This window comes from Dipteris shenzhenensis, chromosome 23 (assembly GCF_047967505.1).
Source record: "Dipteris shenzhenensis isolate YYH24624 ecotype China chromosome 23, Dip_SZ_1.0, whole genome shotgun sequence".
In the NCBI taxonomy this organism is placed as follows: Eukaryota; Viridiplantae; Streptophyta; class Polypodiopsida; order Gleicheniales; family Dipteridaceae; genus Dipteris; species Dipteris shenzhenensis.
The window spans coordinates 21,721,361-21,865,539 of NC_141618.1; the positions used below are offsets into that span (position 1 = coordinate 21,721,361).

Below are 144,179 nucleotides of genomic sequence, written 5' to 3' on the forward strand. Positions count from 1 at the left end.
AGACCCATTCAAAGTGGTCACCCATTCGATAAGTACATGTTCAAATAACACAACTAGGAGCATGTTTCTTGATGGTTGTGCATTACACTAAGGGTAAAATTGCTTGATTGACCATGCAAGGCATATCCTATGGGAATAATACTTTGCACCCACCTCAACCTGGGTGGTACTTTACTTGGCATATAATATGGGCACTTTACTCTGCATGCGCCTCAATCTACATGATTTTGACTTGGGTGCAAAGTGACACGTCCATCCAATAAGTACTTCTTTGGATAACACACCTCAGAACGTGTTTTTTGATTGCTGTGCATAACACTAGGGAGAAAACGATGTATAATGTGTGATCGACCATGCAAAGCATATTCAGTGGACAAGATACTTTGCATGCACCTTAACATAGGTGTTATTGAGTCCTGTGCATACTATCATACCCATCTGATAAGTACTTGTTGAAATAACACACCTAGGAGCGCATTTTTTGATGGTTGTGCATGAGATTGAGGCAAAAACAGTTTTTAATGCTTAATCGACCATGTAAAGCATATCCGATGGGCACAATACTTTTCATGTGCCTCAACCTAGGTGATATTGAGTTGCATGCAAAGTCACACACCCATCTGATAATAAGTACTTGTTCAGATAACATTCCTAGGAGCATTTTTTTTTACAGATGTGCATCACACTCGGGGAAAAATCTCGGAAAAATGGTGTTTAATGCATGATCGACCATGCCAAACATAACCGATGGGCACCATACTTTGCACGCACCTCAACATAGGTGGGATTGCATTGTGTGCAAAGTGGTGCGCCTGTCCGATAAGTACTTGTTCAGATAACACACCTGGGAGTGTGTTTTTTTACGATTGTGCATAACATTACGGAGAAAACAATGTATAATGTATGATTGACCATGCAAACGATATCCATGGATAAAGTAATTTGCATGCACCTCAACGTAGGTGGTATTGAGACCCATGTAGAATGGCGTACCCATTTGATAAGTACTTGTTTGAATAACACACTTAGGAGCATGTTTTTTACAGTTGTGCATGATAGTGGGGGAAAAACGGTATTTAATGTAGGATTGACCAATCAAATTATATCGGCTAGGCACCATACTTTGCACACATCTCAACATGGGTGGGATTACATCATGTGCAAAGTGGTGCACCCATCCAATAAGTACTTGTTTAGATAACACACCTGGGAGTGTGTTTTTTTATGGTTGGGCATAACACTAGGGGGAAAAGGGTGTATAATGCGTGATCAACAAGGCAAAGCATATCCGATGGACAAGAACCTCAATGTAGGTCATATTGAGGCCCCTCCAAAGTGGTGCACCTATCCGATAAGTACTTATTTGAATAAGTGGTACACCTCAATCTAGGTGGTATTGAGTTGCATACAATGTGGTGTGACCATCCTATAAGTACTTATTCGAATAACACACCTAGGAGCATGTTTTTTGACGGATAATAGGCATCACACTCATAAAAAAATGGTGTTTAATGCTTGATCAACCATGCAAATCATATCAAGCAGACACAATTCTTTGCAGGCATCTCAAAGTGGGTGGGATTGCATCACAAGAAAGGTGGTGCGCCCATCCGATAGGTACTTGTACGACGGATAACACACTTGGGAGCGTGTCTTTTAAAGGTTGTGCATAAGACTAGGGGGAAAACGGTATATAATTTGTGATCAACCATGTAAAGCATATCCGCTGGACAAGATACTTTGCATCTACCTTAACATAGTGTGTATTGAGGCCCATGCAAGGTGGTGCATCCATACGATAAGCACTTGTTTGAATAACACACCTAAGAGCATGTTTTTTGATGGTTGTGTAGGACATTGAGGAAGAAATGGTGTTTAATGCTTCATCGACAATGCAAAGCATATTCGATGGGTAGGATACTTAACACATGCCTCAACCTAGGTAATGTTGAGTTGCATGCAAAGTGGCACTCCCATCCGATAAGCTCTTGTTTGGATAACATAACTAGAAGCATGTTTTTTTAACCGTTGTGCATGTTGCTAGGGCCGTGAAAAAACACGCTCCTAGTTGTGTTATTCAAACAAGTACTTGATGGATGGGTGTGTCACTTTGCATTGGCCTCAATACCACCTACTTGGAGGTGTATGCAAATTATCTTGTCCCCCTGATATGATCTGCATGGTTGATCTTGCATTCTACATCATTTTTTTCCTAGTGGTATGCACAATCCTAAAAAACCACGCTCCCAAGAGTGTTATCTAAACAAGTATTATCGGATGGGCATGCCACTTTAAATGCAAATCAAAACCACCTAGTTTGAGGTGTGTGCAAGGTATTGTACCCATCGATATGCTTTGCTTGGTCAATCATGCATTAAACATCGTTTTTCCCTAGTGTCATGAACAATCGTAAAAAAACACGCTCTTAGGTGTGTTATCCAAACAAGTACTTATCGCATGGGAGTGCCACGTTGCGTGCAACTCAATAGCACCCAGGTTGAGGTGAGTGCAAAGTATTATGGCCATCGAATATGCTTTGTATGGTCGATCAAGCATTAAATGCCATTTTCGCCTTAGTGTCATGCACGGGGCCACACTAGGAATTATTGTCCTAAGCACAAGAACCAGAAGCAAGCGCCGGGACTGAAGCTCCAGGCGGGTTTGGGTACCAAAGCTAAGGGAGCTAATCAACTTTCGATGACAGGTATTTTTGTAAATGTCATTACCTGCCCACTTTCTTGTAATTACACTTTTAATACTTCGTTATTTGGTTCCCATGATCTTTTCCAAGTTTATGGAGAAGTTAGGGACCAAAGAGTTCACATTCTCTTTGACCCGGGCAGCTTTCACAACTTTGTTAATTACAAACTTGTGAAGAAGATGGGGTTGTCCATAGGAACTCGAAGTTTACAAGTAACTTTTGGACACTTGTTTTTTAGAAGTTCAAAACTACTCTAAGTATGAGTTCCTCAGATCATGCACAATCCGATGGCAGTACAGAGAAGGTCAACCAATTGGTTGAAGATATGCTTCGGGCATATGTTTCTAAGAGACAGTCTTCATGGGAAGATTATCTACCTATGATAGAATTTGCTTATAATAGTGCAAAACATTCGAGTACTGGTTACAGTCCTTTTATGCTTATGTACGGGTTTCAACCTAAGTCACCAGTTATGGTTGGGTTAAAGGGAATCCAAAATGATGTGGCAAAGACCTTCTTGCAAGACATGCAAGAAATGTTGCAATTTTTCAAGGAGTCTATTAGAAGTGCCCGACAGATTTTATGCTAATAGACATCGTTCACCTAGAGAGTTCTCTAAAGGAACAACGGTATATTTGCGAATTCCCAAGGAATCCAAGAGCCTAAGTACTGGTTTGGTTCTGAAGTTATCCCCCAGATACTATGGTCCGTTCAAGGTTATTAAAAGAATTGGACCAATTGCATATAGACTAGAATTGTCTCCTGATGTTAAAGTACATCCAGTATTTCATGTCAGTAGACTAAAAGAAGTATTGGGTGCGGATGATCAACTTGTTTCTCCTCAAGAAATAATAGAAGTTACAGATTTGACTTTATTCCACACGAACCTGAGTGTATTCTTGAATTTCGTGAAAGACCGATTTGTAATAGAACTATCACGGAATACAAGATCAAGTGGAAGGATCGTGTTGACGAGGATGCAACATGGGAGACATTACAGAACCTCCAGAAGACATTCTCGGGTTTTTTAGCAAACTCAGGAGTGAGTTCTTATAGGAGGGGAAGTATGTCATGTGCACGGATTGGTATCCGACGTGTACCCAAGACTATACACAAGACTAGCTCAGGTAGCCTGAGGAGGCTTAGAGCTAGGCAGGCTTGATTCTTGGGTTGAGTGGCAAGGATACGAACTAGTTAGAGGTCTTCGCTATTTTTGGCGCTTGGGGCTCGAGTCTATATAAGGGGCCCGGAGGTTCAGTTCTCAAAGAGCCAATGGGAGCAAGTTTCGTTCCCAGATGCTAGGTCTGATCCTAGATTGAGTCGTGGATGCGCGCCTGCATCATAGTGTAGCCCAAGGCCCAGCAGCAGGTCCCAAGCTTCACAACGCCACCTGATGGTATGGGACACTAGGCTCGTTAGGATCTCGTTGGGAGTTCATGCCAGTAGCTTAGGCTCGTGGCTCAGAGGGGACATCTCATGATTCGGGATCACATCTCGTAGATGTCATGGTTGGGTGGTGAGCAGCCTGCTCAGTTTCCTCACATTGGTGTGTTCTTGTGTTTGCTTGCAGATCAGAGGTTTCAGGAGTGCTGGGGATGTGTCAAAACTTCTTCTTGAGAATAGAATTTTTGACCATCTTTAGTGTTTTGCTTGGCAAGAATCCCAAAACAAAATTCCATAGCTTGTGGTATTGGATTATCCAGAAAACGGATAGAATGTACTTTGGATGTTCATTTATGGATACATCATTAAAGACTTTGGCATAGGGATCCCCAAGTTTTTGCATGTGTATGTGTGCTCTTTTTTTTTGCGGTAAAAGGAAATATATTACTCAAATTTTGAAACTACATAGAGGTAAGACAAATAGCCTTCAAAGAAGGCATGAGACAAAACACTTAGCCCATATCTAAGGAGAACTGTCTATACTGGCTGTTCTTGTTACCGAAGTACTTGAAAATTCTAACCATTTTCTAAATCACCACCTCCAAAGAGAGATCGATGTTACAATGTTTCCCAAAGGTAACCCTATTTGCTCTTTCTAAAATTGAAATAAGATGATTGCTCTAATCAGTTGCTATACTACATAATCCCTTTGTTGCCTAGCAAAACAGTTTTCCATGATAACTGAATAAAGGTAGCATGATGTTCTAGCCATTTTTTTACTCTCCACCAAATCCCACGAACAGCTGGACACCCCATAAGGTGCGGAAAAAGGTTTCCTCCTTCACCTTGCATAATGGACATAAAGGCATTACCTTGGGGGTTCCACTTTTTATCCTCGATCAAGTCGGCAGTTTGTGAAAAATAATCCTCCATAATAGGAAGTTAAACTTGAAAGAAGGGGTAACTTGCTTTTCAACTCCGAACCTGTCTCCTCTTCCACACATCTATGCCATCACGTGGAGCATAAGATTTCCACTGGTCCCGTGCCAAGATAGAAGCCCATTGAGAAGGTGAGGGTTTAAAATCTTTTCAAAGACATTTCTGCAGGGGCTTACCAGAATTTAAGACTACTCCGGCAAAGTCATTGGACTATTTCAATGTACTGCTGATAGGCTAGTCTTGCCTAATTTTGCCAAGCAGGACCTCCACCAATCTTCTCTCACTATCCCAATATCTCCTCAAGCGATCTCCATCTATTTTGGCCTAGGTCCCAAACATGCCCAAATGTTCTCAACCCTTTCTTGAAAAGTGCTTCTGCAACTCTAGGGTGAGATCGTGTAAGAGGGGGCCCTTCTTTGAGCATCCTATCCGTCAGCCATAGAGATCTCGAGCCTATCCAGTAGCAACCCTGAATATTACCCTTCCAATTTTGAAGAAACCTAGACGATATCTCGGATTGTTGTGAATACCTTGCAGCCCATTACTAGAAATCCAAAAACGTGCTATTTCTGACTTAGGTTGATCACCCCCAATTTGAGCAGCCTTTAGTACACAATGAATTGGATTTATCATTCATGCCTTCAAGGCCCAATCCACCAGCAATTCTAGGCATAATAGCTAGATCCGAAGGGATTGCATGCCAGTGTTTCCTCTAAAGGAAGTTTCTTATTAATCCATCTATGTGAGAGCACTGCCTGAAAAATGAAAATTGACAAAACGCCAACTATGAAGGATGTCATTATATGCTTAGCAACGACAATTCTTCTTAGAAGATATAATTCCTTCTCTGCCCTCTTATCAAACTTGGAATCAAATTTGTCCTTGAGGGAGACACCGAAGCCGATGTGGCATCCTAAGTACCTTATCAGCAGACCTGCTTGAAACTAGGGAAAATCAAATCTGCCTGACCAATCCAGTAATCCATCCGATCATAACCATAAAGCTCTTGATTTAGAGGCATTAATCTTGGAGTCAGATTATTGGAAATGGATAGGTCACCTCCCTGTTTTGTAAGCCCCCATATGAGGAGAACAATGGGGGGGTGGACCTGGGTTCTGAGAGAAGGCCACATGGGCAGCATTATGGCTGCCATAAGGGCAGAGATAAGATAAAGAAAAGCAAGTACCTGGAGCTCCAGAGGCTCCACCAGGTGGCACCTTTGTGAAGGGGGGACGGATGGCAGGCAGCAATATGCCCTAGATCTGCCCTGGCAAGAGGTCACTGATGAGTAGAAAGTGTGAAGATAGTGGGAGAGAGGGAAGGAGTCTCACTTGCAGCTTTCTCACATACACAATGGGGGAATACACACAAAGGTGGAGGCTGAAAATAGTTTTCCTCTTCTTAGATGTGAAAGCAAAAAAAACTCAAGTACAAAGAAATAGAAGAACCCTATATGTGGGTCTCAAACCAAACTCAACTAACTAAGGTGGCTTACTAACTGAGCCGCCACAAACTAGAGTAGATAAGGATAGCTGTCATCCAGCTATTATTTGTGGGCGGTGTACCAACCGCATCTCCAGCTAACAAGTCGGTGACATAAATACACAACGGTCACCCTGGCATATCACGAGTGGAGCTCGATATCTCAACACTCCCCCTCGAGCTCAATCCCAATTCCTGCACACCAAGCAGGTCTCTGAACTTGCGCAGCTTCTCTGCGTCCAATGCTTTCATGAATATGTCAGCTACCTGATCCTCTGTGCTGACATAAACTAGATCAATAAGACCTAGTAAAACCTTCTCCCGCACATAGTGATAATGCACCTCAATGTGCTTTGTTCTAGCATGAAAGACTGGATTCTTTGCCAAGTGTATACTGCTCATGTTGTCACAATAAATGACAACTGGCCCATCTGTAGACTGATGCATATCATAAAGTAGCTTATGCAACCAAGCTACCTCACATGCAGCCATTGCTGCACCCCTGTACTCAGCCTCTGTGCTCGACAAGGCAACTGTAGGCTATTTCTTGCTACTCCAAGTGACTGCAGCACTCCCAAAAGAGAACACATATCCACTGGTAGATCGTCTATCAGAAATGCTACCAGCCCAATCAGCATCAGTGTATCCATGCAACTGAATCTGAACCCTAGCCTCATAAAATAGTCCATACTGCAATGTGGACTTCACATACTTGAGTATGCGTCTAGCCGCATCCAAATGCGGTTTCCTTGGAGCCTGTATAAACTGACTTACCAATCCAACAGCATGGCTTAAATCTGGCCTGGTAATAGTCATATAAATCAAACTTCCTACTATGCGTCTATACATAGTAGGGTCTTCCAAAAGCTCACCTGCATCTGTGCTCAGCTTCACATTCTGCTCCAAAGGAACTGAAATAGGCTTACAGCCTGTCATCCCATATTTGGACAGCATGTCCAATCCATACTGCCTCTGCAAGAGCTGTATCCCACTTGGTGATCTAATCACCTCAATGCCCAAGAAATAACGCAGCTCTCCCAAATCCTTCATCTCAAACTTCTGCCTCAATAGCATTTTCACATGAAGGATATCTTCATCACTATCACCTATGATGATCAAATCATCAACATAAATGACAAGCAGCATAATCCCTTTCTCTGTTTTTCTCACATAGAGTGAGAAATCTGCCTTGGAAATCTGAAAGCCAATAGTGACAAGATACTGTCCTATCTTGTCAGACCATGCTCTAGGTGCTTGCTTCAAGCCATACAAGGCTTCCTTTAACCTGCAAACAAACTCAGGATGAATAGCATGAACATAACCTGCTGGCTGCTCCATAATTCCTCTTCTTGCAAATCACCATGCAAGAAGGCATTCTTTACATCCATCTGATGTAAAGACCATCCCTTTGATGCAGCCATAGCAATGGTGCTCTTACGGTTGCCATCTTTGCAACCGGGCTGAAAGTTTCTTCATAATCAATGCCATATGTCTGTGCATACCCCTTGACAACTAATCTTGCCTTGTATCTATTCACAGAACCATCTGCATTGTGCTTGATCTTATAAACCCACTTACAGCCAATTGCATTCTTGTCTTTAGGCAAAGGCACCAATTCCCATGTAGCATTTGCTTCCAAGGCATCCATTTCTTCATCCATGGCTTTCTCCCATTTTTCATTTCCCATGGCTTGCTCAAAAGAAGTGGGTTCTGGTTCCTGTATCACTTTGACCATATAGGCATAGTGAATGGCTGTAAATCCATCATATTTCAGCCTATCCACAGGATACCTAACCCTAGTAGACCTGCGCAAAATAGGCTCACTTTCAGGTGCTCTCAAAACATCCCTGGTCTTCCTTACTCCAAGTGTAACAACAGAAGGAATACCCAACTCATCATCAATGCTCTGTTTTGAGCCACTAGATTCACCATCCACATAAGAGTGACCTGCATTCACATCAAACATGGGCTGATCTACCTTCTCTTTTCCTTTTCGTGATACCTGCATACCACTCTCTGCATTGCTTTGAGGAGATTCTCCTGATCTCAATCTGCCTGTCCATGTCGAAGTATGTGAACCACTGCTAGAGGACACTGCAGGTCCACTGATATTTTGTGATTGCTGCTGTGAATTCTGTGCAGCATTACCATTTTGTGCATCTACATCAATCATCACATTTACTGGTTTATATCAGCTGCTCATCTCATAAAAAACAACATCTCTACTCACTGTAAACTTATGAGTAGAAGGGTTATAGCATCTATACCCTTTCTGCTGCCCTTTCTGCTGCAGAGAATAACCAATAAAGATGCACTTCTCAGCTTTTGGATCCAACTTGGACCTCAACTCATCTGGCACATGGACATAGGCAATGCAACCAAAAATTTTCAAATGAGAAATGTCTGGTTTCCTACCAGTATACATCTCCTCTGGCGTCATGCCATGTATTGCTGCAGTGGGAGTCCTGTTCATTATATAAATTGCTGTAGCAACTGCTTCAGCCCAATAATAATCTGGTAGATCTTTTTCATTTAGCATGGCCCGAGATACCTCTCCAATATGCCTGTTTTTCCTTTCTGCAATTCCATTTTGCTGTGGGGTATGACTGCATGAATATTGCTGCTTTATACCATGCTCTTGCAAGAACCTTGCAAACTCATTTGAGAGGTACTCTCCCCCTCCATCTGACCTTAGGCATTTTATTTGCAGGCCTATTTCTTTTTCTACCATAGCTTTAAAAGCTTTGAAGTGCCCAAACACTTCACTTTTCTTTTTCATAAAATATAGCCAAAGTTTTTTGCTGAAGTCATCAATAAATGTGACAAAATAGTGACAGCCTCCAATAGATGCAGCTTTAGTAGTCCACACATCAAAGTGGATTAATTCCAATGGCTTCTTACTCTCTTGAACATGCCTAGGAAAAGGTTTCCTTGCCTGTTTCCCAAATTGATAGGCTTCACAAACCTTGTGCATTTCTGCAACCTTGAATTTAGGCAATCCCCTGCAATAATATTTTGGGCTTGCATTGATTTCAGTCGTTGTATATTAACATGACCAATGCGTTTGTGCCAGATATCAATATCTGCAACTACACCGGTCCCATGTGCAAACATTGCTGCACTCAATTCAGGCATGTCCGCATCCAACGTGAACATCCTACCCTTCTTCTTTCCTTTTGCTATCAAGCGACCATTATTTTTCATATCCTCAACAAAGCATCCATGAGGATTAAATCTGACCTGCAAGCCCTGCTCAACCATTTGACCAACAGAAACCAGGTTCTTGGTGATGTTTAGGACATGAAATACATCGGACAGGTATTTCTTTTTCCCATCCTGCATAGACAAAGGAACTTTACCAATCTGCACAATAGGATGTGCAGTATCATCACCAGTCTCCACAAATCCTGGCTTTTTGATCTTCCTTGCATCCTGCATCCATTCTGCATGACCTGTCATGTGGTTTGATGCACCTGAGTCAACATACCACACATCATTTCGTTCTTCTGCACTTGTCACAGAATTGGTCATATGCTGCACCATAAATAGATGCTCATTTCTATCATCACCCTGTCTACTGGAGGATGCATAATTGCCTTGCTGCAATTTTCCATTCATAATGTCATTCTGCTTTTTGTAGCAGTCCTTAGCCATATGACCCATTTTACCACAATAGTAGCATTCAACATTGCTGTTTGCATTTTGGCCTCTCTGCCATCCACCGCGGCCTCTTTGGCTCCCCCTGCCTCTAGAGTTACCACGTCCTCCTGCATAGGACTGGTTTTCTTGAGTTTGCTGCATATTCTGATTTCTACCACGGCCTGCAGATCGGCCTCCTCTACCTCTGCCTCTACCTCTTCCAGCATTTGAGTAGAAGACAGTTTCTTTTGAAGTTCCTCCTGAAGAAGATGCACCCCCATTTCTCTGCTCTTCAGAAATTAGAAGAGCAAACAACTCTTCAAAATCAGGAAATTTTTCACGGACGGCAATGGATGTCCAGAACTGTGCATAATCCTTTCCTTGACCATTCAAGGTCACAGAAACTAGATCATCATCTTTCACTGGCGACCCAATGGAAGCAAGTGCATCTGCAATTTTCTTCACCTTCATGTGGTAGTCATTTATGCTCAGATTTTCTCTCTGCAAATTGTGCAACTCCTGTTTGAGCTGCATTTTCCTAGCTTGCGTATTTGTGCTGTACATTTTTGCCAAAGTATCCCATGCCTCCTTTGGCGTACTTGCATCCTGAATATGCATAATCATAGAGTCTGAAATACTGATAGACAACCAGTACATAACTTTCCTAGCTCTCTCATGCCATCCTTTAAATGCCTGCATTTCCTTTTGATTGGGAACATTAGGAAGAACAGGTTCTTCTTCATTTCCTGTAATGAACTCCCAATAGCCTTTTCCCATAAGGAAATTCGTCATTCTAAACTTCCATGCCTGGAAGTTGTTCTTGTCAAGCTTTTCAGTGACAATCTGTGAAAGAGAATCAGATGCCATTATAGAACACTGCAAAATATTCTGTCACTGCAAAAAAACACAACTTTTGCCTCACACGGGCAGATCTGCAAAACTGACGAAAGTGGTATTTCACCACACAGTCACTTCCTAGTGACGATTTTGCATCAACAGGAAACAAGCATGATTCTGCAACTCCCAATATCTCTGCACACAGGCATACGATGCAATTTCTGTGGCAACTTTTCACTGACTAGCCGAGCAGTGGTCGCACAGCAAAAACAGGGCCTTTTTTTGAGTGCCTGCGAAGAACTTCCGCCTCCAAAACGGGCCCCGAAATGGCCTTGAATCAAAAAAATAAAGTCACCCAGGGCTTTGCCCTGTCCTGCAGCATATACTACGCTCTCGCCACACCGCGAAGGGCGTCTCAATCTGAGACAGTGCACTCTTGCACTTTTGGCTGTGCTACCTGCAGAGATTTACTCCCAAACTCGAAATAGGAAAGCAACACTGGTCCTCTTACCAGGACACCACGAACTTGGTTTGCTTTCTTGAGCTCCTTACCACGAACAAGGCTCTGATACCATGTGAAGATAGTGGGAGAGAGGGAAGGAGTCTCACTTACAGCTTTCTCACATACACAATGGGGGAATACACACAAAGGTGGAGGCTGAAAACAGTTTTCCTCTTCTTAGATGTGAAAGCCAAAAAAACTCAAGTACAAAGAAATAGAAGAACCCTATATGTGGGTCTCAAACCAAACTCAACTAACTAAGGTGGCTTACTAACTGAGCCACAAACTAGAGTAGATAAGGATAGCTGTCATCCAGCTATTATTTGTGGGCGGTGTACCAACCGCATCTCCAGCTAACAAGTCGGTGACATAAATACACAACGGTCACCCTGGCATATCACGAGTGGAGCTCGATATCTCAACAGAAAGATGGCAGGGTATCCTGGAGTATAGACGCTGATGTGGCACGCTGTTTGGAGAGGTTTTTGGGCAGGCACATGGCCTGCAACATGCTTTGGAAAAGGTGCTATGGAGGCAGCGATAGCAGCAGATGTATCGGCCTGATTAGATAGGCTGGTTGGGCTGGCATAGCCTGCCAACCAGATCTATTTATAGGCTAGGCCTTGCCTGGAAGTGTGGGCCAAAAGGCCTTTGTTTCGTGTGCCCCTTTGGGGTGGTTTTGCATTAGGCTGGTTGGCTTGTTGTGGGTCGGCCAAAAGCATGCTGCTGATCAAGTTTTTAAGCAAGCCCTTGGAGCCTCGTTTCAACATCACCTAGAGCAACCAATACACAACAGACAGGAGCAGCAGTTAGGGCTTCCTCTGACCTATTCCCAGAAGGTGACAGAGACCTAGAGGAGCTGGAGACTGAGCTAGTAGATGCTTCCCACCTAGGCTGGTTTCCAAACAGCAAGGTGGAGGGATCCTTTGGACAGAGAGTCTACATATGCTCAATGGAGCATGTAGGCTCAGAGATCTAGAGGTACTATGCATTTAGCAAGAGAACCTTGTAATATTGTGTCTTGTCCATGAAGTGTTGCTTCTATATTTGTCTCTGAGCATTGCCTATTTGATGGTCTGCACACACACATGAATGTTGTGAAGTACACACAGTTGATGAAGCAATGATTCCACGGTGAACACTCCCGCATGTAATTCCTAGGCTACGTATCAGTCTTCTGCTCAGGATAGCCTTTGTGGAGAGAGGTCACTTTTTAAACACAAATATGAGCACAAAATCTTCAAAGATTTTGATGAAACTCATGATATTCTCCTCCTTTTCAACGAGTAATAAATTTGTATAAAAAATTGAGAGCAGAAAGTCAACCCACCCGGCATAGGGAGGCCTCTACATTCAACGCATGATCTAATTGGCAAAAAAGAGAGGTTCTATGACAATTGTGAACAAGGGAGCCAAAGCGCATCCCTATCGTAGAGATCTCTGTAAAGTAAAACTTCCGTAAAGATAACCATTTAGTGAGAGTCTTATAGAGGCATTTGTAAATATCATCTTAGTCAACCTGTAGAACCCGTTTTCAAATCCAAGTCTTTCCATTGTCTTGAGAATAAAATACTAATTGATATAACAAGCCAGTTACTATTTTTATCTTGAACCATTACTATGGACCCCCTTAGCTTCTTTTCGCAGATAGCTGAAAAGAAGAAGGTTGAGGGCTTATCCCCCTCATCCAGGCATCTGAATCTGGCTAAAATTCTGGCTGCCGCGAGCCACTCATGCTCAATAGACCTCAGAAAAAGTTCTATGGCCTTAAGTAGTGAAGCAAGAACACGGTCAGCAGCAGGCGAGATCCCAATCGCTGCAATCAAACACATTCTGGCCCAATTAACATTCCATTCATCTGCTCTAAGCCTGTTTACATTTGCCCTTCCAAAAGATTTAGCTACTTCAGTCACAGCACTCATGCATGCATTCCAGTTCTTCACTGGACTCACAAATAGTCCAGGGGCATCCATCCAAGCATCTCATACTGCATGGTCAAATCTAGGGTGCCCCATGAAAGACATGTTAAACTTAAAAGCTATAGGTCCCTTGTTCGTGACAGAGACCTCGGCAAGACTAGCTTTCAATGAAAGTGGACAGGGATCAACGGAGACGTATTCTGTAACTATCTTACCTTCCATCTCAAACTGAGCCATCAGCCAGTTTGTGTGGAATAGATCCTGTCTAGCCTCACAGCTCTCCAAGAGAGAACGCTGTGCCTATTGTGCCATGTGAAAGTCTTCAAGCTTTTAAGCAGATCCAGTCCACCATAGAGCAAGCATTTACCAACTCATCCCATGCATCTCTTTCCTGCGTTGTCATTTCTACTTCTAGGTGAGAGTGATCCTCCATCTCCTCTATGCTGTTCCAATCACCAAGACATATCACTTGCTTGCCTACCAAATTCAGCTTCAGTCTCTGCCAAGGACTAGCCCTCTACATGAATTGATTAGATGCATATACCGAAACAAGCGAGAAACTGGTCACTTGGAAACTAATCTCGACTAAAAGGAATTCACCCGCCTCATCTCGAAACTTTGATCTAGCTAAGAGTGACGTTCCCCCTTTCCCATTAACCAAACAATTAGTCACAGCTCGTAACCAGAAATGTATTGCCCATCAACTGCTTCCACTTAGAGCACACAAAGGAAACATTCCAAGTCTTGATAGAAAATCGGATTGTACAGGCATTCGACAAGTGTTTAGCATCCTCCACTTCCTCTTCTGCAAGTGACTTCGAAAGGCATAGAATCTTACCTTGATATAATCAACAGAAACTCTGTAGCCAAGAGCTATCTCCAACGTTGGAATTTTACCAGAAGACCAAAGCTCATAGAACTTGACTAGCATCATTACTTGGCCAGCACTAGAACGTTTTTTCAAATTCTGAAATCCTGTGCTTCCACATGGCACAATATACACCCTTAGATTTATGATTCTGCGTAAAAAGCCAAGCTTTGAAAGCCAAGTAAAAAGCCAACTGCACCTTTAAATATAGGTGAAACATACCGCTTGTCCCTATTTCAAACTAAACAAAGTCTTCTTTTTCGATGTTGCCATGGGTAGCTTCAATAGAACGTTTTTTCAAATTCTGAAATCCTGTGCTTCCACATGGCACAATATACACCCTTAGATTTATGATTCTGCGTAAAAAGCCAAGCTTTGAAAGCCAAGTAAAAAGCCAACTGCACCTTTAAATATAGGTGAAACATACCGCTTGTCCCTATTTCAAACTAAACAAAGTCTTCTTTTTCGATGTTGCCATGGGTAGCTTCAATAATGCACATCCAGGATCTGAGGATTTGATGGTGGACACCAGCAGCGGTGAATTTGAGAAGGGTAACTGTGTCGCCCGTCTTTCCATTTCGTCTGTCTAATTTCCGTCCTTTTATTCTGATTTTTTAATTTGTTTGCAATTCCTTCATTCAATCTAAGTATCGCGGAGCTCCACCCGAGATGCGCAGACGAAGCCACCTCCCATCGCCAACGTGAAGATACACGCATAACCTCCTTTTTAATCACGTTTTCGTTTGGCGTTGCTCTTCCATGCTAAATTCGATTGATGTGCTCTCCCAAAATATACAACTCTCAGCTGCTTCCTGTCCTTCTGCTGTTTCATCTAGTATCTGCTTTCCTCCTCCATCAACTAATCCGCCTGCTGGCTCGACTGATTCCGTCGAACTCCTCCTGCTGATGTTGAGTCAATCTCCCCCTTTCTACATCTTCGTATTTCGTTTGAGCAAGCTCGCCCAGAACAAAATGTTTACCATCTCCTTCAAGGAGACCCATCGATTCCACAGCCTCCTGTTGCAGAGTTGTGCCTCTGTCATGGCTTTCCAATCGGTCAGCCCGTCAATTTTCCCCATTTCCTCGATAGCATGCTCTTCCGTAAGTCGGTCTAGCAGAAGCTCAAGTGCGTCGTTGCGTTCTGCTAAGCCTAGATTTGATTGTTCGTTTGATTCCTCCTGCTCACACCAATCCTTTAACATCCTTTGTCGATTGTTCGATTGGCTCCTCTGCAATTCGATTGCGTTTGCCAAAGTTTATTGCTTTGGCTTGCTTTGGCATATTTGTGTAACTCGTTTAAAATCCCACACGTATTTTGCTGCCAATTCTCGATCATCAGTTTCCCTCTGCAGACCTCCCCCAGAACTCTTACAACATTGAGAAGCCCATTTCTTCTTCGCATGGAAAGCGAAAGGCGACCGAGGAATTAGTGGCGGCGCGGCCAGCCAATAACGAAGGTCACCTCCGTTGTTACCATCTCTTGTCGCCATTCTCAACCCTACGCTTGCTTTTTTGCTTTTCCTAATTTGTGGCGAACCAATTTCATCTTCCACAGTAGTGGTCACCGAATCAAACGTCCGGGCGCTTTGCGAGCCAAGGGTTTGTATCAATATCCGGTGGTTGTTTGTTGAAAACCACAGCACCCACTAGACCCTCGCCTACCCTCGGCATACCTATCGTTTTCATGGGCACGAAAGAATTCACCAAGGACGCGAGCCTTTTGAAACATTCGATTATCAAGAAGAGCAACAAAAAATGCTGAAGACAGCATTCCACATTGCTACCGGATAGCCCTACGCAGTTAAGGTGAACAACCTATGCACTCACTCGCTTTGTTTATGCCATGCCTGTCCCTCGAGGTCTAAGTCTTTCTAGTTTCTCCGTTCAGTCAGTCAAGAAGTTCGCAGGCAAGGTTGTCTTCTCAGGATGCGCTGCAGGATCGAGCTGCAGGATCGAGCTAGACACTCTTTGAGGAGGACAACACGGTTTCGAAAGACACAACGAGCTATGCAAGCTCAACAGTCGAAGCCTAAAGATTTTAATACCTAAGTTAATGTTTGCGGCATCGCAAATCATGCAAAAACTGAAATTGTCTTTACTTGGCCAGCACTAGAACGTTTTTTCAAATTCTGAAATCCTGTGCTTCCACATGGCACAATATACACCCTTAGATTTATGATTATGAAAGCCCAAAAGCTTTGCTTTGAAAGCTTTTGAAAAGCCATCTGCGTAAAAAGCCAAGCTTTGAAAGCCAAGTAAAAAGCCAACTGCACCTTTAAATATAGGTGAAACATACCGCTTGTCCCTATTTCAAACTAAACAAAGTCTTCTTTTCCGTGAGAGAAGTGAAGTAGCAGGACTTGAAACTAGTGCCAAGTAACCAAGACTTTAGCTTAAGGTTTCTCGAACGCGACAATCTGCTAAGCGCATGCTCAGCTACGCAGCGATCTGCGATCTCTTTCAAGAAACTTTGGTGAGTTGGTGAGTTGATCTTCTGCTATCACGAACTTCTTTCAATTCCATGCAGCAGGTAGGATATGCAGTTGTACATCGAACCCGTTCCTGGGGAAAATCAAAATATGAGTGCTTAACTAGCTTGGTTAGCTTTTGCGTCGCTTCATCAGCTTGAAGATTCTTTTTACATCGATGGGCGCTCTTTCCCTTCATTCAACTTGCTCCATCAGCTTGGAGATGCTTTTTACTCATCCGGTTGTTTCTTGGTTTTGCGTCTCCTTCAATCTCATGGTGTCTGATTGCTGTTTCTAGGAGGGCTTAGCTGCTTAACCCACGTTTACACAACACTGCATGCTGCTCGCCATATCCATTGTTGATCTCCTCCAATAGTTTTGCTTACCGTAGCCATCCCTCATCTCCTCCTTCAACACTCCTGCTCACCCAGGAGCAAACAACAAATCTTCAGCCCCCCTCCCTCCATGGGTCCCCCCTCTCTCCTTCCTCTCAAATACTTTAGCTCCCTTGGTATCATTCTTTCGTCTTGCTTCGCCCTCCTCAGTGTCCTTACCGTTTCCTCCGCAACCTCCTGGGCAACTTTTTGCATTTTTTTAGCGGCCTCACTCCTATGTCATCAGGCTTCGAATTGGACTTCTATGCAGTAGTGCCAGGCTTGACGAATTCCACTTTCGAACCAGCAAGTTTCTATGCCCCCGATCCTACTTCCTGCTTTACGTGAACGTAATCAGATAATCAAGCCAATTTGAAAAGTCGAGCGGGAACACATGCACTATCACCTTGCTTCTCGATGCATCTATGCCTGTTGGGTTTGTAGAAGAGTGCAGACTTTCTTGATTCCACGTATTTCTTCGATACCAGTGATCAGGCCGATATCTTGACATGCCTTCAACTGAATTTGGGCAATTCTACCTTGAGTAGAAGCCGTTGTTCACCAGGTCAAGCTGGCAAGGTAGCGCAAGCGGTAAAGCAAGGTGGATCGAACCATGCCTCCACCGAATTCTCGCTTGAGAGGTTATCTGATCTTAACCGGTCGCGAGCAACATTGCATCAATGCAGAATAAAGCACTTTTTGCGTAATTTAACGTGGAAGACCTTGATAACATAAAGCTAATTCAAGTAGCTTTGGTGCTTTCAACTTTAACTAGCTTTCTCATGTAAAAAATATATACGTGGCTCAATGAGGGATCGTTGCGGGACTTAACCCAACACCTTACGGCACGAGCCATCTGCCTTGTTGGAGCTTGACTTTCCAAATTCTTGCTTAGACTTCAAGCGATTCAGCAATTTATTCGTTCACCAAGTCATGAACATTTCTTTTCCGAATTCCAAATCCTGCATTGCCGATATAGAGCCTAGAAAAAAAGCCTCTGGTTTCGGATACTTATGTCTCTGTGATGCAACGCCCTGGAAATGGCCAACCCCTCCCCCCTACGCTACGGGGGACCCTTGGGTGCAGTAATCTATTTCTGGATACATCGCCGAGAAGGGAACGGAGCAATCAACGCAGTAGTAGCGCCAAGGCCGTAAGGTCAACACTTTCATCTATATGTGGACCAAACCTTTGGCCTTCGTTGTACCTGGTGTCACATAGTCGGGAGTCAGAAATCCTGGATTGAAAGAGTGAGGATAAATCACAAAAGCAGTCAATAGCTTTAACTGCACATTACCCTCTTCTCTCCTGCTGGCATTAGCAAATTGTTCTAATACTTGATGGAGGAGATGAAGGTTCAAGGCTAGTTACAGTGTGAAAGGAGGCATTCGCCCAGGCCTAAATAAATGGTTGAATCTCTCTATATCTAGCTTACTATATACTGCCAATGCTCCAGTAACTAACTGCAGCTGTAAGCTTGCCAAAAGTCTCTGCGATCCTTTCTCAATAGCTCCCATAATTTGTGACATCATTTCTGGTGCTCTACACTAAATCGTAGTCGACCGCGAGGATTTAGGCATTAGTCTCTTTTGTGCATAGGCACCCCGGCTAGCTGATGATGAAGTGCAGTGAATTGCAGTGCTTTCATTCCTTAATTCGAGTTGCGCATGCATTCTCTACTATGCATAGGTACTGTGTCTACATAGTCGGCATCATCATACACGACCATAGTCTACATCTTTGATCGTTGGATTGTGTATAGCTTTTGTGCTTGAATTTATCATCTTTAGGAAATTGCACATATGCTAACCAACATATCCAAACATGCAGAACATGAGGAATGCATATTGACTAATCATGATTGTTTTTCAGATTCCAACATTCCAGCAAAGAAATAGGCGACTTCTCGTCGAGCTGTGGACGTCACAAAGGATACTACACGTAAGTAGAATGTACGGTCATTTCAATTCTGAAATGTTTCTGCACCGTCTGTTGCTCTGGTCCGCATTAATGCGCTACACCTCCAACACTGGAGGTGACTATTCGAAACGGGGGGATGGCACGTTCCCCTATGATATATAATTTTTGGAGAGACATGTGCCGGCTCTCCACCATACATTACGTATGGTTTTTTTTTTTTCACCTCATCTTGAGCACGCACACTTCTTCGCACATTCTGTTTCCGCAAGGGAACATTACATTCGCTTGGTTCGACCAACATACTAATCATGTCTGCAACACTTCTGTTTTCGAGATGTTTGCAGCCTCCAAACGAGTGTCTTCTCCTAAAGGTACGCACAACAAAATGTATTTGCTTGATTCAAGTTATTTTATCAATTCTTTCACCTTCTAAAGATAAAGGTTCAGTCCATTTTGTTTTTCCTGTTGCGTTTAGACAAAACCACGCGAGTGAAATTGTAGCAAAGTTTCGGATGGCTTTTATTATTAATCCCTGTAGGTGTTTAAACCCGAACATAAGACATCGATTCATGTCACGATGTAGAAATGACCACCGGAAACTCCTTCGAACATGACCATTCGTCAATGCTCAGAGCAGCCAGAGGTCGAGCTATTCAACTTGATATAACATCAAGAAAGATGTCCTTGAGGCCAGCTACGTCATCGTGGTTGACCATCGCAGATAGATACAAGCAATGGGTTAGTAATTGCGCGGCTATTTTCTCTAGCCTTCAAATCTGCGGTGTCTGTGGCATAACCACGCTAGTGTCTGCAAACCAAAGGATCGTTTCTTCGCAAGGCATAGGGATCTCGAGCCACAGCGCCGCACTCGGAAACATGATACTTTTGGATGCCTGCGAGAATATGGGCATGCAAGTGACTTACTGGAAATGCCAAAGCTGCACACGAGATGCCCAGCGGAGCAGATACATTGTGCGGTTGATGCCACAGTACTCTCGGCAGTTGCTTAAAACAAACCACCTCCACACGCAACTGCTAAGCATCATAGATGTATCCATTTCAGTTACCACGACTGCAACTGCGATTGCTCGTGGTACACTCGATCGAAGGTCACTTCTAGACAATCCTCTGATATCTTGGCGAAACGTCCCACTAAGCTCGGCTCAAGAAATCGTGACGAACGAGCTGTCAGGTGTGCTCGCATACAACATCGAGAACAATCCAATATTGCGCAAGTACAATTCTTTAGCAGAGCGTGCGGACATCAAGATGGGTATGTGCATCTTGAGTCCTCAAACCATTGTAGGTATCTTGGAACTACACGATGAGACAGCTCCCTTCGAGTTAATGTCAATAGCGGAATCTCAGCCTGAGCTCCTGCTTTTGCAAAACATGGTGGACCCCGCGAACCGTCGCGCCTTTGATGCAAGGGACAAGCATGCGTTTGCCTCCATACAGCTACGGGGTACAGAAATGCTTTCAGAGAGGGTCGCTTCATTCCACGTCGATGGAGTAGCAGCAGCTGGCAGTGCGTGCGTTGACATAACCATGGAGTCAGCAGTGTTCCCATTCCTGTTCCCTTTCGGACGGGGCTACTATGATGGCTGCATACAGTTCAGCAACTATGTGAAAATGAGAATATGCACCTTATTCTCTATCTACACGCTCTACAAGCCGTACCTGTTGATCATGTTCCAGTTAAAACAGGCAGTGATGATTGCCAATTCAAGCAACTCTACATGCTTGCAACGAGACATCGACCAATATAGGAAAGCCAACCCTGCCACGACCGATGAAGACGCAATGAGACACGTGCTTCGCTACAGCATGCCATCAACAATGCCGGGGTCCCCATCGTGGCATCGATGGCAACTGAAGGACCTCATAACGATGGTCGATGCTTGGGGCCTCCCAGATTTCTTTCTAACATTCACTGCAGACGAGGTCACCGATACACGGTGGCAAGAAATTAATGTCATCGAGAGCATCGCAACGCATTATAATGCGCAATTCACTTGGAAGGACTGTACTGTTGAATGCGTGGCACTTTTCCACGCACGCTTCCACATGTTCATGCGCAAGCATTTGCTTTCATCCGACGGTCTGCTTGGCCGAATACAACACCATGTCGTTCGTTATGAGATACAAAACAGGGGCTCCCTACACGCCCATGTCATATTGTGGGTCCACCATGATGACCGTCAGCGAATTGCAAATGAGATTGCGGCTTACGTCCCCAGGGACGAGGCCCTGGATCCTCGAAACACAAGGCTGCGAGAACTAGTTCTCAGGAAGCAGTTGCACGTATGCAGGAAAGCGTGCTACGTCGGACCGTCACACCACAGTTGCAAGCATGGCTTCCCTTTCGCAACACAACCAGAATATGAACCCATCCTCGACCCTCTGACGCAACGTTGGTTGTATTACCGGCCGGGACATGAGCACCGAAACGTCGTCCCTTACCACCCTTCCGTGTTATTGTTGTGGGGTGCGCACATGAACATACAGCGGGTGACAAACTCTTCAATCTCTCACTACCTCCTCAAGTACGCGATGAAATCTGAACCAATGGGCAAACTGAACATCCGTTCAGAAGACGCCTCGTGTTTGGGGTTGCAACATCTCGACGAAGTAAAGCTGAAACTCATCGCCGCGAGCCTCCTATCAAAACCAACCTCTCCAACAGAGGCCGCGCTAAACTGCATGCAGATACCAACAATCACAAGGAGCGAGACCGTTCACTATGTCGACTCCTCGCCACCATCTCTAAGACAATGCATCGTCTCGTGAAACAACAGCGTCACCCTGCACCCGGTCGACATATACTGCGGGAGACCGAGCGTCATCGAGGAGAGCACGTTCTACGATTACCATAGGCAATATGTGATCCGAAAGCCCAAGGAAACACAACGTGGAACGGTCGGTCTTGACCTCTTCGGCAACAGGATCGCAAAATGTGAGCGAGTAGTCAGATTTACTGACTACCACCCTGGACATCAACCAGAGGGGTACTTCTACAACGTGCTCTTGCGAAAACTCAGCTTCAGGAATGAAACGGAGCTCATATCACCTACCAACACAGCTGGATCCTACTTTGTCGAATGCCAAATGCGCGGCCTCATATTGAGCAACGAGGACCTCGAGATGTATGTGACCGAATACACGCAAAGGAACTTGCTAGCGACTGACCACACGGACCAGTTGATCAATATGATATTGCAAAAGGTTGCGATCATCCGAGACTGCCCGATGGAAGCGCCTAACATCGACCAGCAAACCGTCGAAGGGCCAACACGCGCGAGGATGTTGGAAAAAATGGTCGAGTTTCGCACCGTTGCCAATGCCGCATTGACAGTAGAACAACAAAGAGTCTTCGAAAGCCTGGCTTCAACACGCTCGGGGCTGCACGTTGTCTGTGGAACACCAGGTAGCGGCAAAAGCTTCTTGATACGGTACTATGTTTCGCACCTGGTAGCGCAAAACAAAATGGCAATACTCTGTGCATCAATAGGGGCAGCTGCGACGCGGCTGAGCGGGATTGCAACCACTGTAAACTACCAATTCAAGATCCCTATGCGCAGCAGTCAGTACCCACTGAACATCCATGAGACGGATGAGCGACACCTCGCAATCAAGGAAGCCAACGCGATCATCATTGATGAGATGTCCATGCTAACAAGGATGACTTTCGATCTCGTGGTAAGACAAATCGTCAATGTGACTAATGGCACATTGCATGAGCCATTCAGACACAAAATGCTCATAATTTTTGGTGACCTGGCGCATTTACTGCCAGTTTGCAAACATCGCGAGGATCTCTGCGAACCGTGCCACATCACGTCCTCCGCGCACTGGGCTCCAGCGAAAATGTACCACATGCAATTCTCGGTGCGACATGCGCGAGACATGCCGTTCCTGGCATTCTTGCATACCATAAGACTCAGGACGCCCACAACTGACGAGATTTCCGACTGTTTGGGGCAGTGCATTGTCGACAAGGAAGGTGCATGCCACTTCATCGATGCCGAAACAACCATCATTTGCACGCACAGAGTCGATGTCGCTACCTTCAACGATGAGCTTGTGGAGAAATTCAACACTCCCGAGATGATTGTGCATGTTTAAATACACAGTAACGCCGCGAGCGAACCAGCTCTCAAAGAATGGTTGGAGGACAAAAGCTTCAACGAGATAGGAAAAATTTGCGTGGGGGTGAAGGCAATGATAACGGAAAACATCGACCTCGCAATAGGTGCCGCAAATGGAGCAATGTGCAAAATCAAGAGCATCAATGCAACTAGCAGGGGGGAAATCAACGGTATCATTGTCGTCGTGGACACAACAGCGGCCGTGCTCACATTACGACGCTCGAAGCATCAGCGAAAGGCAATAAATGGAAAATGGTTCCACAAGTCCACATTTCCACTGACCCTAGCATACGCTATCACGGGACACAAATCCCAAGGCGCAACCATATCCAACAAAGCGCTGCTCATATTCCGAGGAGTGTTTGTTGCCCCTGGCCTGGCATACGTGATGTTGTCCAGAGTGACTGAGAGAACGAGGCTGCGCATACTACATTACCCACATCCAGACATATTCAGACCAATTCCACAAGAGTTCTCACAGCCGACAACACAACCACGCGCATAAAGGTATTCACTACCAGAGATTGAAAAAGGCAGAGGCAAGTCATGAATATGTTGCGTCAAACATGCGTGCAAGGAAAATGGTTTTAATATCTTGTCTGTTGTCGAGAACAGGTGCAGAGAATCATAAAGCTCGGGACATTGCAGCATAAGACATGGACGCAGACAAGGTAAATTCCACCAGCATGAAAGAATCTTTTTTTCTTGAAGATTTAAAAAGACGGCTCATTTGAAAAGACGGTGTAATAAGTCGTGCCTGCAAGCAGCTATTTGCGCTATACAAAAGCAACGCGAAGGCAACAAAACCTCCACCAGCAAAGAGGAGGTTCTTCCTAACCACAAAGCAATTCCGGCTAGCAAACAATGCAGGAGAACGTCCGGGAGCTTACATCAACGGCTTCAACACGTATGCGAAACTACGCGACTTCATTGACAACTGCAATAGGCGTTTGCCAGCTAAAAGAGAGCCGGGAGGCTTGAGATTCGCAAATGGTGCGTAATGCTTCCAAAAATTTAAAAAAACCGCAACAGTTGAGAAACAGAATTAACGAGTTGCAAGAACAACATACTCATCCTGGATTGCACTTCTCCTGCAGGACTCCTCAAAGAGATCCTTGTCGAGCTTGACATTGAGTTCGATGAGACCGATAGGATGATGGAAAGTTTGGAGGGGCAGAAGCTACTAGACACGAAGACGAAAGGGATCACAGCGTATGCGTGCGAGCTGCTGCATTACGGGTACAACGTATCCTTGGAGTTGCTGAGGGACACGACGCGCGATCAAGCAACGGCTATACTCGAACAATTCATGGAACAATTTGGAGGGACGCACGACGCGACGCACCCGGTGACGACAATGGAGAAGCTTACGTATATTTTCGATAGGGACTTATACGAGGAGCGCTTTGGTATTGGAAACGATCCTTTCACGGCAACAGAGAAAAACCAGGGCAAGTAAATAAATGCATTCTATTATGGACGTCAAACGAAAAAAAAAAGACCGAAAACCTCGATCACGAACGTAATTGTCAATGTTTACACAGGTACGACATTGAAAGACGCGAGCCTCGAGATGAAGGAGGAGCCTCCACTGAAGCGCCCGCGCAAGGGAATCGCGCGAGCCTCGTCGTCTACTGCATCACGTGCAAGCCCAACAACAGAAAGTACATAGGGAGCACGACGGACCTGCCGCGGAGGATCAAACAGCACAATAAAAAACCACCGGCGAAAATGAAAGAGGACTTGCAACATTACAAGCCCTTCGAAGAAAATTTCGAAATCAAAGTTTTGGAAACAACAGACACCGTAGACAAAGCACGAACTTTAGAGCAGTACTACATAAGGAGCCACAACACAGTAGGTCCATTAGGTTACAACACGCTCGAGGGCCATCCGGCCAGAGCGCGGAAGTACTATTTCCTAAAGCGTAGGAACATAATTTGACCCAAAAAATAAACATTTGTGCCTTCGAAAAAAGGGATCCAATGAAGTTGCAAATGGTGCTGGAACTTTTGTCGTACATGCAATGCAGCTTTGGGTTTGGATTTTTCCTGTCACAGTTGCATGCTTCTGGCTCAATTTCGTTTTGATTTATTATTTATACATTTCTGAAATACATCTCCTCGTCGTTTTACTGTCGACATGAACAACATCTCTAAAAAAGGTTGCATGCAATTGAACATCAATCTTCTGCATCATTTCTGACAACGTGACTCATGTGAACCTCAACAAGATAGCAAAAGAGAGAAGTATTCATCAAGAGCCCAGCTGGACAAGCACTCTAGTTACTTTTATAGATCCTTAGGCAAAGAACTTTTACAAAAAGCAGCAGCTTTATCAGAGCTTTATCGAGGTAGAAAAAGCTTTTTATGTAGAGAGTGCCAAGTGGCTTCATATAATGCCTCCATATGGCTTCATGAGGATTGAGAAAAGGGAAAACCTTCTATAGGCTGCCTTGTGCGATTAAAATGACTCCCGGCTGACTTATTTTCTTTTGCAAGAAAATGCTTTTCACTAATGTTATCCTAGTTGTTTCCATGATTTCATTGGCTCTTTTCGTTTTTCCTCCAAAAGTAGTAAGGATTTCCTTTTGTGTCAATGTTTGGAGTCTACGGTTATAGTTCAACCAGAGGCATTATTTGCAGTTCATTCGATCTAACTAGTTTCTTCATTCTATTGCAGTGATATATACAGCTTCGCTAACGTCGAACATTCGATTCGTAGCTTCAGTAGAGAGCTAAACACCAGCACAATATGGAGTCCCTCCAGCTAGTCTGTGCCGGCTCGCATGATCATGTATCGCCGCGGTTAGCTTCACACAGAGGATGCGATCCTTGCTTGGCACCGTTGAGGGAATAGATCTGCCACAATCGTGGTTGTGGGTGATCAGTCGGGTCGTAAGTCAGCGTGCTGGAGTCCCTTCCTGGCATTGAGCTTCCGAAAGGCCAAGGTATAGTGACTCGCGTTCCTCTGATTTTACGGCTGCAATAGTCGGAGACGTCAAAGTTCACCATTGAGTATGACAAAAAGGAGAGGAGATTAGTGAGCACTGAGCAGTCCATCTCGCATGTTTTGGTGTCTGCTTCCGATATGCTTTGTTGGCTTTGGAAAGGAGATTTCCGACAAATCGATTACGTGAAATGTGTGCAAGCCAGGGGCACCGGATCTTACGTTGATCGATCTTTGTGGCATACCTGTACGGGGCCTAAAGGTTATACTCCGTGTTGAGAGCGCCTCCACGGCCGCAGCTGCCAACGTAGGTTTTCCGGCCGACGAGCATGCTCTTCATCGCCATGGTACCCATGGATTCCATTCGTTGGGCTCCATTGGAGGGCGGTGGCGGGCTATTCGGCGCTAATTCAGTTGCATTTGAATCGGCACGATCAGTTAAGCGATTAGATCATGGGCGCCCTCAATCAAGGTCGTACGTGGATAAGGAGTGTTTCCAAAAGCTACGAGAAGGCAAAATCAGGGCTGCCAAGCTAGTTAGCGAGTCTATACTATCTTGTCCACACATACTAACACTATTTGATTTTGAATTCCAACGAACTTTTCCTTTCTATTGTGCCCATTCACATGTGCAACATGCCCACACACTCTTCATGCACTCCGGCGCGTCGAATTTGACATTTGAGTTTGGGATTTTCATTGTGTGTCGGATTACATGCTCAACAATGTCTTGAATCTTCCAATTCAAATTGACATTTGAGTCTCAAATTTTCATTGCCTCTCGGACCACATGCTCAACAATGCCTTGAATATTCCAACTTCTTGGGAAAGCATGTGGGCTTTCAACTCAGAAGTATACCAGTAGTATGGACAAACATACTTTTGTTCGCTTGTGGAAAAGCCAATCCAAGCACTTTCCAAACATGGTCTTCATTCCCTGTAGAAATCTAGCCTTTAATGTGCCATGGTATGCCTCTATTGCACCATTGGTATCTTGGTTGGCGTGTGGTAAGGATCGTGTAGAACGTATCCACATGTTTGTAAAATCCAAATGGCAATAAAGAAAATATTGTATCATAGACATAAGGCTACTAGTTAACAACTACAAGGGCACGTATCAATACGAGCAACCCAAAATGTTTGGAAGTACTCAACGAATTCTTTGTGCTCGCGATATCTATACAAGAATGAAGAAATAAATTATTGGGCTTCCTCCTTGCGTTGCTCCATTGACTCCCCAAGGCATCCACACATGTTCATGATATCACTGAGGCTTTAGAACATAGTGGCTCGGGTCAGCCAATCATGTACCTTTCTAACAAGATGTTTGAGCCAGCTACGTCGCACATGCCATAAACATAAGTAGATGGGCACTCTAAAAACATGTATACAAAACACCATTATGACTTTCAATGTGAGGAACGTACATATGGGCAAAGAGACAGTATAGAAAGTAAATGTCAAGATGTATAGAAAGCGTATGTGCACACCGTAAAGCTTGAAGTTAGACTGCAACATCATTCACCATGAAAGCATTTGGGCTCCCATGACCTGTTGTAGTTAAGAACCCGACTGTGTAATGCAAATAATGGTCCATGTAGTAGAGAGGCCGTTGCGGTACTTATCGAACACGAGCAATGTATAAAGAAAACTACAAATGAAGTAGAAATGTTAGAATATTATGTGTAAATAAAGTCCATGTCATGATATTGTGTGCAGAGCTAGGGTCTATGTATTGTATTTATTTGTCCCAAAGGTCGAGTTGATGGCTATGTTCCATTCTGTCCTAATTTGTTCATCTTCTCTAGTTGCCAAGAGGTTTGATGCCCAAGGTGAAGTGCACTTGCCTCCCATCATCTTATTCTTGACAGATGAATGTGGAATGCTTATTTTGGGCCACCCACATGTGCGCGTGTTGAGTGCATCAGCATCATGTAGTTGAAAAGTTTGGGAGTCAGTCTTATGTGCAATATTAATGATATCTCGTAGAGTTTAAAAATCATCTCTTCCTAGTACGGCATGTGGCTGGTCTTATGATCATGTTTGGAGTGCTTGAATGTGGTGATCTAAGACTTGTAGTAGACTAAATCCTTATGATAACATATTATCCACCCATGTCTTTATGGAGCTTGACACAGCGGGGTGTAACTTTTGAGTTCCGTGCACTTGTCCCCTCATACTCGACACCATGGCAAAATTCGTCATTTACATCGACGTGGTCCATGCATATATAGGTAATAGATTCAACATTTGGCCAAAGGTAAAGTTGGCAAACATCAAAGTGACATAAGCACCCATTATCACTTTTTCCTCGTGTTGCCCTTGGCCTACTTTCCTTCCCAGTCTTTTTAGGATTCTCTAGCAGCAACCGTGTGTCTGAAACTTGAGCATCATGTGGACCAAAGCCACACCAAAATCTGAAAAGCACATGATTCTATTTTCATTAAAATATTCCTACAAGTTGGTACAATGAATATATTATGTAGTATGCATTATGTACGTGGACTTAGAAAGCCAAGTTTGTTCAGACACACGTGTCATGGATCCAGGCTTTCTTGAGTAACTAGATTTGATAGTGCTTGTTGAAAATGGAGCATTGAAACTCTCTCCATCTAGGAAATCAGATGCACAATTTCATGGAATATACGCGCGTCTGCTCATGTAATAGCAAGAGCGTTTGTTGAATAATGGAAACCAATTTAAAGCAGATGCATCAAATGGCCCAGGTGGAGGATGTTGGACATTGATCTTATAGCATGACATTTGATAAATGAAAGAGGACACAATGTTGTCAGGTTCCAACGATAATAATTACGCAAAATGATGGTTTTTATAAATAATTATTATCGTTGGGACCTAACAACAATGTGCCCTCTTTCATTTATTAGGTGTCATGCTATAAGATCAATTTTCAACATCCTCCACCTAGACCCTTTGATACATCTGCTTTAAAGTGGTTTCTATTATTCGACAAGCACTCTTGCTATTACACGAGCACACGCGTGCATATTCCATGGAATTGTGTGCCTAATTTTTTAGATGGAAAGAGCTTCAATGCTACATTTTCAACAACTTGGCACTGTCAATCTAGTCACTCAACAAAGCATGGATCCATGACACATGTGTTGAACAAACTTCGCTTTCAAAGACCACGTACATAATGCATGCTACATAATACATTGTTGTGTCAACTTATAATAATATTTCAATGAAATAGAATCATGTGCTTTTTAGATTTTGGTGTGACTTTAGCTCACACAACGCTCGAGGTTCAAACACATGATTGTCGCTAGAGAATCCTCCAAAGAGCGGGAGAAGAGTAGACCAAGGGCAACATGAGAAAAAAGTGGCAATGGGTGGTTATGTCACTTTGATGTTTACAAACTTTACCTTTGGTCAGATATTGCATTCATTACCAATGTATGCATTGACCACGTGGATGTAAATGGAGATTTTTTCCATGGTGTCAAGTATGAGGAAGCAAGTCCACGAAACTCAAAAGTGGCATCCTGTTTGTCAAGCTCCATAACTAGATCCGGGCAGATAGCTATATTGAGCTAGAATATATATAAATGAATTTAGTGCTATTTCCTAAAAATTGTTAAATAATATTTTCCATTTTGACTTAATTTTAAAAGTAAATTTAGGACATAGATTTATGTAAACTTATATTTTTTAGAAGTATTAATTATGATATCAAGAAGAGCACTATAATAGTAGAAATATTTGAAATACACTATAATATTATTATAAGAGTAACAATACATGAAATTTATCCAGTATACTTAAAAGTAGTTATGATTGAAATTGTTATAAATGGAGTTATATATCACTAAAAACATGTTCTTAAAAGCATGAATTAATAATAGTTCATACATGAGATATTTTATGTGTATTGAAAAAAAGTAGTAATGCTTTGAACATGAAAAATTTTGAGTAATATATGCTATGAATTAAGAGTCCTTCAAGAGTATGACTTAACTATAGTTTGAAATAGGAAGTCCTTTACATGTATTGTAAATGGGCTTCTATTTAAATATACTAGATTATTTCTCTAAGCTTTTATTGTAGCCAAAGTGTTGAATTTCAAGGCAATAAGCTAAAATTCCTTTTTAGTGCTTATCTATTATAGCTTGTGCTTCTGTTCTCAACATCATTGGAGTAATGATATCATCCTCTTTTGTGATTTATCGAGTTATGTACTTAGTTAGACCTGCATTATGTTTGAATTGATATTATGTATATGTTATTTATTGTTTTTTTAAATGAAAAGTTTAATTTTTTTAATAAATAAAACTATTTTACTAACCATTAGCTCTCATTTCTTTGTCCCCATGTTCTACCTTCCATTGTTATACTTCATGTTGATTGTTATCCACGAAATTCCTAAGGTTTTGCAGTGTGCTCCTTTCATAAATATCTTCATTTGGTTCCTTTCCACCATGTTTGCGAGACGCATTTGAGCTGTATACAAGAAATAATTTTGTCCCTTTGTTGTAGATTATACCCAGTCTGCTGTCGTTTTCGTGGTGTGATGGTGTTCTTCTTCTCCAATTGATTAAGTGGTGAATTTGTGTGTGAAAGAAATTCCTTCTTGGTTTCAGTGGTATCAGAGTGCTGGTACGCTCCAAACCTTGGGGAGACGAAATCTCCAAAAGAAAGTGTGGTTTTTGAGAAGGGGGAAGCTCTGCATCAAAATTTGAACAAGGCTCGAGGTTCACTTGAAGAGTTTAATGCCCACAGGCTATATGGATTATTCAGTGGTACTTTGAGCCATCAAAAGAATCTCCTTGAAAAAAAAAAAATTTTGCGAACAAAAAACCCCCCGACTCTGTCTCCACTGCTGCTCATCATTAGAGCTCTTTGGTTTGCCCCGCTACCTCATCTAGTCTCTTGCCTCTGCCCAGTGTTGGTTCTCTAGTCTGCCATGTGTAGAGCTACAAACTCCTCGGGTGCAGAGCAACAATCGCCTTTGAAAAACTTTGGGACTTGGAAACTTTTCTCTGTCAGCGCACCCATTGCCCACTAACCAAGAGCTTTCCACTGTGTGTGCCCGTCTTGTCTGTGAAACTGCAACCGCCTATCGGACTTCGGTCCTCGTGTGCACCTCACGGACTCTAGGGCACTGAGTAGACCAGCAGCCATTGTAGTCAGCTAACCGTGCAAGCTCCGAGATCTCGCCTCCTAGCCTTGGACCGTGCGCCCACCTGCAAGACTACTCAATAAGCTTCTAAGCACTCGTCATTACTCCAGCTGCCCCTTTCCTCTTTGTCTGCTACTTGTGATCGTCATTCATCATGAGCTTTATCAATGCACGTGCCTAATCATAAACTCCCCACCGACGACGTTCTAGCACACGACGTTTTCTATTTTGGAATGACCTAAGTCAAGTTTTTTTTTCTTGACCGCCAAAACACCTTAGTCTTCTAAGGTTAGTTTCAAAAAGGAAACAAAAAGAGAGAAAATTCAACAAGCTGCGGAGCTCAATAAGGCAAAGAGAAAAGCGAAATCTGAAGATGCTTGAATCAAGAAGGCAATTTAGAACCATGAAATCACCGAGCAATTAATTGGAGATTAGTCGAGCGTAAGGACAACTACGAGTGACATCATCGGTCACATATCTCCCACTCTAGTCTTTTCTATCTCCGAACAAAGAGCAAGGTAAGTGATTTCCTTCTTTCATTAGTTTAATTTCCCATACACTTAGTACCTTTATTTTTACTCTGCTCCGCTTAATTTATATTTATCACATTATCATGGTGCATCAGCCACAACCACCCATGCTCCAAGAGCAATAAGACGCACTTCAGGCACAGTTGGCCGATGAGCGTGAGCATAGGGAGAGATTGGAAAAGAAAATCAATGATAAGAAAAGAAAGAGACATTCATCTGACGATGAGTCATCCGACGATGATACTATTATCAGGACAGTCAAAGCCACACTGAGAGCATAAAATTCGAGAAAGGAGAGTAAGATAAGTAGAAAAGCTTTCTCATTTCAAAATTTTAATGGAAAGAAAGAAGCACGCACTGTCTTGTCTTCAGTCAGCTAGATGATTATTTTTCAGGGGAGAAATTCTATGAAAAAGATAAGATTAAATGTGCTGCAAATCATTTAGTAGAGAGTGCTGCACTTTGGTAGAACATTACTAAGCACAGTAAAGGCGACCAAAATCTTGGAAGTCTTTTCAAAAGCTCATCAAGAGAGATTTTCTTCCCTCACATTTCAAAGCAAAAGCTAGACAACAGTGGGATACTTTCAGGCAACTCGATAAGGAAACGATCTCCACATATACTGATAGATTTTGGCAAACGTTGATCCAATTACACTCCTTAGAGAAAGTTAATGAGCAAGATCAATGAAGGAAGTATGTGGCAGGTCTAAAATCTAAGTTGAGAGCCCATATTAACATGTTTCATCCTCGCTCACTAAGCTCTGCAATTTCTCTTACAATGAATTGTGAAAGGAAGAATGGGATCCCAAAAGAAGGGAAAGATTCAGAACGGCATGTACCCTTCCATAAGATTAGAGATTAGATAAAAAGCCCTTCTTTAAATCTAAAAATGGTTTTGTTCCACCAAAGACAGATTCTTCTTTGAAGCCAAATGGTGGAAGTTTTCCGAAGAAAGAAATAAGGTGTTTCAAGTGCAACAAGGTGGGACACATAGCCACTGAGTGTCCCAAAAGAAAGAAGACCCCGATGGCAAAAGTGCACATGATTGACGACGAAGCGGCCAAGTGAGAGGGAGGTAAGTATAATTGTCATGCTCTTCTAAAAATGAAAGGTTTCATTAATGGCAAAGAGGTTGTTATTTTGCATGATGATGGTAGTACACATGATTTCATTTCGGAAAGAACCTTAGCAAAGCTAAACCTAGAGTCTTTCCCATCTAACTATAAGGTCAAAGCTTCTTTGACCAAAATAAAGTACAATTACACTAGAGAAGTCAAGAATCTTGAAACCTCAATCAAACCCTACAAGGATACATGAGACTTTCTAGTGTCACCCCTACAGGGAGTGGACATCATCTTAGGAATGCCATGGAGGCATCAATATAATCCTAAAATAGATTATGATTCACATCAGATGTGGATTGAGAAGGACAAACAAGAAATATGTCTGAAAAGCTCAATGAAACCTGAGATCAGTCCTTTACTCAACCACACACAAGCCAAAAGAGCAATTAGGAAACATGAGAAGACATATTTGATTTTGGTGAATATGGTAACGGCTACTCAGTCAAACACTAAGCCTACCCACCAGAAGTTTCTTTCTCAATTTTTTGATTGTTTCTTAGAGGATTTTCTGCCTGGACTACCATGTTCCCGACCTGAAGATCATAGGATAGAAATCTTACCGGGCAATACTCCACCTTGCAAAGCTCCTTATAGAGTCAATCAGCTAGAACAAAAGGAAATTGAAAAGCAAGTGGAGGAACTAATAGAGAGAGGATTGATAAGACCCAGCAGTTCTCCTTATGGAGCACCTGTCTTATTAGTCAAAAAGAAAAATGTAACCTATCGAATGTGCGTAGACTATCGTGCACTAAACAAAATCACAGTGAAGAACAAATATCCAATCCCTAAGATTGATGATCTTTTGGACAAATTGAAAGGGGCCAAGTTCTTCATTAAGATAGATCTCAAATCCGGCTATCATCAAGTTCATATGGTAGAAGAGGATATATACAAGACTACCTTTAGAACTCAAACAGGACATTATGAGTTCCTAGTTATGCCTTTTGGGCTAACTAATGCTCCAGCTAGTTTTAGTAGAATGATGAACCGAATCTTTCTTAAACACCAAGATTGTGTGGTAGTATTCTTTGATGACATTTTGGTGTTTAGCAAAGACATTGAGGAGCATAAGGAACATCTGAAGCTAGTCTTTTCACTCTCGAAAGAAAATCAATTGTACATAAATCTTGAAAAGAGCAGTTTCTTTCAAGATCAAATAGAGTATTTGGGTCACATTGTATCCGTCGATGGGATTCGAGTAGATCCAAAGAAGATTGAGTGCATAGTCACATGGCCTAAACCCTGAGAGATATACATGAATTAAGATCATTCTTGGGATTGTGTAGCTTTTATAGAAAGTTTGTCAAGAATTTCGCATGCATTGCACATGGCATTGACAGACCTTCTTAGAAAAGCCAAACATTTCTTATGGACCGAGCATCAAGATAAATCTTTTACAGCTTTGAAAGAAGCTCTCACACAAGCTCCTATGTTGCAACTACCCGATTTCTCTAGACCATTCTTTGTAGTTGTAACTGATGCTAGTGGATATAGAATTGGAGCTGTACTTATGCAGAATGGACATCCAATAGCATATGAGAGCCGAAAATTAAAACCAACAGAATGCAATTATAGCACATATGATAAAGAATTAATCGTTGTTGTGCATGCCTTACATATGTGGAAACATTATTTGATGGTTTCTAAGTTTCTTATCAAAACCGATCAACAAAGTATTAAGCATTTGTTGACTCAGCCACTTATGTCCGATAGGCATATCAAGTGGGCATCATTTATACAAAGTTTTTAGCCCATGATTCAGTATCAACCTGGAAAAGAAAATGCAGTTGCTGATGCTCTTAGTGGAGGCAGCAGATGCATTTACCCATGACTATCAAAATATTATCAAAAAGGTTCGAGAAGCCATTGCAATCACTCAAGAGAAGTACACAAAACAAGCTAATAAGAAACGAAAACACATGCTTTTTAAAGAAGATGATTACGTACTTCTTTGGATTGAGAAAAGAAGATTGAAGAGTGTTGAGAAATGGCCAGTAATCAAGATGTCCCCATGTTTTTATGGACCATTCAAGGTGATTCAAAAAATCAATGATCTAGCTTATAGGCTTGAATTACCTGATAATTGGAAAATACATAATGCTTTCCATATCAGCCTCTTAAGCCCTTCAAAGGATCTTTACCTATTCATCCTATCTATGAAGAGGCTCCATTGATTGTTGATGAAGAAGAAATTCTAGAACCTAAATGCATTATTGATCATCAACAAACCTCGACCCGAAAAGGAAATGTCTATACCAAATACTTGCTCAAATTTAAGAACCATCCGAGAGACGATGCTCAGTGGATGCCTGAACAGTTCTTTTGAACTTTTCTAGACCTCCTTAGTTCCTATAATCAAACATGCAACTGAGGTCAGTTGCAATCCAAGAATTCTGATATATCTTGCTTTGGACATTATTATTTTAGTCAAGTGTGACTATGGCAAGGTACTCCATAGGAGCGCATCGAATGCGATGGGGGCCCTAGTGGATACTTTGTGTGGTTAGAGTGGGGACACCTAACTAGCTTGTGTTTTGCCATGCTAGATGGTCGGTATTGTGGGTGATTCCATGTTAATACTGATGTCGCTAGTGTTATTGGTGTTGTGCTTGATTATTGTGCTTTGAGCGTAGTTATGTTGGGATCGATTGATTCAATGATTCGTTCAATCGATTGTTAATAACTAATGTAATTGGCGGCTTGAGTACAGGTGATGGAACTCATAGCAAGTATTGGAGTTAGTGCAAGGGGACTGATTGAGGTGTCACACAGTGCATTATATATGGCCATGGGCCAATTTTGTATTTGCTTTATTATTGCAAGTCTGAGCAATATATTTTATAGTGGACATAATTCATTTTTGGGCCTAAGAAGGCTATGTAAAGCAAATCCGTCATTTTTGGATGAGAGGGATAATTTTGGCTCCTTGGTGCTTTTTATGAAATATCATAAATACTCTAGATGAGGAAGCGTGAGCCACTCATCTAGGGGGGGGGAGATTGTACCCAGTCTGTTGTCGTTTTCGTGGTGTGATGGTGTTCTTCTTCTCCAATTGATTAAGTGGTGAATTTGTGTGTGAAAGAAATTCCTTCTTGGTTTCAAGTGCACAGTATAGTTGTGTCCTTGTCAATGAAATCGTTTGCTTTACTATCACTTATGATTGAATTACCTAGGTAATAGAATCTACTATTGGTTGCCTTATTCTAATTATATTTAAGAATTCTATGTATGTTGGATCTTCTAGGTGACGTATTGATGTGTGAAGGAATGAAAAGGTTGCAGTTGTCTAGAAACCTGAGTTTCCAATATAGCATTTTCTACAAATTTCATTTTCTTGCACCTTGCATTTACATACTGGAGGCAATTGGGACATATCTCTGAATAAGAGTATCTTTTTATTTTCAAAAGGTTGCAAGATTGTTTGCTTACAAGTTTTGCACAACTGTCTGATTATTGTGTTTAATGTTTGGCATGTCAACATTGAGATCTCATCAATTATTATGATTTCTGCATTTTGCAATTTTATGTATTGTTCGTTTGACACTAGTAAGGAGGCACGAAACATATTGTGTCTCTTTGGTAGAGCAAACTGATGATGGACAGTAGTTCTAATCAACTTAATCTCATTGCAACAGCTCCTATTGTTGCTGCTAGAACAATGGATTTTTCTTGTTTTACATAATTATAAGTGATGTACTTGATCATAAATGTATTTCCTAAACCAGGAGTAGCACAAATGACATAAAGTCCTGTGGGTGATCCATTAACCTTTTCGTAAATTTCTTACTGTTCAGAAGAAAGAGTTGCATTTTTTAAGTCCTTGAACTCATTCATCATTTGAAATAGTTTTGTGTGTGTTGTGTTATGTATATTGGTATCTTCATGAAGGTCGGTTGAAGCCATGAAGGAGTTTTGAATAACAGGTAATGGGCTTTTTTGGAGTATCATGTTTGTTAGTTGGTGGCAATTTTGATCAATTGGCAAGTGCACTTTGCAATATTGATCGATCAGGGATTTGATGTCTTCTTCTATTTTTACAAGGTTTCAGATATGGCATTCTAAAAAGAAAGATTTCGTATGATTGTTTTCAGAAATGAGCTCATTCTCATTTCTAAAATTCATGTTCTTTAGTAGAAGGTTGTAAAAAAATCTTTCAAAATGATGAGCAGGGTGGTAATCTATGAAACGTACAATTCGTGTTGATGGATATAAATTTCTGAAAGAATCTACAATAGCTATGTTATCTTTGTTTTTTTTCCTTTGACTTTTAGACATTGTATTGTTTCCAGAATTCATAGAAGGTTAAGTTTCCAATGACACTTGGATGACTGCAATATGTATCTATAGGATGCATTACAGAAACACAATGTTCACGAATGTATTTTTGGCGCATAGATGGGGGAGAGGAGTTAATGAAATGCACAGCTTCGCTTCTTTAAATGGAAGATATTTGTATGTATGACAATGCTGTTCACTGTTGGAGATGTTGGCTTTGAAAGAATGTATGCAGATATCATTTTTAATTTAATTGGATCTAGATTATCTAGTCCTATAAGTTTCGCATCACCAGGATTTAAGTTCATGTGTCCCATGGGTTCGATTTTCATAGCATATTTTAGAAGGTAATATGATAGGCTTGTGTTGGTTATTTTTTGAATATTCATATGTGCTTGCCACAAGAGTAATATTCCTGCATGATATGGAATGACATTACGATGTTCCAGGGATGGACGGAAGTAGATCCATCTTTGTGTGAGAGGATCTAAAGTAGGTTTAGTCTCTAAATGTATAAGATATGGAAATCTATATTTGCATTTGTGGTTTGTGCTTGAGTCAAATAGATTGCATGTTGGCCTACATGTGTGGATTTGTTTTCTCTTTACCATATAGTTAAGCTTTCTTTGAATTGAATTCTCTAGCTAGTTATTAAAATCATTCATGTAAGGGATATATGCATCTATTTGGTTTGATACGATCTCTATGTCTTGTTCATCTACCCATAGCATTACGTGTGCATGCATAGATCCTCGATTTCGTACCTCATATCTTATGATGTGATGGTTGACTCTACCTTGGTAGTTCTTTATCACACAAAATATATCTTGCTAAGAATTATTGTAGTCTAACATGGAAGAGCATTGCGCATTCAACGGGACAATCTCTCCATGTGAATTTTTTATTGAATTGTTTATTAATGGTTTCTATTTGATCAATTTCACATCATCTCATGGTTGATACCTCATCTGCAGTAAGTGTAAGGAATATATTGGGAAGTCCCCATGTGTCAACCATTGTCATTAGACCTTTTAAGTTTCTACAGTGCCATGAAGGAGATCCAAGAATAGAACTTGGTATCTGAAACTTAAGAATACGTCTAATTATCTCTTGTTTAGATATTCTTGGATCTTGTCATCTTTGTTGGTCAATATCTCTTTGTAATACTGTAGTTTGAGTAGAGTTTGCTATTATAATAGATTGATGTATTTGGTACATCAATAACAAGTATGGTTTGTAAAGAGTGAACATGGAGAACACTGTTGATATTCTCATTTTTAAATATACCTTGAAGAACATCTTGCCATCATGAGCACCATATCCGAAAGGATAGAGGAATGGGAATAATGCATACTCAAGTGTTAATTTGTCACATTGTGATAGACCTTCCATAGATGTTATGAGCTGGCGCTCAATAATTCTTGTTGAATCACAAAGTACAATTGTGCCGACTTCATGTGATGTTTTTTTATTTAATTGATGAATTGTAGGTAGCATGTTGATTTGTTCTAGTAATGACAAGTAGTTGTCCTCATGTGCAATTTTCATAAGATCAAATGGTGAATCAGCAAAGTGTCTTTCAAGAATATCAGAAATAACTTCTGAAGAAAGAACACTTATTCCTTGTTTTGGATGCGGTCGTTCATACATTGTCAAGTATTTTTTAAACTTTGAGGTTTGTTCTAGAGTTAAATGCCAGAACGTGTTTTGTTGTTGATAGTAAGTTTGTTGAGTTACTACAAAATCTTTGTTGGCGATTTCAAAATATTAGTGGATTATCCAACATCGATCTTCTTTTTAGTATACCATTTGCTAAAGATGTAATACCTTTAGAAATGTTTAGGGATATATTGATTCTAGAAAGCATTTGCATTTGAAATATGTCCGCACCTAATATATTCTATAAATAGTGTGGATCATAGGGAACCGAGTACAACTTTCTGAATGAATTATCTATGCATGCTTTACAAGCCATTTTTTATCTATGTCCTAGGCCATTTTCTACATGCAAACTTATGAACGTATTGGATAAGTCATATGGTGTTATACTTGATTTTAGTAGTGATATTACTGATTTTAACTTTGTAAAAGAACCTGTGTTAAATCTTATTCTACCACAAAACACACAATATTGCATCTTCAAAATATATTGAGAAGTAATGTGGTTCCATTCTTTTAGATATTTATCGATGAATAGCCATGAAGAGAAACTCAATTGTAATTGTTTTTTCTTGTTCTCTATGCTAATGTAGGAAGCACGTGAGTCTCCTTTCAATAAGTGACCTTTTCATATTTATAAAGTAAATTATATGTTAAAGTAGAAGCACCTACTTTATTTTCCCGTTGTAGATCAGAGTGTTAAAAATGACTTGAAATTCACAAATTCGAATAATCTGCAAACAAAATATCAAGGTTGTTAACACTGTATATTTTTCACACAAAATTTATAACATCTTTAGTTTATGTTTATACCAATTTGAATATAGCATATAGCAATTTGAATATAGCATATAGCATTTCGAATATAGAACATGGTAAATAGCTCTTTCTTCTTGCACATAGGAGTTGTGTTTAGCATATATTATTTTGCATATATTTTGTAGCTATTTGAATTTGGGATATAGCACTTTTCATTTATCACTTTGTATATATTTGGTAGCAATTTGAATTTGAGATATAGCACTCTAAATTTCATACATAGTATTTTGCATTTAGAATTAGCACTTAGCATTGAGCAACTAGCATTTCTGCATTTAGCATACAGCACTTTGTATCCAACACATAAACAAATAAACTTAACCACACATTCGTGTGGGGGGAGAGTCAGCACATTTCCTCTCCAAAAATTATAAGACCAAGGAATGTGCCCTTCCTTGGGTTCATATCATTTTGCATTTTGCACATAGTATTTTACATATAGTATGTAGCAATTTGAGTTTGGGATATAGAACATAGCACTTTGCATTTTGCACATGGTACTTTGTTTTTAGAAATGTATGATTTTGTATTTTGTACGTAGTATTTTGCATATAGCACATAGCACTTTTGCATATAACATATAGCACATAGCATTGAGCAACTAGCATTTTTGCATTTAGCACATAGCACTTTGTATCCAACACATAAACAAATAAACTTAACCACACATTCGTGTGGGGGGAGAGTCGGCATATTTCCTCTCCAAAAATTATAATACCAAGGAATGTGCCCTTCCTTGGGTTCATATCATTTTGTATTTTGCACTTAGTATTTTGCATATAGCATGAATAATTTGAGTTTGGGATATAGAACATAGCACTTTGCATTTTGCACATGGTACTTTGCATTTAGGAATTTATGATTTTGTATTTTGCACATAGGATTTTGCATATAGCATGTAGCAATTTGAGTTTGGGATATAGAACTTTGCATTTAGTATATAGCAATTTTCATTTAGGTATTCATGTTAAAATGGCTAACATACCGTATCAACGTCTTGGGTGGTCCTTGTTCTAGGTATATGTGCACTGAGCTATATTGTGCATTGACTTTGTATGGTTTCAAGCTTGCAAACGAGGAGCTAGGAATGAGAAGGAGCTTTCCCACACCTAGGTTAGACGAGCACCATAAGAGTGGGCTTGTGAGGAATGAAGGCTTCTGTCCTCTTGAAAGCCTGTATGATGAGATTCATTGGGTGAGGGATACGAAATCAGATTTTGGCAAGTAGTGGTATAGGCATGCTCAACTCGTTGATCAATGCTTGATTGCGCCTATAGGCAACCAACATTTTTCAGAAGCAAGAAACTCTTGAGCTTGAATTTTGGAAATGTAAGTGGAATTTTGAAGCTCTAAGGTGGCAATTAGAAGCACGAGGAAATTCTTTGGTCCTTACTGATAGAGAGAGGAATCGTTGTAGAGCTATGCAAAGTCAAACCCAATGCGGATCTCTGCTGATGGAGGGGTGACCTCGAGCTTTCACGTCCTAAAACATGATGTCGAAACTCATTCGGTTCTATGTTAGCAATATGGGTGACGATGATGTGTAACGTGTCTTTCTAGGTACCAGGGCTTGCAATTTGATTGATAGAGGTTCAAGTTTGGCGCCCAATCTGGTTTTCTACCTATTAAGGCACGTTGTTATGCTCCTTAGGAACTGATTATCGTTTTCAACGATGTCAACAAACAATATTGACGGACCAACAACTCCTAATTTTTATCCTCAGACTTATAGAAACAGGCAAGAAGTTAGAACTAGTTTTCCCTCTATGTGTATCGTATGTAAGCTGCTAATATATTTATCAATTGAAGTCGTGTTGAATTATCGCATTTGTGAGAATGTGTTGGAATTATGTATGTGAATTTCGATTCATCTTTTTTTCCATCATGTGCACTTTCGTCAAGATTCTTAGATTTAAATTTAATTGTTTGTATGCACGAGGAGACTAAACCGCAGCAAACAACTTTTGAAATTGCATCAAGATGCTTAGATTTTGTAGTGCAACTAAATCTATATCCCCCAATTCTTGCTACTTAGATCATGTTCCCTTGCAAATCAGCATGGACTATGTAATTTTCTATCTTTACTTGCATCCATAAGGTTCATGGCAACGGAGGTGTCAGTTTTGTAAAGCAGTCCTTGTTTGCCAAGCTCTAGCCCATTCAATTAACACTGCTCGCTTAGATCTTTGAAGTAATTATTTTTCTATCTTGAGGTGGCTACTATTGATTATGCTTCCCTAATAGATTTCCCTTTGTATGTTTTCAGGTGTCTTGCAGAGGGAGCAAAAAAGATTCTCCTGAAGCCTGTCCACCTTGCGGATGTGAAAAGACTAAGAGGGCATGTGCGCTATCTTAAAGTAATTGTGCACACAAATCAGCCTGAGATTCCATGATCTAAAAGAATGCAAGGTGCCCTGTGCTATGCGTTGAGATCTTTTGCTCTTCTTGACTTCAAAAGATCATCTTTTCGACTCTTGATGCAATTGTGCAATCTCAGCTTTGGAATTTTGCAAGCGATTCTGAGTGTGCCCAGATCCTAAAAGGCAAGAAATCGCGCTTAAACTTTGCATTGCGATGCAAAGAGTAGATATCCAAAGAAACTTGCAGGGATGAATAAGGGGAAATGAAAACATACCTTTGTAAGCCGATGTCTTCAATAATTTTTCATTCACTTTCCTATCGATAATAGTGTCACCCAATTCACGCTTCGAAGAGCCAACCTAGTGTTGAGCTCTGGCTTCATGACATTGGAGATGTCGCTCATCCTTTGACAAAATGCAGTGGCTTCATCCACTACATCTCAGAGAGCATTGTAGGCAATTTGGGCGAGGACTACCTCCAGGAAACCACAATACAAAAATCACCCAAACTCGCAAAAAACTTTCCCAGAGGATAAGCCTTCTCAGCTATGTAATTTTCCAGCTAAGCTGTGGACATGGGTAGCTCATGCTGAAAGCATGAATTATGAAGAAGGAAAAGAGACACTAGCGTGATCTATAGAACCAAAGCTGCTCTCACGAAATCTTGGCTCCAGTGCAAAGGTGATGTGGGCTATGAAAGATAAGCACATCGGGGTATTACTAAAGATGAACGAGGCGAGCACACCAAAGGCATGGCAATCGATGCATGCAAGGGGTCATTCGACGGGAGGTAGGGGAGGATTGGGGAGGGGGTAGGAACAATCGGGGATAAAGCAGAGGAGTGGGCAATGTGAGAAGCAAATTGGGTAGCAGAATCTGCAATTTGAAGGGGAAAAGACAACAAAACTAGGGGCTTATGTAATATGAAACTTTTGGGAGGTGTTGGCTATCACAGCTCTGCATGCCCAAACTACCAAAAGGCGAGGTGAGGGAGACGACTGTGGAGCAGTTATTACGGGGCTGCCCCTTCATTTCATTTAATAAATAAAAGTATTGGATATAAAATCTATTGCACGTGGCTCAACAAGAAGCTATGAATTTTTTTCATTCCACGATGCTACTTGCCTAAAGGCATGGGTGGATAATATGTTTGTCACAAGATTCACTCCACAACATGTCTTAGATCACCACATTCAAGCACTCCAAACAGGATTACAAGACTAGCCACATGCTATACTAGGAAGAGATGATTTTTTGACACTACAAGATGCCATTAATATTGAACACAAGATTGACTCCCAAAGTTTTCAACTACATGATGATGATGCACTCAATGTGTGCATGTGGGTAGTCCAAAATAAGCATTCCACATTCATCTATCAAGAACAAGATGATGGAAGGCAAGTGCCCTTCATCTTGGATATTCAAACCTCTTGGAGAAGATAAACAAAATAGGGTAAAATAGCCTCATAGCCATGGACTCGACCTTCCGGACAAACAAATACAAGGTGATTACTACATAGCTCTACACACAATATCATGACATGGACTCTATTTGCACACAATATTCTAACATTTTCCCTTCATTTGTAATTTTCTTAATACTTGTTCGTATTTGATGAGCACCGCAACGATGTCCCTATTGCATGGAACATTACCTCGTGTTGCGAGGAGGAGGTTGTGGAGGTTTGGTTTACTGTAGTATGCAATCGTGTTCTTGACTACAACAAGTTATGGGGGCCCATCATATATGGGGGCCCAATTATGATGCCGCAGCTGAACTTCAAGATTTATGATGTGCACATACACTTTCTATACGTCTTAACATTGTTGGAATACTGAAAGGAAAGAGTAGAGTGGACACAAAATCAGAATACTTGCTTATAGAATGAAGAAAAGTGAGGTCCTTAAGTAGGCACCTCATACAAGCTCACTGACATCACTGATGACCTCAGAGCTCCACAATCATCTCCTCAATCTGCTCCTAGATTCTCTCAATCATCCTATGTGGCTCTCCACCACCTAACTGTGCTTGTGGGCACCTAATTGTGCCTCTAGCACTCACACATAGAAACATAAGGTGTGCCTGAGGCATACACCTTGAGATATCCCAACAAACCCCCCCTCAAGGAAATGCCTCAGGCTATGTCAAGGATACATCTAGTCTCATAGTTTCTCATGCCATCTCATGGTGGTCAAGGATAAATCTATGGCTAGGTTCTCATGCTAGCAAGGTTCCCTTGGGTGTAAGGTAAACAAAAAGGGATATAGAAAAGACCTTCCAATGGTTATCTCCCCTGCATGTGCATGCACACAATGTCTGCAGGAGGTACCATGGAACAAAACATACACATGGCCTACATCATAAGGTGACCAGAGGTGTTTACAAAACACACAAAACACAATAGTTTATTTTCATTCATTTTGGAGGACTATCCAGGCTGAGTACCTTGACATAAAAGAGAGATCTGGAGCATACATAGAGATGTGTTTAAAATGCATAATCTTCAAAGGATGCCTCATCTTGTGGAGGCTCATTAACTGTAAGTAGATTTGCATTTTCTGTCTTTGCTTTGGCTCTGCAAAACTTCTCATGATGGTTGTTCTTGCCACAGTGCTTGCATGGATTAACTTTGAAGCAGTCCTTTGAAAGGTGATTTGTCTTTCCACAGTGATTGCAAGGAGTATACTTGCCCTTCTTGACTTTTACAGCGTAAGCAGTGTCATTGCCTTTCCTTAGCTCCATATGCCTTTCTTCTTCTTGGAGAGCTGAGATAATGCCTTCAAGGTTAGGATTGGGAAGATTCTTCAAAGTGCTAACAATGTGATCAAAACTTTCAGGCATACTCTTAAGTAACACTGCCATAGCATCATCAGGGGTGATAGGAGAGTTGATAGAAGCTAATTGAGTCATAAGACTCCGCATATAGTTGACAGGAGCAGCTAAAGTAGTATCACTTGCCATCTTTAATTCAAAGAAAGAGATTTTAAGTGATAGTTTAGATATGTGAGAGCTTGCACCAAAGATCAAGTCTAGCTTCTGCCAAGCTTCCGAAGGAGACTCCAAGTCAGATATATGATGTATGTAATCATCACCCAAAGCTAAAGCAATTATACCATATGCTTTTTCTTCTCTTGCTGGATCCTTGCCGGTCATGTCGGAGTTGAAGATTGTCCAACATTGGAGGCCGTAGAAGAAGCGGTAGGAGTAGGTTTGACAAGTCCCCATAAGTTCTCCCGCATCAATGCAAATTTTACCTTCATTTGCCATGTATGGAAGCCCTTTCCATTGAACTTCTCAAGATTAAATATGGTAGCCATGAGAGGGTCTAACCCAGATATTGGGCAGTGTCTATCTCTCTTACAAGGCAAAGATAACTGAAAGACTTTCAAAGTATGAGCACTTGATGTAGCAAATAGTAGTGACTAGATTTCAAACAATGATGCTTCTTCTTATATGCTTCATAGAAGTGGATGAAATAAACACTTTCCAATCAAAACCAGGTCTAGCAAGTCAAAACAAAACTGAATCCACACTTGTACTGAAGTTATTGAAAGCTTCAAAAAACCAGAAATGCTAGAGTAGCATTTTATGTAGCATCTTCTTCAAAAACTTGTCCAAAACTGTCAAAACTGAAAAGCTGAACTATACTACTATAAATATATAATTACTTATTAACACATTTATATCATATGGCAATATCTTTCTAGTGTTTTTATAGCATAAATAACAAGATATTTATGGACATGTTTCTAAAGAAGTTTTAATTACTATAAATAAGTATTAACTTGGACTTATATATCACTCTCATAAAATACATGTAATATTTAATACTATATATGCAAGATTTTGCAAAATATAACCCCATAGATGTGCTCAAATGGGGTGTTCCGATCAATTTGAGTGGCTGAATGACTATATTTGGACATTGGATGTGAAGGCTATGTCACTTTTAAAAGTGCTATCCAAGGTAGTTTCGCTTGCGAAACGACCTTAGAAGACCTACTTCAAAGGGGTTTTGCTGGGGAAACTACCTGGATGGCTTGCTTCAATGAGTTTTCTTTAAAGAAACCCTGTCATGAAGATAGGTTGATAGAGGTTTTTCAATGTCACCCCCTATTAAGTAAAAGTTGTAAGAAGGATCATAAGGGAATTTTCATAGAGAAGTCTACTCTACATGTGGGTTTATTCAAAAGCCATCCCATTATGTTCTCACCATTCTTAAAGATTCACATAAAGATTTGTGTATAAAACAGGCATTGCTATAATACTTTGCATATTTCTAAGTGAAACTATGTTTTCTTTTGATCCATTTTTGCCATATTTTTGCATAGTTCCTTCACTCGGATGCTCAGAAGATTTCGCTCGAAAAATGCTCGTCCCCTTGCCTTGGTAACCTCGCATGTGTTGTGCTAGTATGATGCCTTGCACTGCACTAGTATGATGCCTTCCACGATGCTAGTATGCCACCTTGCACTGTGATGCTCTCTCGGTGGACATTTTGGCATGTGCTACTTTGGTAATCTAGCCAATGTGTGGGGTTACAGCTAACCCGGTGTATTTTTTTCGGAGGCCATTCTGAAGTTCTTTCTAAATTTTTGGACATTTCTTGACATTATCCAGAGCTATGTGAGGGTTCCTCCCTGTCATCCCTCTCCACTTCTCTCTTCCTCCTGCTCCAAGGCTTCTCTCGTTCTCTCTAAACTTTCTCTCTCTCTCTGGTTCCTCTCTCTCTTTCTTTCTCTCTCTCTTCAAATTTTAAAAAAGAAATCTAGATAAAGAATTAATCAAAAAATTTTGCAAGTACCTTGAGAGGGGGCAATTAGATTCATGGGAATTCCCTAACGGTCGACTGACTGTGGTGGAACTAATTGATGGGGTGTGAGGCATATTCACCTAAGTGCTTCATGAGTGCAAACTATTGGGGATGCCGGTGGTGCCTTGTTCACCTAGCTAGTGACTCTCTGTGAGGGAGACTCCTATTTTCACCTACATTGGGGACTGCCCATTATCACCTAGAACGAGGACTACGAGTGGACTCAATCTTGCAAGGACTTAGCATATCTGGCATCTCTCCATGCTACATATCTACTGAGTGCATTGGTGAAGAGGTCAGAGAACTGTACCTTTGAGTTACAAATAGATGATGTCCTCAACTCCTCTGTGTCAAGTTGCATTGACTAGGCTCTAGCATCTATTGGAAGTAGTATGGCCTGAAGGTCTTGATAAACCTGAGGTAGTGTCCAAGATTCTGTGGCACTTGTGGAGATGTTGGAGCTTGTTGTTGGTAACCTTCCCATGGAGGCGATGGTGGATTCTTGTGGTGATGCTCGCTTTTTAGGAGTAGGTTCTTGTGTAACCACTGTGACAATCGTCGATGAGGGTATAGAAGCAGAGATCATACTTAGTGACTTCCTCTTAGGTGCCCATCAGGGCACCTCAGGGGCTTGGACTTCAGTTCCCTTTGTTGTAGTAGCAAGTTCTTGTTTGGTTGCCCCATCTTTAGGAGCAAGTTCTTGTGTTACAGATGATGTTGTGGGTGGTGGTCTTACCTATAACATAAGGACTCATGGGTAGAGTGGAGTCATTTGCATTCTTGTCCTAGCATGAGTATTCTTGGAGGAGTTAGTAGTAGGTTCTTATATTTCTATCCCCATGTTAGGGACAGGTTCTTGTGGACTACTGTTGCCTTACCGTTGGGTGGTCCTAATGGGTGCTCCAAGGGTGAGTGGGGTGGTGCAGGTGGGGGTCTTAGGCACCAGATATACTTATTACCCTCACAGTAACCTTTAGCTTGGAGCAGCTACTTAGGAATCCATCTAGGCTGGATTCTTCCTTTTTTCTTGTTGACGTGCGTCTCCTTGCCCGATATTTCATCAGACCCACAGCTTGCAATAGAATTGGCATGGGGAGTAAGGGGGGATGCAAAGCTGCACATTAAGACTGATTTTCATAGTATAGATGGGAGGCACTCCTTTTGGGATCCTGTGAGCTTCTTTTTTCTTAGTGGGTGGGACAAAGGGATGGGCTATCGATGTGGAAGGTACGGTCATGGGTGGGCCCTTTAGTTGCCCTCTTAATGTCATGATGGTATTTGCACTGAAGGATGCGGATACTGTCTTGATAACAATGAACGTGGACGAGGAAGCCTTGGTTGTATTTAATGGAGTGCTTGCCTCTGGTGTATTGCTAGACTTACAAGTTGCTAATGGGCTTGAGATCCCAGAGTAGATCCATATGACCAAGGTGTGTCCATCATTTGTCAATGTCATTGTGTGTTCTCACCAGTCAATTTGGCAATTGATGACCTAGCACCAAGTCCTGCCAAGAATGACCTATTCGTCCATAGCACCTGCACGCATAACATAACATTTGCTAACCACGCTTTGCCAATATGGGTAACTCCACATAGCCTATTGCGGCCGAGATATTTCCATTCACTGCGTGTACCATGATAGGCATGGGTTCTAAGGTTACCTTGAACATCAGGAGTTGGGTGCACATCTCGTAGGATATGAGGTTATGGATTCAACAAAGGCTTTTGCTAAACAAATAATTTCCCTGCAAAGTTAAAAATCCTCTTGTACCCTAGTAGGGGCAATAGTGAGATCCTCCATGGGGTTTAACCCTTCCATAGACGCTTGCCAATTGTTATTAGCCCTAATTTTCTTGCTTTAGCCTGCCAAGCCCTAGATTCCTCTATCGCTTGTCAATTCACACGAGCAACTTCCTTCTTGACTTACCTTTCCCAATGGATGGCATGCAGCGTTTGGAAGGTTAGGGGACCATAGTAGCATTTAAGCTTGTTGCCATTGATGTATCCATCCATTTCAAGGCCATCAAGGGTCATGATTCTACATGACTCCTTGACAAAATATGAAGAGGGGAGAGGAGAAGAGTGGAGATGAGGAGAGAGGGCACATCTAGAGAGCACACCACAAATGACTAATTGTACACTAGATTTAGTTGAAAAAATAGAATATATACAAACCCTTTTAGGGTTAGGGTTAGGGGATCTAACCCTTTCCTTTATAGCACTCTATAAGGTTAGTGCTATGCATATATGATCACGTGATGGTGCTATGCACATATGATCACATGATGTTGAGCGTGAACTCTCAACACCCCTATGGTGTGATTTCCACAACCCAATATAGACCCATTCCTCGATATTTAAATTTACTCTTCATGTTCCTTACGCTATATAATAGTGCGAGGTCTCCATCTTTTAGGTCGTTGTTCTAGAGGTTGCAATTAAATCACCTTTTGTGGCGTAGCTTTTTTACCTTTATGCCATAGGCTGCTCTCAACCTTGTCTCATCAAGATTTTCAAGCTCGATTAGCCTTTCTGGAATCGCATCTTTGGATAATCTATCCCTAATTGCAGCTCTAAGGCTTGGAATGATGACTTCCATAGACATGACCACTTCAACCACAAATGCTAGGCTAAAGGATGTGCAGTTGACGACCTTATATGCCATCGGTAGGCCCGGAGCACCACAGTGAGTTTATGTTCCAAGTCATTACAATTGGCCTCTACCATGCACGTCATGGTGTGGCACAAGGTCTTGTTTGAGCTCTCTGCATGGCCATTTGCTCTAGGGTAATAGGGTGTGGACTTCTTATGAATGATGAGGAACTCGCTCATTAGAATGTGGATTGTATCACTGATAAAATGTGTTCCTTGATCACCCACAATTTCTAGTGGAAGGCCAAAGCGTGATATCACGTTCTCATACCGGAACTTAGCAGTCATCCTCACATCCGCCTTCCCAGTGGCCTTGGCCTCTACCCACTTTGTAAAATAATATGTGGCCACAATAATATATCAGGCTTGAGTCAATTGAGCTACCATACTAATTGCTCATAAGAAATCAATACCCCACTTTTCAAAGGGCTAGTCTGTAAGGACACATGGTTAGGAGCATATGGCCTTGATTGTGTTGGATGGAGTCTTGGTGGTAGGGGTCACAATGTTTAATAAATTCAGCCGCATTCGCAAAAAGAGTTGGCTACCATAATCCTGCTTGCAACACCTTACAAGCTATAATCTCTCCAAAAAAATAACCACCTGCGATTCTCAAATGGGCTTCGTCCAATACCTCCACAAATTCATCATCACAGATGCAACGGTGCATTATGCCATCCTTGCCCATGCGATAGAGCTGGCTAGCTATTATGTGATCATCCCATAAATTGTGTATATCCCTTCCTTCTTACAGTGATGGTGAAGTCAAAGTCTAAAAGGATGAGCATCCTCTCATACATGGTGTATTGACCAAGTAAAGGAGGGCCCTCCATGTGATGCATCCTCTCATACATGGTGTTTTGACCAAGTAAAGGAGAGCCTGGTGATCTATAAAGAAGACAAACTTTTTTGCCAACAAGTAATGCCCTAACTTTTTTATGGCATACACCATGGCAAGTCCTTCCCACTTAGTTGTGGTATAATTCGTTTCTGTGTCGTTCAGTTGGCGGCTTGCAAAGTATATTGAGTAATCCAAATCGAACTTGTGTAGTTGTGCCAACATGCACCCTATTGCAAACTTTGCAGCATCAATATGGACATGAAAGATCAGGTCCCAGTTAGGTGCTTGCAAAATCGGGTTGAGGTTGGGACAAGTTTGAGGGCTTCATAGGAGATTTGGCACTCTGTCTAATAGAAGATGACCAATAATTTTTACAGGGGGTGGGCAAACTTGGCATAGTTATTATAAATGAATGTGGTAGTAGCCCAGGTGCCCATTGAACCTTTGTACACCCTTTACATTGGTAGGTGGGGGTAATTCCAGGATAAGTTTGATTTTATTATAATTTTTGGAGATTCCCTTTTTAGACACATGTCCAAGGATGACCCCATGCTTAACCCAAAATTGACATTTCAAGGGATTGAGGGAGATCTGGTAGAGATGGCATCTTTTGAACCCTAGTCTTAGGTACTTGAGGGGATCATTGTTGGAGGTAGTGGCCTTCACCCATTGCTTGTGTGGAAGGTGTTTATCCACGGGGTAGCTCACAGCAGTGACACGTGTATTTAACTAGATTAATCCCATAAGCATATGGGGACTTTGGAAAACCTTGAATATAAAAGGCCTATTGAGACCCTCCTATCCTATCCCTCTTGGGACCTTTTGGGGGGAGAGGAGGCATGACTTGGCTAGGAGGCGGGGGATTGGGACCCCGCGCACTCAGAGTCACCTAGGACATGTGGCAGCCTACATGGCTAATATCATCGCATTGGGAATGAACACACAAACAATGGTAATTGGGAGCACCGCATTGGTATCATCACTCTTGAAATATTGGCCCAACTTGTTAATCGAAATCTTTAATAGTTTTGATTCTTTCATGGGGACTTCCATTACCTCAGTGGTCACTTCCCAAGGTGTGACCATCAAACCATTCATCTAGTTAGAGAGGTCTCTCCAAAGATTTGGGTTCCCTCTTAGTACGGCTACGATAGGCATTTTAACCTCTGTGGACAGGAATGCAGCTAGCCCTGCCACTTCTTGAGGTTGGGTGATTGGTTCTCAGACTTGATTGCAACTCTTTGAAACCATAAAAGAACATAGGATCCTCTTCTGCAACCTGGTTCCACTTAGGGTCCTCTTTGAACATCTTGTGCCGCCTTAAGAGCAAAGGTCCCACCAAAGTGCCTTTTGAGCCTTCCTCAACCACTTTGTCTAGTGTAGGGGTGGCCTTAGGAGCTCTGTTTTGGGCTTGGTAGCTTGGGTGTATGGTATCCATCCCCTTGGCGATCCTGAGCCTCTCCTCAAATTTTTCTTAGCAATCACAGACGAAATGTTGTGCCTTTGTGAGGCGTTGCTGTTGGTTTAATAGTGCATCCAATAGAGCTCAAGATAGTCTTACGTGAAATATCAAACTTATGCAGAATTCCCACGACTATCCAACGCCTAATTCACTCAATGATATGATGGTACAAGGATATGAAATACAAAGACTCAGAAAACCGATATGTATTAGAAACTTCAAAGGGACATCTCCACAATAACATCTCGGACTTTATGCCTCAACCCGGCCAAGTTTGTTGGCTTACAATAGAGATGACTCAGACTGGTAAAGTTTCTAAGGACCCTACTATAGTAGGTCGGCTGCTTGGACACTACATAGCACGAGAAGAATGAGAAGACCCCGAATGCGACTCTCATCAGAGACTTGGGACAAGAAGAAGGAGCTCATAGATCAAAGTTGGTATATAAAATCGCGTTGGACCGCCTAGTCTCAAGGCAAATCTTTCCAGATTGCCATGGAAGAACCACAATGACATGTAGCTACCATGCGTTGCCACCCTGTCTACCAATCAAAGGCCGTCAAAAACCAACCATTTCTATGCACGGACTAATCATATCTCATATTTTATCACCATCCTAACTCCTTAGAGACACATAAGCCTCCCCATGAGGGTCACATTCCAACAGTTGCTTCTCAATTGTTGGGTTGGGGTTTTGCACCCCACCGAGTCTAAGTTCTACCTATGTGATTGTACCCCTCTTACATTACCCTTTTTTTGTAGACTAAGGGTTGGCACGACCGATTGGGTGCCTTCAGAGGAGGTGGAAGTGGATACGGTGAAGATGTCCTCATCGGACCTACTCTAGATGATAACCTTATCCAATCCCTTCCCTATTTTAATGGATCCCAAATGGCTCTTGTCTTGAGACCAGTTTGGAACTCCTTTATCTCTCTGAGCCTATTTTCTAAGTTCCTTGCTCATGGCCCTAGCTTGTGTCCTATGATCACATTCAACGATACCGAAGAGACTTGGCTCCTCTCGATACTCGAAAGGTTAATGCTGGCCTTAGGATCTAGGGTCATTTTTGGGGCTCGCCTCATTGGGTAGTCCTTGAAGAGGTGATCCAACCAACAACCTGTGCATAAGGGGCATTCGTGTTGGAAGCAGTTGCTAGGGGTAAGAGTTGGTCCTTCTTATAGGGGCAATCCCTTAGGAAGAGAGGTACTGGCACTTAGAGCAAGAGATTGGCTAGTTGGCTTGATTATTATAGGGACACTCAATGGCCCGATGTGGGCCTTGGCATGTGTAACATTGTATGGCCGGCCTTCGCATCAAGGTGTTCATGTCCCTAGCCTGTTGAGAATGGGGGCCGTTTGCTACACTAGAAAGTACTGTTCATCTTGCAAAATGTAGTGACTTATTTGGTCAAGTCAGTATAAGGAACCTTCGTATGGGCTAGAGTCACTTACCATTGGGGCATAACCGAGTTCCTCCCACTCGCTTGGAGGTTCCTCAATAATCACTTGGCTCATGGGAGTGATACAAGGAAGTGGGCCTACGAGAGGTGGTGGTAATGGGAGGTTTTGAGCCCTAAATTGCCCTTGGTTGTTGGCAGGAGGGGCTCTTGTATTGCTAGTTGACCCTCGTTGAACTGGTTAGGTGGGGCGAGTAAGGTCAGAGGTTGCCTTTACTGATACATCAGCTGGGGATTGACCTTTGGATAATAGCATTGGGAGGTTTCATGATTTCTCATTTGGCACAGTGGGCACAACAGAGTGCCGGCCTAGCTCTAAGGCATGAGCAATCATTCGTAGGGTGATTGCAGCCCGCACCACGCGTTGTCTCTCCTAGGGAAGAGGTGAGGATTGCTAGAGCCTTCTCTTGCTAATCCCACCTTGAGTAACAGGGCCACTTGATTCAAGAGGTCGGTGGCCACATCATCTATGTTTATCCCTTATGAATTGGAGCTATCTCCTTAGCCTCTCCTGTGTTAATAGTCTTGCCGGTATGGGACACCTCGAGGAAGCTATAGGGAACTTTCCGGTTGATCCTTATCCTTCAAATTATCATCCAAAAGTACAACGATCTTGCTGCACAACTCGAATAATGTGGGATTCAGGGTACACAAATGATCATGCAGCTTTGCATCCCTTAACCCAATGAGGAAGCATGGTAATAAGCATTTATCGCTCATCCTCTCATGAGGCTTGCAATGGGAATTTAGGTGTTTAATCCTTGCGATACATTCCCATAGTATCTCATGCTCCTTCTGCTTGACCTCGTACAACTTGTTGATAGGGCTCCATTCGGGACCACCATCTGGGACTAGTGGGGGCGAATCACACTATGAATGCTTTTCTAAGCGTCTCCCAGTTAATTTTCTCTTCTGTGCTTAGAGCCCTATACCATTGGCCTATCTTACCATGTAGGCTTAGCCCGAATGCATTAACTTTGTCCAAGTCACCTATGTCCCCACAAGTCTTGCAAACCCGCTCAAACCTCTCGACATGGGACACTGGATCTCCCTGTCCTATGGATTTAGTTGTAAGCTTGGATATGGTGATGGGAGGGATTCTTGAAGCATTAGTATCTCTCCCCATAACAACTTGTGGTGCAGCCCCCTTTCCCAGTGCTTGCACTAGGATCCTCGTAGCCTCAGATGTCAATACCATCTGTGGTGTAGGCAGAGGGGGGGACAGACGCAGTACCGTAATTAGGTGGCCCTTGGGGTGGATTATAGACAGTTGAAGGCTGAGTGGGTATTGTGTTTGCTAGTCTTGGCCTAATAGAACCAACATCTGGCAAGTGTGGCGAGCTCAGGTGTACTGTTCGCACCAGTATAGGCATAGGCATTGCATTGGTCGCCATGGTGCAACTGTAGGGAAAGAAGTGTCTTCTGGGGCTCCTACCAAGTTGAGTACAGATTGGGATGAGGGGCCATCATGTGTGGGAGGGTATTTTCCCCAAAGCCCATCTGCTCATTTCCCTATCCTTCAAGACTCGGTGGCCAAAACCTGGTACCCAGGGTTTAGAGGTTCTGGTAAAGGATGATTCGCCCTCATAGAATTGAACATGAAGACTTGTAGGATCCATGGGCGAGGTGGCCATGGGGTTACTTTCAACATTATCCGATGTAGAAGTTGGAAAAGGATCTTGTTGCTCTTTTGATATTTGGGTTTGCTTGGCGAAGGGGTTGACTAAGTTAGGTCAGACAAGCCGAATTGCCCCATAAAATTAGAGAATGGCTCCCTCAATCTCGTGAGGCTGTGGTCGAGAGTGTGGGGGATTGGGGCTTAATCAAAGTGAGTTAGGAGCCATAGTGGCTCTAGGATTTGCGTTCTCTCCCATTTCAGCATCGAAGCTCATTGAGGCTTCCGAAATTGAACTATCACCTTGTAAGGGGATGTGTACAAAGTATGAGCTCGAGAGTGAGATTGACACTAGAGTGGTCCCTTGACTCAATATCAAATTGTTGGGGGCACTGTCGTTTGCTTCTGGCTTAGCTCCTAGGATTTTTCCAAATCTCAATAGCATGTAGGTAGCTCAGGGTAGGTGCTCTCTAGGTGGTTCTGCCTATGGAGTTCTCAGTCTTTCTCTACCAGACAACCTATTAACCTAGTGTATGCGCTGACTTAGTATCTTGGCATGCACTGGGTTGTTAACTCGACGTGGGTTGGGATGTTACCTGGCCATGCATTGGGATGTTAACCTAGTATGCACTGGGATGTTAACCCAGTGTGCACTGGGATGTTAACCCGACATGCGTTGGGATGTTAACTCGATGTTTGCTGGAATGTTAACTCAGGGTTATTAAGGTTATGTGTCTCACTGGATTAGTATCAAGATGTGCATGGGGTTCCTATTTTGGACAAGATTTGGTCATTAATTATGCTAGTTGTCAAAAATTTGGTCAGATGTCAGGCTATTAATCAGTGTCAAATGATGTTAGAGTGTGAGAAGGCTAACCCCACGAAGTCAATGCTATCCCCATGTGGTCAACACTAACCCGACAGAGTCAACACTATCCCGATAAAAATTAACTCGCTGTGTGTTGGATTACTATCCTGACGTGTGTGTTGCATTAGGCTAACCCGACGCTTCTCTCTGGAAACTCTCTGGCTGACGGAATTTTTAGGATTCTCTAAGTTACTTGGGCCTCTGTGCAGTGTTTGGAGTGTGTGAGGACTAGTTTTCTAGCTAACCTACCTACTAAACAACAAGAAGCAACAAAAAGGAATAAAAATAGCCAAAAACAAGCAAGTTTGGACCAAAATGGAAGGTTTTCTTCAAAAGATGGACTGTTTGTCATTCCCAAGACCTTAAAACTTCAACCCAAATCATCACATTTCAACTTTTCTAGTGGGATGGGACTTCATCCAAGGTTGCATACTTGCCCTAACGAGTTAACTTAGGCCAACCAAACACACAAACGTACACACTCAAGCCAACCCCCACAAAAGAAGCAATGCCCAAATTTGTAGTGTTTGCTTCAAAGGCCATGGTGATTTTCTCCTCCTCCCTTGCTTCTTCTTCTTCTTCTTCTTCTTCTTCTTCTCCCACTAGCAAAGCCTCTTGGCAATCGGTTGGTGTGAACCCGGTCTAAGACAAATTACATACTCACCCCAATGAGCTAACTTAGGCCAAACACACAAACATATATACTCAAATCAACACACACAAAAGAAGCAATTGCTCTTCAAACGCCATGACCTCCTCCTCCTCTTGCCCTGCTACTGCTTCTTGTTCATCGTAGTGGTGGCCGAGTGAGTCACATGCCTACAATGTCCATCTGCCCCTATCTGAACATCACCAAAACAACACAGCCATCCTCTGAAAAGGCATTTTGGCTGTCACTCCCATTTGAAGTAGGGGTAGGATAGCCACATTGGTAGGCATGGGGAGCCCCTTTTAATGTACCCCATGGAAACCAAAATTGGTGCGGTGAAGTGTATTTAAAAAAAACTCACCCATCCTTTTTTTTCCTCCTATCGAGGGTCACCCGCTCTGGGGTAAGTAGACTCAAATATGGGTAGCTGCCCTAGAAGGTAGGTGCTTTACGATTGGGCTACCGATGGCATCCGCTAGTGAGGTATAGTGTAATTGACAGTAAAGCTCGTTTCACATGCATGCAATCAAATTCCCTGTTTGGGCGTCATGTGCTTTCAAACACATCCAAAGTGAAAAGCCTGCATTGTTTGGAATCATTGGATGCAACAATTTGTCTTAGACATCGATTGGATAATTCCATCGCTTGTGTCAGGCGTTTGCACTGCATTCGGTGTTATAGCCTCGACGAGCTTTGTAAATTGGCTGTCCAGAGGAATGATATATTTGCAAACGGACAAGAATGTTCCTATATGAGACTTGTGCCAAGATGGGTGTGAAACACTCTAAGACACTAATCTTACGCCGACGAATGGAGGTGTGCGAGGATGGAATGGGTGGGAGTGTAGTGTGAAGGAGGCCTAAGAGAGGCTGTGGAGATACTCGCCCTAATGAGCTAACTTAGGCCAAAAAAACACACACAAACACAAACACAAACACAAACACAAGCAAACTAAAACCAACATGAAGGGGGGGGGGTGTGCGAATTTTAAGTGAGTGTGTGTTGCTCTTGAAAGGCTATGGCTACCTCCCCTCTTCTTCTTCTTCTTCTTCACCGCTTTTGCTCTTCCCTTGGAGCTTCCATGGCTTCCCCCTGCACCTCGCCATCGCCATCGCCTTCTCCCCTCTGAATTGCCTCCCCTCCCCTCCTCGAATGTAGCTCCTTCCTCCACCATGACCGAGGACGATGAGTTCGGAGACCTTTACTCCGACTTGCACCCCCCTCCTCCCCCCCCCCTTTGCTCCTTGCCTTCCTCCCGCCCTGGATTTTTTGAGGACGACGATGAGGAGCCTGCACACCTCGCCTCCCTCGTCTTACTCCACCGTAGTGGCCTGCCGGGAATTGCCTCCCGGCATAGCTTTTGTGAGGAGGCCGATGATGATGATGATGAGGAGGAAGAGGGCCAGGGTGTCACCGTGCATTTGCAGAAGGAGCTCGCTTGGAAGCCTTTTGTGGAGGATGAAGACTCGGAGCAGGAGGAGGTACAATTGGCAGCGCAGGGGGAGGAAGACCAATTGAAGAGCTCTGTTATCGAAAAGAACTTGCTCGGGGCAACGCAGAACGGACGGCGCAATTGTTTTCATGTCCAGGTTGATCGCGGAGTCGTTGGAGCTGCTGCGCAGATCGTTGAAGGGTCTGTTGAGTCCCAAGGGCCGGAAGCGGTGGTTGCAAACGGAGCTTCTTCGCTCGAATTGGGGGATGTAAAAGCTCCACCGATTCAGAGCTCGAAGGAACCGCTTGATACGAGCACTTGCAGGTCTCCACGGATTTTGGAAAGAAATCTGGGCGCTGAAGACATTACGAATCACGCGAGTGCCATCCCTGGGCTTTCCACCACCTCGAACGCAGCTCAATTTGATGCTGAAGACGAGCTGCAAGGGGATGGGAGAGATGCTGTGGGGCACGACATGACAGCAGGCGGGGTGGTAAACTTTGGAGGAGGAGAAGATGCGGACAGTGACAGCGAAGATGACTTGCGAATTGTCCTCAACGATGGTAATCCGTTCTTTGAAAGGGGAGTAGCAGTAGCTACTGAGCAAGACAGCGAAGATGAAGATGGAGAGGATTTCGTTGTACTGGCAGGTGCTGAAGCTGTGGACGATCGAGAATGGGGTGAGGAAGCATCGATGCCAGTTGAAGGGGCTCAAGGTCTGGCAGCGGACAAATTGGTCCCTGTTGGAGGAGAAAAGCAAACAGGGGCAGGAGATGAAAGGGGACTGAATGCAAAGGGAGCTGGGCTGCATCAAGGAGCTTCACGCATCGGTTATGCCGGCCATGCTTATCACAGCAGTTATCGAGTAAATCCTCTTCTTTACCATGGACTCCGAGCAATCGTAAAGCTAGTTTATAGACTATTGGAAGACAACCTTAGGATGCAAATGCTTGACCGAAGCCTTTTTTCAGGCGCTTGTAGGCCTGCACATGTTTCCACTGGTCTCAGCTATCTGTAACAAAAGAGATTAGAGGCTAGGCCAACGTGGGAAGAACATGATTTACAATGATTTTGTGTTCCTAGCGTGTGCAGTGTTTTGTTTATACCTTCAAATTTGTAGACAACAAAGCCATTGTGATAAGGCTTTGCATCTCGCTTATCATTGGACACAGACAGCTGGGCTAACACTGGTAATCACAAGAGTAACGGCATTAGTTTATGGAAACACAAAATATCCTAATAAGCGGTTTTTTGATATGGTAAAGCTTCTGCTCGTTCTGGTTAATTTTGCTGGGCTAGTGACTCATGAAGCTGGCCAATCACTAAAAGGGACATTGCTTGATTATAGGATAGCTTCTAATATGAATCATTTTTGATTGAGCTGTATCGACTTATATCCCTGACCTTGTACCTTTATCTTCACTATGTGCAGAAGGTCTGAGACACTGTTCATTTTTTCTACCATCTTTTTGCTTCTGCAGACATGAGACATGTGACTTGATCTTAAAATCGTAGTAAGTTAACTGCCAATATTTCACAGTTTTATGGTGGGTGATCTACTGGGTCAGCCATCCACATTTTGCGAATTTGTATGGAGGCTCTGTTTATGCCCATGTGAAGTTACATTGTTTCTTATTACAGCAGTACAGCTAAACGAAAATTCAATTGTTTTGCCTGACTCAGGACTGCTGGCCTTGAGGTTCATTTCTGCACCTAGCGTTTTCTGAAAATGCAGCTTGTCCTGAGTGGCTTTCAGTTAGGTGGTCAGAGTTGCAGCAGAATGCATATTCCGTGAAGTTAAAACTTAAGTTGTCAACTCAATCATTTTATTCTTAATATTAACAGCTCAGATACGTGTGCAAATTGTGGATAGTGATATATTGTTTGTATTTTGTGCGATGAGGGCTTTAAACACAATGTCACAAGACTCTTCCATCATGGGAGACCTCATTGTCACATTCCTAGAGCAGTAAAAATCCTTTGCCAGGATTCAAAACTTAGCTGATCTCCTTTGAAACCGCTTCTAAATTCTCTATTAATTCTCCCATCATAGTGCGGCTCTCCCATTCACAAGTTACATATGACGTCAAAGATTCCTAGATAATTCAAATTTAGAGAGTCTGGAATCTTTGATTTGAGGTAACAACGCTCACCACAGCCACATTCTAGTTGACCACTGTACTGCATTCTTGCACATGCATTGTATTATGTATTATATAACTCTTTGGTACCACACACTTAGGCCAGTAGGGGAAGAACAGTCTCACATCTTCTGATTGAATTGTTAACGGCCTACCTAAGGACCATGGCGGCATATTAAATGCTGAGTGCTTGTGTAGAATCTACTTTCCACAAGTGAAGGGCCTTGCCAATGCTGTTTCGGCCCAACATATGATTAATTGTCTTTACTATCCTGTTTTGAAAGGTGGAACTGATTGCTTACAGCCCAAGTATGCTTTTGAAGACAGATCGAGAATTAGTATTCTGATGGACACTAATTGTGGTGTATTCTTAGCAGATTTCGATCTTTTATGTCTGAATTTGAGTCTATGCCACAAATGATTGTTTTGAGACTTGTCTGGTCGTTCTTCAAAACTTAGTCATCTTAGTGAGTTCACACATGAATTTTTAGTCCAAATATTTTTTTACAAAGATCCAACCTCATTTGGTGGAGAGATTACCCTCCTGCTTTTAATTGCATGGCAACTGGAAGTTATTGCAATATCCTACGTCTTACAATTACTCAATGAACTGAGGTGTATGATAAATGGCAGCAATTTGCATATGCTTTTTTGAAAATCATAAGAGTGCATGACATCGCCTCCAGTATGGTGTGATCGCTTTTCAATGTGATAGGCTCTTGCATAGTCAGCATAAGATGTTTCCGCGAAACAGTTTGAAGCGCTTCAAATGAAATGTTTCAGGTTCTCTACAAAATCGCTGCACTGATATAGCAATTAAGTAAAGTTTTTCGAGAAATGTTCATATAAAATTTTAAAACAGTGATATGTGTGCCATTTCAAGATTTCACTGATGTGTTTCAGGGCCCAAAATGTCTCGATGTTTCAGGAGTGATGAAACGCTTCACCATATGTGTTTCTTGTCTCAGGACTAAGAGTGCTTATTTTGCAGTATAATTATTTTATTTCTATGAAAGATGTATAATTCAAGAAAAGTAATGAAGTCAGTCTGCTCTCTACTGCATTGTAGCTGTTACATGTTTGGGATTTTGGATTTTAGTATGCTTCAAAGCCCACTTTCTTATGTGAGTGTAGAATTTTTTGGTATATTTCTTTGAAGTCAAATTTTGTCTCATGTATCCTTATGTCTCTGTTGTTCCTTCTGTTGTATTCTCTCTCTCTCTCTCTCTCTCTCTCTCTCTCTCTCTCCCCCCACCCCCTGGCTTAGGCAGCCTTGTTGCCCTTGACAGCTATTGACTGCTTCAGAGGGCTCGTGCTTCAGCCCTGCAGTCCTGTCATTAGCTTGAAAACCTCTTGCAGCCTCCAATGACCCCGTCGTAGAGCTACTGCTTGCTGGATGAAGGTCATGGGGGAGGGTGTGGTGGGTGTGCCGATGTTCCGGGGTTGGTCTTTGCCTCTTGAAAACCTCTTGCAGCCTCCAATGGACCCCGTTGCAGAGCTACTGCTTGCTGGATGAAGGTCACGGAGGGGGAGGGTGTGGTGTGTGTGCGGATGTCCTGGGGTTGGTCTTGGCCTCCTACTGCCTTTTGGCAGCCTTGCAACCCCTTACTCCTGCTAGACCCGGGCCTTTTGGACCTCGGCCTCTTGAAGATGGAAGATGCCCACTGGGACCTTGATCCTCACTGCATGTGGCAAAAAGGCGGTGGGAGATCATGACGGAATTTCTGTAACAGGCCTTCACTTTTTCCATGGACAGTGATGAACATTTATTCCATACCATTAAATTTTTAGCTGATTTATTTATTTCATATTTCGTGCTCTCGTTTATTGATTACACGTGGGTGTTTTGTGCGAGTTCTCATTATAGAACTTCACACACGCAGCCGCTTATCTACTTTGAATCCAATGCATTGGTTAGTTACAGTATCAATGATATCACTCTATCCTTGGTTTTTTAAAACACCATAAGACTGCATTATCTTACTATGGTGGTGGCAACTTTGGCTAGGGTAGCCACAACTGCTCTTTGTATTGTACAGCCAGTCATATTACAATGACAGGATGTTTGGCGCTAGAGCATGGGGTGGAATCCGTATCATATGGAGTTATTACATGATCCGTAGGACTGTCCACGTCCATAGACTACCGGATCACCCTCCACCTGCTAGCATGCCTCACTAGATTGGGATGGTCTATACATCCACAGGGTTTTTATATACACTTATTGGGTTTTAAAACCCTTCCGTTTCCAGTGCTTTCATATGGGCCTTGGGGATGAGCCTTGGTGTCCTAGGTGGTAGTGCTGGATTTCTAGGAGGACAGAACGAGATTGCTTCTACCTGAGAGGTGGACGTAACTCTGGAACCGACAATTTTGTATTCAAGCTATAACCTGATGACTCACATGCATTTGCTTGCTTTGGCAAAGAGTAGGTGCGTCCTTAATACTTCTTAAAACTGTTTCACATGCAACGGTGCTCCTCTTTGGATTTGCTGTATATAAGTATATCATCAAAGACGACTAGACCACATTTATAGAGGTAGGGCTGTAGGATCTTATCCATTAGTGCTTGGAATGTTGCTGGAGCAATTGTGAGGCCAACGGGCATCACCTTGAACTGGTGTAGTCCTCGTTCAGTCGTGAAGGCTGTTTTTCTTTTGCTCATCCCCTTCCTTCATCCTGATTTGATGATAACTAGATGTTAGATCAATCTTTGTAAAGAACTTAGCACCCTCTTGCGGTCTTCTTTCAAATTTTTAGATGGACAGGCTTGTAGGTGACACAGGTGACAGAAGGCTTTCATCCTTGATGCAAAAGTCATCTATTCTAGGTACAGGAAATCTGTTCTTTATAGTAATTTTATTGAGGTCTGCACATCCTGTTGGAACCATCTACCAAAAGGATTGGTAATGCAAAAGGAGATTGACTATAGGCGATAAATTCTATGTTCAGGAGCTCCTTAACTTGCCTTGCCACCTCATCTCTTTCAGCCATTGAGAGCCTATAGGGTGCCTTGTTTACTCCTCGTGGGAAGTAGGTGTTAGGAAGATCAGCAAAACCATAAGCATAAGTCCATTGCCATCCTTTGTTTTGGCCAATTGAACAGCATAAAATCCACAAACTCCCTTTACGTCTTTTGCCAATATTCTTGATGAATTTACTGTCATCTTAGGGAATTGAACTCCTCTGCTTGCCAAAATGTAAAAACTTCATATTCATGCTGGCCAAATTCATTGAAAATTCACTCAAAGGCTTCAACCATTCACAGCCCAAAGCAATGTCAATGGGTCCCATATCAAGGACAAACAAATCTCCAATAAGATTATAATCTTTTGAAAGCTGTATTTGAGTTGACAACATTGATTACTGGTGGAATTCTCACCATCAGCCACTTCAACTCTAAGACCATGCTCCAATGTTGTTGGATTTACTGTTACTGCTTGAATAGATCTAGATTGATAACATTGTGAGTGCTCCCACTATCTACCCATATATCGACAGGTTTGCTGTTGACACAACCAAGAGTTTGTGCACATTTAGAGCCCATTAAAGCCTCTGGAGAAACACTGTATACTGATCGAGTGTTCCAGAATAACTCATCATCATCTATAAAGAATTCCCCACTGAATCTGTGTCATCACAAAAATATTTATCAATCATGTCTAGGTTCCCACGTGGGTCAAATAACTAGTGCATCAGAACCAATCTCGTCGTCAATCTCTCCAGACCTGGCCTTGCATGGCACAAAGAAAAGACCGAATTTTCTTTTTTCTCTCCTCAACAAGAGCCTGAGATTGTTGCTCTCTTTTTTATCTATCTTGTCATTGTTTTAGAAGAGGCCTTTGCATCCTAAGCCTTGTAGGTCTTGGTATGTCCCAAATTACTACCATATATAGTAGGATACTTAGGTATAGAAGGGGTGGTTGAAGGAAAAATGTCATCTGAAATGTTGACCTTGGTTGAAGGCTTCGTAGCAAAATGACCCATACCAATGTTCTTCTCCTTCAAGTTTAAACTTAGGCATACAGCTCACCCGATTGAATGGCACGGCTTGAGAGTGTTTGGCCTTTGGGCTGAAATATCTGAGGCAAGGCTAGAGTATAGACCATGAGTAAACTTGAGCATCCTTGAAAGGCGAGAATTTCAAAACTGCCTTCCTTGTTGTGTCCAGTCATATCATCTGCGAATGTATTGATCTAGGGCAAAAGGAGATCTGAAAGTTTGAAACATTTATCTTTTAAAATCATCCCATTCATTTCTGTTGCTCCGCGGCGAGATGGACTTGACTCACTCTGTGGGATAACTTCCTCCCCTAGAGTCTCGTAGAAACTTTGAGCATAGGATTGAAACAATCTTAATTGATTGCTCTTGACCTGATTTGTTCTGATCTTGACTGATAGCCTCAATAATAACAGAATTATTACCCTCAGGCACTCCCTTTTCATTAGAGCCTCCAGCCTGCTCCTCTACCATTGATCCCAAAGTTAAAAGGGCGACTCCCCCAGCCCTGATAGTCTCCTCATTATTTAAGTCACCCTCCGTGATAGGATCTGTTTCAATTATCTCCTGTTTTGCACTGTTTTCTTGATTTCTTGTTAGGCATTATATCTTCGGAGATCTCTCTTTTCTGAAAGAGGACTGAAATTCAGTATATTTATTAAGTCAAGCTCACCATTGAAGTGGGAAATGGAGAAGTTACCCTCAAAACCCTAATTTCGAAAAATTCTTAGATTTTTCCCTTTTTGCTGATTTCTGCTCTGAAAGTCATCAATCCAGAAAGATGATTCAATAGAGCATGAGAAGAGATCATGATGGGAATCCCCAAAATTTTCAGAAATTTGCTAGTATCACGTTGAAATGATAGTAGTGCCTAGCGGAAAGGGGTTTTTGCATAGAAGTTAGGTCAAACTGATCCAATCGACAGGAAACTTGGTATACCCATTGGAGATGCTTAAGTGACACACTATCAAATCTGGTCAGAATTTGATAATAACAGCTCCAGAAACAGACTTTTGCAGTGATCACTAGTGTTCTGGATGCAAGAGATCACCCCAGATGCAATGACGTAAGAAATTATTAACTTTGAAATTTTACCAGATTTTAGGCTGATGTGTGGAATCTTGTGATTGGATTTAACTTCCCACGATAGAATTTTGTATACACGTGTGCCATAGACTCAAGATGACATGCTCCAAATTCCAAATGAAAATGACCACAACTTCCCATGATTTATAGGCTCTCATACCCCATGAAACAAAGACAGTTCTGACTCTAGCTTAGTGAAGACTAATAAAGCAGGAAGTTAGGCTAGGCAGTCGCTAGAACTAGAGTAGAAATACCCAATGGAAACCAACTAGTGCAAAATAGTTGTGGAACCTGTTGGTTGTCATCCAGCAAATTTGCTGAAACAAGGAGAGGACAGCGAGAGCTTCAATTGTAATGCAAGAACAAGGTAAATACCGGACACCTTTGACTTGTTCTTTAGTGCCCTCCCAAGGGAGCAGATGGAGCATCTTTGGATGGGTGGTGTAGGCTCACATGAGGTCATGGAGAGGGTTTGTAAGAGGTTATGGGTCAGTGCTGCACATCTGAGCCCCATATGAGGAGGACAACAGGGGTTTAATGCGTTAGCCATGATGGCCTTGCATGCAGCCCATGATATGGTGTGGAGTTCATAATGGACTGCCTCATGTAGGCACATAATTATGCCATGGATTGGCTGCCACATGAGCAACACATAGGGTGCTGTGTGGGCAGCCCTTGAGGCTGCCATGTGAAGTAGTGATCTGGCTGCCACATGGGCAGCAAAAGAAGCCCAGCAGCAGGTTGGCAGATCTGGTCAGTGACCTAGGTTTAGCCAGGATGGCTGGGGTTGGATTGGCCTAATTAGCGTGTGTAGGCCCTCAGGTGGGGTCGTTTCAGCCTGCTCATCATCCAGCAAAGATGCCTGGTCATCCTATATGAGGGGGGGCCTCCCTTTATATCAAAGGCTATTGTGTCCTTGCTTGCCCAAGTCCTAATTCATTAGACACTTGGCAAGGAGGGAGACTTACCATGAGAACTATGAGCTTTTGTGCATGTGGTTGCTTAGTAGGCCAGCCCTAAGGCTTCCTATGTGATGGAGTACTTGTGACAGATTTTGTAACAGCCCATTGCCACGATTGCTGGAGCTTGGTAAGACATCTTTTTGGATGTCTACTTTTCTCTAGACTTTGTTTCTACTACATCTATTCACAGTTGAGAGTGAGATCTGAGAAAGAGCGGGTCGAGAAGGGTATTCTGGCCTAGTATGTCTGATATTGTATTCCAGAGGATCTACTTCATGGTATTGGCGCCCAGAGGATCTGCTTCTTGTGATCTACTTCAATATTGACGGAAGAAGCGCAGGAAGCATGAATGTTTTTGTCATGTAAGTTGGAGGTGGTTGTGTATTTCTGTTTGTGAAAATTCCAGTTTCTTTGAATCGATGGATTTACCTGCCTAATCCCAAGTCATCTCATGCTTGCTGATTTTCAACAGCCGTCTATATTGCTGAGGTCATTCGAATCTTGCATCATACATAGCCTCAAACAGGTCCATATGTTTGGTGGAGGAGATATTGAAATCTGACGAGGGCAATGGAATTCACGGAAACACAATGATGAAACAATGGGGATGCAAATGCTGAAACAATGATGAACCCAAAGCAGACATTTCAGGTTAATTGGAGACAATACAATCTCAAATTAAAAGACAGCAGGATGCCTTGATAGAGTTAAGGAGTGAGCTCAAGATCATGGATGCCAAAATGCATGGTCACACAAGGGGAAAACTATCCACCTTCAAGGCTGAAGAGGAGCAAAAGGCTTCAAAACAGATGCTTGAGGATCAGTGTTGGAGTTTTGTAGGTCACATCCCTTTGTGAGCCCCCAAATGAGGAGAGCATGGGGAATATGTACCAGCAGAGGATCAGAGCTGCCATGTGGGCAGCCAGGGGCAGAACTGATAGCATTGGCAGGGCTGCCACATGGGCAGCATGCTAGCTGCCATGTGGGCAGCAAGGACTGCACTAAATTCTTCCAGATGACTGCGACCGGATCAGCATCAACCCGGAGCAGAAGAAATCCTGGAAGGACAGCCTAGATGGAGCGGGCAGGGCTAGGTTAGAAAGAAAGAAAGTTCATTAAAGTCTTTGGAAGATCGATGGGTCTATGAGACTGTGAGAAACCTGATACAAGCCAGCTGAAAGGGTGGAGCTACTAACCGAGCATCAACACCCCTAACAAGGGTGACAATAACGCCTGTTGGTCGCGCTCCCACTTTGAACATGAAGGGAATGTCCCCAAGCGTAATCTGTGCATCAACCCTTTGCTTGAGCTGCTGTGTTATTGGCTCAGGGTCCCGATCATGCCTAGGGCTTGTATGGAGGGGGTCTGTGTGAGGTTCGGCTGGAAGAACTCCTTGATCATGCTCTAGGAAGAGTCTACCAAGGTATACTCCTCTTGTCTCTGAGATTGGAATAGGCGCTCACAATGTCTAATTGCCTCGTGAACGAATGTGGCCAGGCATCTCTTATTTGGAAAAGAGAGGAACTGGGATAACAACCCGGAGCTATCTCCGAATAGACAATAGAATCACCCTCTAATCTCATAGTATATTGGGCATCTAAATTTGAAATCTTCCTCCGACTCAACCTCTTGTAGGCCACACAAAGTGCATATGCGTGTCTCCTTGGGTAGACCCTCTACCCGACCACCCCCAATACAGAGTCTATGTGAAGAGACCTGAAACTGCCCAATAGAGATCCTCAGTGAATGGGGTAAATGAATCTGTGTATATCTTGGTGGGTCAGTAAACCCTCTTTCGAGATATGTAGGCGACGATCTCTATAGAACTTGAGCTTCACTGGAAGGCCATTCGGTTCCAACCAGGTCTGGAATGTGTGTAGTTGCAGAAGATCCTCACGTATGACTTGGTGGTTGACATCATGATATTGGAATGGGAAAAATGGCGCATCAATGCTGTACTGGAAGGGAGGAAGTCTATCCATGTGTAGCCCGAGTCGCTCAAACCATCTCACTGTGTGTGCAAACCAACATTGCTCGTCACCTGCCGTTCATAGCGCCATGGAAGAGGACAATGCTAACCATGGTAATCTGTTGCGTCCAGAGGTGTGATCTCCGTATGCCCTGACTCTTATATAAGTGATGACCTGAAATGCTGCATCGAGCTGCAATGGTGAAGATCCAAACTCAGATTGGATGATATGGTGAGAAACTGACGGCTTATTGCGAATCATTCGTGATAGCATAAGAACCTGTAGTTGCTCCACACGAGCCCACTCAGTATTTGATAGGTCCGCCTCACATCTGAGCATGAGAATGTGATCCATGGCCCCATGATCATGTCGAAATCCGGCCTGTCCATATGCTCTAAGCCCCCGCATCTCTACGAATCGATTGACCTCAGAATCAAGCACTGATGCATAAATCTTGGACATGACATGCCCAATCATAATGATCCTGTAGTTCCCCGGGCTCATGGGATCCCCTGCCTTGTGGATGGGTGAGATAGTATTAAGAGTCCAAGTGCATGGGAAGCCAAAGGCAAACCGCTTCATTAAAGAGCTTTGCTAGGATCGTGGCAAGGATGTTAATCCCATATGCAATGAATTTAGGGCCTAGACCCTCATGATCTTTCGCTCGGCCATCATGAAGCTTCATCACAACGTCCTTAACACCCCCTTTAGTGAAGAGTGTACAAGAAGTAGGACGAGGTAGGTGTGAAAGGTCAGGAGCTGGCTGATTAGGGATGTTGTAGAGTGTGCATGCATAACGATACCAAACCTTAGTGTCAGTGAGATGTGAAGGGGACTGTCTCTTTAGAAATCTCCGCCAAAAGTCTTTAGAGTTGTTACTAAACAAAGTGTTCAGTAATTCCTCCTCATTTTGGCGGATAAATTCCTATTTCTTCCTACGAACCAATGGATGATACTCGCGTATTGTTTCTGGTTCGGTCGGAAGGTTGTGTTTGGTTTCGAATTTGACTTGGCGGCGCAAAGTCTTACACTCATCATCATACCAACTGTTGCAGGGGACAGTCTGAGGTGGCGGTGGGCGAGTAGAGTGAGTAGTGTGAGGGAAGGCATGAAGTGCAGCCTCATGGAGTGAGCGGGTGATCACAGCAGCGTGGTCCTCTAGTAAGGGTATGAAGTCAATATAAGTGAGGAGCATATAAAGGCGTGCTGAGTACCTAGGTTAGAGACTACGATCGAAGTCTGTGATACGAGAGGCAAAGGCGGGGGATCCGATGATGTAATCAAGGATGTTGGAGCTTTCTCCATGAGGGATGCAAGTAAAGCCACACAAGGAAGGCCATCTGTCAAGACCATTATAAATAATGAGATCATGCATCCTGCCAAGATCTAACAATGCCTGCCCATAAGATGTGATAGGGGCTCGCCTGTCAGCTGAGACATGCAGTAAACCTGCATCCTCTAGGTCCTCAATCAGCACTGCAGGCCTGCACAGCATCCAGGATCAGACTGGAGGAGATTGGAGCTGATCTGCTGGTTAAGGTCGAGCAAAATCTAGGCTTCTGGTGTTGGATTGACACGTGGCAGCAAGACGCCTGTTCCGGGACAGTTTGGAGGTGTTCTGCAAGTCGAAGTAGACTTGAAAGAGTCTAGACTCTGCAGACAAAGCAGCAGATCTGCGCAGCAGTCGGAAGCTGTTTTGATTGCATTGGCAGGTTGGAGAATAGCAGAAACACCCAGCAGACAGGCAGAGCAATTGCGCGCTGCCACGTTGCACACAAGGTAATTTGGGAGTCTGTGTCTGCATCAGCAAGTCGGCCAGTCTGTAAATCTACAGACTGCGTCCGTTGGTTTGCTGGAGGATTTCAGGCCTATAAAGGTCCCCTACCCTTGGGTTCTTCGTATGCATTTGTATTCCAGTGAGCAGGGACTCTGGTGCCTTACTTTGGGCTGCCAACACAGCAGCAGGAAGGTCCAGAACACCAGCAAGAGGCCCTTATAGTTGGGCTGCCTACACAGCAGCAAGAATGGATGGAATCACGGGAGACTTGTGCCTCACTATTGGCTGCAGATGGAGGCAGCAAGGAGGTCAATGATCAAGCAACAAACACTGCCTTGCGGTTGGCTGTCCAAGGGAGCAGCAGGAAGGGGTGTTTGCAGGGCACCACTGTGAAGCCCACAGAAGTTCTAGGAGAGCATGCATGCTGAAGTGTTTTGAAGGTGCCACGAGGAGATGGGAGAACAAATTTTGGAGCCACAGGGGTCCACTTCTAGGAAGCACCGTGCTAATAGATGGTGGCACACTGTGTCCACATTTTATATACGGTTTTGACCATCTTTGGACAAATATATGTACATCTCTCTCTTCAGCACTCTCTCTACACTAGGACACACTAAGGAAAGAAGTTGGATTTGAAACTGGCACTGTGTGATTCTTGGGCACTATGTCTTTGTTTATCCTCTGTTGCGGGGAGTGTTGAGCAAGCTAGCATGATGTTAAACAAAGGTAGCCCCCAGCATTCGATTCCAAGTCAGTGAAATCGCTAAGGGGAAGAACCAACACTTCATCGCTAAGGGGAGATGGTTCGGACAATTGTCTCAAAGCTTGTTGGGTGGCCCTAGTGATTGACAAAGAGCTCAAGGATGGCCAATGACAAGTCTTGGAGGAATCCAAAACGATGGAAGAAAAAATAACAGCGAAGATAGAAGAGCACTCCAAGGAGGGCAAATAATGGTCACAGGCAGTTGATGGGTACAAACCCCTGAAAGTCATTCAAGAGACTTTTGAGGAGGACACCTAGAGAAAATAAATGCCGTTAGCAAAAGGTCATATTGAGAATGCTTGGAGGGTGGAGAAGGCTGTACAAGGGAGAAGCTGCTGATCCTAAATTCAAGTATGCCCAGGTAACACAAGAGGTCCTCACGAAGAGAGCAAGAAGATGCAAATTGAGCAATAGAAGAAGGGTATCAAGTAGGTGATGTGGAGGAAAGGGACATGGGCATTATACACAGAATGGCAAGGTGATCATCCTAGCGTGGAGGCCCCTCTCTAAAAAGTGGTATGTGGCTTGTGGGACCATCATTGCTTTGGCTTCGCCACTATAGGAACGAGTGGGACACATAGTACAAGGATACTACACCCAAGGGTCAGGCGGGGTTCCAGAGACATTAAGCTATGGCAGGACAGTCTCTGGGAGGGGGCTGGTTTCACAATTCCTGGCACTATATGAGAACATCAAGGAGATGTAGTAGGGAGAGGTCCTATTCGTGGGGGACTTCAATGCTAGGTCTAGGGACATGCAGGGAGAGATCCTAGATTTCAAAGAGGATGTTGGAATACTCCCATCGACACAGGAGAGTTTAGTCGTAGATTAGAAGATGTATATACCAGGTCTGTTTCACAAGTATGTTAGATACAGGATACGTGTAACATTCATGAACTGGAATGCATTATGTGACCCTCAATCCCACAGCTCACCCCCTCATGCTAGGAGTGGATCATTCCTACCTATATTGCGATCAGACACTCCCTTAATAGTTAACCCATTAGAGGACCTCCTCATCCACATACTACTAATATGACTTTGATCACTTCCTAGATCGCATATCTGGTAGCTATCTCGCCTCCCTCTTAGAGCACATAGATGAGTCACCACGTCATAGCACAAAACTCCTCCCTTAGAAAGAATCTATGAATCTTTTGGAAAATAATGAGGTGTGAAGTCGGCTTCTAATTAGAGAGCAGTGTCTACACCATTGGAAATGGACAAAGCCTTTTCTTAGCAGTAAGGTGTCTCAAAAGTTGTGGGACTTGTGTCTGGATTTGGCTTTTGGGGTGCAAGGCCATGAGCTTTAGTTTTTTGCAACTCAGAAAATGACTAGGCTTTGATATATCTCTGTCTCTCTATCTATTGTGGTGAGGTTTTGGAAGTTGCCTCTATAAAGGGTGTTTTGTGGTGTGTAAGCATTCAATTGGCTTCAAACAGAGAGGAAAAGGCTACAACTGCAACAAAAAAAGAGAATTTCAAAGGCAAACCATGCAAGGACGAATGGAAGGGAGAAAATCGACTTACACATATTGGATCAAAGCCCAGCTGCTTGAGAAGGAAGAGCAGGGTAGGCGTTGAGAAAGGATGGCGAAGGGAGGGAGGGGCTGGTGTGTGAGGTCGAGGCAAGTAAAAGCTAGCGAGAGAGGAAGATGATAGTGAGCTTGAGAAGAAAAGATGTTTTGTTTTGACATCTGACTCTTCTTCTATGGGAAGCCATCTTTGATAGTCCCTTCTCCTCCTTTAACACATTTTGTATATAAAATATACGCTATTTTGATTGTCTGTCTACACAGGGTTGTTTTAAAATCATGTACTGCTTTAATGTTTTAAAGATTAGATGTGACACATGATCAGGATGCATTATATTTCCTTGCAAGTGCAGTATTTGATATGTTACTTTGGCTTGCAGTATGTGAGGCCAGGTGCTCTTGGTGGAGGGGTAGATGTACAAGATCTAAGCAGTAGAGTTACTTTGGCCAAAAGTGGAAATGGAAGAGGCGATTGGAGTGGCACTGGTCGGGGACTTGCTAGCTCGCAAAAGATGCCATTGCCTCCTTGGGGGAATAGTGGGCCTCGAGGTTTCCAATATGGTTTTGAATTTAATCTTCCATCAAACAAGTGAGCTTTTACACCTCAAATAGGATAACCCATATTGCTAAGCGCAATTTAGACCAAGCAGTGGATACGTGTCCTGCCTAGAACTGTGAAACATTTCTTCATGTTATCTTTCTGGAGGGGTTACATTGTTTGCTTTTTAATCTGTCAAAAGCGAAAGGTTCATATACATATATATAAAATTTTAGAGAATCTTATATTCATTCTGACAAAGGCTTTTTCCCACTTTGATAGTTCTGATTTGTGCATCAATATATAACTATATGAATGTAATTAGTCATTATTCCCATAGCCATTTGTTTTTTCAAGCATCTGGGTTCTGTCATTAGGGAATACACGTTCTTGTGCTTGGTTGTACCTCTCCTTGTGTAATGCTCACGAGAGTTAATGTGCAGGACAGTGTTCGATCTTGATCTCGATTCCTTGGAAGACAAACCTTGGCGGTATCCAAGTGTTGATGCCTCTGATTATTTCAACTTTGGTTTCAATGAGAGCAGCTGGAAAGATTACTGCAAGCAGTTGGTAAGATAGAAGTTGAAAGTTTTCCATCTAACAGGGATGGATTGCGAATTTCATTTTGTTGTGAACTGTGACTGCTAGAAGGGTATATATTAGTCTGAATTTTTGTCCCTTAACTCAGGTCCAAGGCTTGCATTTGTTGATGATGAAGCATAACTTGTGTGATGCTGGCCAAATGACATTGAGTTGATAACACTGCTGTCTTACATAAGTGTGCTCTGATTTAGGCACAATTTCGTCTGGAAAGCACCTTGCAGAGCAAAATCAGAGTGTATGAAAGTGGTCGTTCAGAACAGGTCAGTGTGTGAAGTTTTTGAGTGTCATGCGGCACTTTCCATTAGCTTTCTGTTGTTGATTGTCCAAGTGTTTTGGCTAGAATTTTTTATGATTGCTATTATGGCCCTGTATGAAATCAGTGAACATTATTTTGAACTTATGTAGGAGTTTGATCCAGAACTTCCTCCAGAGTTGGTAGCAGCTGCAGGCTTACCCAGAGCATGTGGTGAAAGTGCACAACATCGTCAAGCAGGAAGGACTGTGATGTCTGCAACTGCTGCAGGAGGTGGCCGAGGAGTAGGGCGAGGATATATGCATGTGAATGTATGCTACTGCTGCCAGTGTGGATTGTTAAATTCCCTCCTTCTTGCTTTTGATGAATATAAGAAATTGAAACTAACATAGCTAGAATTTGCTTTCCAACATTAATCTCATGCGTAAATTATGTAGCAGTCTGCTGTGAGTGAGAAGTTGTACTCCTCTTTCAAATCTGTGCCAACCACGTGAATGTCTTCAAAGTTTTCAACTGAGGCATGTCCAAAGTGCAATCAGTGGCACTAAAGCCACCATTTAGTAGCATGATATAAGCTTGGGATGTCTCATCGCTGCGCTAGTAGCTTCCTTTCATTGAACTATAAAGCACCTGCCTTCCAAAAATTTTAGACTTCAGACTATGATAGACTTCAGAACTACGATTGAAGCTGTGTTCTCCATCTTTTATAGTTGCTGCTTGACTACAGCTGTGGCGAGATATTTTCTATGTTTTCAAAGCCTTTTAAATCCTTGTTGGGAATAGATCATATTCTTGTTTTCATAGGTAGTTGAACCAGTATAAAGATGATGAAGACTGGTTTTTGATTAGCCTTCTCCATAAGTTCTACAATTGAGTTTGTGCTTCAGGTTTGGGCTTTGTAATATAAATGAACATATGCTGTTAAATGTCCATGTGTGAGAGCATATGCTGTCAACATGATTACACCCTAAGTGATCTATAAGTTTATACGAGAATAGCTATCTCTTTTAAGTTTTTTTTCCACATTAACCTTTGTAAATCTCTTTATTTTAAGACGACATGATTGTCTTGGGATTACGTATGGGTAGGCAATTTGCTTCTCTTTCATACCAATGTCTACACTATGGGCATGTGCCATAAATTTTTTCAATTCGATGCCACTCAAAGTCTCCCTTTGTACAAATTATTGGATCCCACCCAAACATTAGGCTATTGAAACTTGCTTGCCCATTCACACACAATGAGGATCCGGGTGGCCAAGAGAGGGGCATTGACTTGGGAGACATGAGCATCTATCTTCATGTAGCAATGCTCCAACATAACCACATATGAAGTCATTCAAGGCTACTTGTGTAAGGGTGTGCTCCAGGGAGTCTTCTAGGATGGCCATTAAGCTATATATTCTCTTCATAAGATTGGCAGACATTTGATCAAAGAAATAAATCATGGTATAAATATGTGCCTACATATGTATGCACGCTTACACATGCGTATACAATATCTATCTATTTAGTTGCCAATAGCTAGTGGCCAACATAGATGAAGTTGATGGGGATGCCATAATAGCTCTTCTTTTTATGCATGATGGAGTTTCTAGGTTGTAACCTTGTGGTTGAAGGAAAACTTATGGTTTTCAACCTTGAGTGACTATCATGAGATTGAAATTGCACCATGTGTTTGTTTTTAGACATGAGTTTGGGCATGTTCCTGGATTCATCTAGATATGTGTTCAAGCAGGATTAGGGGACATGCAAATTTCATCTTGTGAAGTTTTCGTACTTGTGGCTTTTGATATTGTGATAAATTCTTTCTATCTTGTGATATTGTCTAAGCTTTTTTTTTGCTTAGATTCATTAGGGAGAGACTAAAATGAAAACGTACAGTCAGAAGGAGTTGTGCTAACAATAACTCAATACGAAGACCTTTGTCACCTGAAGAATGTGTGGGTGTGTGGATTTGTACATGCGAGAGCATATGTTTATACTATGGTCTATGCAAATTTCATCTTGTGAAGTTTTCGTACTTGTGGCTTTTGATATTGTGATAAATTCTTTCTATCTTGTGATATTGTCTAAGCTTTTTTTTTGCTTAGATTCATTAGGGAGAGACTAAAATGAAAACGTACAGTCAGAAGGAGTTGTGCTAACAATAACTCAATACGAAGACCTTTGTCACCTGAAGAATGTGTGGGTGTGTGGATTTGTACATGCGAGAGCATATGTTTATACTATGGTCTACACCCACCGTGGGGCGCTGATGATGGATCATTCTTATTTTTGAGCTCGGATCATTCGCCCTCAGTCAGGCCTGGATTATGACTACTGAAATTTAAACATGATTTCTACAAATTTTGACTCTTAGGAGGTATGTTTTGTCAACTCTTCCACCCATTGTTTTGCTCCTGGAAATGTGAGAAACCTGTATAGAGATGTATTTGATTTCCGAGTTGGATTGGATTTGAATAAACTTCATGCTTTTGGGGAAGGTTCTCTTTCACAGAGGTTTTCGGCTCATCACAAGAGCAAAAAGGTTAGTCAAAAGAATCCTATGGGTTGGAGAACTGATCCAAAGACTAAGAACGCTTCTCCTTATTGTCGTAATCCAACTCAAGTGTGGAAGCCAAAAGTGATTTATGTTACTTCTTCCCATTCCCCTAGTGATAATATTAGGAATGTTGCATCTACTTCTAGACTGATGCATCATGTTTCAATGATTGGTACCTGGTGTTCAACAGTCTTGTTGTTGAAGTCTCTGAGAACGAGGACTTCCCCGTGGCTCGAAAAGTCCATAATATTTGGGTATAAGACAGAGTATGGAGATGCCTATCCCTCCTCTTGAAGCTCCGTGGCAAAATGTGAAGTCTTTGGAGGAAAGTGCCTGACTGCAATGAAAGTATCTCTCGATTATGTGCATACCGATTTGAATCGCGGATGAGTGTGTTGCGTTCCTCCACAATGATCATCCTCGTTAGGGATGATGGGCTGCAACCCCGCCGATCCACATACTCCTCCGCTCTCCTTGGTCTCATCTCGATAAGTAGACTCCCATATGTATCCATAGATTGGTGGTAGTGGATGCTCCAGACTCTAGTGGCCCACTGTGTAGAAAACAATGTCTCGTGTTGTGTATGACTTCAAGAAACTCTCTAGCTGTGACCATAGGATTCCGTTACAGTTCCCAATGGTATAGGCTAGGATCTCGATCTTGCGAGCCCCACAAACCTCGTATTCCTATGCTGGTGTGTCAACGGGCCCTCGCCTAGGTCCAGTCTCACGTGCCACCCCCCCCATTACATGTGACACCTGCAGTAAGAGAGCACGCCTCTCCTCTACATTCAGAGGAGTAAGGTCTTCATCCATAAAAACTTGTGATGGTCCATAGAGATGGTCGCTTGCGCAATGCCGTACTAGTCGAGTTTGGGTGTCTCTGAAACAAATCACGAGAGGCTGATCTCCAGTGGGGTCTCGTCCGATCCGCTGTGCTTCCTCAATACCATGCCCGTGGACCCTGTTGTTGAGAGCCTTACGGGCTCATTATTGTTTTGGAATTTGTATGACACCTCCCCATTTGTAAGCCCTCATATGAGGAGAGCATTTGGGGGGGGGGGGGGATGTGGCTGGCCAGCAAGAGGGCCAGAAACAGGGTCGGGGCAAGGGCAGATTTGCCTGTCCAGTGGCTACCTGCCATGTGGCCAGGCAGGGTCTGCAATACCTCAGGAGATGTGCCCCCCCCCAAGGCCAGTTTACAGACCAGGGGTGGGTCGGTTTATGGAGCTGGCTGGGTCGGTCTAATTATGGGCCGGCCAGTTTTGGGGGCTCCCAGCCCTTATAAAAGGGAGCCCCTTGGGGCTCGTTTTGGGCATCCACTAGAGCAGCAAGTCACCAGCAGATTGGAGCAGCAGATCAGCAGCAATTGGGCCTACATCGAGGAGCTCTAGAGGAGGCTGAAGAGCTGCAGACATAGCTTGGAAGGAGCTGCACGCCTAGGTTGACATTCAGGGAAGCAAGGTGCAGTGATCAAGGCACGGTGACTACAGTCTACAGAAGCTCGACGAGGAGCATGCAGGCTTAGGGATCTAGAAGTGCCACGGAGGTAGTAGGACAACACCTTTTGTTAAGCATAGATGACCACGATTTGGTGGGACTCTGGACTCCTTTTGTATTGTGTCCTTTTGGACGGAAATATATTTTGTTGGCTCTATATCTCTCGTGGAGCATTGTCTATTTACTGGCTTGCACATATGTAGAGTACACAAAGTAAAGAAGTTTTGGATTCTGTAGTTAAATACTCCTGTGTGATCTTTTGCTGCGGTACTTTCTGTTGTCATTTCTACTGTTGTCATTTCTAAGATGCTGCTGCTCAAGTATAGTGGCTGAAATGGTTGCCTTTGCAGGTCCACATTTCAGACCATCCACCCACTTGGAGGCCCTCCTCAATGACAGTCTCCATTGTAGCAATCCTCTCCTCTATTGTGGGACTGCTTCTTGGGGCTACCTTTGTACGGCTATGAAGGTTATCTACCTCCTTCCGGAGGTCAACAACCACTATCTAGGATGTAAGTAAATGGCGTCGTAGGGTCTCTATCCGTCTCTATTGCTCGACCTCTTTGCTTCTCATGTGGTGCGTCTCCATGAGGGGCTGTTGTGCCGTGGGGGATAGGCGCACAACATGGAGGTGGTGGGCATTATATGGGCTGGAGAGGAACTTGCCATGGTTTGGTATGGTATGGATATCTTGGGGGGGGGGTACTGCCTGAGAGGCCTGAGGGTCTGGGGAGACTGGAGTTGGATGATGCTGACATTGATGCTGAGATTGACGATGTTGAGGATGAGGCTGTTGGAGATGTAGATCTATGTACATCGGTGCTATCTGTCCTATTGCATGTCGTCTGGTTGTTGAAGTACTCCGTGGTGTCTTGTTGTTATTATTGTCCCTTTTGCTCTTCTTTTGGTTTTTGAATTCTGGGCTTCTCCTCTTTCTTCTCTCTCTCTCTCTCTCTCTCTCTCTCTCTCTCTCTCTCCCCCCCCCCCCCTTTGCCCATGTTGGTCCAGTTGTTAAAGTTATGGCACCTCATAGTGAGAGAGAGTGTATTTGAGGGTGCGTCTGCCCGTAGAGGATAGAGTTGGGTAAACCTGGCTGATGGTATAGCCGGTTGGCTTAGGGCTCTTAGGCCTATGGTTAGGGCTTGTATTGGGGCCCATTTCGGCACCCAACCAGGTCGGGGCATGGGTTAGGATGCTCGCTTAGTAGCTCCACCCTTTTGCTCATTGTATCATGTTTTTTTTCAGTCTCATAGACCCATCGGTCTTTAGTAGACTTTAATAAACTTTCTTTCTGTCTAGCCGAAGCGCGGACGTGAGCGAGAGCCAGAGCCACGACAGCTGCGCCAGTGGACAGACTCACACATCCGGGTCCATGACATCTCGTCTCTGCTCTCTGCTCGCCCCACCGGGGTTACCGTTGCCCTCATCCACAGGGCCACCCGCCGCCCCCGACGACCGAGCTCGACTAGGCCGCGTGACGTCAGAGGCCAATCATCTATCGCATGATTTTTTCTGGCCTCCCATTTGACGGCCCCTCTATTGGTCTCTGACGATCACCACCTGCACAGAGATATTGTATCTCCCCCCTCTGCCCCATTTTTGGTGCCCCCCCCTTCTTTTTTGTATCATCTGGAGGTAGACACATATTTTTTGTATCAGGACTAGACACACCGTCCTTCATAACCTCTTTTTTGTAGAAACGGTTGGCTGGCCCGTTTTGAGACCGCCACCGTTATGCTCATTGTATTAGTTATCTTTAGTCTCATAGACCTTCACGGTCTCCCGAAGACTTTAATAAACTCTCTCTCTCTCTCTCTCTCTCTCTCTCTCTCTCTCTCTCTCTCTCTCTCCCCCCCCCCCCCTTCTCTCTCTTGCATGCTTCCATGTACATGCCACTTTCACATGGTATTGGATGTCATGGGGGACGAGGGGAGCACAAGGAGCTGACACAGTGAGGACATTGCTACATAGATCTGAGAACATTGCGCAGGGCTGATTTGGAATAGGAGTGTTTGGTTCAAGGCGAGTTGAAGCAGAGGGATCAGGGAGTTGTTTGGAGATGCCCGCCTTAGGCGTGGACAGATTCTACTGGTCGGCACTCAGTTCTGAGCAGCCTTCCCAAGCTGTGGTCCCACCCTACTGGTTGGTATCTAATTGGACAGTCTACCCGATATGTGGATAGGATAGGGATCCGTAGCAAAGCATCCTGTAGTACATGGTAACAAGGGCGCCTATCGCGGTCGGCGTCTTGGAGGGGATGGCATTCAGTTTGAGGTTGCAGCTAGGCAGTCTCTTTCTTTCTTCCTCAACCCCATCTCGCCTTCTCTCTCTTTTCTCCGCTATGTGGACTGTTTTTGCCAGGATCAGCAGAGTTATGTCGTGACGGAATAGTTCTATGGGACCCCCTTGTACGAGTAAGGAGGACAAGCTTGATGGCACAAACTATACCCACTGGAAATTGAGTGTCTCTAACATAACATGGCTATTCACAAGGGCTTATGGGAGGTAGTTCAGGGGCTACGAACGGAAGCCTAAACAATGGATGTTGCTGGGAGGATGCTTTCCAGGAGCTAGGATTGGAAGGAGTGTGACTCCAAGAATTAGTATGCATGATCACCAAGGAGGTCTCTCAAGTGGTACAAATGCTAACCAGTGCATTCGAGCTATGGTCTAAATTGGAGTATCTCTATGCAAGGGATTCGGCGATGTGAGCTGTCACTTTGCAGGGACAGATTGAGTTCCCTATAGGGAATAGCATGCAGCCATTCTTCACGTAGGCTAAGGTCCTCCATGATCAGCTGTAGGCGATGGGTGCTGCCCTCACATATGTCTACTTGCAGCCCTTATCCTAACCAAGCTTCAGTGAGAAGTGTAGTGGAAGTGAGCAACAATGGAGAGAGAGAGAGAGAGAGAGAGAGCAAATGGAACTGGAAAGGAGAAAGAAAGAAAGAAAGAAAGAAAGAAAGAAGTTTTATTAGAGTCTTCGGAAGACCGATGGGTCTATGAGACTGAAAGAAAACCTGATACAAATCACAACAAGGGTGGAGCTACTGAAACGAGCATCATCACCCATGCTGAATCCTAAGTCTGATCATACATAGTCAAAAACATTTGAATGTAACAATGAAAAGAAAAGGACTAGAGCGGAGCGGAATCCTCCGTATGTCATGTCACCCTGGCCAGTGCATAGCCGGTGATGGGACGCTTGCGCCCATCAAGGGGTGCTGTGCGTCTCGGTCTCCTGGATGAGGCTCGACGCAAGACCATAGCCACCGTGACTCCCGTGGGACGTATCTTGGGTCTAAACAATGACGGGAGGTCCCCTAAAGTAATCTATGTGTCCCCTCGATGTCTCGTGTGTCGTGTTGCGATCGTCGGGTCGGGGTCTCTGTCATGTCTGCGGCTAGAGACTGGACGATCAATGTCACTCGATTAGGCTGGTCAAGAGGGCTGGGTCCCTGCTTGGAACAAATGCTGCAAAGGGCCTAGTGAAGTCCCTGCTCTGAGAGGTGTTTGATGATGTGGCCAAACCTCGTGAATGAAGGCCGCAAGGCATCTCTGATCTGGGTACACGAATCTGGAAAGGAGTCCGGAGCTGTCTCTGAAGAGGCAGTGATGATCTACCAAGAAGGTGGATAATATTGGAATCTTCACCTTATTCTCCGCCATCTCTGATAGGTTAGCCATTTTGAATGAAAGGAAGGAGAAGATCGGAGAGGAGGATATGAAAGGGGTATGAAGGAGGAAGAGAGGAAAGGGCTTTTGGCAAGAGACAAGAAAGAAAACTTGCAGCAAACACTACCTGCAAGCTCCTGCAGTGTGGCCCTCACAAACACCACCTCTCTGATCTGAAAACACCCTTCAAAGTAATCACCCTTTTAGCCCAATGCAAACTTGATCCTGGAAGAGGATCAATCGTGAGAGTGGACTGAAGCTGTCCTCCTCCTGGTAGAGGGAATGGTATCGTCCCTTAATCTCGTAATAGGCTGGGCAGACACATAAGAAATGCTCCTCTGTCTCAGTCACTCCTAGTGTGCAAAGCATACATAGCCGCTGCTTCTTAGGTATGCCTGCTGCTCTCCTTGTCTCGATCCTCAACTAATGAGATTCAATACAGATCTGTCCAATGGCAATCCTCAATGCATGCGCGACTCCTTTGTCCTCTAGATATTGGGGTCTGCCTGATGATGAATCCCTCCTCCGATACTCTCAGGAAGTGGTCGCGATAGAACTGGGACTTGGTGGGGAGCTCTTGGTTTCCCCCCCAAGTCCGAGACGTATGGAGCTGAAGGAGATCTAGTCATATGATACTGTTGATCTCATCTTGTGGGATCGATTCAGGGGGTGCGTCCATGCTGTAGTGAAAAGGGGAGAGCTGTCCATCTGGATACCGTGCCTGGTAAACCATGTGGATATCTGTGCATACCATGTGTCTACTCCACTCTTTGCTAGTCGTTTGGATGACTCCAAGGCCAGCGGGAGTCATGGCGAACTCTGCTTGCACTATCTCATGTGGAACTGAGGGCTTACTCCAAATCTAGTCGAGCCAAAGCACCCCGTCCTCGTGTGAGTCGTGCCTGGGCTGCATGTGTCATCGTGAAGAGGGTTCCTGTGAAGACTGCTCCCAAATATGTGTAGGATTGCACTCTCTCCACTGGCTTGTCACGATAGGTGAAACTAAGTCGACGAGTCATTGCATGTTAGGTGTTAAAGACCATAACCTTGGTCTTCCCAAGGTTGACTATCAAATCTCTCTCTGCAAAACACCTAGTGCCTCTAAATGTCTCTGCAGCCCTTTCGTTGAGGATGATATGAGGACTATGTCATCATCGTATAACAATATCTGCATCATGAGGTCACCCAAGAGGGAACCCTCACCTCCTAGGCGATCTATGAAAGATGTGATCTTATCGATTTAGAGTTCGAAGAGGGTCGGTGAGAGTGGACAGCCCTGCTTCACTCCAATTGTGCTCTCGACCCAGTCTGGTAGACCGCGTGGGGCACGTACTTTGCCTCCGAGTGACTCATGTAAGCTCAGCACCCCCAAATTAGCATCTCTGGAATCTGCATTTCTTGTAGTTGCTTGACCATGCGAGAATGCGTGACCGTGTAAAAAGCTTTCCAAAAGTCCACAACGCATGTTTGAATCTCGCCTCCTCAATGGTAGCTCTCAAAGTGAATATGTGGTATAAGGTAGAATGTTGCCTTTGAAAACCAACCTGTCCTAGTGCTCATTGCCTAGGAGCCTTTGTATGACTGTTGAGCTCCCTCTTTAGAACCGATCCATAAATCTTGGCCATAGTATGACCAATCATGAGGGTGCGGTAATTCCCAGTCTCCATAGGGTCGCCAGCTTTGTGTATCGGTACAATAGTGATGGTGCTTCATGTGGGTGGGAAGCCCTGACAAAACAGCCTGGTTGAACATGTGTTCTAGGACCGGAGCTAAGACCTCATGTCCATGTGCAAAGTGCTCAGTCCGTAGGCACAGGATCAGCCCTCATGATCCTGTGCTTTTCGGTTTTGTAGGCGAGGAACTGTAGCCCGCACATTCTGTGTGGTAAACAAGCGACGAGTGGTGGGCTTGGGCATAGAGGACATGTTCGGTGGTGTTTGCATCTGGACATCATAGAGGGAACATGCATACGTGTGTCAGACATCTGAGTCAGTGATGGTGGGGATAAGTGACTTCCCCTCCGTTAGGAAACCCCATCCAGTGGTCGGGTCTCCTGCTCGAAAAGATTTGACAATCTCATCCATCTTGTGTGTGAGAAAAGCTCGCCTCTTGTGGCTTGTCAATCGTCGAAAACTCCTCTGTGCCTCAGATGCCGTTAGATGCCCTAAGGTCTACTCTTGTATGAGGCTCTTGCATCTCTGCAATCAGTGGGTTTTGAGGTGTCTTCCCATCTCGGACTCACGTGGATCAGGCCATGGGAAAGGATTTGGTGGCAGCGTCTTGTACCACTGAGACAAGGGCTACCAAGGCGCGTGCGAGGTCTATGCCGTCCCCAAGTAGGGCTGGGAGTGCTCTGGCTAAGTGACTCACGTACAGTGGGTCGAGGGCACGGTCAAAGTGGATTTGGACATGTGCAATTCGTGTATCCGTGATACAAGGGCTAGTGGGCCTAAGTAGGTAGTCCACTGTACTTGACCCACTGCCATGTGGAAAACATGTGAGTCCACCATACTGTGGCCATCTCTGAAGACCGTTGTAGATGATCAAGTAATGGACTGCCCCCAAATTAAGTAGATGTCGTCCATACCTTGTTACCTGTGGAGCATCTGCGGAGTGTCTCAGTATTCCTAGCTCAGCTGCATCTAGCTCTAGGGCTATGTGGGGATCTTTGTCATTTGTGAAGTCAAGCGGACCGACTTGTCTGTCTCCCGTCTGTCTGTGCATTGAAGTCTCCTAGCAAGAGGATGTCTCCTTGCCTAGAGAACTCCGTGATGTCATCATGGATTGTCTCATATGGACTATATCCCTCTACGGTGACCTCTCGTGCATAGGAAGATGTGTCTGGAGGAAAGTAGCATATCGACATAAAGATAGGTCGGGCATCCAAGAGGTGAATTTGTATCCACATGTGTCCTGCATGCTCTTCTCGCTGAACCACAGATATGTGTGTGTGAGAGAGAAGAAGAAGAAGAAGAAGAATGTATTACCGTCCTCTGGGGGCCGAGAGAGAGAGAGAGAGAGAGAGAGAGAGAGGTAGAATTTATTAATGTCCACAGGGGGCCAAAAATGACCCATGGGACCATCTCAATACAACGTAAAGCTCAAAAAGTGGGGTCATGAATCTATGAGTTCCTGATGACATGTAAAAAGACGGGTGACAAAAGATCCCAACACTGCCGGAGAGGCAGGAGAGAGAACTGATGTCAACTGAGGGGAGTCCTCCAGTATCTGTTGGTAGTCCTCCCTGATATGTGCATATCGAGGGCACTGTAAAGCTACATGTGCCTCCGTCTCAATTGACTGCAAGTCGCAGAGAGTACAAACTCTGGCGTGTCTGGGCTAATGCATCCAAGCTCCCTTCTCTATAGCAAGCGTATGAGATCTGGTGCGAAACCTGGCTATATTTTTGTGATAGAGAAGGGGAATAGGTGTGTTAATGTAGGGCTGAGCAGAGGCCTCCATGGACATGTATGTAGGAGAGAGAGAGAGAGAGAGAGAGAGAGAGAGAACTGAACTGGAAAGGAGAGAAATACAAGAAAGAAGAAAGAAAGACGTATTAACATCCACGGGAGGCCTCACGGGCCTATGGGATAAAGTGCCAAGTACACCAAAAGGGAAAAACTCCATACAAGCCACAAAGGGCTGGAGTAAAGGGCGCGCTAAGGCCCCCTGGCTGAGTACTATGCTGAAATAAAGAGAGCTCAATAGCTCAAGCAAAGTCAAGTACACAACATATTATATCATATCATGTGGCATTGCTATTTGGAGCAAGCTGAGAGTTGGAGCTGGAACTCAGAAACCGAAACCTGGCACTGTGGTGGCTCGTCTATGAGCGGTGAAAACGTCTCGGATCTGAGTCTGTTTGGCTGTCTCATGCTGTGGTGGCAGAGGGGGGCGTGGTCTCCTCGATCTCTGAAATTGCTGAGCTATGTTCAGAGTGACACCTCGTCTCGGGTGGTCCCCTTTGAGGAAAGCTGTGATAGGACGGACCTCAATCGAGTGTGCTTTGGTCGCTCTCCGTGTCGTGGGTGACCTCTGCAATCCTCTCTCGGTAATCCAGACTGCTTGCATATCAGCTAGCTCCTCCTCCTCCACTCCACTGTGTCCTGGAGCTGACTCAAATGCATAGAAATCTGTGACATGCTGCTGTGTCTGGTCAGCCCTCTATATCTTGTGGTCTGGTCGCCTCCTGGGGCTCTTTGATCTATCGTAGCAGGTTCTCCCTATGTCGGCGCATCTCAAGCAGATAGAGCCCAATGTAGAGAGACTGCAAAAGGATCGCAGGAGAAAACCCTGCCATTGCTAGGGGAAAACCTCTACTCAATGATGCAGTCAAGGCTCCACTGTGAGATGGAAAATAATGAGGGAGGGACTCTATATATAGGGTATCCTGGCCGACTAGGGGGGTGACCCAGGGTTGGGTATAACCGACCTGCTGGTCCGTTTTGTGACCAAGGTTGGGGCCAGGTTGACCCCCTAACCAAGGTGCCACCTAGGCACCATCAAGGTGGCCTGGTGGCAGCCGTACTAAATGCTCGGGGCAGGCACTAACAGCCCGGCACCCCTCCAGATTTGTCCACAGCAGACGCGGCAAGAAGGCTGTCTGGTACAGCGTTGTACGGGCTCCGTACACCCCCGCACATGTCTTGGACTGAGCATCCATCAAGGCGATCCCCCTCTCACCTCTCCTGGGTGGACCAACCCACAAGCAAGGCCCTCACTCTCCCTCACATGGGCGGGCAGACCCTCAACCAAGGTCCTCACTCTATGATACAAGAGACGTCACCTCTATGTTAGAAGTCAGCATCTCCTGATGTGACCTAGAGAGAGGGCCTTGCTTGTGGGTGTACCCGCCCAGTGAGTGAGGCTAGTGTGGATGAGAGAGGGCCTATGTTGTGGGTGTGCCCGCCCCCGTGAGAGGAGGACTTGGTAGCTTTCCAGCACCCTTTTCTGGTCCATGCGTTGCCCTGATGGCCATGGAGGCTCCCAGGAGGGATGTGGGACTGTCTGGGCAGATATGCCCCGTGGTGCAGCCATGGGTGTGCCCTTATAGGTGCCCTAGATGAGGGGTGTACAGAAGAGGGTGGGCTGACCTGCAGGTCGGCCACCTTGGCTGGTGTCAGCCCCTCATATGCTAGGGGAGAGCCTCCCCTTTATAGGGCTGTGGGCAGCCCTAGTGCTGGGTCGGCCCACACATGCAGGTCAGCCCTACAGCAGGGTGTCGGCCCCCTCTAGATCAACCGACCAGGTAGGGGGGGCTGCCTATATAGGCCCCCCATTTCACTTGTTATGTGCCATCTAGAGGAGCAGCATAGCACTGCTGTCCACTGCCTTGTGGAGCAGCACAGTCTGCCTTGGTTAGCAGTCTTAGGGCAGAGGTGTGGAGCAGTTCTTCTACTCTCTGTGCCTCCAGTTCTCGTGGTTATTGAGCTGTTTGTCTGAGCTCGAGCAGCCTGTTGGTTCTGAGGTTTTCCCCCAGTTGTAGCAGGGTTTTCTCCAGAGATCACTTGCAGTTCTCTTGTGCCTCTCTCTCCTTTCTCTCCTTCTCAGTGTGGTGTGTGTGTGAGGCATGCTCTCTCTCTCTCTCTCTCTCTCTCTCTCTCTCTCTCGTTCATTTCTGCTGCACTTCTCACAAGGACATGGGGTGAAACACATCTTCCTAAGTCAGGTGATTCCAAGGCAGTAGCTATCGCCAAGGAACACCAGATAGTATCTGAAGAAAGTCTTCCCCCACGGGTCACAGCTAGAGAGAGCATGTGGGCAGGAGTGTGGGGGGCTGACTACGGGCCCCTATCAGTTGAAGTGTGGCAGGCAAAGCAAGGCTGTGGAGCTATGGACCAGATAATTTCAAGGTTTGTTGCTTGACGTCACAGAGGCTACGGACAGAGTGTGTTCCGGAATTTGTTGTCAAGGTTCCCGAATGTGATGGGTTCGCTAGGGGATGTTGGGCGTGGTCTGTTCCCGCATTGAAGGGATCCACTTGCTCTGGTTCGTTTGGTGAAGTCCTTCCAAATCATTCCATGCTTGTTCCTATGAAGACTTGTGATTGAAATTTTAAATGTTGACAAATGTATTCTGCTTAAAGTTAGAGAATATAGAGTCCTGGACAGCCAGGAAGTAATCATGCTTGGGTTATATGCAGCCAGTAGCACATGCTGTACCGGTTCTTCTAGTTGCAATTCATTGGTTTGTCTTTGCTGTTATTCCCTTGCATGTGGATTGAAATGTATTGGCGCTTGTTTTAACTATTGCATGCCAGATAACTTATCAATGTGCATAGAGTTCTGTTAAAAAAAGAAGGAAATAGGATCTCAAGCTCTTTCTGATCACAGCATGTGTGAGGATTTTTTTTTGGGGGGGGGGGGGTTGGGGTTTCGATATCAAGGGTGTTCTGATAAAGGCAAAACTTTGCCTAAATTGGATAATATATAGTCCAGAGTCCTTATCTATTCTAACCACAAAGATGTAATCCTGCTCGTGCCATATGCAGCCAATAGCACGCGCTATACAGGTTGAAGGAGGAGGTGGTGAGCGACGTCCCTCTGCTGATATTCGGCGGCAACGGCTTCGCGAATCTGATGCTGTAACCTTGCTTCACAGTACAATTAGGAAAAGAGCATTTTGAACTTCAAAAGAAACCCTAGTTGAACTCTGAGGAATGATCTGTATTGCTGCACTGTACAGATAATTTTAATCGATGCACCAGAGGATCTCCTAGGGAAAGAGCAAAGTGGTGATGATAATATTCAAATGGAAGAGGATGATGAGATTAAAGCATTGCCTGACCTGAAGAACAAGTTGGACAAGTGGGGAGAAACTGGACCTGAAGGCAAACTAGCTGAAGGATCTGAATTGCAAACAGTCCAACCAAATACTGGCTTAGAGTTTCCAGGGGAATCCTTCAGTCCTCCATCTGCTAGAAGGTACAAATCAAAAGATAGAACCTGCCAGTCTGCTTTTTTTCTTAGGCTCTGCAGGCATGTCGCTTCAACTTAAGTTTCCCTTAATAGGTTTACAAAAATCAAAAGATAGAATCTTGCCAGTCTGTTTTTTTTCTTAGGCTTTGCAGGCATGTGGCTTCAACTTCCCTAAATATGTTTACAATGGTTAATGCATTTGTTGATGCTATCAGGTATTACTGACTCACTAGCATGCCAATCGAGATCGAATACTTCAAATGAGAAGGCTTTTGAAGAGTCTGATTAGTTAAATGTGTTGTACTTTAAAAATAGATTCCACAAGATCCTCCTTTTAATGAGGCATCAAATCCAGCTTTTGCACTTTCCTGAGGGTATTTCATCTCAGCAATTCTGGGTGATTGCATTGCCAGCCTTCACCATGACTGTGCAACACAGGAGCAGCTAGGCTTTGGTTTTTGCGGGAATGCAAGATCATATTTTTCGGAAGCCTTCCTGTTAAGTGCATGAAAATGTGACATGTTTGACCACTGCATTTTGATTTAAGTAACCTATAGGTCCCTCTCTTGGTGGTACAGCTGTCTGGCAGTCTAGGATGCTAGGGAGTGAGCCTCCCTTTTCCTCTCAGAGGGGCTCCTAATGCCATATGTTCCTGGTACGCTTACTGGTAAAAAAGAATCTCAGCCGTCTACATGCACAGTGGATACTGCTGACATGAAATTGCTTGTGGCACAATTGTAGAGGCTGTTTCCAAGTGCCTGTGAGCGTCTTAGTAAGATCATCGCTCGTAGCTTGGATAGTATCTGTCCTCAGTACAGTGCTTTTAGATGAGAGTGGGGGGATTTCCGAAGGAGTTAAGCTAGAACTTACTTTGGACCTCCTATACTGAGTCTTATTTGTTTGAATGCCTCTTCATTTCTTTTTTTTTTTTGCAAAAAGAGACTTCTATTAAGTATTAAAGAAAACCGTTAGAGAAAGCTCCATACGGGAATACGGGATACACCATGCAATGCATGAAAAGCTCAAGAGCCAAAAAGAAAGGATTGGGGCTGATAGTGCCATCTCAATCCAGTAGCAACCTCCGAGAAAAAGGGAGAACCCCTCCAAACTCGAAGAAATAGAGTCCTCCTAGAAGAGGCTGTCCGTGAAGGGCCTTGCATGCTAGCCCACATGGCTATCAAAGTGTGAACCGTGTCACTCCAAATACCGTGAACACCTGTGATGGGTGTATCTGGGTGCCATCCAATGCCTCTTCATTTTGGATGGTCCCTGGTGTGCATTACATGTCATCTACACCATATCGCTCTGATGCCTTTTGCAAATATGCGTTCTGCTTTTTGTCAGCCATTCCCAATGAATGTGAGAAGCTGGGAACCAGTTTTCCATATGAGTACAATTTAGAATTGAGGCTGCAAGCCAGGACCTACCAAAAATCGCTCTAGCCTCCTCCTCAACCTGTCATTTTTGGACAGCCATTACAGCCAGGAGAGTAGAGGGTATCGGTTATATCAACCAAATACTGGGAAGATTATTGTCAATAGAGATGTGATCTTTGCTGAACATTCAGCTTCTCCTCTTGTGGACTGCAAAGCAAAGCCAAATGTTGACATGTTTGATGCCTTTGAATCTTGGTTACCTCTGCCATCATCAGAGGAGGATTTTGACCAGCAACATGAGCCTCCTGCAGGCCTTCCACTAAGCTATAATCAGCCACAACCTCATGCTGATTTAAACAAAGCTTTGTATGGGCTGAAACAGGCCCCTCGTGCATGGTATGCCAAGATTCATGCCTTTTTGACCAGCAAGAGACTGCACAATAGTCCTACTGAGAGCACCCTCTACATCAAGATGGATGGGGGGGAAATTTTAGTCATCCTTCTTTATGTTGATGACTTACTGCTCACAGGGTCCAATGAAGATAATATTGTAGATTTCAAAGCTGATTTGCAGACCACCTTTGACATGTCAGATTTGGGGCTGCTTCACTTTTATTTGGGGATCCAGTTCTCTCAAGAGAGACGTGGCACTGTTATGTCTGAGTCCAAGTATGTGCAGAAACTCTTGGACAGATTTAACATGCATGATTGTAAGCCCATAGCCACTCCCATGGAGCCGGGGCTGAAACTCACTGTATGATGCAGGAGAATTAGTTGATGCCACACTTTACAGTCAGGCTGTTGGATGCCTCATATATCTCTGCAATGCTAGACCTGATATTCAGTTTGCAGTATCTCAGGTGAGCAGGTATATGCACAGCCCAAAAACTATGCATTGGCAGGCAGTTAAGCGCATCTTCCGTTATTTGCAGGGCATGAAGTCTTTTGGCTTGTTATTTCCCAGGGGGGGTGACTTGCAGATGCATGCCTATAGTGATTCAGATTGGGCTGGTGATTTCTTTTTGGGTAAATCTTGCATTTCTTGGCTGAGCAAGAAACAATCTACTATGGCTACCTCATCATGTGAAGCTGAGTACAGGGCAGCTTTCACAGCAACAGTTGAATGTGTCTGGCTGCGACGTCTATTTGCTGATCTTCATCTGTCATTGGAGGGTCCTTCTTCAATTCTCACTGATAGTCAGAGTGCCATTGCAGTGGCAAAGAATCCAGTGTTTCATGCTTGCACAAAGCACATTGAGGTTCACTATCACTACGTCAGAGAGAAGTTGCATGCAGGAGAGATTAGTATGATCTTTGTGTCCACACATGACAACGTTGCAGATATTTTCACCAAAGCACTACCACGTGAAAAGTTTGAGGCATTTCGCAGTGCCCTGAACTTATATCCGTTTGGTGATTGATCAGCCTTGTACATGACATTGGCACTGCAAGGGGGTGTTAGAATTATAGATATAATTCAGCAGTGACCAATGTAATTTAATAAGCTAGTTAGGGGCACTTTTCCCTCTTTAAGAGGTTTTTCCCCCTAACCACAGTTAGTTCACTAACTATGGTTAGTGACTACTAAGGTTTTGTCACTAGGACAAAACCTTATCTCTCACTCTTTCAGTTGTACTTTCACACTCTTCATTGCAACTAAGCTTTCAAGCTTGACAAATGCCCTTTTTCTTAGGCTTATCTGCACACCTTTAGCCTTATAAGAGGGCTGTTCTGAATTAGCTTTATGCTGATGTGCGGGCTGGTTGGCATGTTGCTTTTGCTGCCCTTTTCCTTTGGGTTTGAACTTAGAAAGCATGGCATGCTCGCCAGCTTGTGTTGCCATATTTCTTCTTGTCTGCTCTTCCTGCAACAAAAGTCCTACCAACTCGTGAAAAGAGAGAGGATTGCTGCCCCCCCTCAATGACAAATTCAGTGAGGTGTGGAAACCAAGATAAGACTCAGGAAGAGAATTCAGAGTGGTGGTAATCATCTCTGAATCCGGAATAACTTCATCTATATTCAGCAACTATTCCCTCAAATCCTGAAGTTTTGTGAGGTGAGCATTCATGGAATCTCCCTCATCCAATTGTGTATGAGATAGCTCTCTCTTCAGGAAGGAAACTTTGGCATCATTTCTTGCTGCAAACATACTCTCTAAAATCTCCCAAGCTGCCTTTGAGGTCTTACAAGACCGAATGTAAGGAATAGTGAACCTCTTGACAGAAAGAGAAATAGGAGAAAGAGCTTGTGCATCCCTTAAATCCCATCTTTTCTGCTTTGCTGTAGGAGCCATTGGAGCAGCAGCTGCTCCAATTACTTGTGCTGCATTTTAACCTCTACCCCTGCCTCCAGTTGTAGGAGTGGCAGGTGTAGCCACAGATTCTGGTCTTGCCTCATCTCCATTGACATAATCCCAAAGATGTCTGCCAACCAAGATGTTGCGAGCCATAAAACTCCACAAGGAGTAGTTGGTGCCATCGAACTTATCCTCCTGTGTGAGGACTCCAAACACGTACAAGTGCAGATTTGTGGGGGTTTTTTTTGGTACGCTGACCGTACATTGTACGGTTCTAGTTAGCTACATCATTCCGTACATTCGCCGGCTCTTGTCCTCTTAAAGGCGCATTTTGCTTTGAGCCATTGTTTGGCTATGGATTCAAGCAGGTATTTTTGTATAGCAGGTGAAATTTTGGGGCTTTTGCAGGAGAATTGAAATTTGGGTGACATTTGGGACCTCTAGGGAACTTGCTACAATTTCACTCAATTTCAGCTCAAAGATTGGGGCTTTTGATTTTGCACTGCAATTTCTAGCATTTTTGGGGCTTTCAGGATGCAATTTCCCTAAAGAAATTGGGGCTCTTGGCATTCAGATGCAATTTGGTAGTTAAAAGATCATTTGGGAGATTTGCAAGCAGTTTTGGACTCAATGTGAGTCAAATTGCAAACTTTTGCCACTTTTTGCAGATTTTTGGGCATTTGCAGAGCATTGTGGTGCATTTCATGCCTTTGCTAGGCTATGACAGTAATTGTCACTATGGGCAGAATTTTTTGGCAGACTCTGGTTGTGCATTTTACATCCTAGAAAGGGATTTTACTTGTCTAGTTTGCTGTGTTTTTTTTAGTTTTCTGGCAGAAATGGCTTAGAATAACCCCAACTGTACAGCTGTACGGATAGCTGACGGGAGCTGTACGGCGAGAGTATGGACTACTGATGACGTAGCTTGTATGGAATGCCTGCAGCAGTACAGGCGACCTGTACGGATGGAACAGTACGAAATGCGGGAGGTGGCTATACGGCGCAGCAGTATGATGCCTGACAGGTATGGAATCTGTATGGGGGTACGGACAGTGGCGTTGAGGCAGCATATGTACGGACGATGTGCACACGGAGCTGGTACGGGGATGTGTGCACTTGTACGGGTGACGAAACAGCACGAACGTAGGTACGGAACCCGTATTGCCATACGGACTGTACGGAATGGTTGTCGGAGAACACGAGCTGGAGCGCGATGGAGTCGGGAGGCTGGACAATGGGGCATCAAGAGCACGGGCAGGGAAAACCTAGTTTGATACCAAATGTAAGAACAATGGGAGTAGAATGCAAGAGTGAGAGAGCAAGAGAGTGAGCTGAATAACTGAATAGAAGAAGTGAAGTACAAGTGAGAGTGAGGGGTTTTGTCTAAGTGACAAAACCCTTATCCTATCCACTAACTGTAGTTAGGGGGGAAAAACCTTAGTGAGGAAAAAGTGCCCCTAACCTACTTATTACAATAGATTGGCCACTTTCTAGAATGTAATAATTCTAACAAACCCAAGACTTAGTTTAGAAGCAATATGTATGGATTCAAAAGAAGTTAAAGCTACTTTAGAGTGGCCTAGTCCAACTACTCTAGAGTGTTGCAAAATTTTCTTGGTCTCTTAGGATGCAATTTGATATTTAAGGTTGCAATGATTATGATGCAATAGCTTAAGGGAAAGGGCCTTTGCGTAGACAGATGAAGCTAAACAAAGCTTATCAAACAAAAGATAGGACTGCCCTAGACTTGAAAGTGGGTATGAACCTTTTGTACTTGAAGCTAATTCAAGTAATAGACCTATGGGAGCCATGTTGATTCAAATTGGATGACCGATGGATTTGGAAGTTAATAAACCAGACCATACTACTTGTATGGTGCTAAGCTTGAGGTTCTCTTTGAACAAGAGGCCCAAAGGGTATAGGAGGTGGTGCAATCAGCCTGAGTTCACAGTGTGTGTGAGAAACTTGCAGATCTCAGACGAGTTGTAAGAAAATGGCTCAATCACCTATCTAGTGGGATTCACAAGATAGGGATGCACATCCAAGACAGAGAAGTGTGCATCAAACTCAGTAAGAATTTGAGCAGATGGTACGCACTCGTATGCAGGAGATGGAAAATCTCAAAAGGGATCCAAGAGCTCAGTATTTGTTTCAAGCAGAAACTATGCCTAATGCAGCTTATGATGTGCCAATGCCAGAGGCACAGCCCGAGAGAGAGAGATCTCATAGGGGACGGTCTCATAGCAGGAAGAGATCGAGGCATCATCACCGATCTCCAAGTCCTTCACCGTCTACCTCGAGCTCGACTTCTGTATCTTCTTCTTTATCAGATAAACCATCTTGGAAAAGAAGAAAACACAAGAAGTCTAGGAAGAGTAAGTCTTCCAGAGAGACCAAGGAATTAAAAGATGGAGGTAAATCTGTCAAGTTTATAACCTATAATGGACAATATGGTCATACAGACAAAGCATTGCAGTTCATCAGGCAGTTTGATGCTGCATTCGGTACAGAAAAGTTTTCAGAATTTTCCAAGTTGAGAATGGTCAGTTTGCACTTGACAGCGACGACTAGTGCATGGTGGAGTACACAGACCACAGATGGGTCAGCCCCAAAGAGGTGGAAGGGCTTTAAGAAAGCCTTCTACCAGCAGTTCATGCCTAAACAGTTTAGAGATCATGTTCTTCAAGATTGGGACAGTTTGCATATGGATGCAGGAGATACAGTGGATGTGTACAACCAAAAGTTTTGGGATGCTTATTTGCAGGTTGCACCTTTCAAAAATATCTCCAAAAGAACTCAAATGAGAAAGTACAGAGCACGTCTCAGTCCAAAAATTCAAGCAGTGGTCATTGCTTTGGGGGCAAAGAACATTCAAGACATTATGCATTCAGCTTGAGTAGCTAGTCTCATGCCGTTACAAGATCCATCCACAGTGCTATCCTTGCATGCAAGAGGTGCTGAAAGGAAGAAAACTGATTTTTCAAAATCAGAAAAGAAAGAGTATCCCAAGGTTGAAAAGAAAGGGTTTCAGCCTGAGAAGCCGAGGGGTACTCAGCTTACAAAATCATATAAAGGCAAATCCCCATTCACTCGTGAACAAATAGCTGAATTTCGCCGAGATGGAAAATGCTTTAGATATGGGAAAAAGGGGCATATGGCTGCCCAGTGCCCTAAGAAGCCTTCGGGTTCTAAGGAGCAGAAAAAGCCACAAGTACCACTGAGGCCAATGGTGGGAGCAGTCCTAGATGTTTTGGGCAGTACCTCAGACCCGAAGGAAAAAGAACTTTTGCTCTCATGGGGTAAGATAGAGATCAGCAAGCATTAATCCTATTTGATCCAGGGTCTACAGACACTTTCATATCGGAAGACTTAGCCGTGAGATTAGGGATTAAAACTGAAGAGCTAGACAGAGCTCTTGATGTTGATCAAATGTTCCAGGGAAATCCAGTGCAAGTTACTCCGTTGATTGGAAAGCTTCGTGTCCAATTTTCGTGTACATGGTTTTTGTAAAAGAAAAAGAGAATGATATTCATGCTGAAATGAATGATGCAGACGAAGATAAATTTCAATTTCTTGTAACTTTAAAGATTGCTTTTCCGATGCTTTGCTAGGGGAGTTACCCCAGAGAGACCAGAAGATCATCAGATAGAGTTAATACTTGGTAGTGAGCCATCAAATAGACCACCTTATAAAGTCAGTGCGACTAAGAGAGAGGAGATTATGGTTCAGGCGTAGGACTTGTTGTCCAAAGGGTTGATTTAGCCCAGCTCGTCTCCTTTTTGCTCACCAGTACTTTTAGTACAGAAGAAAGATGGTTCTTTTCGGATGTGCATTGATTACCGTGCATTGAATAAGATGACCATCAAAAATAGATTTTCGATACCACGCATAGATGATGTGCTTGACCAGCTCAGAGGAGCAACAATTTTTAGCAGGATAGACTTGAAGAGTGGCTATCATCAAGTCAGAATACAACCACAAGATGTGCATAAGACAGCTTTTTGCACTACATTGGGGTTGTATGAATATTTAGTGATGCCTTTTGGGTTGACAAATGCTCCAGCCACATTCAATAGAATGATGGATTGCATCTTCCAAAAGTACAGGCACTTCACGGGTACTTTCTTTGATGATATCCTAGTCTTTTCAAAGACAGAAGAAGAGCACAGAGAACATTTTGCGTTGGTATTTCAAGAACTTCGAAATCATCAGTTTTTTGCCGATAGTAAGAAAAGTGAATTCTTTTTGGAAGAGATTCATTATGTGAGACACATAATATCCAAGAATGGGATACAGATGGATCCTGCAAAGATCCGAGCTATCCAAGAATGGCTTGAGCTGAAAACTGTGCATGAAGTCCGTAGTTTTTTGGGACTTTGCTCCTATTACAGGAGATTCATCAGGCATTTTGTTGATATCGCAGCTCCACTACATGACCTTACTAAGAAAAATGCAACCTTCACATGGGAAACATAACAGAAGAAAGCATTCAATACACTCAAAGAGAAGTTGACTATAGAGTCTATTGTTGTAGTCTTGGATCTTTATCAACCTTTTGATGTTGATTGCGATGCCTGTGGAGAGTGTGTTGGGACTGCATTACATCAAAATGGACATGTAGTAGCATATGAAAGCCGAAGATTGCGTGATGCTGATAGATATCTGGGAATTTATGAAAAGGAATTGTTAGCTGTAGTTCATGCTGTGAACACATGGAAGCATTATCTTTTGGGTGCAGATTTTACTGTTAAAACAGATCACCAAAGTCTGAGATATTTTCTAACTCAAACAAAACTTTTCGAGAAGCATATGAAATGGGCAAATATGCTGTCAATGTATCATTTTCAGATTGTCCATACTCCAAGAATTTGGAATAGAGTGGCAGATGCCTTGTCCCGAAGACCCCAAGTCAACAATGTGACCATTGCTTATCATCAGGACCTGGAAAGCATGAGGGAGCAATATGCTAATGATGTAGATTTTGGTGAGATTTTACAGCAAATGCAAGAGGGACAGTCCACCAGTCACTATTCCCTGAAAGATGGGTATCTAATGAAAGATGACTGCCTATGCATCACCTAGGAGATGAGGAAATAGATTTTGGAGGAATGCCATCCACCTCCCTATGCTGGACATAGAGGAATTACAGCAATAACTCTAGCACTAGAGAGGTATTTCTTTTGGCTAGGGATGCAGAAAGATATACATCAGTTTGTTACCGAATGCCTTACGTGTCAGGAAGTGAAATATGATAGACGGAAGGCACCTGGCCTACTTATGCCTCTTCCCGTGCCTCAGGCACCGTGGGAAAGTATTACAATGGACTTCATTTTTGATTTGTTAAGATCAAAGTTAGGGAATGATGGGATTTGGACTATCATTGATAGATTCAGCAAGCAAGCTTATTTCATTCCGGTTCGCAAAACCATAAAGGCAAATCATATGGCTAAGCTTTTCATGGCACATATCTTTAAGCACCATGGTATGCCTAAGTCCATTGTCAGAATGACCAGTCTATTCTGGAGAGCTTTATTTGATAATATGGGGACGAATTTGAAATTTTCTTCTTCTTTCCATCCCTAGACAGATGGTCAAAGTGAAGTAGCAAATTCTACAGCATTGGATATGCTGAAATGCTACGTGGGTGACCAAGGTTCAGACTAGGAAAAGTACCTACCATTTGTAGAGTTTGCTTACAATAATATAGTACACAGCTCTACAGGGAAAGCCCCCTTTGAGGTCATGTATGGGAAGGTGATTCTGCCACCTATCCTGAGGACCAAAGACGAAATATTTGCAGCTGACCAGTTTGTGAGAGACCTCCAGACAGCTTACAGCCAAGTTCGGACAGCAATTGAAAGGTCTCAAGAGAAGCATAAAAGAGTTGCAGATAAGCATAGAAGACAGTTAGATCTCAAAGAATGAGATTGGGTACTTTTAAACTTCGAGGAAGCTAGGCTCCACAAGTTTAAAGGAAAACAGAAAGTGTATGCAAAGTTATCTCCCAGGTACTATGGCCCTTTCAGGGTTACAGAAAGAATAAATGAGGTTGCATACAGGTTAGCATTGCCAGAGCATTGGAGGATTCACAATGCATTCCATGTGAGTCTTCTAAAGAAATTTTAGGGGCCAAAGCCTACAGAAGCAATATCAGAGGATCCACCAGAAGTGGATGAGCTGGAGGAGGTCCTTCAGCTAGAGCAAATCATGTACCATACGGTATGCAAAGGCCCTCAGGGCAAATAATTTTATAGATACCTTGTAAAATTCAAGAATCATACGGCATTGGATGGATGAAGACATGTTGTTCGATCATCCACAGCTTTTGGATGTTTACAAGGAACCTTTTCAGTTGAGGTCAACTGAATAGAAGTCGAGGGGATGTCACCACAATGTAAATATCCTAAGTCAAAGTACAGTTGACCATTTATTTGATCATAATTAAAGAGTTTTTCCATCTGGGTTAATTATGGTCAAAAGAGTTTTTCTATTGGTTAAAGAATTGACTACGGTTACAGATACTTGACTTCGGTCAAGTAAGCTTAATCTCGGTCAAGAAGACTTGGTTTATACGAAGAAGGTTAATTGCCGTTAACCAAGATGTGCCAACTTCAGTTGGAGAGACTTGACTATAATTAAGGCGCCTCGACCCTTGGTCAAAGCCCCTTAATTATGATCAAGAGCGTTGACTTCAGTCAACCAGAGAATAAACAAATATATTTGTATATTTGTTATGTGTGCACATGTGTTCAGTGGGGGCGCCCACCGTGACTAGAATTAGTCCACAGTGTGTTATTTGCATGCAAAGCGCTAACAATTAATGGGTACCATGGTGGTGCGCTTTAATTAATTGTTGCAGGTACTAGGAAGAGTTATTTTTCTAAGCACAATGGAGCCTAACAAGAGTCTAGGAGGCGGTTCGTGTGACCAAGTGATTCGAAGACTCCAGAGTTGCCCTTAGTGGCATGTAATTAGGGAAATTGACAAGTGGCTTGTTGCCAAGAAAGAGAGCCTAAGAGCTCATGTAATATGGATTCACGTTTTGGAATTATGTATGAGCAGCTCTACGCTGAACTGTGTACTCACTTTCTCTCTAGAAATAAAATACCTTCGGGGGGGTCCAGCCCGACATGTTGTCTTGGGCCCTAGCTATCTGTAGAGAGAGAGGAGAGAGAGAGCGCTTATGAGAGTGTTTCTGCAGTAATTTATAAGCAGGAGGTTTCATTTTTGATCTCACGTCTCATGTCCTGTTTAATGCCAAGAGCCTTTGGACATGGCATCCTAGTTGTATTTTCCATTGGCTCCCATAGATCATATTATCTCCTTTGACAATAACAAATTAGTTTCTCACTGTTTGGGGGGTTTTTCCAAAGAGGCCTAACTAGAAATTTAAAGAGAACTCCATGCCTCCGGCCCTCGTCCCAGAACACAAAGTTTCTCAAGTGATGCAATACATGAGTCCGCAAAGTCTTTTGGCCATAGTCAACAGAGGACTTCGGTTTCTAGTTTCAGGGTGGCACATTTTTCTAGAATCTTCCTGATCATCTTTCCTTCACTATTAGTCAAGTAGAGTACCATCCTGAATGAGTTTGAGTACTGAGGCTTGGTTTTTTTGTATCACCCAACTCACCGGCTGCTTAGCCACCTAACTTTCTGTTTTTGTTTTTCCTGGAAAGCTGATCTCAGTGGAGGATAAATTCATTCAAGAGACATACAAAGAAAACAAAAGGATCAAGAAGGATGTGAGTTTTGGAAAGCATCTAGGGTTTGTTTGTTGATTTTAATGGGGTCATTTGGGACTGATAATAGTCTGGACATCACTGCAGGCTGTTGATGCCATGTACTGTTGTGTCTGGTTTGAATCGTTGTGGGGGAGTTTTTGCAGAGCAATGACTGCACATTTCGTTTAACCTGCTTCAATTGATCTCTGTTCTGAATTTATGTTCTTTGGAGGTAAAGAATTCACCCAGTATGTGTTGCTGATGTCCCTCTTCAGGCATAAGACACCAAGGCCATTGACTCCACCAACAAGGAAGCCAATACAAGATAAAAGAGAGACAGTTAAACATCAGAGTCATAGCAGCGGCATGCATGGAGAACCTAAATCTGTACAGGAGGACCGAAACAATCAGAGTTCTCATGCAGGCAGTACAGAGAGGGAAGAAAAGATAGGGTTCAGCCACTTTTATGGGAAATCACCTGTTGATGATGATGCTTGCGAAGTCATTGGGCTTGATAAACGAACCACAGCTAGTAGAAGAGAGGACATTGCAAATGGCAACTTTCCTACTAATGTGTTGCGCACATCAAAGAGGCGAAGACTAGGTTCACGTAAGGAGACTGTTTCCTTGTCGCAAGGTGATAACAAGCGACGAAGAAAATCTTCAAAAGAGACTCCTTTGAAAATGGACCTGAAATCTCAAGAGGAACCCAAGAAAGTGAAATTACGAGAAGGTGAAACACACAACAGGCAGCACATGAGGCATGATAATTTTTTGGATCCTAAAGCACAACCTGAACAAAGAAGTGGATCTGTTGGGCATCAGGGAAAAAAGCTAGACAGGGAGGCAATATCCCACATGGTAAAAAATCATGAACAGAAGACAAAAGTCAAGGACAAGTTTCAGTCAAATAAAGTCAAACATCAAGTACTTGATAGGCATTGCAGAGCTGCTGATGCTCAAAGGAGGAAAAATGATGTGGAAAATGAAGCTAAAAAGGATAATCTTTTTAAAGGAAGAGAAAAACAGAAAGAGAGGGGACATACGCTAGACTGGCCAGATGTGGAGAGAAGGTGGGATGATGGTAGTAGAAGGGACAAGCTTGACCTGGATCAAGGGATGAGGGAGAAGCCTACAAATTGTTTTCTGTCTGAAGATGAATACACTTTTCAAAGAGCTGAAGAAGATACATATAGAAGGGATCAAGGAGGTCAAGGAGACATAGGTTATGAGCATCCCAAAACAGAGAAAATAGGCGAGGAACTTAGTGAAAGGGAGTGGGAGAGTCGTGAGAGCAGGGAGGCAGTATCCAGAAAAGACAAGTCTGACGACTATCGCCATCGCAGAGGAAGGGAACAAAAAGAAAGGGAAAATGCTCATCAGTGGAATGGGTTGCACAATTTAAGGGGGCAGAGAGAAGAAGCAATGCATTTGCAGGTACCAAGAATCAGGAAGCTTTCTGATGATGGAGCTCTTTTTGGTAATTCTAGAGAAGGAAAACAGGGAAGGGAGAATATACCAGTTACGATTGTTGAACAGGAGCATATAAAAGAAAGGAAGAAACATCCCGAATTCCAGGAACAGGGTAGAGACCGCATTGAAGATCATCTAGAAGGTATAACTCGGACCAAATTTCAGCGGAAGGAAGACAGTTCAGTTGTTAAGTGGCATAATTTACATCAACCAAAGAATTCACGAGGCTGGTCTATGACAGATCAAGGTCAGCCTAGTATAGATGCTGGGTCAGCTGATGAGCAGAGGCATCATAGTAGACCAAGTCTAGATTCATCAAATGCTAGAGACTTGAAGAATGAGAGGAATGCATTGTCTGTCCAACTAGATGAAGGAAAGCATGATGATCAAGGTCATAAAGCTACCACCAAAGAACACAACATTGGGAGTTACCAACTAAGCAACCATTTAGGGAAGGTATGATTCTAAATGCTCAATCTCTTTTTATTACAAACAATTTTCTTGGTTATGTATAAAGCTTAAATTTGACCATTCACTTCACTCTTTTGATGTGGCTTTTTTTTCCTCCCATATCTACCTGAAACAAAGGTAGTCCTGACTCTATGCCAATTGAAGACTAATGAAGAAGGAGATTTAGCTAGGCAATCCTAAGAGTAGAAGTACCATTGAGAGTGAATGGATACCAAGGCAAAACATGATGCACCTTTTAACTTGGGAGAGAATGATTCATGAGATGGACTCACAACAGTAGCATGTGAGCACAGGAAAGAGAACTCTTATTGAGTTAAAGGATTGAGCGAAGTACTCAGCTGTATGGAATTCAATTTTAGTAATAAAAGTGGTATCCCTGGTTAGGGCCTTCTATAGTTTAAGGCTGGCTGTAGAATTACATCTATGTATATGGGATTATGCCATCACAGCGGGTGACACATGGCAGCTTGCTGTTAAACATACTATTGTATATGAGATTAACCCCAATGTGCCAACTCCACCAAAATATACCCAATTTTAACGAGTGAGTAGTCAATCCTGACCTACTCATCAAGCTCTCTTGCAGCCTTTGTTACAGTCCTCCCCACCTATGATAAAATTTGTCCTCAAATTTTGGAGAGCAGTTAAAAAACAGGTGGAACAAAACAATAGGACATCATCAACGCTACTGTAGTACTTCCCTAGGGAGACGATTGATACATCTCCAGGCAAAATGGAGATGCTATCACCTCCCTGCTCCAAATAAGATTTTCATCAAGAAGACCTTTCAATACTCCACCTAGTTCTGTTTCTGAGTATGTGGTCCTTGAACCCTATAATCTTTGGAATGTACTGAATATGCCCTTCCTCGTCCATGGGAGGTAATTCCTCAAGGACTTGTACCTTCGGTTCCAAATATTTATTCAAAAGTGGAACATGAAAGACATTGTGGATTCTTGAAGATGAGGGAAGTTCCAACTCATAGGCTACATCTCCAATCTTTGTGAACACTTTGTAAAGACAGTAGTACCTATGGGCAAGTTTAGTATTAGTATTCCCTTTCAGTGAAGCATAACGAGACTGCGGTTCTATATGAGACTCCTTGAGCTTTGACAATGTTGTCCTTGCATTGCTGTAATAGAGCATTCATCGAATGCTTCATTTTGACTCCAAAAAGTGTCTCAAAGGTCACCCAGTTTTCAGCATCCATCTTTGAAATATCCAAATGATGGAAATACTTTGGTCCAAGTGCATGTCCCATCATGCCAAGAGCACGCTCGTTCTTCTACTCCCACATTGGAAGCTTGTTTGCATCATGGCCACTGCTCTGAGGCTTCTTTTCAGTGCCAAACACCACTCCCCACAAGTTTTGATACATGAACCAAAGGCGGGTGGATAGTTGCCAGGTCGAGAAATTTCGTCCATCAAATTTGACGACAGCAGCACCAGACGAATCTTTCTTAAGAGATTCCATGTTGTTTAGTTGACTTTTCCAAGCGCATAAACCTTCTCACAACAGCCTCACGTAAACTGGCTCTGATACCAAATGTTAAATTGGTATTCCAAATTATAGATTATCTAACTGAGAATAACACGAAGGGAAAGGTCTTTGACATGAAATATAGATTGCAGTAAATCGAACACAACCACACAATAGCTGAAACTGTGAAGACAAATTATGACTCAGGGACAACTTTATTCATGAGATCTCTGACTCCAAATCCAACCAGGACATGCGACTACCCGCTCATGCTATCCAGCCTTGTGTAGGTTTACAAAGACTCGACTCTCTACCACAGACTCCTACTATGAGCAGCTACTCTGACCGATTTTCATCGACCCTTCACAGGTTTGTGATGGACAAAAAGACTGACTGAACCGCCATCAACGAAGATATAGGAGTTGCCAACACTGCCTCTATAACCTCCTCGCGAGATAACCACGCCATCTATTGCCAATTGTTTGCCCATGCATAGAATAGCCAATCACCACCTTGTTTGCATGGACCAATAGCCGTTTGCTGTCCACGTTTGGCCAAATCCTACAATCACGTGTCCACGCCGGACATAGTCACAATGAAACGCGTTTCATTGGTAACGAAACGTTTCGAAACTTGCAACACGTTTCGAAACGTTTCATTACCAATGAAACATGGAGTACCTTTACTTGTACTAACCTAAATCAAAGATATTAATATTTCAGTAAACTTTAGTTAAAAAGTTTGAAATTTAAACTTTGTAATCTAGATTCTAGTCTCTAGTCTTTAGTAAAAACTAGCTAGTAGCAACTTACAGGCTAGAGTACTTCCAAAATTATTGGGCATTATAGACATTGTATGAAGGCATTTTGTGATTTTTTAGCTTAATTTGCATAGTTTCAGCATACTATTTGTATGCAGGGCATAAAATTTGCATTTTTTAAGACCTAAATATACAAACTGAAATTTTGAAACTCCCCCTGTTTTTTTGAAACGTTTCAAAACGTCATGTTTCTAAGTATTGAAACGTTTCTTTGAACTATGATGCCGGACACCTCACCAGAGAACATAATCCATGCTTGACCTTAGGATGTGAACACTCACGAAGCTTTTCACCATCCCATGAGGGAGTACCTTTAGGAGACAAATCCAACACAACTGCAAGATGATGCACTCAATTTACAAAGTGATGCTGTGGATGTGAGTGAGAGAATCAGAGGGATAGAAATGTAGTGGACCTCCCAAGAGGAATATATAACTGAAATGTACGAATGCCCAAAGGGCTGAATTTAACTGTATGGAGGGGCTGAAACTCTCAGCTGCAAATCGAAAGACTAAGCTAACTAGAGGAGGTGAATCCTCACTAGATCCTTGGAGAGGCTGAGGCACCATGCTGGTCTTCTGCGGGGAAGCTTTGGCTTTGCTACTTTGAAGGCTTGAAGGCCTGAGGAGTGGATGAGAAATGAGGGACCAAGGGGGTTGCTTTTATAGGCCCCCTTGGGCCTCAAACTGACCGACTAGGCACCTTGCTGCCCACCGACCAGTCTGCTGCTTGTTCACAGACCTACTGCTGATGTGGCAGCTGACTTGCTGTCATCATCGCTGACATGGCATTTTGTTGACATGATGCCTGCTGATGTGGCACATTGTATGGGCTGCTGAGCTAGTTGCTGCCTGCGTGGCAGTTCTCATGGGGCTTGTGTGCTGATTGGGCAGTCCACGTGGCAGTCCAGCATGCCACGGGCTGAGGATGCCCGTGACATTATGGGACATTTTTGGCAAGAACTGCAAACTCTATCGGTAGTGCTTAAATCCATAGATTTATGAGTCCATTTCTCTTCTAGAAAGGATGAAGCAGTCCAGGAGGTTTGAGATTTAGTTCTCTGTTTTGCTCACAAGGCTTACAACTTTGTGCATGGTGTTGGGATTATTATGGCCACCTCCCCACCTTTGGGCCCCCAAATGTGGACAGAGGGGGGTTGCTAGTAGCATCTGTTGGGACAGAGAGACGCCATGGGGGTATTGAGGAAGGCTGCCACGGGGGTAGATCTGACTGGGGTAACAAGGCTGCTACATGGACAGCATGCTGGCTGCCATGTGAGCAGCAAATATCTGTGCAACGAGTGGCTGTCCAGGAGCAGCACATGGTCCTGGGAGAGGGAAGGCTCTGCAAAAGCAGTACAGCCCATGTTACTAGCTGCAGAAGCAGTAGCAGCTGTAGAGGATGCGATTGAAACTGCACTGTGTGTTGTAATTTTAGAGGATGAGTCTGGGAATGTTCCTAGATTCATCTAGATATATGCTTTTTCCATATTAGCGGATATGCAAATTTCACTTGTGAAGTTTTCATCCATGTTACACCCCTACTGATATTGCCATAAATTCTTTCTATCTTAAGTGGTGCGTTGCCCTATCAGCTAGATGGTCCAAGCATTTTTTTGCTTGGATGTGGGAGAGACTAAAATGAAATTGTATAGTCTTCACAACACAAGCAGTGGTAGCTTGAATGAAGAGAATGCTGACTACTTTTTGATTAGCCTTCTCTTTTAGTGCTAGCCTTTGTCATGGTTGAGTCTTCCCTTCACCTCCAGGGTGCTGACAAAGACTCAGTATGAAGACCACTGTATAAGTGGATGCTCATGTACGTGTGGGTGTGTGGATTTGTATATGTGAGAGCATTTGTTTATACTCCAGTTTACACCCACTGTTTGGCGCTGATGATGTCAGTGGGGATGTTATATTAGCAGTCCTTGCTATGCGTGATCGAGTTTATGGTTTTCAACCTTATGAGTTGTAGGCCACCCTCTGGTGGTTCTAGTGATGTCCTATAGGCCATGGTATGTGCCTTGTAGGCATAAATAAATACACTTATAGTGTTAGTGTCTTTTAGGCCTTTAGTCCTATGTGACACCTAGGACATTTAGTCCTATGTGACACCTAGGACACTTAGTCCTAGGTCTAGGTACTTTTACCTTGTACTCCTTTGTTTTTTGGTTTATCCAAGATTTGACGTGATGGCTAACTCATCGCTTCTTTAGCTACCTGCACTCTCTCTCTCCTAATCGATCCTACAGTGGTATCAGAGCAATGTTTTTAGATTTATCTCGTGCACCCTCGTATCAGCTCCCTTCAGCTTCATTGACTATGGCTGTACGTCGATAGTACGCAAACACACGAAACAGGTACGGAGCTGTACCATACGACTGTACGGAGCTACCTACGCCGCCGTACAGTCTGCACACAGGACGTATGTCACCGTACATCTCTGTACATGCGCTGCTCCGTACATCTTTGTACTTGCGTCGCCTTACATCAATGTACTTGCGTTCCGTACAGTGCACCTATGCACTTCTGTCGTACCTGATCCGTACATCGTGCATATTTCGTACTTGCTTCGTTCCAGGCTACCGTACAGATGCCGCACTTAGTTCTGTACAGCTATCGTACACTGTTCCGTACAAGCAACGTAATGCTTCCGTACAGACATAGTATCTGTTACCGTATTGGCATCCGTACAGTTGTGTTTACTCCAAGATTTGGGCTTTTGACAATCTGGACCTTCAACCTGTCAATACCATACCTTTGACAAGGTTGACAACTGAAATCCTTCCAAAAATTGAAGTTTTCAGTTAATTTCAGGTTCAGGACTGTCACATTGTGCCACATACAGTTGTGTTTACTCCGGGATTTGGGCTTTTGACAATCTGGACCTTCAACCTGTCAATACCATACCTTTGACAAGGTTGACAACTGAAATCCTTCCAAAAATTGAAGTTTTCAGCTAATTTCAGGTTCAGGACTATCACATTTTGCCACGGCAAGAGAATCAGTATTCCACACATCCGGTCTTGCAGGACAGCAAAGGATGCTTGGGATAAATTGGCTTCTCTCTATCAGATTCAGAATGAAGCTCGTGTTGCATATTTGAGAAGGCAGTTACATGAAGTTAGTATGAATGAACTTTGAAGGTGACTCTATGGATGCATACCTAACAAAGGTCAAGGACCTCATGGAACAGCTTGCCAACATTGATGAGGTGGTGCCAAATTCACAGCTTGTCAGTACCACATTGAATGGACTGCGAGATACATATCAAGGGTTTCCTACAACCCTTCGATTAGTGGCCATGGGTAATCCAGACCACTATTCTTTTGATCAGCTAGTGACTTTGCTTTTGCAGGAAGAGCAAAGCAGAGCTAATAGACAAGCCATTATTCTTGATCATGCATTTGCTTCACAGCAGAGAGGAAGAGGCAAGGCTTCCAAGCCTATGGGCAAGCTAAAATCTGCGCATAGCAGCTGCAATTCCTCCCATGCATTTAGAAAGACAGCAGATAAGTCAACGAAGAAAAGATGCAACTATTGTCTCAAGCCTGGACATGACATTTCAGAATGCAGGAAGCGCATTGCTTCGGAGAAAAAGAAAGTAGGATTGACAGTTAATGCCTCACATGCTATTGAATCCCATGAGAAAGAAGATGCTTCACATGCACATGCTTTTCAGGATGATTGGGCATGGGCTGTCCATTGCTCATTTGATCCCTCCAAAGCTGATGCATTCTTTATTGCTAATGATGCTCAGTCCTGGTACTTTGATAGTGGTGCTTCCAAGCATGTCACATCTTGCAGACAGTTGTTTCATTCTTTAGCTGATGCACCTCGAGGGGGACTGTCACATGTGCTAATAATGCTTCATATGTTGTAAAAGGAATTGGAGATGTGCAGCTCACATCCATTTCAAGCCGTCCAGTTACTCTGACAAATGTTCTTTTTGTGCCTGGAATTGAAGTCAACTTGATTTCAATTTCAGCAATTGCCACTTCAGGTTGCCAACTATGTGCTGAATAGATCACCTACACGGGCATTGCAGACTGTTACACCTTATGAAGCATGGAAAGGCAGGAAGCCTTCACTTTCACACATGAGAGTTTTTGGGTCTCTTGCATGTGTTCATGTATCATCTCAGCTGAGACATGAGCTTGATGACAAGGCAATCAAATGCATATTTATTGGTTACAGCCAGGAGAGCAGAGGGTGGTTATATCAACCAAATACTGGGAAGATTACTGTCAGTAGAGATTTAATCTTTGCTGAACATTCAGCTTCTCCTCTTGTGGACTGCAAAGCAAAGCCAGATGTTGACATGTTTGATGCCTTTGAATCTTGGTTACCTCTGCCATCATCATAAGAGGATTTTGACCAGCAACATGAGCCTCGTACAGGCCCTCCACTAAGCAATAATCAGCCACAACCTCATGCTGATTTGCAGGTTTCTCTTCTGGCACAAAATGATCCCACTACCCATGATGCAGTCGTTGAAGAAAGAGGTGTTAATAGACAGCAAAGGCAAGTTCCCAGATGGCTTCTTGATACATTGAGGGACATCAAACAAGATCAGCCTTTTGCTGCCCGGACAAGATCAGGGAATAGATGGCATGGTCACTTTCTTGAGTTTGCACTCCTTGCTACAGCTTGCAATGAAGAGCCTCTTTGCCATAAAGATGCTTTTGACAGCAAAGAGTGGATGGATGCAATGAGGGCTCAGTTAGATTCCATTGCTAAAAATGACACATGGGTATTAGCAGATCTCCCTCTCGGCAAGCATGCCATTGGAACCCGGTGGGTCTACAAATTAAAAAGGAAATCTGATGGCAGCATAGATCGATACAAAGCTCGTCTTGTTGCAAAAGGGTATGTCCAACAACAAGGCATTGACTTTGAGGAGACATTTGCTCCCACATCTAGGATTACTACCATTAGATGTGTCATGGCCATTGCAGCCCATCATCATTGGCAAGTGCATCAACTTGACATCAAGATTGCTTTTCTTCATGGGGATCTGCAAGAAGAAGTCTATGTCACACAACCTCTTGGCTTTGAGGTTATTAATTTTGAAAATAAGGTATGCCGGGTTAGAAAAGCCCTTTATGGTTTGAAGCAGGCACCGAGGGCATGGTATACCAAAATTCATGCACACTTACTATCCCTTGGTTTTCAAAATAGTCCCTCAGAACCCACTCTTTATGTCCGTGAGAGTGGATCTGATCTTTTAGTGCTAATTTTATATGTGGATGATATGCTCATCACCGGCCCAGATACTCAGCAAATTGCAGCTTTCAAGGCTGATTTGCAGCATTTTTTTGACATGTCAGACATGGGACGGCTTCATTATTATTTGGGCATTCAGTTTGCTCATGTTGAGGGGGGTATCATGATGTCTTAGTCCAAGTATATTGGACAGCTCCTTGATCGTTTTCAGTTTGAGGATTGCAAGCCAATCTCTACTCTAGTGGACCCTGGCTTCAAATTCTTAGCTCATGATGGGAGCCCACCATGTGATATCACTCTTTATCAGCAGGCTGTTGGATGCCTTATTTATTTATGTCACAGCAGACCCGACTTGCAGTATGCAGTATCTCAGCTCAGCAGATTCATGCACATGCCTAGTTCACAGCATTGGCAGGCAGTGAAGAGAGTCTTCAGATATCTTAGAGGCACTCAGGATTTAGCCCTCTTCTATGGTGATCAGGGTTCACTTACCATGCATGCTTACACGGATAGTGACTGGGTAGGATGTTCCGACACCAGAGTGTCACATACTGGCAATTGTTTTTTGCTTGGCAATTCATGTATCTCTTGGCTCAGCAAGAAGCAACCAACAGTTGCCACATCTAGCTATGAGGCTGAGTACAGGGGAGCTTTCACTGCTACAATAGTGTGTGTTTGGCTTCGACAGTTGCTTACAGATCTTGGTATTTGCCAGACATCCTCCACTATTGTCTACACTGACAGCCAAAGTGCTTTGGCCATTGTGCGTAACCCAATGTTTCATGCGCGTATCAAGCGTATTGAAGTTCATTATCATATGTTCGGGAGCGGTTGTCAGCAGGAGACATAGAGTTGTCCTATCTTCCCACAGAGGACATCATAGCAGATATGTTTACAAAGGCACTTCCTCGTCCAAGTTCGAAGTCTTTCGACGGGCTTTAGACTTGGTTTCCTTTGTTACATGCTCTGACATCCCTTGTACATTCATAGGTGGCTATATCCTTTTGGATGAACATGTGCCACCATGACCAGAAAATACCAGGTATTCTGAGACGTTTCCAGAGTACTTCAGCCCATCCCATGGAGGGGGGTTTGTAGGCCATCCTCTGGTGGTTCTAGTGATGCCCTATAGGCCATGGTATGTGCCTTGTAGGCATAAATAAAGACACTTATAGTGTTAGTGGCTTTAGGCCACATAGGACATTTAGTCCTATGTGACACCTAGGACACTTAGTCCTAGGTCTAGGTACTTGTACCTTGTACTCCTTTGTTTTTTGGTTTATCCAAGATTTGACGTGACGGCTAACTCATCACTTCTTTAGCTACCTGCACTCTCTCTCTCCTAATTGATCCTACATGAGTGACTATCATTGAAACTCCACTTCGTGTTGTAATTTTAGAGGATGATTTGGGCATGTTTCTAGATTCATTTAGATATATAGCAGCTGCAGAGGATTGGAGAAGAGCATGCCGTCAAAGAATGCAATGTGTATGAACTGCCAGGACCGTCATTTAGGCCATCGAGGTGGCAGTGACAACAGAGCAGGTTGGGGCAGAAAGGAAGCAGCAGGCCTGCCAACCTATCACATGTCAGGTCGGCAGATAGGTGGAACCTATTGAGTTGGGTCAGTCTGCAGATCTGGGGTGGTTGTTCTTCCAACCCCATATAAATGCCCCAGTCCTGGTCTCTCTCACTCATTCAGAGAGCCTCACAACAGGTTGCATTGCAGAGTAGTAGGGACACGTCAGGAAGCATCCAACCTCAGCAAACGCTGCATGCATCGCAGCAAGGAGGCCTAAGGATTCAACAGTCTAGTCTGCAGATCACCTTCAAGGCTGTAGAGCTGTGCATTGCAGTGGATCATTCAAGGTGCCTTGTGCCTCATCCAGTACTACAGACAGGAGTAGCAAGGAGGTCAAGGAATGGAACACAACAGTTGCCTCACCTTTGTCCATTGGAGTAGCAAGGAGGTTTGTAGGAAGGGCATCTACTCAGTCCAATGAAGCTCATGGAGCACACAGGATGATAGAGTTCTGAAGTTGCTAGGAGAACAGTTTCGTGCTGCTAGGGGTCCACATCTAGGTAGTACCTCATCTGCTAGATGGTGGCACATGGTGCACACCTTTGTACAAGATTTTGTCCATCTTTGGAGCAATACAGATTTACTGTTTCTACTCTCATATGCATGGTTCATTAATTTTCTGCATCTATCTATATTCACTTGTGTGCACTAACGATTAGGAGTGAGATTTGAGTTAGCATGGTATGATTTCTGGGCAATCTTTTCACAATCTTCCGCTGCTGCGGGAGTGTTGGCTACAACAAGCAACCTGCATCTTTGTTGTCTAACATGGTATCAAAGCCCGGAGGAAAACTCAGAAGTGCGGGAATCTTGAAGGTAGAACTTTTGGAAGGATATCTCAGTACAACATCACATTACTAAGTTGAAGGTAGTAAGGGATAGGCTCTCAATAGTAGATTCATCTCAGATAGCCAAGATTTACTTGGCTTGCTCGCCAAGAGCTACAAAAGTTTTGTGACAATCATGATTGCAGAGCAATATTTGGCACCAGCTGCATTCGAAGAGTTATGTCCCCACTCCTGTAGAAAGATGCTCGGGAGATTAAGTTTGATGGAGTTGGTGACAAAGCCTTTGTTGCACAAGAGTAGCAAGGGCAAAGGAAAGGGCAAACCTTGCAAGGGCAAGCCCAACAAGAAGGTGAATGTACAAATTTGATAATGAAGAGGATCCTCTAGTATTGGACGCAGGAAAAGAAGAAATGCTTCTATTGTGACCAGCCTCATAATATGCGAGGGGCTGCAGAAAGACGAAGGCTGATCAAAAGAGAAGGAAGGAGTCTAATCAAGATTCAAAGGAGTCAAAGCTAGCAACAAATGTAGTAACAGAAACAGGATAACTTTTCTTGGTGACAATGCTGAGTCTTGCTGAGCTTAGCTATGCAGGTTTAGGTGATCTTTCTTGTGCAATAAGGGCCCTCGAATGGGCCTCAAATGACATAAGGGATCTGGAGAATGATTCATGTAAAGAATATGCCAAAATTGTCCCCAGTACAACTCCTGACACCGAATCATATCATTGATACATGTTAAGAGTGCTGAAAGGCAATGTGAGCAACTTCAAGACAGTTTTATTTCGCTGCCTTAAGTTAGGATGTTTGAAGCGGTCCAAATGCTGACAGACATGGAGCACTCTTTCCCGATTGTGTATTAGACTTTTTTTGCAACCTTAGGTGGAGGGGTGGTAGCTATCTCACGGGTCTCACTTTGGGTCATCATGAAGCGGCTTGGCGCTGTGAAGCAGCTCCCTGGCCCTGTAAAGGTGCTCTCACTGATCAATGGTGTGTTGCCCTATTAGCTAGATTTAGATTTAGATGCTCGTTAGGGAGGGACTAGAATGAAATCGTTTAGACTTCACAAGCAGTTGTAGCTTGAATGAAGAGATTTGGACTACTTTTTGAGTAGCCTTCTCCTTTAGTGCTAGCCTTCGTCATGGCTGAGTTTGCCCTTCACCTCCGGAGTGCCGACAGAAACTCAGTACGAAGACTTTGTATAAATGGATGCTCAAGTATGTGTGGGTGTGTGGATTTGTATGTGTGAGAGCATACTTTTATACTATGGTCTACACCCACTGTTGGGCGCTGATGACATCAGTGGGGATGTCATAGTAGCTAGTCCCTGCTATGCGTGATGGAGTTTATGGTTTTCAATCTTATGAGTGACTATCGTAAGATTGAAACTGCACTATGTTGTGTTTTTAGAGGATGAGTTTGGGAATGATCCTGGATTCATCTAGGTATATAAATGGTTTGGGATGGTGTGTTCGACAGCTGTTACGTGATGGGACATTTTGAGTCGGGGATTCGCTATGGTTTGTGCTCTCGGCCAAGTGCTGGTTGGAGGAGTGTGTGTCTAAGTCATGTGCCATTACCACAAAAAGGGCACCGCACCACCGGTCCGGATAGTCAATGACTCTGTTCATGTCCTTAACCCCTTCTCAAAGAGGCAGTGGTATCTCCCATGAATCTCATTATGTCAACCTTTATTAGTTTGTGGAAGTGGGGGTTCTGTGACAGCTCCATATTGAGGGAAAGGGGTTGAGTGGGTAACCTAATGGCATGAGGGGTGAGTTCGTGAGATCAGAGATCTGTGAGGTTGGCACGTCTAGAGCATGAATCTCACCTTTCCTAGCAGTGTACAAGAACATCATCCATGTGCTTATGCCCAGTCACTGAGGAAATGCATATGACAGGACAAACAAAAGAATGTCAGCACGGGAACTAGAAATCAGAAATTACAATTCATGCTCCACATCTTCTGGTGGGTTTATGTGGGTATTGCTGTTGCATGATGGCCCACATTTTTGTTGATTGTTAGGATGCGTCTTGTATCCATTGCTCCTTTGGGAAGCCACTTTGGGGCAGGGCCAAGTAGAATTCTAAATACATGTGAGAGACAATGTTGGTAGTTAGATGAGCTTTCACATAGTTCTTTTATGAATCTCAGCTTCGCCTGGTTTTTGCATGGCAGTATTATTTTTTATGCAGTTGATAAAAATTGATGCTCGTTGGTAGTGTGGATGCCCTTTGTTTTATAACACGTAGCCTAGGACTTTAATGCTTTCTAGATAAAGCCAGACTTTGTCGAACTGAACATTGTTGTGAATAAGCGGGAGTGATGGTTGCTTGACATTTTTGAAGTGGTATTGAAAAATTAATTTCACAAATCGGGATTTCCCCCATGCATTGAGACTTGCTTGAAAGTTTCTAAAATTTTCACAGAATTTGGTGATAGTCTTCCAAGGAGCCAGATTCTACTGTGATCTATGCGGTTTGTCTGAACAATATGTTAAGCATGTTGAAGTTCATGTCAGATATGTTAAGCATGTTGAAGTTCATGTCAGATATGCGGCTTGTCTGAACAATATGTTGAGTTCATGTCAGATATGGGTCAGTCTACACTTTTATGTTTATTGTATATTTCAAAAATAAAAGTTCAGGAAGCTAGCTTTGAACAGCTGTACTTGCTCTTGATAGAAAAGTGTGTTGTCTCAGCACTCATGGTTTGAAGAGATCAAATTGTTACTCATTCAATTCTTTGTCAGTGGGCTTTCTTTCTCTCATCCAAAAGAGTTATCATTTGCAGGCCCCTAGCAGCAGATCTTCAGACACAACACATGTCAGATTGAGAGAAACTGAACCCCATGGTGGCCATAAAGATGTGGACTTTGAGTCTCTCAGATCACCAGAGAACCATTCTCACGCCCAATATCTGTTAACTGAAGTCAACAGCCCAAAAGTGACTGTCAGTGGAACATCTCAAGATGCACATCAAGATGTGCCCAAGAAGAAAGGCCGCTCAAAACTAGAACGGTGGACGAGCCGAAAGGTAATAGAAGCAGATGCTTCTCATAAAATCACAATAATAAGCAAGAAGACGAAAAAGAAAGATAGGCGTCGTGGTAATCGCCACAAAGCTAGTAGCAGACAGTTGCAAGGCATTATTCCCCCCAGCAGTGGTGGGCAAGTTTCCACTCGAATTGATGACTCGGTGCTCCAAGCCACAAAATCAACAGATGGGAAAATAAATCTTACAACTAAATTATCTGATGTAGCAGAAAAAAATGGGGAAAGCTCTAGAAACCAGAATGGGAGAGCAAAGGGAGCAGTTCAAGATAACGTAACGATTGGGAATTCAGGTGGCAGACAAGATGTGCAGCAACCTCTAAAGATGCAGCAGCTGGAGCTTGCAGCCAAGCTGGAAAAGCGTCGAGAGCGTTTCAAACTACCAATCTTGGAGGAGAGAGAATTGACAAGGAGGTTGTCCAATGACACCCATCAGCTTCTTGGCAAAGTTGAAGAGAAGCCAGAGCGACCAGCAAGAAAGCGTAGATGGGGTAGTAGTTGAAAGTTCTTGAGTGCGAATCTGCAGGTGGCTTGTCAACTTGCAAAAACCTTCTTGTAGACAATGGATGCCTTCGTCAATTTTAAGCCTCCAGCGGAGAGACAGCTCATTGTACAAGTGCATTGTCACACTTGGGTATTGATGCCTGTAGCATCCTCCCATTATGTATGAATACCTTCAGGGATAGCCATTTGAATAGGAGTTATTGTTAACAATCCAGTCAATCAACTCAGCAATTTGCAGTGCAGCTGGGTGGAGCAATTTAGTATCAATGGCTGTGATGCTCACCTGTCGCCTCTCTTTAACATCAATGCCACTTGACAACTGTAATCCATGACATTAGTTCAGAAAATAGAAAGCAAATTTCCTTCCCTATGTGCTAGAGCTGGTGTTCAAATTCTGCAACATTGTTTGTACAAACCCACACGATCAGTTGAGGAGAAAAGTCTCCTTATCAATATTCATTACTCGATTCTGTGTAGTAATCAAGGAGACAACACTTTCAGTTGTTTACCATGATGTACAAAGCAGGTTCCTGCTAGTTGTGATGTTTTACCTCATGTCATTCAAGATTAGTCTGAAATGGAAATTTAACAAGGTAATGGTATGCTTGATTGTGCAACAGTGCTGGATGCTTGAGTTATTTTGTTTATAAATTATTTTCTAACTCTTGTTCCAAACACAACCAAGTGCCACAAGCAAGGTGTCACATAATGCATGAATTTGCTTGAGGAGAGTGGGGGGTGGATTATAGGCTTTGTAGTCGTCATATGCAATGTATTATGAGACCTTTGTGCCATTTCTGCTTTGCAAGGTCTCAAGCACTTACGTGAGTGAAGTCAGTAAAATTCATAGCTAGCGTTGTCCTAAGTCAGTGGTTGTCATCCCTAAGGACTTGAAAGTTGCTTTTTTGTGTTGCAATGCATGCGTTTAGCGTTGTCGTTAAGGCAGTGGTTGTTATCCTTGAGGACTTGATTGCTTCTTTCTGTGTTGCAATGCATCATGCCCTTGCTTTTCAGTATGTACTTTGTGCTTTTGAATGTAGCCTCTCTTTTTCCACCTGTGGCCTCTCTTTCGAGTGTAGCCTCCTTTTTTCCACCGGTGGCCTGTCCTTCAACATCAGTGCTGTTCGACAGCTGTTCTCCATGATCTTAGTTGAAACAATTGAAAGCAAATGCATTGTGCTAGTTGCCACAGCCAACAGAGAGAATATACTTCCCCCAGTAGTGGTATGCATGTTTTCAGTCGAATTGATGACTTGGTGCTCCAAGCTAGACAGGAAAATAAATCTAGGGAAATCTCTAATGTAGCAGAGGAAAATGCGGAGAACTGGAGGGAGCAATTAAAGAAAATGTAGATTGGCACGTGGCAGAAAAGATGTTCAGTAACCTTAACAGATGCTGTAGTTGGTAAAGTGTTGAGTGCATGTCAAATTGCCAAACTTGAAACAAAGAATTGAAGAGTTAGTCAATGAAACACATCAATTCCTTCGCAAATTTTAAGTGAAAGTAGATTGATTGGAAGAAAGCATCGATGAGGTAGTAGTTGAATTTTGTCGATTGCAAATTTGCAATTGACTTCTCAACTTGCAACAACACTTGGAAACAGTGGATGTCTTTCTCTCTTAGAGAGAGAGCTTTTTGTACGAGTGCATTGTCACCCTTGGGTATTTGATTGCATGTAGCATCCTCCCATTCATACAATGAATGCCTTCGGGGATTGGTTACCATTCCAAGTCACTCGACTCAGCAATTTGTAGTCCAATGGGTGAAGGACTTCGTATTATGGTTGTGATGCTCACTCGTTGAAATTTTTTAACAATGTTGCTAGACAACTTGTCTGAGATGATAGAAAGCAAGGTTTCTTTCCTGTGTGGTAGGGTGGGATTCAAATTCTTTCAATTGTACTAAACCACACGGTCAGTCTTGAGGCTAGAAATCTCGTTTCTTAGTAGTCATTACTTGTTCCTTTGTAGTAATGAAGATGACATTGCTTTTAGCTATTTTAGTACAATGATGCAAAGTTGGTTCTTGCTATTGATGTTTAACCAAATATCATTACAAGATTAGTTTAAAATGGAAATGTCACAAGGTAATGAAATGAGACCTTTGTGCTCATTCTTCTTTGTAAGTTCTCAAGCATATAGGTGAATGAGATAGGTGAGTGAAGTCTAAAGTTCATTTTGCTAGCATTGTCTCCCCCCCTTCCAAAAAAAACCAAAACAAAACAAAACAAGTTTCTGTTAACGCTCTGAAAAAACAACCATACAAATTAATAGTTCGTGTGGTGTTGATCGCGGCGGAAGGAAACAAAGGGAACATTGGCTATCAACCAGCCTAGGGAATCTCCAAAACATGGGCCAACAACCAAGGTGGGGAGGATTATCTCCAACGAATGCGTCACTCTGTAAGACACTTGCAAGACGAGCGTGCCTCTCAGGGATCAATCAAGATCCCGACACCCCACAATTTTGTTGGCATGTAGGGTGTAAATATCTTGGTAGATGGCAATGAGCGTGGTTGTTTGGGGGACTTGGTGGCCTCCCCTCGTCCAGCTGCCAACGGGTGACGTAGATGTTCCAAGTAGTGATGTTGGACAATGTCTCCCAAATACTGTCCTCTGGTGAAGAAATAGGATGCTGTTGGGAAGGAGTCGTCACATCTTGAACCTCAATTTGAAATACTATCTATTCTTGGATCGTGTAAGATGATGTGATCGTATCAATGAAGAAGGCATGACTTCGTTCTGCTAGCCAAACTGTCATGCCCCAAGTGAAGTTGCCCAGCATCCTTTGCGCCCTAGCCATGATCTAGAGGGAGCCTTGCCAAATCCTTTGTGGTGCGGGTAGCTCCATGGATAGTGCAGGATCGTCTCAAGATAATCTGCGTGCAACGGTGGTACCTCCCAACTAAGCGCATTTGTTCTAGCGAAGGGAAGATGGGAAAACCCCCATGGTCGACCATCCAGAAGAAAAATGAAATCTTTTGTGGTCAGTGGATGTGACCATACTCTAGAAATTACCTCTCCGGGTTGCTCGATCTAGTGCCCTATTGTGTATCTCTATCATTCCTGTGCCTTCCCCCTCGTGTGTGTGTGAGGGCTCGTGCTCATTCTTTTGCCTCTACCTCGAAGAGGAGACGACTCCATGCTCCAAAGGATTTGTTTGGGCTATTGTCCTGATATGCCCACCCATGTGCATTCGTTGTGATAAGGACCGAAGGAGGTGCTTGGAGCAAAGTAACCATTGGTTAACTAGGGGAAACGAAGTAGAATCTATTCCGATTTGACAAAACCGTTACATCTTCTTATAGAAGGTTTAGCATGATCAAAGATATTCAACCACTTCACCTACTAATCACAACTAACAATCACTACACTAGCTTATCGATTCCCCCTACCAAGGTGGTCATTCACACACACACACCAACCCTATCATCCTCACACCACTCTCTACCTCTAAGTCCGAATAGGCATAATCAAGCCTTAAGGATCCTCTTATTTCATTTTATTCATGTGATGAGATTGGATCCACATGACTTTACCCCTAGCATGAAGCCCTTCTGATCCCGAACATCTGGGTGCCAAAGAAGGGTTGGTGCTCAAACTCCTCTTGGCATCAAGGGATGGCCCAAATGATTCACCTTGAAGACGATGCCAAACGCTATGTCCGTTCCTCATCAATGGTGAACCCTTTCGTTTAAGGGTCCTCTGATAAGCTCCGTCCATGAGACTGCTGCCACTGGCCATCTGTGCGGGGCGGATCCTGAGAAGCCCTGTTTGATGCAAGACCTTCCAAGGCTCTATGCCTGGGGTGAGATCTCACACTACTAGGTTGTCAAAAAGGGCTCTGATCTAGATTAAGATACAAACTCCTCCCTTTGTTGGGGGCACGATTAGCATCTGCTAGGCTACCCTAGCTCTAGTGTCCCTTTGTCCCATGCTACCCCTATGAAAACACCAACACGAGGCTATGTACCATGCTGTGGCGAAGAGAAACTGGTTGACTATGAGGGCCCACACTACAAGGGAGGGTTTGCCAATACAAAAGCTTGCACTGCACACTCTAATACTATGGTAATAGTTGCTAATCTGCTGAAATGTCAATGCCCACCTGATAGCCTAGGTACCTCGCTATCTAACCTCACGAGATCCAACAAAATCCAAGTGCGGTCCCTCCAATCCATGATCTCTTGAACCTCCTCAATCATCATGAGGAAATTAACTAATTTTGGTCCAGTTGATTGTGGCACGAATGCCATACAAAGACTCAAGGACTCTTTGCACTCCCTCTACACACGCTGCCATGCCCTCTATAAATATTACCGTGTCATCTACAAACTCTGAGTCCAATAACTCTTGGTAGATTAGAAGCCACATCTTAGTGAGGCTTGCCGCCTGTGAGTAGAAAATGGCCCAAACCCTCCCCCACAAATAGAAAAGGAAGGGGGTAAGAAGGCCCCTGGTGTAAAGAGTAGGAGAGGTAGAAGGCCTCCTTGTGTGACCTCCAATAAGGATCTAATGGGCACTCCCTGTATACAAGGCCTAGAAACCCCGAATCCATCAGACCGAGAAACCAATCAATCACATGGTGCCCTCCAAAAAAGGCCAATCCACCCTGTCATAAGCGTTCTCAAAATCCAAGAGAAGGATTTGATGGGTTCCGACTCCTTTTGAGACCTATCCACTAGCCAAAAGGTGAAGATGTTGAGGATATTGTGCTCCTGAACAAAATCTGTTTGCATATCATGAGTTATTGAAAAGACTCTTGCTGCTCCCCATCCCATTGTAAAGAACCTCCCTTTCTTGTCAACAAATTCATTGGATGCACTATTTCTATGAAATCATTACAAAAGCGTTGATAGTACTTGCCTTCTCCAAGAATTCCATAACACTAGTCACATCTATTAGGAGATGGCCATGACATGATTGCTTGCAAGGCTTCTAAAGACACAATATGTCCCAAAAAAACTAATTTTTCTTGAGCCAAATGACATTTGAGACACCTTTTGCTTGATCAATCCTTGCTAAGGTCAATTGTATCTTCTCCTTATGATCTATTTGTTGCAAATATCATCCAAAAACACCCTTATGAACTTTCCCAATTAAGGCTCAAACACTTGACTCATGAACCTTTGAAACGTAGCTCGTGCATTGATCAAACCTAAAGGCATCACCCTATAAGCAAAAACTCCCCAAGGTGTGAGAAATGAAGTCTTCTTTTGATCTTCCTCTCGAGTGCGAATTTGAAAGTATCTAGCATACCCATTGCAAACCGAACACATTTCATGCCCTGCTAATTGGTGTAGTATATCAACTTGAAATGGCAAAGGAAAATGATCCCTCTTGGTGCATGCATTCTAAGGACAGAAGTCCACACAAAAATGTCTCTTACTTCCTTACTCTGTTGTGACAACTACTAGACAAATCCATTTAGAATCATCAATAAGAAAAACGAATACAACCTGAAGTAATTGTGTTACCTCTTTCTTTACTACCTCAAATAGAATCACACCTAATCGCCTTAAGTGCTGCACGATTGGCTTGCTTTTTGGCTTCAACTCAATCTTGTGGTCCACAAGTGAAACTTGTTTGACCTATGAATAGCTTGTTGCTATAGAAAATAATATAATATATTCAAGTACTAAAGCTTCTCACTAGATCTCCTACTATCCACATGCCCTACATAGTCTGAATCTAGGTACCGAAGTACATGATATCTCCTCGGCCAAAGCAGATGCACATCTCCTTGGTAGTACCCTTTATGTACCTCATGATGCACTTAACTGCCTCCCAATGCCTGTTTCCTAGATTAGCCATATACTGCCTAACAACTCCCACTGCAAATGCAATGCCCGTTCTAGTAACTATCATAGCATACGGAAGACTCCCAACCGTTTTGATGCATAAGGAACCTTGGCCATCATGGCCCTCTTGAGAGATCTCAACAACGGAAGCAGAATGGAAGAAGGTGTGAGAGAGGGAGAGCCAAAAGAGAGAGCCGCACAAGTTTTGGTGGGTGTAGAACACCCTAATCTTCTATGTCATCCATATATATATGCATTTGAGTATTGTACATAACTGGGGTAAAGGTACAGTGGATTTTAATAACCACAACCTCCCACTTAAATGCCAATGTGCCTTTAAGGGACAACAACTAGTGGACATACTATCCAATGCCCATCAATACACGACAATACTCAAATCACTGACTAGATAGACATATATGCAGGGTTATCATCTGTATGAACCTTGTCAAGTTCTATGTGCTTGTCCTCAAGTACCTCCCTGATGAAATGGTACCTAACCTCAATGTGTTTGGTCTGATGTAAATGAAACGAAATCCCAAATGCTAGTACATGCAAAAGAGAAATCACACCAAATATGAGGTGCACCCAAATATGTCTGCCTTAATGAATGATCATGTCACCAAAACTCAAGGCTCAAAGCATCAAAATGCATCTAACTCATGTGCATTTACTATGTATCCATAGGGCCACCGGAGTGCAAATGATGAGCAACACATAATGATGAGTAACATAGAAGTTTAAGGACCTCCTGAGTCCACCGAACCTGACAGATCTACGAATGGTTGCTTCAAACTCGAGTACCAACACACTGGCAGAAAAATGTTGAAGTAGATATAGTGAGTCACAAATCCAACAAAATGATGCCAAATTTAGGAATGAATGTGTTTTCGAACTCCCAAAGTGCAATGGACACCAAAAGCGGGAAATGGTTGCCTCTACAAGTCATTTTGGACTCTCAGTCTCATCGAAAGGAAAAGGGGAATCATAAAAAAACTTCTTTTTTTGCTCCAAAACCACTCAGAGGACTTTCCAAAGCTTTATGCAAGGACTCTGTACACCACAATGTAGGTAAAGTCACCCAATAGAGCTTCTCCTTCCTCCCACAAAGCTACAACAACATTAGACTTTGGGCTCCAGGGCTCAACTGGAACACCTGCGCTCTGATACCAGTTGAGAGAACTCAACAATAGAAGCAGAGTGGAAGAAGGTGAGAGAGAGGGAGAGCCAGAAGAGAGAGCCACACAAGTTTAACTGGGTGCATAACACCCTTATCTTCTATGCCATCCATATATATGCATTTGAGTATTGTACATAATTGGGGTTAACGTACAGTGGCCTTTAACCCCCACACCATTCCTCATCTGACTTGGGACTATGTGCCTAACTCAATTTCCCATATGTGAAAGCCAAAGGAGTTTCCTACTTTAGTCACGCGTGATGCACATACCAAGAATATGACCTGTAAGTCCCAAATTCTTCATGTCAAAGGCCTCATGCAACTTGGCCTTTAATGCATATAGCTCATAAGTGTTCTTGCTAGCCAATAGCATATCATCCACATAAAGTGCCAGGAGTATCAAGCTATTATCCTTAGCCCTTTTAATGTAGAGGTAGTGATCAATTTCACCTCTTCTGAAACCCTGGGATTGAATGAAAGCATCAAATTTTTGATACCATTCTGTAGGAGCTTGCTTAAGGCAATAAAGACTATTTTTTAGCTTGCAAACCAAATGCTGTTTGATCTTTTCTTCAATTGCACCATGTAAACTTCCTCATGCTGATCCCCATGCAAGAAAGCTGCCTTGAGATCCATCTACATAAGCTCCATATCCTTTGCCACCACAAGTCCAAGTACACATCTAAGTGTGGTCATCTTCACAATCGGAGAGAAGATCTCATCAAAGTCCACATCCTTCTCTTGCTTGAACCATTTAGCAACAACCACATGGGATTTGTAATTAGGCACATCTGAATAACCTGTGACCTTCATCTTGTAGACCCATTTACATGGCAATGCTTTCGCTCCATTTGGCAAAGAAAACAAGTACCAAGTCTTATTATTCATGAGTGAACTCATTTCTGATCGACATAAGAAAGACTACCCATTCTACTTCGCCAGTCAACAACTCAATGATGCAGAGATCAACTATACCACCACAGAAAGAGAAGCCCTAGCAATGGTGTATAGTGTTAAGACATTTCGACACTATCTACTGGCAAATGATTTTGTCTTCTACACCGACCATCAAGCATTGCTTTATCTTGTGAACCATCCGTGTACAACAGGAAGAATAACCAGATGGCTCCTCTTGCTTCAAGAATTCAACTTCAAAATAGTGGTCTCCAAAGGTGCCCAACACTATATTGCCAATCACATGTCTCATGTCAAGTCGGAAGAAGAAGCCACTGGAGTAGAAGACGACTTACCAGATGCCACACTATTTCAAATAGATGCGGTTCCAGAGTGGTATGGAGATATCATTGGGTACTTAATGGCAGGAAGACCACCCCATGAAATGAAAGCAGTAGATGCCAGAAAACTAATTCTAAAGGCTGCACCCTATCAACTCATTGCAGGACAACTGTACAAGATGGGCAAGGACCAGGTATTAAGAAGATGTGTAATGCCTCATGAGATCATGCCAATCTTGAGTGAAGTCCATAAAGGCCTTGTAGGAGGACACTTCCAAGGGGAAGCCACAGCAAGAAAAGTCCTCCTCGTAGGCTACTAGTGCCCAACACTGTGGGCAGATGCCTATGAATATGTAAAAGGCTATGATGTATGCCAACGTACTACTAAACCACAACACAAAGACTTCAATCCCTCAGCAATAATTGCTGCACAAAAACCATTCAAAAATGGGCGATTGACTATGTGGCTCCCATCCATCCAGTAGCAAAAGGAACATAGGTGCGCTACATCATTGTGGCCACTGATTACTTTACAAAATGGGTTGAAGCTAAAGCAGTCAAAAAGGTAGATGCCAGTAGCACAGCAAGATTCTTATACAAAAATGTGATCACCCGATTCCGATGCCCCATTGAAATTGTGTCAGATAGAGGCACACATTTTGTCAATGAGGTAATCCAAGAACTCTTGTTTGGCTTTATGGTAATCCATAGAAAAAGCACACCCTATTTCCTGCAAGGGAATGGATAGGTGGCGGGAATACTTACCACTATACCGCATGATAGGCGGGTGTGTTGTCTCTTGGCCAACATGGACTTAGGTAGTACAGAATGTGTGTGTAGAGTAACAGCAAAGCTCCACTTGTACTTGCATAAGGCTAGGAATATAATCTCTCTTAGGAATCCTCAACATGCAAGTTCTACTTGCGATTCCTACATGCGAGTTCTACATGCAACTCCCACATGCAAGTTCTACATGCAACTCCTACATGCAAGTTCTACTTGCAACTTCTACATGCAACTCTTACATGCATGTTCTACATGCGAGTTCTACATGCAACATGCAACTCCTACATGCAACTTGCAACTTCTACATGCAACTTCTATATGCAAGTTCTACATGCAGAGAGAGAATGTCTTACAATTCCTACATGCAAAGAGAGAAGCTCTCCAACTTGTATAAATACCCCATAATGGAATGAAGCCCATACTCTTTGGGGCATTGTGTTGAGTTCTACTTTGGTATTCCAAGCAATTGTCTCAAGTGTCCATGCTTCCTTGCACTCGACTTCCAAAAGCATGTCCTAACCTTGCAACTCCTCCTCCACTCTCCTCCAACCTTGCAACCCATCCTCTCCCTCTCCTCCTCCCTCCTCCTCCTCCTCCTCCTCCTCCTCCCTCCCTTCTCCTGCTCCTCCTCCTCTTCCCTCCTCCTCCTTTCTCCTCCTTCCTCTTCCTCCTTCCTCCTCTCTCTTCTTTCCCCCATGCTCTTACACCTTCTTCCTCTCCCACTCCTATGCTTCCCCTAACCCCTTAGTTCCTCAACCAAGCCTCGGAACCTTGTATAATGAGAATACCCTGCTCTTCCTATGGAAGCTGTGGGAAAGAGCCAACATTTGGCACCGCTGTTGGATGCCCCATTGAACTTGTGTAAGATAGAGGCACACATTCTTTCAATGAGGTAATCCAAGAACTCTTGTCTTGCTTTATGGTAATCCATAGAAAAAGCACACCCTACTACCCCCAAGGGAATGGACAGGCTAAATCCACCAACAAAATATTATGCATTATCCTTACCAAGGTAGTAGAATCACAGTGTTCTGATTGGGCAAAGAAATTGAATGCAGCCTTATGGGCATACAGAACCACACTGAAGGTTAGTACAAGAAACACACCTTTTCAATTGGTGTACAGCCTTGAAGTTGTGGTCCCACTAGAATTTGTAATACCAAGCCTATACATAGCAGTACAGGAACGCATGGGAGACCATGAATCCTTGAAGACTCTATCAGTTGGAGAAGCATACAAAGACAAGACGCCTACCATGGCATGACAATAGAAAAACGTAGAAGAAAGGCATGGTTTGATAAAAATCTTAAAGCTAAAGACATCAAGGAAGGTGACTTGGCCTTGTTATACAATGCCAAAGTACACAAGGGGAAACTGAAGTTTCTAGGTCAAGGACCCTACCGAGTAAGAAATATGAATCCCATCAGAGTTGTACTGATACAAACATTGGATGGAGTCCAATTCAACACAACAATAAACGGGAGCCGATTGAAGCGCTACTACTTCAACATGCAAGCCATCCCCAAAAAAAATGAAGATTTGGGAAACCAAGTCTTCCTTAGGATTAGATTGTATCATGAGCACTCACTTGCATATCTATGTCTTTGCACATATAGATAGCATCAATCGATTTTAACCTAGGGCTCAGAAGTGATGCCTGAGTTCTAGCTGCTCTATGAAATCCCTACAAAAAAAGGAAAAAAGGAAAAAAAGCATATAGTTAGTCCCTACCTAGCTACTAGGTCACATGCACTCACATGCTTTCGCTTAGAATAGAAGATTGCATGAATAATTATGCCACACACTTTCATTCCACACTCTCAAAGCATGTATAAAAATAAGATCTCTCACAAACACACAGAAAGGTTATACCTACATGCCAACTAATCTAATGATCAATGGTAAACCACATGCACATGGATGCAGGTTTAGAAAAGATGCCACCACTAAAGAGGATGCGCAGAATGAGCCCACTGCCTCAACCATGAGACCCCCTCCAGAGTTCACAGCCATCTACATCCTCTCAACCACAGCAACCACAGTCATTTGTGGTCCAGAGCGATAGCTCCAAAGAGGATCCAGTGCATGACCAAGAAGAACAAATGCCACCAGCCTAGTCACCATGGCCTACACAACCATTGACGGGGCCCAGTCACTGGAACTTGTTTGGCCACCTACATCGACTTATGCTCTTTCCCAAGAAGCAACATCTTACTTAGAGCAAAGGGGTCTAGGCAGTTTACATGAGAGCCTAAAATCCTTGGAGGACAGTCCTACAATGACCACATACATTAGGGACTTTCTCCATTCCTACCACTCCAGCAATGCATAGGTTGGCAAGTATGGTACCATCAATGTACATTAGAGCCCACTCAGCATTATCCTCGACAGTATAGTCATTCAAAGGGCTTTCTTAGTCCCAACACAAGGTGCCAAATACCCTACAAGGCTTGCCGATGCAAAATTTCTCGAAGTATAGCCTCTCCTCGCCAAGGGAACACTATTCCATAAGGATGGCATATTACTTCGCATAATCCTTAAACCTTGCCTCAAGGAAGCATCACAATTCCTATCCACAATCCTGGGGGTTAAGTGTAGCAAGAATCTATCCCTTCCACTCTGCACATTTGTTTTGCTGAGTAGGAAGCTAAAGCAAGACTGCTGGCTCCAGCTTGTCTACTGCGTCTTCGAAGTACATTGGCTCTTTTGTAGCCATGATGGTAGTCATAAGAGCATAGTTGGTGGTTTCCACCTGAATTGCTTTGCCTTTCTGAGCATATGTCAATCTGGCTAGTGGTCTGCTTTCCCTAGTAGACCGTCTGAGCTACTGTGGCGCTGCTTGGGGTGTTGCTGGCAATTCTTGCTCTTCTTCATCAACCTGTTCTGTAGATGACTGTGAAGTCAATGCTTCTATCTCCTGTGTAGGTGAGGTTTTCCATTCTGATTCCTCATCGAAGATTACATCTCTGGAGATAATGACTTTGCGGTTGATGGGATCATACAATTTGTATGCTTTGCTTTCTTCACTATAGCCAACCATGATGCATTTGCGTGACTTCGCATCCAATTTCCTGCGATGATCATCATGTATGTGAGCATATGCTATGCAACCAAATATGCGGAGATGCCCAATGCGTGGCTTGTGTCCAGTGAATGCTTCATAGGAGTCATACCTTGTATTGGTTCGGTAGGAAGCCGATTAAGCAAGTAGTTAGCTGTAGCTATTGCTTCTGACCAATACTGATTCGAAAGATGCTTTTCACTAAGCATTGCTCTAGCACTGTCTGCTAAAGTCCCATTATTCCTTTCAGCTCTTGCATTTTGCTGAGGAGTATCTGCACATGTGAATTGTCTTCGAATGCCGTGATTTTTGCAAAAGTTCATGAATGCTGAAGACATGTATTCACCTCCTCTGTCTGATCTCATGACCTTGATCTTTCTGCCTGTTTGGTTTTCTACCATGGCTTTGAATTCTTGAAATCTGGCAAACACTTCAGATTTCTCTTTCAGAAAGTAGACCCAACAATATCTGCTGTAGTCGTCGATGAAGGTCAAGTAATAAAGTGAACCATTGATGCTGCGGGTCTGGGCATAACCCCATACATCTGTATGAATCAAATCAAGAATACCTCGTGCACGAGAGGTACTTCTGACAAAGTTGGTTCACTTTTGTTTGCCGAAGCATCATGCTTCACAAACCTTTCCAAGAAACTGTAGCTTCGGAATCCCAATTGCCATATTTTGATTCCTGAGATCTAACAAGTACTTGAAGTTGACATGACCATATCTCTTGTGCCATTTTGCAGATAGTGGCATCTGTTGCATTTGAGCTGACATGGCATGCTTATCTGGTACTGTAGCTAGCATCCTGTATAAGCGTCCTTCCTTGACACCTTTTGCTACTAGTTGACCTCTTTTGGATTTGTCTCTGATAGTGCATTCATCACCGTCGAAGATGACTTTGTAGTTGTGTTCCGTCATTTGACCTACTGACAAAAGGTTCTTACTGAGCTTCGGAACATAGAGCACATCTTTGACTAATCCTTTTGTACCAGTGAAATTGTTCATAGGGATAACACCTGTCCCTTGAACCGGATTCGGTGTATTGTCTACTGTGTAGATGACATTCTTTTGTCCTTCTAATGGCTTCATTTCTGTGAACCATTCCTGATGATTTGTCATATGAGATGATGCACCGTTGTCGATGTACCAAGGATCCTGTTCCACTTGGCCGACTTGATAGCTGAAATCCTCTTTGGGATTGAAATAAGTGTCTAGGTGCATTGTATCAGTCTGATGCAATTCCTCACTTGCAAGAAACATATTTCCATGTTCATTTGCAAAATGACTGTGACTGGAATGTCCACCACGATGATTTCCTCTTCCTCGGGAATTCCCTCGATTACTGCTGTGGATTGACCGCCTTGGTCATACTGCTTCTTGCGGCAATCTCTTTCATAGTGTCCAAACTTGTGACAGTAGTTGCATTGAATGTTTGACACATTGGTGGATGCATTCCCTCGTCCTTGGAATCTTCCTCGGTTGGAATGATTTCCTCTTTGCTGATTCTGATGTTGCTGAGGATGATGCTGATGCTGATGCTGATTCTGACTTTGATTTTGTTGATGATGACCACTTTTCTGATATGATCTACCTCTGTTTCAGCCTTTGCCTCTGCTTCTATCTGAAGCTGTGAATGCCTGATCATTAGAATGACCTTTACGTGCTTGAATGGCCTGAGTCCTGAGTTCTTCACCAAGTAGAACTGACTGAAGTTCTTCCAGTGTTGGAATTTGCCGTTGGATGGCAATACTCTGGACTAGATTCTCATATCCTTCTCCTAGTCCATTCAGGATTACTTGAACCATTTCTGCGGGATTCATAGTCTCTCCTGCTGCTGCAAGTTGATTGTTGTAGTCTTTGATGCGGAGTACATAAGCATGACCGGTTTCATTGCTATTGCGGAAACTCTGGTTGATCTGGTTTCTCAGGGTGAGAATCCTGGATGTGTTCTTGGACTCGTAGAGAGCTGTGAACATATCCCATGCTTCTTTTGATGTCTTAACTGTGTTGAGTTGTCCTAGCATGACATCTTGCACATTCTGCTTGATCAGATGATAGGCATACTTGTCTTTCTTATCCCATTTTGCTTGAGCTCGGACAATGGCAGGATCTGCTACTGGTGTGGAAACTGTTTGTGTAGATGTAGATCCCGTTGCTGGTGCTATGACAATAGATGGAGTAGATCTACTGGTGGCTGGATCGGCCAATGGTCTAGGTATAGATCCATCGACATACTCCCATTTGTCCTGAAGCACAAGAATGGTCTCCATTCGGTATTTCCATGTACCGTAATTGGAGTTGTCTAACTTAGCAGATGCCTCCAGATTGAGGTTGCTAGTCGACATGGTGCAAACAATGTACTCAAAAGTGTCCTGAAAAACTCTGTATGAATCAACTGCAAATACACTGAAGATGCCAAGTGAAATCTCTGTACCGTCGGTGAAGATAGAATTACAGTATATAAGATCTGGTCTGTGTTACAAGGCTTGTGGCAATGATGCTGGGAATAGCCAAGAGGCTTTACAAGGCTGAAAAATGATGTGCACGATGCCGTGAGATAGCCAAATAGGCTTTACAATGGTGGCATGTGTGTGTGAAATCAAGTGCTATCTGCCCACTGAACCAATCTGCAATGCCTCTGAACTCTGAAGTCTGCTCACTGAACTGATGAACGTAAGGTTTTAGGTAATGTAATGATGTGAAATCGGATGTGAGCGTATGGACTGACTCTGAGTAGGTACTAGTCGGGAATTTTGGGCATGGCTTAGATTGGCAACTTGGAGAATTCAAAGCGTCCCCTCTATGGCGATCTAGTCTACTCTGATCTAGATCTAAACCAACCGTTGATCGATGAAAGAGCAGTAAATAATTCCTTTTCTTTTGTTCTTTTTAAGTGCTGGGTCAGATGCGTCGATGTAGAGGCAAATGTGCATGAAGGAAGTGGTTTTGTCGGCGAGGCTCAAATGTGAGTGTAACTTGCACCGAAATGTGCACATGATGTAACAAGCGCGTAGAGCATAAAAAATCGAGCGACTTTCCTTTTTGGAGCACCCTCAAATTCTTCCTAGATCAAGAGATATAACTTGATCTAGGTGGAGGGGCAAAAGGAGTGCAAATGGTGCTCAATGATGATGTGTCATTGTGAGTCACATGCAGTGATGATGTGGCACTGTGCTTAGCAAGAGGTGTGCCAGTGAAGCTCTGTGCTGAGGTGGCAGGAGTGTGCACATGCAGTGTGTGCACAGTGTGCCTGGCAAGGGACTGTGCCTGCAGGGGTCAGTGCTGACTGGACTGCTGAGATGGCAGTGCTGAGGTGGCACAGATGATGTCAACAGGGTGATGTGGCAATGCTGATGTGGCATTGATGATGTGTCCTTGATGACATGGCACAGGTGATGTGGCTGATGACATGTCACTGATGACGTGGCAGGTGATGTGGCAGAATGATGTGGCAGATGACGTGGCAAGCTGAGCGAGATGGTGATGTGGCAGATAAGGTCTGCCACGTGTCAACCTGCAGACCACTTCTGGGGTGAGTGGTGACCCTGAGGATAAGGTTGGGTTGAGTGTGGGATGCCACGTGTCGTTACACAGAGGACTGGAATCTCCACAATATGCCGATGGAATCTCAAGATTCTGTCTTTCATCGTCGTCTCTCCCGTTGTGGTAGATGGCTGGCCGATTCGCTCTCAAGTCCCATGCGCTCAATGGAGACCGTGGCGCGTCGCTTTGTAATCTTGTGCTGAACAAGGCTCGAGCATCATTCATTTAGAGGAGTCGGCGGGTCGAGACAAGAGCACAAGGCTAGTCGGGCGCTTGGAGCTTGAAGCTTGCTGAGGAGCATTACGTCGATGGAGCGGTGCAGAGAGCTATGGCTCTACTGGCGAGCAACCCGTTGGCTATGTGGCATCCGTCTTAGATTAGTCGACTAGGAGTCATTGAGTTTGCGTGCCGGTCGGATGGCTTTGCAAGAGCAGGTGGAGAGCAGCGTGGACGTCCGTCGACAGCTTGCATGCATTGTTGGAGAAGCGTGCATACGTTAAGGCATTGTAAAGAGCATATTGTAAAGAGCGTTTAGAGATCGTTTGGCATTGCCCACACGATTGGAGTTGCAAAAGCGTAGCAGCCCATATCTGTGGCTAGCTGAAGCTACGTCGGGAGCTTAGTGGAGGAGCCTTGTTGCAGGAGATGCAGTTCGTTGGAGCACTAGTAGTCGATGCCTTGTAGTAGGCTGTGAGGCTTGTGAAAGGAGGCCCGTTGGTGCAGCTGCTGTTGCAGAGGCTCTGGTAGGAGACGCTTGGTCGAGGCTCTCGAGATAAGGTAGATAAGGTAGCCCGTTGGCTCGCTTGGAGGCAGCTTTAGCTTAGTTGTTGCTACAGTAGAGTAGTGTTGCTCATGCTGCATTTGCAGAGTCATAGCTGTAGTTTGCTAGTTGAAGGATTTTTGCTACATAGCCGCTTGTAGATGTCACTGCTGCAGTCCACTGAAGGCAAGGCTCCTCCTAAAGCAGCTCGCCACAAAGGTTGTTCAAGTGAAGGGAATGGACTCTCTCTCGAGTATGACAGGAATGGACTCTCTCTCAAGTAGGATGAGCACATAACTCTTTCGTTCACTCTCAATGAAAAAACAAATCTCTCTCTCACACAAAGACAATCTCTTTCTGCAAAAAAATATCTCAAAATCATGAACGGAAATTTCTCACAAGAATAGAATAACAAACCTCCTTTATTTTAGAGGATACCAACATAGCTAATGTCGCCCTCTTTGCAGCTAGTTGACCTAAGATGTGCATCCCTGTCACTTTCTATAGGCCATTTCTCAGGTTAGAGAGCACTTGCTCTCTTGGGCATGCATCCCCCAAAGTGTTGGTAGACTTGTCACTCTACAAATTTTAGTGTGTAGGCTAAAGCTTTCAAAGACTCAAGATTGGTATTCACGTGAATGGCCGAATGTTGTTGCCTCAATCTCTCCCCCCAAATGTGAGACCAGAACTCGTGTTCTTCACTCCAATGGCAATGAGCAAATGCATGCATCTACAATCGCTTACTCTGCAAGGAGTCTTATTTCTTCTTGTTGTTTCTCCCTCTACAAACATTGAAAATGTGTCTTCCATTGCCATTTTGATACTATGGAATTTCTTTGCTCGCCTCCCAATTTTTTCCTTGTGCCTTGACCAAGATTTTCATGTTCCCTGTCTCACCACCCTTGTCTCGTTTTGTTGCAATCCATGACGATCTCATCTTGCCATGGATACCATGGAGATAGTCAGTAAACCACCACTAAAATAGAGAATAACTATGTTGTGAGGCAAGAAAATAATAGAAGACGACATACCCAAGTAAAAATGATAATGCCATACGAAAAGAGCAAGGTCATGTCGAGTTGACTCTACATGGGGTAGGTTGCAGGATGGCAAAAGGAGAATATACTTTGCAGGGTGGCAAGATGAGGATGTATGCTAATATTCAAATACTTTAGGGTGGGAGGTAAAAATTTTTGAAAGTGCATAAATTTTTTAGCCACCATGATTTTCCCCCTCCGGTGAGACACATCAGCAATATTGGATATGCCAGTTGTTGCCCTCAAGCAAGTGCAATCTAGCCCAAATTACTTTAAAATACTAATGGGCCAAAGGGCATGCTATCAGGTTTGATGATGTATATTATGAAATATAATTACCTTTGACATGCTTATGAGCCATATAGCAAGGAACAACATAGAAAACTAACTAAGACAAAATTGTAAATAGTGTTGGATTTATTAAAAGAGCTTTGCACATGCACAAATTGCACATTCTTGAATTCTTCCATTCTAGAGTGAATCTAGATACCACTATCACCAACTATTAATGGTTTAAGACCACCATACACTAATCCCACTAGTTTTGCTTCCATTTTTTCAATTGCTTTTGGTTTTCAACAAAACAATGAAAAGTTATGGAGTGTTCCTTGAAATATATGTGCATAACTTTCGCACAACATTGGAGTCCCCTAAAACCACATGTAATGTTCTCAATTATGTGTGTCCTTTGGTTGACAATAACCTCACATAGTGTACTTTTGAATGATTACATGGTTGCATGAATGTGTAGAATAAAATTTTGATGTTTTTGAATAAATTATTATGATCATATACTCTTTAAGATGCATGCTTTACATGCAACATAGCACTTGTAATGCTTTAGCAATCTTGTTCCTAATCTTTCTTCCATATGTTTTTTGTCTAATGTTTAATATTGGAATGTGTACTACAACTTGAAGACAAATTTTATTGAAAGCCATTGAGCGCAATGCTATGGGTCAAGCAAGATACCTATATGTAGACCCTTAACCTCACAAAAAATGGCTACACCCAAGCAAACATTGATGCATGAGGCATTGATTTAGAGTATGGATCTAGTAGTACAAAAGTTATGTTTCTATAAGAGTTATTTTGGAATGTTTTTATTAATGTAGTAGTGCATACTTGGTTTAGAATTATAATTAGATTGTATATGCTTGCAATATAGCCTTGGAAGTTGCAAAACTAATTGAGGTTTTCTTTTACAAACATAATTGTGTTTTCAGTTTGAGCAAGATTTACTTGACATGGTTACCTTTATTTTGAAATTGATCAACCTTGGCCTTTCAATGGAGGTGGTTGGTGGATTGATCAAAGGCCTAGGATGCTTAGGGCGGCACATTTGGTGGGCTCCAAACTAGTAAGACTTGACAAAATGGGGGTCTAATAACGAGGGAGAAGTCACCATATGCTATGGACCATTGGATCTTGGAAGATTCAAAGGTGGAGATGAAGACATCAAATCAAGGGCTAAGATCTAGGTGCATTTTGGAGGCTAGAGATGAAAGAAAGTGATGCAGATGAGATCAAGGGTTGAGATTGAGGCACATTTTTGGAGGGGTGAGATGATGGAGATGAGATAAATGACTGAGATTGAAGGGCATATTGGACAGCCTATATTTTAACGCCTTTTGCATCCATCTCCTCCACTAGATCTTGATGGAATCAAGGGCCCATATTCTAGTGCCTTTTTCTTACATCTCTAGCCTCGGATCTATTTCTTGATGTATGTTTGAAAATGACCCGCCTTTTAATTTGATATAATCCATTAGATCCTTCGCTTTTTCAAGGGTTTAGATATAATCCCTTTATCTTTTGATGGTATCCCTTGGATCGTGACCTTGATCTAATGGCTGGAAGTGTTCTACCCCAAATGTGAATGTATCCCTTGGATTGCAGATGAGATCAATGGCTAGAAGTGCAGACCAAGGTCTAAACCATGGGTGAGATTGTCTCCCCCCCTATAAATACTCAACATGACCTTTTGTACACCTCAACATACCATTTGGTAGTACACTTTGAATGGTTACCATTATCTCATGCTTGATGTACACTCAAAGGCCTCCTTCAAGTAATAATTGGATTCCTTCCTTTATTATATCGCACATATACTCTTTCACCAATGAAAGCTACAAAGTTTGGTATCTTTCATTTTTCTTGTCTATGTTATCTTTTCCTTGGTAGTACACTTCGCATGTTTTGGGAAATTTGATGCCATTAACATCCCAAAGAAAGGGGGGAGGGGTCACTCTTCATAATCATAGATAAGTAGATGTGGTAGTAGCACACGGATGCATATTTTGTTTACACTCATGCATGATATCCAATGGGTATGATACTTCATGCGTACCTCAAATTGAGTATTATGAAGGCATGTGAAAAGTATCATGCCCATCAGAGATAAGCACATAGGGTAGGTATATATGCATGTATGTATGTATTATATTGTGTGTGTGTGTGTGTGTGTGTGAAATATTTAAAAATATATCATTTAATAACTAAGAGAGGTGTGAGCATGGGAGGGAAGAGTGGGAGGGATTAATGTGAACAAGGAGTGGGAGTGCGGTAGGAAGGAGGAGGTAATAGGGGATAGAGGAGTGAGATGAGCGATATGAGCATGGGACAGGGAATGGGGGCATGGGAAAGGTGGGAGGGGAGAGGAACATGGGAGGGGAGAGGGTATGGATGAGGAAAGGGGGAGGAGAATACGATAGGGGCCAATGGAGGAGTGGGATGAGGGATGGGGGACCAATGGAAGATGAAATATGGGGGGGAAATGGGAGAGAAGAACTTGAACCCTAGTTTTTCTTATATACACCCTCTTTTTCTCATTCATTCTCCCATTTCAACAAGCAAGAGCAAGAGGAGGAGCAAGATCAAGAGAAAGGAATATCAATCACTCCTAAATTTCAATCTCAAAGTTTTTCCCAAGTATTTCTTTGTCAAATTGAACAAAATTACTTTGAATTTTATGTTGAATTAGAAACTCTAGAGAGAAAGAGAAGATAGAGAGAGAGAGAGAGAGAGGAGGAGGAGGAGGAGGAGACATGAGAGAGTGGGAGAGGTTATGGACATTTGCAACTATGAGGGAGGAGAGGTGAGGGATGAGGAGAGCTGGGATGAGGGAGTGGGAGAGGTGAGGCAAGGGAGTGGGAGGTAGAGAAGAAAGGTGAGGGAGTGGTAGAGGTAGCAAGGGACAGGAGAGGCGAGGGGTGAGGGCACACAAGGAGGGAGAGGAGAGGTGAGGGAGTGAGTGTAAGTGGTAGGCAGTGTAGGAGAGGAGATGTGAGGGGTGAGGTGAGGGATGAGGGAGAGGAGAGGTGAGGGAGAGGTAGAGGTGACGAGTGGAGGCACCACAGTGTTGCTACCATGGGGCAACGAGGTAAGGGGTGATGTAGTAACAATGAGTGAGAGGAGAGGTGAGGGATGAGGAGGGAGTGGAGGGGCAACGGCATTGCTGTGGCAAGGAGGAAGAGGAGAGGTGAGGGATGCAAGAGAGGAGAGGTGAGGGGCGGTGCTACCATGGCATTGAGGTGAGGGCATGGTAGCAAGGGAGAGGAGAGGTAAGTGATGAGGGACAGGAGAGGTGAGGGAGAGGTGAGTATGTGGAGGAGCCGTGGTTCTACCGGCATCAACAGGGAAGAGGGATGAGGTGAGGGTGTGGAGGGGCCACGGCATTGCCAGTGGCAATAAGGCAGAGGAGAGGTGAGGGATGAGGGTGAGGAGAGGTGAGGGAGAGGGAGAGGGAGAGGAGAGGCGAGAGAGTGGAGGGGGGCCCCAAAAATGCTATGACAATGAGAGAGAAAAGAGGTGATGGATGAGGGAGAGGAGAGGTGAGGGAGTGGAGTGGCCACAACACTGCCACAGAGGCAGTGAGGTAGACAAGATGAGGGAGTGGTGGTGCTACCACCATCACAGCAGCGAGAGAGTGTGAGGGAGAGAGAAGTGAGGTGAGGGATGAGGGAGTGCAGGGGAGAGAAGAGGTGAGATAGAGGTAAAGGTAGAGGTAGAGGTAGAGGTAGAGGTAGAGATAGAGGTAGAGGTAGAGGTAGACATAGATGTAGAGGCAAGAAGGTGGGAGACGCGACATTGTTGCAGCAGTAGGGGAGAGGAGAGGTAGAAGTGAGGGAGTGGGAGAGGCTAGCTACGATAGCACAACAAGGGAGAGGAGAGGTGAGCTACAGGTAGAGAGGATGAGAGTGGTGGGAGTGGGAGGGAGAGGCCTCCATTGGCACTACCACAACAAGAGAGAAGGAGAGGTAGAGAGGATGAAAGGTGAGGAAGTGGAATAGGCCATAGCTATTGTTGGTACTGTGGCAGTGAGGTAGAGAGGTGAGGTAGAGGCCAGTGAGCAAATGAGAGAGAAAGGATGAGGGGGAGAGAGATTATCAGGGGAAGTTCATGGCCCCACTCCCGTAGCAACGAGAGTGAGGAGGAAGAGGATGAGCAAGAGAAGAGAGAGAAAGAGAGGAGGGAGAGAGAAGAGATAGAAAGCGAAAGGGAGAGAAAAAGAGAGAGTAAGAAAGAGAGGAGGGTGAGAGATGAGAGAGAGAGAGAGAGAGAGAGAGAGAGAGAGAGAGGGGGAGGGAGGGAGGGAGAAAGATAGAGAGAGATAGAGGGGAGAAAAAGAGAGTGAAAGGGGAAGAGAGAGAGAGAGAGAGAAAGAGAGAGAGAGAGAGAGAGAGGGAAAGAGGGTGAGGGAGGAAAAAAGAGGCAGAGAGAGAGAGAGAGAGGATTTGAAAATTGTAGATACAATAATAGGGACCGAGATTAGAGGAATCAATAGAGGAATTGAAAGGAACTAATTGTAAGAATTGAGAAACTAAAGGAGAGAGATTAGAGTCGATGAAAAAGAAGATAAAAGGGGATGAACGTCGTACCTACAATAAAAGATAAAACAGAAAAAGGAGAAAATGGAAAGAACAAAATCTTGTCAAGAAAGTTTGTGTGAGAAACAACAAATGCGTCGAATGTAGAATGTAGTATTGTGTGAGAAAGAAAAACTGTGTTGATGAATGTAGAATGTAGTACAAGAACAAATGTGTCAATGTAGAATGCACTACAAGAAAAGACAAATATCGAACTCATAAGTAATACAAGAAAAGGCAAATATCAAATTCATCATACCTATTTGTGAGGAACAACAAATGTGTCGAATGTAGTATAATAACAGATGTGTTGAATGTAGAAAGAACAAAACTAAATTAAACTTTGTGTCTAAATATAGAATGTACACCAAATCTTAAATTTAAATATTTTAAAACATTGGTACTACAAGAGAAGACAAATTTCAAATTTGTCATACCTTTGTGTGAGATACAATAAATGTGTCAAATGTACAATGTAGTAGAAGAATAAATATGTCGAATGAACAGAATGACAAAAACTAAACACAACTTTGTGTCAAAATATAGAATATATGCCATAATTTAAAATTTAAATATTTTAATAAAATTTTTAAAACTTAAAGTTTGATTTTATTTTAAATTATACATTTACCTATTAGAGAATATATACTCTCTTTAAATTAATGAAAATTTCAATTTTCTCATCTTTTTTTTGGAATTAAAATTTGATTTTACTTAATTTTAAATTTAGTAGTTAGAGAATTATCTTTTCAATTCAGATTTCAAATTCAAATTTCCCACTTTTAAAAAAAATATTGAATTTGATTTCACTTAAATTTTAAATTTAGTAGTAGTTAGAGAATTATCTTTTCAATACAAATAGCAAAAGGATAGAAGAAGGGCACGATGTTTACATTGGATGCGGACATGCCTGAATTGAGTGTAGCAATGTTTGCACATGGGACCGGTGTAGTTGCAGATATTGATATATGGCATAAACGCATTGGTCATGTTAATGTATAGTGACTTAAATCAATGCACGCCCAAAAAATTGTTGCAGGATTGCCTAAATTCAAGGTTGCAAAAATTCATAATGTATGTGAAGCTTGTCAATTTGGAAAACAGGCAAGGAAACCATTTCCTAGACATGTTCAAGAGAGTAAGAAGCCATTGGAATTATTCCACTCTGATGTGTGGACTACTAAAGCCGCATCTTTTGGAGGCTGTCATTACTTTGTCACTTTTATTGATGACTACAGCAGAAAATTTTGGGTGCATTTTATGAAAAAGAAAAGTGAAGTGTTTGGGAATTTCAAAGCTTTTGAAGCTATGGCTGAAAAAGAAATAGGCCTGCAAATAAAATGCCTAAGGTCAGATGGAGGGGGAGAGTACCTCTCAAATGAGTTTGCAAGGTTCCTGCACGAGCATGGCATAAAGCAGTAATATTCATAGAGTCATACCCCACAGCAAAATGGACTTGTAGAAAGGAAAAACAGGCATATTAGAGAGGTATCTCGGGCCATGCTAAATGAAAAAGACCTACCGATTATTATTGGGTTGAAGTAGTTGCTATAGCAGTTTACATAATGAACAGGACTCCCACTGCAGCAATACATGGCATGACGCCAGAGGAGATGTATCCTGGTAGGAAACTAGATATTTCTCATTTGAAAATTTTTGGTTGTATTGCCTATGTTCATGTGCCAGATGAGTTGAGGTCCAAGTTGGATCCAAAAGCTGAGAAGTGCATCTTTATTGGTTATTCTCTACTGCAGAAAGGGTATAGATGCTATAACCCTTCTACTCGTAAGTTTACAGTGAGTAGAGATGTTCTTTATGAGATGAGCAGCTGGTATAAACTTGTAAATGTGATTGATGATGTAGATGCACAAAATGGTAATGTTGCACAGAATTTACAGCAGCAATCACAAAATATTAGTGGACCTACAGTGTCCTCTAGCAGTGGTTCACACTCGGGGGGGTCACTATGTATAAACCCTCTATATCACATGCGTTCAAGGCCTATATTTAAAATCCCTTATCTGTAAAAGATTTTGTTAATAAAATGTACCCCTTTTCTATACAAATCTGTAAATTTTTCCCAAAACTATTTTAAATAGTCCCTTATGTATATTTATTTCTGCAAATTTTAGAAATAAAAAATATCCTTCTGTTGAACTCATGTGATAGGGTTACATATGATGAGTGGCCCCCTCGAGGGTTCACATACTTCACCAGAGTTGGGTATTCCTTCTATTGTTACACTTGGAGTAAGGAAGACTAGGGATGTTTTGAGAGCACCTGGAAGTGAGCCTATTTTGTGCAGGTCTACTAGAGCTAGGTATCCTGTGGATAGGCTAAAATATGATGGATCTACAACCATTCACTATGCCTATATGGTCAAAGTGATACAGGAACAAGAACTCGCTTCTTTTGAGCAAGCCATGGGAAAAGAAAAATGGGAGAAAGCCATGGATGAAGAAATGGATGCCTTGGAAGAAATGCTATATGGGAATTGGTGCCTTTGCCTAAAGTGGGCCAGTTGTCATTTATTGTGACAACATGAGCAGTATACACTTGGAAAATAACCTAGTTTATCATGCTAGAACAAAGCACATTGAGGTTCATTATCACTATGTGCAGGAGAAGGATTTACTAGGTCTTATTGATCTAGTTTATGTCAGCACAGAGGATTAGGTAGCTGACATATTCACGAAGGCATTGGGCGTAGAGAAGCTGTGCAAATTCAGAGACCTGCTTGGTGTGTAGGAATTGGGATTGAGCTCGAGGGGGAGTGTTGAGATATCAAGCTCCACTCGTGATATGCTAGGGTGACCATTGTGCATTTATGTCACCGACTTGTTAGCTGCAGATGCGGTTGGTACACCGCCCATGAATAATAGCTGGATGATAGCTATCCTTATGTACTCTAGGTTGTGGCTCAGTTAGTATGCCACCTTAGTTAGCTGAGTTTGGTTTGAGACCCACATATAGGGTTCTTATATTTCTTTGTACAAGAGTTCTTTTGGCTTTCACAACTAAGAAGAGGAAAACTATTTTTTAGCCTCCACTTTTGTGTGTATTCCCCCATTGTGTATGTGAGAAAGCTACAAGTGAGATTCCTTCTCTCCCACTATCTTCACACTTATTATGCATAACCACTTGTTATCAACATGCAATGAGACAGATGAGCTACCTCTCTTGCCAGATTCTCTTTGCCATGCAACAGCACCCTCCACTCGATAGTACAACTCAGGGATAAGAATGTCTTTGTACTGATCCACAAGGGTGTGCGGTACAACTAATGTTATGGTTTGGCAATTATGACGATTAGTGAAGTATCCTAGCAATTTTGTGGCGTACTTTGGATTCTTTGCCTTGAAAGTTCCATACTTCACTAATAGCTTTCCCTCAAATGCAAACCTATATGAGCTTGCTTAGTTGGAGAGCAAGATCATCTTGTAGTCTCTCCATTTGAAAGCACCTCTTGAATTCAATTTGCAGCAGGTTGGGGTTTTACAAATTTTAGGCCTTGAACGCACGTGATATATAAGGTTTATACATAGTGACCCCCCCAAGGGTTTAGGTATTTTTGTTTTCTATGTTGGCTGAGATTCTCATGCTATTCATTTGGTTATAGTGGCTGAAATTCTCATGTTGGCTAAGCCATGCAAGTAGAGAGCTATGGAGCTTTTTGTATTTTGTTGTCTATGTCTACCAAGTGTATAGGTGGATTATCTCCATAGCTCACACATGTAAGTGGCATGTTAGGGTTGGTGTTGGAATTTTCAACGGCTGACATTCGAATGCTTTGGGCTGAAATTTCTGAATTTATAATGACTGAAATAGTCTTGATGTAGCTACAGAGCTACGGAGCTATAGGTGGTTGGCAATATTTGTTATTATTTCCATACTGAGCTATAGATGTAAATTATTCTCTATTATGTCTATTATGTGGCCATGTTGAATTTAGATTCAGTTATGTTTGGGAGCTATGGAGCTATAGGTGTTTTGCTAGTACGATGGTAGCATGGCTTTCAATATTTGATCTCTCTCTCTCTCTCTCTCTCTCTCTCTCTCTCTCTCCATGCTACTAACTTTTGAGAATTGCATTATGGTATTTGGAAGGGATTGTGGATCTTTTTCATGGACCTCACTCCAAGTTCTAATACCGATGGGGGCAAGTGATTGTAGACTTCCTCTTATATATCCATGTTTGAGATTCGACTTTTCAAGAATCAAAGATCTAAATAGAGTGTAAATTCTCTTCATTGGGAGCAATCTATGTGCACTACATTCCTCATGCATTCTACCAAAGTACAAAACAAATTAAAGGAAATTTCATTTGATTGATCTCCTCTAGCTCAACATGTGGCATCAAAAAGCTGGAAGAATCTTGCTCGATCGCCCTAACCATTGTATTTGAGAAGTTTGAGTTTGCCCAAAGGACACCTGCCTTGATTGTTATTGTTGCGAGGGTTAAAGAAATTGTTCTCATCCGCATCGAGTTCAAGGTCACCATCATCATTGCGATGGTGATTTGCCATGTCATGTTGTGGAGCACTTAAAGGGATTAATTGAATTTCAAGGGGCGACGAATTCAGGGCAGAGGGTTTCAGAGGCATTGGCTAGAGCATAATTAAATTATGAGCTCTACATATTGGTTCCCATTAGATGGCTTGATTTTTTCTTCAAGTGGCTTCTTTTTAAGAAATTGAAAATTTTCTTAACATAGTAACCCAAGGTTGATACTTGGGGTTGATATTTTTTACTAGAGTTAGGAAAAAAAATACTCTCCTTGCACCTGTGTACTATGTTCATGAAACTTTGTGGTAGTTTTTTTTTACACATATTTGCGTATGTTTACTTGTTACTTAAGATGCTAGCCTCCCTGACAAACAGTGCCAAATAATGGCTCTTTTCCATGGCTTCTGCAAGAAGCTTAGGGTATTCTCAATATGTGGGGTTCCAAGGCTTTTTCTCACCTACAGATATATCGGTGTTGTTGTTTGTAGTATAAGTGTAACTTAGGACCTTGGGTCATATTCCAGTGAGAGACGTAGGCTTATGTATGGTAAGCAAGCATAGTGCATGAATGTGTGAACGGAACGTACATCATCATGGTTGGGGTAATGAAGGCTTTCACCTTCATTGGGGTTTGAAGGGTTTACGAGTATAAGGGTTAGAGGGAGGTTTAGGATTCAAAACGAGGTTTAAAGATTTAGAAGAAGGTTCTAGGGTTTAGAAGAGGCTCCAAGCTTTAGAAGAGGTTCTAGGGTTCATAAGGGGTTTAAGGGTTAGAAGAAGGATCCAAAGTTCAAGGTAGAGAATCTGGTGGAGAACTCGTCTCCCTCATAGATCATGGAGGTGAAGGGTTGAGTGACTAAGGGTTTAGGGGGAGCATAGGAGTGGGAGAGGAAGAAGGTGTAAGAGCATGGGGGGGAAGGGGAGAGACGAAGAGGGTGGAGGAGAGGAAGGAGAAGGAAGGAGGAGGCAGGAGGAGAGGGAGGAGAGTGAGGAGGAGGGAGAAGGAGAGGGAGGAGAAGGGAGGAGGAGGAGAGGGAGAGGAGGGATTACAATGTTGGAGGAGAGGGGAGGAGGAGTTGCAAGGTTAAGACATGCTTTTAGACGTCAAGTGTAAGGAAGCATGGACACTTGGAGACAATTGCTTGGAATACCAAAGTAGAACTCAACACATTATTGCTCCAAAGAGTGTGGCCTTCATTCCATTATGGGGTATTTATACAAGTTGGAGAGCTTCTCTCTCTTCATGTAGGAATTGTAATGCATTCTCTCTCTACATATAGAACTTGGATCTAGAAGTTGCATGTAGGAGTTGCATATTACATGTAGAACTTGCATGTAGAACATGCATGTAGGAATTGCATGTAGAACTTGCATGTAGGAGTTGCACGTAGGACTTGCATGTAGAATATGCATGTAGGAATTGCATGTAGAACTTGCATGTAGGAATCGTATGTAGAACTTGCATGTAGGACTTACATGTAGGGATTGAATGTTGGAGATGCATGTGTGAGGATTCCTAAGAGATTATTCCTAGCCTTATGCAAGTACAAGCCCTATACAAGTGGAGATTTGCTGCTCCTCTACACACATATTATGTGCTACCTAAGTCCATGTTGTCACGGAGACAACACACATTCAAATTATCATGCCCATCGGATGTGGTTTGTATATTCGATCATGCATTAAACCATGTTTTTCACCTAGTGTCATGCACAATCATCCAAAAACTCACTTCGATGTATGTTATTTGAAGGCGCATGTATCTAATGGGCAATCCCCTTTGCACGCATGTCAATCCCTTCAATGTATGTTATTTGAAGGCGCATGTATCTAATGGGCAATCCCCTTTGTACACATGTCAAACCCATTATTTTGAATTATTTGCAAATTATCATGCCCATCTAATGTGGTTTGTATGGTCAGTCACACATGAAACCATGTTTCTCATGTAGTGTCCTACACAATCATTAAAAACATGCTTCCATGTTATTCGAGCGTAGACATATCTGATCGGGATCCTACTTTAAATGCATGTCAATATCACCTATTTCAAGGCACGTGCAAATTGTCATGCCCATCGTATATGGTTCGCGTGGTCAATCACCCATCAAACCATCACCTTAGGGTGTCATGCATAATCATCAAAAAACATGCTCCGAAGTGTGTTATTCAAAGGTGCATGTATCCAATGGGCATCATGCTTTTCATGCACGTCAATACCACTTATGTTGAGGCACTTAAAAAGTATTGTGCCCATTGGATGTGTTTTGCATGGTCGATCACTCGTTAAACCATGTTTTTCACCTAGTGTCAGGCACAATCATCAAAAAATACGCCTCAAGGTGTGTTAGTAAAGCCACCACATATCCGATGGACATCCCCCTTTGCATGGCTATCAACCCCACCTATGTTGAGCTCACTATGTGCAAAGTATCATGCCCATCGGATGTGGGTTGCATGGTCAATCAAGCATTAAACCATGTTTTTCACCTAGTGTCGGGCATAATCGTCAAAAA

At 43.2% G+C, this 144,179-nt stretch overlaps 1 protein-coding gene across 1 annotated transcript; it reads left to right on the forward strand.

Moving 5' to 3' along the window:
- Window positions 1–57,388: 57,388 nt before the first annotated feature.
- On the forward strand, window positions 57,389–115,436 carry LOC147887113 (uncharacterized). The gene is made up of 9 exons (XM_087394149.1): window positions 57,389–58,699; window positions 72,448–72,656; window positions 73,049–73,175; window positions 73,400–73,468; window positions 73,614–73,772; window positions 87,670–87,762; window positions 87,864–88,102; window positions 99,765–101,418; window positions 114,123–115,436. Exons 1-9 carry the CDS (start codon window positions 57,575–57,577, stop codon window positions 114,882–114,884), a joined length of 4,437 nt encoding a protein of 1,478 aa, XP_087250275.1. The 5' UTR covers window positions 57,389–57,574; the 3' UTR covers window positions 114,885–115,436.
- The last annotated feature ends 28,743 nt before the right edge of the window (window positions 115,437–144,179 follow it).

Excerpts from the sequence above, each read along its gene's own strand:
- LOC147887113 (XM_087394149.1), top strand. The coding sequence starts at position 57,575 with ATGACCGAGGACGATGAGTTCGGAGACCTTTACTCCGACTTGCACCCC. Across the intron at positions 72,657-73,048 it reads TTTAATCTTCCATCAAACAA|GACAGTGTTCGATCTTGATC; the intron begins GTGAGCTTTTAC and ends GTTAATGTGCAG. Across the intron at positions 73,773-87,669 it reads GAGGATATATGCATGTGAAT|CCAATAGCACGCGCTATACA; the intron begins GTATGCTACTGC and ends TGCCATATGCAG.